General features: G+C 43.8%; 2 protein-coding genes across 4 annotated transcripts in view; both read right to left on the reverse strand.

Annotated features, from left to right (window-relative positions):
• LOC110492378 (RNA-binding protein 38) overlaps positions 1-3338 on the reverse strand; it is a 20257-nt gene extending 16919 nt beyond the window's left edge. Inside the window, exon 1 of the mRNA XM_021566639.2 lies at positions 2841-3338. Within this exon, the coding sequence (XP_021422314.2) occupies positions 2841-3011 (171 nt within the window). The 5' untranslated portion in view covers positions 3012-3338. The remainder of the gene's footprint in view (positions 1-2840) is intronic.
• Positions 3339-9564: 6226 nt separating this feature from the next.
• On the reverse strand, positions 9565-119340 carry LOC110492379 (nuclear receptor coactivator 3). Of its 3 annotated transcripts, XM_036947355.1 has the most exons (24): positions 119205-119340; positions 53954-54033; positions 52399-52467; positions 51085-51135; positions 41476-41583; positions 40405-40565; positions 22387-22487; positions 22105-22279; positions 17912-18094; positions 17622-17708; positions 17276-17416; positions 16874-17021; positions 15775-16316; positions 14534-15615; positions 14224-14341; positions 13913-14086; positions 13530-13760; positions 13251-13356; positions 12602-13100; positions 12419-12520; positions 11997-12231; positions 11497-11674; positions 11205-11397; positions 9565-10462 (listed from the first exon to the last, which is right to left on the reverse strand). In XM_036947355.1, exons 5-24 carry the CDS (start codon positions 41562-41564, stop codon positions 10451-10453), a joined length of 4557 nt encoding a protein of 1518 aa, XP_036803250.1. In that variant the 5' UTR covers positions 41565-41583; positions 51085-51135; positions 52399-52467; positions 53954-54033; positions 119205-119340; the 3' UTR covers positions 9565-10450. The 3 variants fall into 3 exon arrangements, with proteins under 3 accessions (XP_036803250.1, XP_036803249.1, XP_036803248.1); XM_036947354.1 differs by lacking the exon at positions 52399-52467; XM_036947353.1 differs by lacking the exons at positions 52399-52467; positions 53954-54033.
• Positions 119341-121896: the final 2556 nt, after the last annotated feature.

The following is a 121896-nucleotide window of genomic DNA, read 5'->3' on the forward strand; positions in this document are numbered from 1 at the left end:
AACTTAGCAATCTACAAAATGTTAGCTGACATGGGCTAATTGACTGACAATCAGTGACTGACATAAGAGAAAAACTGCTGATGCACAACCAAACTTTTTGTTTTGGGGGGAGGGTTGGGATTGATCCGAGGGCCTTCAAAAAGGGGGGGTGGGCGGCCAGTTGCCCATCCATGGTTTAGACAGTCCGGCAAGTTAAGGAAGTCAGCAGCCATAGAGCACACAGAACACTTGGGTGAGTCAACAGTCTCCCAAAATTACAATGTTGGAGAGAGTGGGGTATAAAGAGAATATTGGTTCAGAAAACTCAAAGCTAAAAAGAGGTTGTTATCTTGAGGGGGGTGATAGGATTTGGTTGTTTACATTTAAGAGCAAAGTACTCAAGGCTGAAACTCAGCAACAGCCAGTGGGTTTAAAATAAAGCAGTCTGTATAAAACAGCAAGGCCTCCACCGTGGCTGTGTGCCCTTTCAATGTATTTGCATTCGGGCAGAGCTGATTCATTAAGATGGTAAGTTTACCTCGCTGTGCCATGTTTCAGTGAGGCAGATCTTGTCAAAGTCATTATCAGAAAAACTTATACAGAAGAGGAGACTTTGTTAATAAGGGTTGCAGAGTGTAAAACATGTTTAGTCATTGGTGGAAACAGTGTCATTACATTTTGGTTGGTCTACTGCGCTCTGTATTGACTATATATGTCTTGGAGTGGGTGACGTCATTTACCTGAGGGTCAGCCTGCAGAACTGGCAAGTGAGTGTACACAATAGATTCATTTTCTGATCAGTTTCCTACTGCCTCGTCGTCCTCATGTTTTCCAGAAGATCCCGTATTGCATAAGGCTGTTCTTGAGCTCCTTGCACAAGGTTGTTTTAATCTGTTCAAAATGTCTGAGGAAATTGTGTGTAGTGGAGGAAAGTTTCTGACATTTCTTCATCTTTGGTCCAGCCTTCGGTCCAGGAGAGATGAGAGGAAGATCTAGGCTTGTGTTCGAATCCAAACACTTAGCTAATTGATTGGAGAAGTAGGCTACTATATTTTCTAGTTGAACGTTTTTTGGTTAAGATAACTAGGTTTTTGTATTCAGTACTTGATTAGTTAAAAAAAAAAAAATTAAGTTGATAATTATAATGCACATAAAAAAAACACTTAAAACAAATAACTATAGATACATTCACAGGAGTAAACTATCAAGGCTGCCACTGGGTGCCATGGCAACCATTACAGGAAGAGTATTCGCAAACTGCTAATAAATCAGGTGATGTAAACTGAAAAATGACATTAGTAACAAAATCAAGTTGCCAAATAGTAGAAGGCATTGATATTACTGCATTATTCTTTTGCTTTTATTTCACGGCACCAAACTATGGGGGTCTATGCTAACAGTGGCTGTAATGTGGATGGGTTGATTGAGGCTGTTGGCGGAATTAGACTGCTATGGGAAGTCAAGGGTGAAATGGGCAGACTGTACAGGTTGGGCCAGAGACAGATCACACGCTGGTTGGCTGGCTAAACTCATCAACATGTGTATGAACAGGGAGGCAGGGAAAATATGCATTGCTTTAACTCCCCTCATTGCTCTCGTCTGTCTCTCTCACTGACCCTCTCCCTCCCCCCTCTCATTACCACACACAGCTTGGCAGAGGGGGGTGGTGTGTGTGTATGTGTGTGGAAGTCAAAATAGAACTGCAGCCTTATCTCAGAGCACCAACTGACATGTCACACCTCTGTGACCAGGGGGGACTGCATTCTGCTGACACACAACCTCCCCCAGAGGGAGGGAGAGAAAGGGAGGAGGGAAAACAGAGGGAGATAGGAAAGAAAAGGGGGAGAGATCCTTCAGGCCCAGTAACTGATGCATTTGCGGCATTAGGTCTCTCCTCAGCCATTCTGTTTTGAACTGAGTAAATACACTACCGTGCCTATGAATGCAAAATATTTCAGGGCAAATAAAAGCATTCCACTTGACCATCTCACATTCTTTCAGCTCTTATTCATTATGCACATATATTTGCTGTTGTTACTCAGTGTGTGTGTGTATAGATAGAGAATGGGTGTTTGGAAGGGGGTTGTTGTTCAGGACTCGGGAGATAATTGATGTTATGCTTTTAAAGGAATAATCTACTCATGCTAAAACACGTGACTGCAAAACCACACACACTTGTTAGTTGAACAAAGTGTCAGTGTTACACCAAATGAAGACCCATGCTCTTTGCGGATTACATGAGCACAGAAATGTCAGCAGCACATGTACATGTCCATTCAGGACGCAAAGGTTAGAAAATACAATGTAAAGGAAAAGTAATGGTTACAGTAGAGTGTAGGATATGTGCAGTGGGCCCAGCCTACCTGGTAAAACAACTGCAACTGTTGCCTCACTTTCTTTATGGGCTCAATTCAAGGTGTTTGGGAAAGAATTACAGTGGCCTATTCAGGATGGCTAATAGGTTGTGAAAGTATTCTGTGGTAGATAATGAAATGTGTGTAGGTCTTTTAATGCACTTCCATCATTGTTTACAATGCAATACGTTTGTTAATAGGCTTTTTGTAATATAAAAAGTGGCAACAAAATAAAGTGTTACGAAAGTAATACTTCATCTACATTTGCCTACAGTATATCACGGAGTTGACACAAACGGTTACAAAATAACTGACACATCGCCAGACAGTCTGTCGAACGTCTCACGCATTTCAGTACCTTACCCATTCCTGTACAATACCAAAGAACATGGCATGAGCAGAAAACAACAGTCAGCCATTCAAGCGCTCTGTCCTGTCAAAAGAAAGGTTATGCCGAATTTGGAGGTATTGCACAGTGTCTTGTTAGCTGAAGTAGACTACACTTACAAATCCGTATCCTCGGGATTTCCCGGTTTGTCTGTCCGTTATCACAACGGCCTCGTCAATATCCCCGAACATCTCGAAGTATTTTCGAAGGGATGCGTCGTTTGTATGATAAGGTAAACCGCCGACAAATATCTTAGTGAAAGTAGTGTCTTTCTGAATAGTGGGATGCATTGTCTCCAGACCTCTGTTAACAAATGGATGATAAAGCGTTGGTCCACTAGTGAGTTCGAGTGGAAAACCTAAACGGTCAATGGGGGAAACACAATAGGTGGTATATCAAAGTTCTAAACAACTAAATGGCCGTTCGAGAGATGGAAGCTTTAAATGCGCATTGGTTTTTCTCAAGCGCCCAAAATCAGGCTTGATTCGTCCAGTCTGTATCGAAGCAAAATGACGTCCTTATTCCATGCGTTGAGTTATATCCCAGCAGCGCTATTGTTGTAACAGGCTGGATTTAAGTCTCTTCTTGACAGGTGCCTTGCCTACTCCTTCGGAATATCTCAGGTAGGGAGGGGGTGGTGGGGGAAGTATTTTCTAGGCGAGTTTCAAACACGCCCACTCCCATTTTGGCCAATACATAACCAGAGCGTCCTAGGTTTAGCGACACCCCCTGTCAACGTTTGTTTTGAAGTGTCTGACCTATATCTGAGGCTGGCTTATTCATAGTTAATGAGTTGCTGATCATAAAACATCACATTTACTTTCCATTTTTAAGGGCCACAACAAGCGAAAAAGTCTTGTTTCGAGACAGCGCACATGAAAGGGTCAATAGGGCATAGGGGTGAGAGGAAATTGATGTGGTTAAAGACAAAAGTGCGCACCAGGGGTGACCAATCACAGGAAAAATTGAAGATGAAAGGATGTAATGTTGAGGTGACCGTGTATTCGTCTCACTCTCTTTGTGCAAAGGTCATGTGGAGACAAACTCATTAATAAATCCTTCTTACCTTCAGTAGGTCTACTAAGCAATGGGGCAAAGCAATGCAGAGGGGCTCACATTTAGTTGGTTCATCATGTTTTTAATTTCAGAGCGATAGAATTTTGGTTTGCATTCTGACTCTCATATGCATGCTTCCAAACCGAAAACCGTATTCAGACCCCTTGACTTTATCCACATTTTGTTACATTACAGCCTAATTCTAAAATTGATTACAACCCCCCACCCCCCCCCCCCCACCCCCTCGTCAATCTACACACAATACCCCATAATGACAAAGCAAAAACAGGTTTTTCGAATTTTTTGCAAATATATATATTAAAAAAAATGAAATATCACATTTACATAAGTATTCAGATCCTTTACTTAGTACTTTGTTGAAGCACCTTTGGCAGCGATTACAGCCTTGAGTCTTCTTTGCTATGACGCTACAAGCTTGGCACACCTGTAATTGGGGAGTTTCTCCCATTCTTCTCTGCAGATCCTCTCAATCTCTGTCAGGTTGGATGGGGAGAGTCACTGGACAGGTATTTTCAGGTGTCTCTAGAGATCGGATTCAAGTCCGGGCTCTGGCTGGGCCACTCAAGGACATTCAGAGACTTGTCCTGAAGTCACTCCTGCGTTGTCTTGGCTGTGTGCTTAGGGTCCTTGTCCTGTTGGAAGGTGAACCTTCACCCCAGTCTGAGGTCCTGAGCGCTCTGGAGCAGGTTTTCATCAAGGATTTCTCTGTACTTTGCTCCGTTCATCTTTCCCTCGATTCTGACTAGTCTCCCAGTTCCTGCCGCTGAAAAACATCCCCACAGTATGATGCTGCCACCACCATGCTTCACCATAGAGATGGTGCCAGGTTTCCTCCAGACATGACGCTTGGCATGCAGGACAAAGTGTTCAATCTTGGCTTCATCAGACCAGAGAATCTTTCTCAGGGTGTGCGAGTCCTTTACGTGCCTTTTCGCAAACTCCAAACGGGCTGTCATGTGCCTTTTACTGAGGAGTGGCTTCCGTCTGGCCACTCTACCATAAAGGCCTGATTTGGTGGCGTGCTGCAGAGATGGTTGTCCTTCTGGAAGGTTCTCCCATCTCCACAGAAAAACTATGGTGCTCTGTCAAGAGTGACCATCGGGTTCTTGGTCACCTCCCTGACCAAGGCCCTTCTCCCTCGATTGCTCAGTTTCGCCGGGCGGCCAGCTCTGGGAACAGTCTTGGTGGTTCCAAATTTCTTCCATTTAAGGATATTGGAGGCCACTGTGTTCTTGGGGACCTTCAATGCTGCAGACATGTTTTGTACCCTTCCCCAGATCTGTGCCTCGACACAATCCTGTCTCTGAGATCTACGGACAATTCCTTCGACCTCATGGCTTGGTTTTTGTTCTGACATATCCTGTCAACTGTGGGACCTTATATAGACAGGTGTTGTCTTTCCAAATTTTGTCCAATCAACTGAATTTACCAAAGTTGGACTTAAATCAAGTTGTAAAAATATCTCAAGGATGATCAATGGAAACAGGTTGCATCGGAGCACAATTTCAAGTCTCATAGCAAAGAGTCTGAATAATTATGTAAATAAGGTTTGCTAAAATAAAAAATAAAACTGTTTTCGCTTTGTCATTATGGGGTATTGTGCGACTGATGAGGGGAAAAATGTATTTAATCAATTTGAGAAAAAGTCTAATGTAACAAAATGTGGAAAAAGGAAAGGGGTCTGAATACTTTCTGAATCCACTGTATTATGACAGCCTTTTGTGATGTTTCTTTTCTCCGTTTTGGACTTCAGTTAAGTTTTTTTGGGCTGTTCTGGTACACACATTTTTTTCTGGAGGCAAGACAAAGTTAGGAGACGAAGTCTACGCCCCTTCGTCGGTCAACAGTACAGATTCAAAAGCAAGCAGATCCCACACTCCAAATGACCTCAATGTTGCCACTTCTCCAGCCTCCTGTACCCTCCACCTTCCTCTCAAAACCTCATACAACCCCCGCCCTCGCAATCAGAGACCCCCTCACCTCCTCTCTCACCCTCTGGCTCCTAGTTCACGCAGACCCCCAGTCTCCAGACATCATTTGTACCCAGATGATAAGTGGGGTCCAGTGACTAAACCTCAGTTCTCATCCCCTTCTCTCTGGCCAAGCTAACTCGGAACTTAGAAACTTTCACTCGCTATGAAAAACACAACACACACAACGTAATGTTTAAATAGAAATTTGTATTTACATCAATATTAACATCAAGAAACAAGTAAGAAAAAATGCAACAGTAATTTACATCCTGAAATTATGACTGTATATTTTCCCAAGCATTTTATATTTTCTTCCCCTCTCTTTTCATTTCAATCAAAGGATAAATCGAAAGGGATACTTTTTTTAAAGAAAAAGCACAGAACATAGTTCTTTTGAATATTCGGTAGGCCAATCTTTTTCAATATACTTCATCAAGACTGAAAATTCACTCTAGGCTATTCCAAGATGTTTCCATAAAACAGCTTGAAGACATTCTCCATTGTGTTAAAAGATAGATAGCGATCCGTCATCTTCAGAGTCCATGGGATAGTTTTGTATCACCACACAGGTTAGTGCCACTAAAGAGCTTCTTCTCTGAGTGGTCAATCTCATGAAATAACTGTTTCCAGCACCACAACTTAGAACTGGCCATAGATTTTAAGAGATAAAACAAAGAAACAAAAAACAACAATCACAAACAAGATTAAAATCACTTCAGCAGAACCAGACCCATGTTAACTCTGTTTTGTAGGAATGGGAATACATAAATTCAAACATATTCTATGTAGGGTGTGCAGCCGAGAAATGCACACATGAATAGCTTACTTGCACCATCTAGGACCGGGTTCTAAGCACTGCAGAATGACAAAACACAAATCTTTGGATTGAGCACATCTTAAAAAGATTTCTCACAAAGCTTCACAGAAAATGTTACAAAATCAAGGAAAAATCAAGGTTCAACATAAAATCATGTAAAATGTCCCCAAATAACCTTCAAGGATCAGACAGAGAGAGGGAGGGAATCCAAATCACCATCTAGTGTAGCCCGACAGCCTCCCTAAATATGAGCTGACTTCAAAAAGTAAAGCCACAAATAGAACCAACCGCAGTGTTGAAGACCGTAACACAAAAACCTACATACAGTAAAACTGACCACCACAACCCAGCATCTGTGCCCAATCGAAGGGAACAAAAGCAGTATTGATATTGTAATGGCTTTGGGTGGTCTTTAATAGCCTATCTGTGAGCACATAGTTGCTGCTAAGTAGCCTAGCCAATAACAGAGTATGGAATTATAAGGAATGGAACTAGAGCCATTGAACTCATAGGGCCCTATCTAAAAATATCAATCCACACACTGGTAAGAAACATGGACCCCCCTAAGTCTAACACAATCACATGTCACCTCTTTTAGGCATCGTGTGTGTTTGTTTGCTCTTTTGAATTAAACATCTATTGATAGAAAATGACAGGATCACACAAGCACCTCTAAATCTATGCAAATGCCTTTGAAAAAGAGAAATATATGATTTATAGATCACACATTTTAAAAAGTGCTTCTGAAAGACAAAAGATGCAGTTGTAGCTTTCTGAGGCAAACTGAACCAAAGTTTTTCAGTTTTGACCTTCCTTTTGTATTGAAAATAAAAGTTATTTTGACCTACGACAGAATAATAAAATTAAACTTTAAATATCAAGCCTTACAATCTCTGCAAAAACAGTATGTGACCTACAAAAGCATATATTTTTATATATATAATACATTTGAAGCGTATTTACATTTGTATTCACAGACAAAAGCAAAAATTCCAAACGAGACGAGTCACATCCTAATACTGCAGTACCATCGCTTTGAGTAAATGGTGCTTCACTTTGCCCTCACAGGAGAACCAAGAGGAAGGATTATTGCTAGAAATCTGCATAAACATACACTAAAATTGGGGGAAACCCTTTCTTTCACAGTGTGTGGATTACTTTAGGAATCAACTCATTCATTAACTGGCAACAAATCTCTATTAAGTGTTCCATGAGGTAACCAAGATGTAAATCTTACAAATTCCTCCTTAAAAATACAATATACACATTCGTTTTTAAAATGCTTATTTACATTTATGAATAGATGTATAAATATGAGGGTAACTGTGAACTCTGAAATAGGTCAGTACATTTTAAGGATCTACTTTAATAATCTGAACCTTTTTCATCCACTAACATCCCCATAATCAACACACTGCAGAAGAAAGTGTTCTACAAAATCTGTGCTTACTGCCTTTCCATTGGTTAACCATTTAGAATAATGATCGTCACAGTAATCCATTTCTAATCATAATAGTCTCCATCCTCTGACACACACAAAAATAAAATAAAAACTTAACAAGATTTGCTGTTATGCATTAATTCTTGGGTAAAGGCCTCTATGACCAATAAATATTGCCACAATCATCTTGACGACAGCCTTTCCGTAAAGTGCAATCACAGCCAACTAGAATTAATTTCTGTCGTACCTTAACCCAGTCTCCTGCAGGTCCACTGTGTATGTATGCTGCCTCTTAATTACTTACAGCACCAGTCAAAAGTTTGGACACACCTACTCATTCCAGGGGTTTTCTTTATTTTTTACTATTTTCTATTTTGTAGAATAACAGTGAAATAACTCATATGGAATCATGTAGTAACCAAAAAAGTGTTAAACAAATCAAAGTATATTTTAGATTCTTCAAAGTAGACACCCTTTTCCTTGATGACAGCTTTGCACACTCTTGGCATTCTCTCAACCAGCTTTACCAACCTGGAATGCTTTTCCAACAATCTTGTAGGAGTTTCCACATATGCTGAGCACTTGTTGGCTGCGTTTCCTTCACTCTGTGGTCCAACTCATCCCAAGCCATCTCAATTGGGTTGAGGTCGGGTGACTGTGGAGGCCAGGTCATCTGATTGCAGCACTCAATCCCTCTCCTTCTTGGTCAAATAGCCCTTACACAGCCTGGAGGTGTGTTGGGTAGCCGTCCTGTTGAAAAATAGATGATAGTCCCACTAAGCGCAAACCAGATGGGATGACGTATTGCTGCAGAATGCTGTGGTAGCCATGCTGGTTAAGTGTACCTTGAATTCTAAATAAATCACTGACAGTATCACCAGCAAAGCACCCCACACCATCACACCTCCTCCTCCTCCTTTGGACTCATCAGATCAAAGGACAGATTTCCATTGCTCGTGTTTATTGGCCCAAGCAAGTCTCTTCTTTTTATTGGTATCCTTTAGTAGTGGTTTCTTTGCAGAAATTTGACCATGAACACCTGATTTATGCTGTCTCCTCTGAACAGTTGATGTTGAGATGTGTCTGTTACTTGAACTCTGTGAAGCATTTATTTGGGCTGCAATATCTGAGGCTAGTAACACTAATGAACTTGTCCTCTGCAGCAGAGGTAACTCTGGATCTTCCTTTCCTGTCTGACCTAAAGGTTAAATCATAAAAGTAATGATGGACAGTCGTTTCTCTTTGCTTATTTTAACATAATATGGACTTGGTCTTTTACCAAATAGGACTATATTCTGTATACCACCTCTACCTTGTCACAACACAACTGATTGGTTCAAACGCATTAAGAAGGAAAGAAAGTTCACAAATGGACTTTAACAAAGCACACCTATTAATTGAAATGCATTCCAGGTGACTACATCATGAAGCTGGTTGAGAGAATGCAAAGAGTATGCAAAGCTGTCATCAACTCTTAATTTGAAGAATCTCAAATAGAAAATATAATTTGATTTGTTTAACACTTTTTTTGGTTACTCCATGATTCAATATGTGTTATTTCATAGTTTTGATGTCTTCACTATTGTTCTACAATGCAGAAAATAGTGTTAAATAAAGAAAAACCCTGGAATGAGTAGGTGTGTCCAAACTTTTGACTGGTGTTGTACTTCTGAATTGACTATATGCTATTGACTACATGACTGCTCATCAGTATAGTAATATAGCTTATAGAGGTAGAAGTTGCCCCTAACCACAGATCTAGGATCAGGGTTCCCTAATCTTAATCATTAGGAGGATGTGAAAATAGCTGACCATGTATCAGTGATTACAATCAACTCCCACCTTCTCCAACAATGGACTATATATATAATTCATTAAGTGTGGATTCAGAGACTGGATGCCATTGTCTGCATACACGGTGGTCCTCCAGGACCAGAACTAGGAAACACTGTCTTCTCTCATAGCGTTCCAAAGCAGAGAGAGAATTCCCACGGCCAGGGGTGAACTTGGCATGATGGTAGTCACATCTCACGAGAGAGAGGATGTCTTCTAATTTCGATCCGTCAGTTTGTGTATGTGTGTGTGTGTTTGTGTGTCACAGTGTGTCTTTAGATACATGGATGTTTTGGGGTGTGTGTGTTGGTGTGTGTCATAGCATGTCTCATGTACAAGAAGTGAGAGTAGAATAGTGTGTCCTCTGTCTATTTTCCTCCAGCTGTGAGACTGCCAACACTTGCCTCGAGTCCAGAGAGCAGCACCCCCAACTGGTGGGAGTAGAGTACTACACACACACACACACACACACACACACACACACACACACACACACACACACACACACACACACACATCACTGCACTCATCTCTCTGAAAGGATCACAGTGAGTCTGTTCTGTTCCACCACACTCGTCTGTCTCAGGTTCAGCAATATTTCTGTAAGGAAGAGAGGTAATGGGGTTAGTTTGGAGACATTGTGTGTGTGAGTACATAAATATTGATAACACTCATGCTTACTGTGCGTGCCAGCCAGGTCACCCATGATACAAGTCAGTTTTCGACATCCATCCATGTCTGAGGGCGCCAGGAGATGACATGGAAACCGGCCACTAGGAGCAACAACCTTCAAGTAGGTTTGGGTTTTGCTAGGGCGTTGTGGACAGGGATGGTGGACTGGCATAAGCATCTGCTTCTGATTCCAAAGGTTGCAAGTTCGAGCTATAGAAAGTTGTTTTTGATATTTTGTTTTAAGCCTACCCCAAACCGTAAGCATCTGCTTCTTATCCCAAAGGTTGCAAGTTCAAATCCAGCTATAGAAAGTTGTTTCTGATATTTCTGTTTTAAGGCTATACCAAACCTTAACCCTTACCTTAACAATTTGGAGTTAAAACCTAAACTTAACCTTAAACACTTAGCAATTAGATTTTTGGAACATCTTCAAAATTTGAGAATCATGGATGAACGTCTAAATCTGACCTGAGAGGGAGCTGGTAGGTTCATGCATGCACACACACACACACACACACACAAACACACACACACACACACACACACACACACACACACACACACACACACACACACACACACACACACACACACACACACACACACACACACACACACACACACACACACACACACACACACACACACACCATTTAGAACAGCGGTGTACCTGATCAGGCCCCATCGGCATACGTCCCATCACCATGGGGTTCATCCCCATCTGCCCCATATGGCCCCCCCCTCCATTGGAAGGCATGCCCCCATTCATCATCATGCCCCCGTACTGTCCTGGGTTGCCCGTTTGGACAAACTGCTGCTGCCCCGGGTTGCCCTGTTGGGAAAACTGCTGCTGGGGGTACGAGCTGGAGAGACAGGGAGGGAAGGAGGTGGGTTAGTTGGTTACGAATGTTGTCACTGGTTGTTGTAGGTTATTTCTCTCTCCCTCCCTGCTACACACACACCTGTTACGGGCCATGCCTCCCTGCGACCAGCCCTTCATGTCATTGCTCTGGTACATGGGTCCGCCCTGGGGATGCTGTTGCATCATGGGATTCTGAGGACCCAGGCGGCCTGACATCATGGTGCTGGGGGGACTGCTGCCCGCAGGGCCAAACGACGGGTCACCCTGCTGGGCCATACCTGAAGGAACATGTTACATAAGCAATGGCATGTGAACGCAAGCACGCACCCACACCCACACCCAATTAAGTGATAATGCCTTCAAAGCCAGGGTTTGGAGGATATTGGCACAGGTGTTGTTAAGCACCGTGCCAATATATCCTCCAAACACCGGCTTTGAGGGCATTATCACTTTTATTCAACAGGTTACCAACATTGTCAAATAATGATAAATGTTCATTATAAACACACACACATTCCATGTCCCACTGTAAGTACAAAACTCACCACTAGGAAGCAGAAACACTCTGTGGCCCTTCAGGTCAAACAAACCCAAACTCACCGTAGTTTCCCCCGTAGCCAAACTGCTGGGGGCCCAGGTTGGGGCCTCCCATAGGGGTGTCCATGCCGGCGGGGGCGGTGACGTTGGGAGGGGGGCTGAACCCCCCTGCGGCGGCCACTGCTGCTGCCTGCTGCTGTTGCTGTTGCATTAGCATCATCATCCTCTGTCTCCTCATCTGCATGGTCACCATCTCCCTGCTACGCTGGGCCATCATCTGGGCATTCAGGAAGCCAGGCTGGGGACGGGGAAGGGGTATAGTGAGTGTGTGTGTATTTAGATTTATGTCTGTGTGTAATGTACAACAAGGAAAGGTTATGCCTAAGTGGCTCCCATATGCTAGTTTGTGTGTGTGTGTGTGTGTGTGTGTGTGTGTGTGTGTGTGTGTGTGTGTGTGTGTGTGTGGAGGAAAGGGGAGTGCCTACCTGTCCTCCCATGCTAGGCTGCATACCCGGCCTCAAGCCAGGGTTGCCTGCTCCAGGGTTCTCCATCTTCATGGCCATCCCCTGCCGAGTCTGACTCATAAACTGAGGGAGGGAGGAAAGAATAAGCTGTCAGCATAAAGTCCTGTGTGAGTTTATCAGTCTGTCTGTGTCTGTGTCTTCTACCTGTTGGCCCTGTAGTCTCTGCGCCAGCTGGAGCCTCATGGGTTTGGTGGCGCTCATCATCCTGGGTCTCATCATGTTAGCACGGGGGTGACCCATACCCCCCATGCCTCCCATCCCTGGGAAGCTGCCCCCTGGGCCCATCTGGGAGAGCATGGGGCCGAAGCCACCCTGTTGGGGCTGGCCCTGCATAGGGCTCCCCCCGTAGGCTGACTGCATGGCCATTGAGGGGGGTCCGGGGTAGCCCTGGCCGTACAGAGGCTTCTGCTCCAGCACTATGGAAGGATCCTGGCCGGGGAAGGGCTCACCATGCTGCTCTGGCCCCTGGCCCTGGCTGACCAAGTCGGGGATGCCCAGGGCCCGGTCGATCTCCTCCAGTGCGATGCCGTCCGTGTTGTTGAGCAGAGAGTCCAGCTGGTCCAGCAGCGCTCGCTCATCACTCTGGCCCTCGCTGGTGGTGGGCGGAGCCAGGAGCTCATCCAGGGCGTTTCCAAATTGACGCCTGAAACACGCACGGAGAACCGTTAATTGTTTGACATAATGGCATTGGCTGCCAATTGTCCTGGTATAAATCATGTATTATTAAAACTATTATTTAGATATAAGAGCAGGGGTCAGTGCATTTTAATGGAGGGCAAGAGGGTTAGTTTACCTGCTGTGGTTTCCCTCCATACCCATCACACTGTCAGACCAGGACGGAGACTGGTTGGGCTGGACCTGCTGACCGAACGGACTCATCCCCATCTCACCAGAACCTCCTGCGCACACACACAACACACATTAACCAGATATTTTATCTCTCAGAATCAATACAGATTACATACACATATAGACACGTGCATACAGACAGACACAAGCAAGACATCCCAGAGATTACATCTGCCATCTTCATTTTATGGACTAATGCACACCCACAAACACAGACACGTACCCATGTCCATTAGCTGTTGCTGCAGCATGGATCTGGTGCCAGGAACACTGTTGGACCTTCCCACCATGGGCCCTCCCATCATGCCTTTGGAGTTGTAGTCCATGCCAGGACGGCTCATGGAGGGGTGACCGGCTGAGCCCACGGGGCTGGCGCAGGAGCGGGGCATCCCCCAATCCCCTGACCCCCCCATGGGAGAGCGCTGGGAAACCCCCATGCCCCTGTTCATCGGCCCTGGGGGACACAAAACACAAACAGATGAGCTCTTTTTTCAAAGCAGCAATGACACAGACTGAAACCCAGACTTAGATAGTAGGGGAAAGAGCAAGACAGAGGAAAGACAAATGTCAGCGCATGAAAGAGAGTGAAATAACTAAATAAGTTACTTGTTCCAACGCCTCGTGGACAAACACCCATGTTCCCTGGGTATCCTTCTGGGCTGCCCATCATGTTCTCTTGTTTGATGAGCATGGGGCGCCTCCCCACCACTCCAGGCTTGGTGTCTGCTGACATGGCCCTCTGGAAGGGCCCTCGTGGGCCAGGGGCCATCCCCGAACTCCCTGAACACACACCCAGAGGGACACAGCAGATAGAACAGGTACATGTTAGTCTGGTGTCCAGATTCTCTGAGGAGGTTACTTTTTCAGCTAGGCCTAAAACTTTTTTTCATCAACACGCTCAATGTGAACAGTTCTACCTTGCAGGTTCTCGTCGAGGCAACCCTGGGCCTTGTTCCCTCCTCCTACTCCCTGCTCGGGGTAGAACTCAGAGCCAGAACCCCTCAAACCTCCCAGGATGGACTCCAGGTTGTCCAACTGGGAAGAGATAGATACACATGTATCAGCAACAACACAGTATCACACAACCTACAGAGGTTAAGCACTTCATAGTAATGAAAATGTTCAAAGTGAAGGCCAATGGGCAACGTGTTTATTAGTAGGTATACTCATGAAATTGTAATAATCTACCAGTAATGTAATGATCTGACCACCACACTGTGTGGTTACCTCATCAGGCGGCTCTGACTTGATCTTGCTCTCTGGGTGTTCAGCTGTTGGGCCGGGTCCAGCGCCAGGGCCTCTGGGTGGGGGGCCGGCAGTGGCTCCTGGGGGCCCCTTTCCTTCCAGCTCCTCAGGCTTGGGTTTCACATCCACTGGCTCTTTAGTATCATCCTTGTTGAGGAGGTAGTGGAGGAGCGCGTGGGTCTTCTCCTTCTTGGGGCTGTGCTGCTCTTGCTTAGGCTCTGTCACTCCTCCTGCTCCTACAGCCCCCACCTCCCCTGGGACTTCCTGGCCACCCAGGGTCACCTTGCCAGTGGCCTCGGCTGTGATCTTGGCCACCTCATCGGGTGTGTTGCTGTTCTGCAGCAGCTTGTGGAGGATCTTGTGCTTCTCCTGCAGCGACGCCGTGTAGTGGGCAGAGGCCAGAGCATTGGCCAGAGCTGTGCCCGACGCCTGGCCCTGATTGGTGGAGGCTGAGGAAGAGGAGGATACTCCAGTAGAGGAAGGGCTGGAAATGCTTCCTGTGGGGTCCTTAGTGTCGGACCCTGCTGGGGTGTTGCTGCTGCCTGGTGGGGGAGGTATAGAGGGCAAGGCGGAGCCAGTTCCCCCTAACCCCAGCTCCTCAGTGGGGGAGGTCAGCAGCTGCAGCAGCTTCTTATGGCCCTTACCGTCTGGGACTCTCCGGGTGGGTTCTGAGCTCACCCCAGCCTCGATGGCCCCCTCTCTGGGCTCCTTGCTGTCTGCCGGGGCCTGGCTGTCCAACCTGTCTCCAGAGCTCTCGGACTGGTGGTGTGGGTGGTGGTGATGGTGTTGGTGGAGGGGGTGCACGCTGGGCGCAGGACCCAGGCCTCCTGTTGGGCTTTTGGAGTCATCCGGGCCGGATTTGGCAGGGTGACTGGGCTGGGTGGACTGAGAGGAGGAGTGGACGCTGGGGGAGCTGTCTGGTTTGTTGGCCGGGGAGGGAGAGGTGAGGGTGGAGGGGAGGGAGCTCCCGACCCCCTCGCTGATGGCCTGCAGGGCGTTGAGGGAGCTGCTGGAGAAAGAGGTGCTACCTCCTCCTCCATGAGGGCCCATGGGGGAGTGCATGTCTGGGACAGAAACAAAACACACGGTTAGAAACTGTACTACAACTTCTACAAACCAAAAACATTTTTAAAAAATGCAAAAACCTAAGATTGATCATCTAGTGTTTTATGAAGCACAGCAAAACTATGCAAAGTTATAGTGTACCCCCCTGATTGACGTACCTCCAGGTGAGTACTGACTGGCACCCATCTTGGGGCTGCCTCGGTTTCGGGGGGACATCAGGAGCCCCTGCTGGGGGCCAATCATCCGGGGACTCCCCAAGGGGCTGTTCATACCCCCCAGTCCGTACCCCCCACTGCTCTGGAAGGGGGGCTGCTGATGTTGCTGCTGGGGGTGCTGATGTTGCTGCATGCCAGGGTGGTTCCCTGGACCTGTGTGGTTCATCTGATGACCCATCTGATTCATTTGGTTCATCTGGCCCATCTGGTTCAACTGATTCATCTGATTCATCTGCATCATTCTGTTGCCCATGCCTCCCCTGCTGCCACCACCACCTCCATTCCCTCCGTACATTGAACCACCTCCCATCTGTCCCATGTGGCTCTGTTCGTTCATGGGCCCGTAGCCCCGGTTCATACCCCCCATACCTCCACCAGGGGGCATGTTCATCTGGGCGTTGGGGTTGGGGCCCCCCATGCCCTGCTGCCTCATAGGCCCTGGCATCATGCCCCCGCCCTGGGCAGAGCGATAGCCATGCTGCTCCCTGGAAGAGAGGATGAGGAGGTGAGAAGGAGCAGGAGGAGAAAAGAGCATGTGAGAGAAGTGAGGTTATTATGACATCCTTGGCGCTCTACTCTTGTAAACGCTCAGATCCAGTCTACCAGAAGAGCCTCTTGAATAGTCAGAAGATGGAACTGAAGTACATACACACTGAAGAAAGTAATTTAAATAATACAAAAATATGTTAATGGGAAAAGACTATCTATTCACAATGAGAACGAGGTGCTCTTCAATTCACTACACAACCTTACTTCTTCCAAGTGTTTTTTGAGACTTGTCAAGCACAATAATTGTATATATTCCTTTTACTGAGAATGGAAGAAAACCACCAGGTGGCCTGTGGGCATTCTCCACTGAGTGAAGCATCTATACAAGCCTTCAGAGCTATCTGCCAAGCATAGGGAGGATGTTGTGGATATCAGTAGGCATCAGTTCCCTCAGCTGTGTGTGTGTCTGTGTGTGTGTACTCTGTGTCTTGCAAAGGTAGCAAGAATGTGTATAACTTGTTTTCTACCTCAGAAGGTGTGTGTGTGTGTGTACCTCTGTAGCAGGTGGGTGGATATGAAGCCCTGGGCCTCGTTGCTCATGGGGTGGCGATACAGCTTACTCTTGGTCTGGGCCGTGACAGGGGTGCCGTCCGAGAGAGAAAAACGGTACAGGGGGGTCTCAGCGTGACCCTGTAGGAAAGCTGTTGGGCCAAGGACAAGGGGGCAAATACAATGGGTTCATATCAAGATATGGAAGTGAAATATATATCAAAGGAGACGTATAGGGTTGGTGGTATCATGACAGAAATGTCTCTTAGTGATGCCATTCATGCGTGTTTTTGGACAGGTATGTGTGTTTTGGAACAGGTTTGTGTGTTTTGGGACAGGTACCATATGCATGTGCGACTGCGTATAACAGGTGTGTGTATTGGTACAGGTGTGTGTGTGGGCGTACCCTCGTGATAATGGCGTTTGTGGGACCAGGGTTGTCCGTCACTGTGCTGTAGGAACATTTGGATACAGCGCCTCAGCAGATCCTCCCAGCCAGGACGCATTGACGCACGCAGCGAGTTCTGGTCTATCTGGATCAGCTTACCTGGAGGGAAGAAGAGGAGCTGGAGATTGTGGAGCATAGATAGTATATACCTATTGAAAGATATTGTGCAAGTTTTTTGTAAATGTATATACCTATTTAAGGATATTGTACCATTTTTGTACACACAAGGCTTCATTAAATCAAACTCTGCAACCAGGTTTGCAACACAAGTCAAAAACATCAATTGTGTTCTGGTCAGTCTCACCTGAGAGCTCGTGCCGGGTGTTGAAGCTCTCTGTTCTCTCTACAGCAGTCACACGACGGGCCACACAGATCATACACGACTGCAGGTCTAAGGAAGAAGGGAAATAGTTTAGCTACACATGCACATACATTAAGTTTGGGTTTGTGTGTGTGTGTGTGTGTCAGGTGTGTGTATGATATTGTGTGTGTGTTGTGTGTTTGTGTGTAAGATTGTGTGTGTGTTGTGTGTTTGTGTGTGTAATATTGTATGTTTGTATGTCGCAGTCTGTCTGTGTGTGCGGGTGTCCGTACCTTCCCCCTCTTCGATCATGGCCTTGGGCTGGGTCAAGGCAAAGCATTGCATGGTCTCGTAGCGCGGCCCTCCTGGTCCCTCCTCCACAGGTCCGTGGGTGTGGCCAAACTTGACCAGCATGCGACAGGTGAAGGTGTGGCTCTTCTGACGTGGCGCCTCCCCACCCCAGGACACCCCATTAACTGTGGAGGACGAGACACACACATCAATATACATGTAGTACATACAAATATTTCAACAAGGAGTCTCATTGAGACCAATGTCTCTTTTACAAGGGAGCCCTGCAGGCACACAATTTACAAAATACTATAGAATACAAACACGGTGCCTTCAGGAAGTATTCACACCCTTTGACTTATTACACACACAGCCAGAATTCAAAATGGATTCAATTGATTTTTTTTCTCTCACCCATCTACACACAATACTCCATACAACTGACTAGGTATCCCCCTTCCCTTTTAATAATGATAAAGTGAAAACATGTTTTTAGAAATTTTAGCAAATGTTTAATTTGCATAAGGATTCATACCCCTGAGTCAATATTTTGTAGAAGCACCTTTGGCAGCGATTACAGTTGTGAGTCTTTCTGGGTAAGTCCAGTGTAGATTTGGCCTTGTGTTTTAGGTTATTGTCCTGCTGAAAGGTAAATTCATCTCCCAGTGTCTGGTGGAAAACAGACTGAACAAGCTTTTCCTCTAGGATTTTGCCTGTGCTTAACGCCATTCCATTTCTTTTTATCCTGAAGAACTCCCCAGTCCTTAACGATTACAAGCATAACCATAACATGATGCAGCCACCACTATGCTTGAAAATATGGAGAGTGGTACTCAGTAATATATTGCATTGGATTTGCCCCAAACATAACACTTTATATTCAGGACAAAACGTTAATTGCTTGCCACATTTTTTTCAGTATTACTTTAGTTCCTTGTTTGCAAACAGGACGCATGTTTTTGAATATTTGTATTCTGTACAGGCTTCCTTCTTTTCACTCTGCCAATTAGGTTAGTACTACAATGTTGTTGATCCATCCTCCGTTTTATCCTATCACAGCCATTAAACTCTGTTTAAAAGTCACCATTAGTCACCAAAGTCACCAGTGCTGACCTGTTGCAACCTCTGCAAACACTGCAATTATTTGACCCCACTGGTCATCTATGAACATTTGAACATCTTAGCCATGTTCTGTTATAATCTCAACCCGGCACAGCCAGAAGAGGCCTGGCCACTGCTCAGAGCCTGGTTCCTTTCTAGGTTTCTTCCTAGGTTCCTGCCTTTCTAGGGAGTTTTTCCTAGCCATCGTGCTTCTACATCTGCATTGCTTGCTGTTTGGGGTTTTAGGCTGGGTTTCTGTATAGCACTTTGTGACATCGGCTTATGTAAAAAGGGCTTTATAAATACAATTGATTGATTGATTGATTGGGCTTATGGTGAAATCCCTGAGCGGTTTCCTTCCTCTCCGAGCAACTGAGTCAGGAAGGACACCTGTATATTTGTAGTGCCTGGGTGTATTGATACACCACCCAAGGTGTCATTAATAAATTCACCATGCTCAAAGGGATATTCAATGTTAATTTAAAATCCAATGTTCCAATATTTGCGAGGCATTGGAAAACATCTCTGGTCTTTGTCGTTGAATCTGTGTTTGAAGTTCACTGCTCAACTGAGGGACCTTACAGATAATTGTATGTGTGGGGTACAGAGATGTTAAACACTATTATTGCACACAGAATGAGTCCATGCAACTTATTATGTGACTTGTTATGCGAATTTTACCCCTGAACTTATTTAGCCTTTCCGAAAGGGGATGAATACTTATTGACTCAACACATTTCAGCTTAAAATCTTTTACTAATTGTAAAAATGTTGAAAAACATAATTCCACATTGACATTATGGGGTATTGTGTGTAGGTCAGTGACCAAAAATGATTTAGCAATATAATGAATTTCATATTAATATGGCTGTAACACAACTAAATGTGGAAAAAGTCAAGGGGTGTGAATATTTTCTGAAGGCACTGTATACAAAATTACCAAAAAACTCAAGAAAAACAATAGCATTCCTCATTAAAGAGAGGCATCAGTACATCCAGTTATAGGATGGGACACGGATAGAGAGCCCCAGACCTAAAGTATGTACAGTATACTGACAAACTCTGTGTGTGTCAGTATACGCACAAACACATTTAGTCAGTGTCACACATAACATTATATCATTTAGCTAACACGCTTATCCGGAGCGACTTGCAGTCGGAGAATACAACAAGGACACACGGCACAACCAGAGACAAACATGAGATTCATTCAAGAAAGATGCATTGTGTAGTCTTCTAAATCGTTCAAATATTGGGACACCAACACACACACACAACACACGTGACAGATGAATCAGCACTGCTTGCTAGAGTATTACTACTTTCCTTCTTAAATCTAAAAGCAGAAGTATCCCCTCTCGTTCTGATTGCTGGCTAAATGGACCATGGGATTAATGTAGCTGAAGTGTCGATTTCCAATATCCCTGCAGCCCTGTGCAGCTGCCGGGGGCAGGAGGGGAGCAGAGCAGCCAGGTAGGCAGGTACACCCAGCCATCTATCCTGATTTGGGCCCTGACTCCTCATCAGAGCACAGCCACCCAGAGGGTCACCTTCACAAGAAAGGGGATGGGGTGGGGGAGGGGTGCTCAACTAAACTTCAAAGAGAGAGATCCTACTGTAGGCCCTGTGAAAATATTTTTAGCATCCATCCTACATGCTCTCTTGTCTGACACAAACACAATTAAAAAGGTGTTAAAATAGCACAGGTTCCATTACATGGCCTCTCTCCTATTCAGTCATGTGAGATCAAAGATTAAGACATGAGAGAGGAAGGTCTGGAACAGGGCCCCAGTCTCCCCCAAGGTTTGTCTGAAGCCTGATCAGGGACAAAGTCCTCCAGTCTGTGATGCCTTATCAGGGACCAAGTCCTCCAGTCTGTCTGAAGCCTTATCAGGGACAAAGTCCTCAAGTCTGTCTGAAGCCTTATTAGGGACAAAGTCCTCCAGTCTGTCTGATGTCTTATCAGGGACAAAGTCCTCCAGTCTGTCTGATGTCTTATCAGGGACCAAGTCCTCCAGTCTGTCTGAAGCCTTATCAGGGACAAAGTCCTCCAGTCTGTATGAAGCCTTATCAGGGACAAAGTCCTCCAGTCTGTCTAATGCCTTATCAGGGACCAAGGCCTCCAGTCTGTCTGATGCCTTATCAGTGACCAAGGCCTCCAGTCTGTCTGATGCCTTATCAGGGACCAAGGCCTCCACCTGTCTGTTTCTGACAGGGCAGGTGAAGGGACAGAGAAGGGGCCCTAGGGCATGGGGGTTTCTAACTGATACTGAGAGATGATTTAACAAGGTCTTAGACCGTTAGGATCCTTTCTCCAGCCTGATGGAGACAACAACACCGCCTGGCCGTGAGGCCCGGCATTTCCCCTCAGACACAATTAACCAGCACTTAGTCTGGACAGAGGGGTCGATTCAGGGAGAAAACAGACACGCACAAGAAACAAAAACATCCCACCCCCTATACACACACAGGGGATTGTGTAAGTGTGTGTGTGTGTGTGTGTGTGTGTGTGTGTGTGTGTGTGTGTGTGAAGCCCCAGTTGAGTGGTGAGTGGTCATCTCACAGCAATGTGCAGAGAGAGCGTATTTCATTCACGGGGTCAGAGATAATGATGGGGGAGAGGTGCAGGGAGGAGAGAGAATACAAAATAAATATAGAGAAAGGGAAAGCAAAAGAAAGAAACTAGAGTCCTACCAACCACATTATTGAACACTAAGTTAAGTATAAAAAAAGACAAGAGAATAGGTGAAAAAGACAGAAAGTACAAAACACAGAGTGAGAGATGATGACACTTTGGAGCCGCTGCCACTGCTGGGGAGTAAATCAGCTGAGCACCCGTATCCATAATTAATCAGCTTTATAAATAGACACACACACACAGAGAATGAAAGCTGGGGAAGTGCAGAGGTGCATTATTCAGTAGTGAGTAGTTTCCAGATGGCTGCCATGATATCTGAATATAACACAGGCCTGTTTTACACTGTCTGGCCCATTGAGTGTGACTGACAGCTCTGCCACGCTCTGTCTGCTTAGCACTAGCTCTCTGTGTGTGAGCAGGTGGGTCACAGTGTGTGTGTGTGTGTGTGTGTGGTACCATTGGTCTTGGGCAGGTTCTTGTGGAACTCCTCCCTGTCGTCCTCATGGAGGATGTTGTAGACGGAAGTGTTGATGAGCTCCTCCTGTTTGTACTGCAGGTACTGGGTCACGTTGTCAGACACAAACACTATGCTGCCCTCCCGGTTCACCACAAACAGAAAACCATCCAGGGCCTGAGGAAAGAGGGAAAACACATGAACAGTCAGTACAAAGGCCAATAAGAGGCCAGAGTCAGCACAGCCAGCCAATCAAAGAGGAGAGTAGTGACCTTTGGTCTCACCTGAAGCAGAAGCGGCCCGAGGTGGTCTTTGTCTATGACCCCCTGTCCCGTGGAGGACACGTCCGACTTCTGTACATCGTCATCATTGGAGGACGCTTTGCCTGAACGGAGGAGACAGTACAGTCAGATATGCCTGACTCTACAATCAAGTACACCGTAAAAAATCAAATCAAATTATTATTATTCACATTTATCACATGTGCAGGTGTAGACCTTACAGTGAAATGCTTACTTACAAGCCCTTAACCAACAATGCAGTTTTAAGAAAATACCCCCCAAAATGTAAGCGATAAGAATAACAAATAATTAAAGAGCAGCAGTAAATAACAATAGCGGGGCTATATACAGGGGGAACCGGTACAGAGTCAACGTGTCAATGTGTCAATGTGCGGGGGCTCCGGTGTCGAGGTAATTGAGGTAATTACGTACATGTAGGTAGAGTTATTAAAGTGACAATACATAGGTAATAACAGAGAGTAGCAGCAAGATGGGTGGGGGGGCATTTGATTAGCTGTTCAGGAGTCTTATGGCTTGGGGGTAGAAGCTGTTTAGAAGCCTCTTGGACCTAGACTTGGCGCTCCAATACCGCTTGACATGCGGAAGCTGAGAGAACATTCTATGACTAGGGTGGTTGGAGTCGTTGACAATTTTTAGGGCCTTCCTCTGACACCACCTGGTATAGAGGTCCTGGATGGCAGGAAGCTGGGCCCCGGTGATGTACTGGGCCATTTGCACTACCCTCTGTAGTGCCTCGCGGTCGCAGGCCGAGCAGTTGCCATATCAGGTAGTGATGCAACAGGTCAGACCTATGCCAAATCTTTTCAGTCTCCTGAGGGGGAATAGGTTTTGTCGTGCCTTCTTCATGACTGTCTAAGTTTGCTTAGACCATGTTAGTTTGTTGGTGATGTGGACGCCAAGGAACTTGAAGCTTTCAACCTGCTCCACTACAGCCCCGTCGATGAGAATGGGGCCGTGCTCCGTCCTCCTTTTCCTGTAGTCCACATTCATCTCCTTTGTCTTGATCACATTGAGGAAGAGGTTTCTGGCCTCCTCCCTATAGGCTGTCCCATCGTTGTCAGTGATCAGGCCTACCACTGTTGTGTCATCAGCAAACTTAATGATGGTGTTGGAGTCGTGCCTGTCATGAGTGAACAGGGAGTACAGGACGGTACTGAGCACGCACCCCTGAGGGGCCCTTGTGTTGAGGATCAGTGTGGTGGATGTGTTGTTACCTACCCTTACCACCTGGGGGTGGCCTGTCAGGAAGTCCAGGATCCAGTTGCAGAGGGAGTGCAGATCATCTGTGGATCTGTTGGGGTGGTATGCAAATTGGAGTGGGTCTAGTGTGTCTGGGATAATGGTGTTGATGTGAGCCATGACCAGCCTTTCAAAGCATTTCATGGCTACAAACGTGAGTGCTACGGTCGGTAGTCATTTAGGCAGGTTATCTTGGTGTTCTTAGGCACAGGGAACTATGGTGGTGTCATGACGTTGGCCTCTTTGGGAATAGCAAGCCCATCCCCCTCTCCCTGCCTCCCCCTTGCCTCCTTCAATTAGGTTGCTGTGGTCAGAGCGATGTCGTAAATTCCTGAGAAGACCCTGCCACATGGCCACACAGTAGAGAGAGTAGATTTTCATGGAGAACAAAGGAAATCCTTCCACCTCACAGAACTTGAGGTACGAACAAATTTCATGTTCCGGAGAAAGTATAAAAGATCGGTGAAGAATCCAGCTACGAACTGTTCCGTTTGTCACAACTTGGGAAGCTCATGGGAGACGGTGTGGCCACATTACCATAACGCTGTTTATATAATAGCCTCAGATATGAGATTTACATCTAATTGTTGTATAAGATGAATGAGTGAGTATGATACTGTTTGTATAATTGTGTAATATGATTTTGGACTGTTTAATGAAGAAAAATACAATTCCCTTTTGATTTGAACTAAATCAGAGGACCGCCCCTGAGCCCAGTTAGGGTCAGACATCCTGCACCGCCCCTGAGCCCAGTTAGGGTCAGACATCTTGGGACAGCCCTCTTCGGCCCTTCCGAATAAAACCCCCACTCGGGTTTTCGATCAGCAGACCGAGCTTACCTCAATTACGAGATGGCTAAAGGTTGCAGACCATGTTTTTCTCCATTAGGATGACAAAGGTTGTAGACTATTGCTGAATCTTTTAACCATACCACGTGGCTAAACTCTTAGACTATCGATACCGACAGAATAAGAACAAGTCTTTGATATGAATTACTAGTCTGAAGCTAGGAATTCGGTATCATTGAATGCGAAGGATGACAACCGCCGAAACAACCATTCTATAATGAATGTCACTCTGAACAATCCCCTCTAACCACAACCGAGAGAGAGAGGGAGAGAGACGGACAATTCTACAAAATAAATGAACTTTTCACCAGCGATCAAGACGACACACTGAGCGTAAATATATATATTGATTGCAATTGTTCCCGAATGAGTGAGCGTTCATGTGCAGACCACATTTACCTTGTTTGTTTATGCATTTCTGTGAATTACTTAGTTATAAATAAATGATTTAAGACAATTGATGTATGGATGACTCATAGTGAAGACTGGGTTCGTGCAGATAACCAACAATTTACGACATTTGGAATGAGACTAACGTGAGGTAAAGTAAATAATTCATTAATTTGAAGACTAATTGATCAGATAAAATATCTGAAAAGTTATTTTAGGAAATTATAACTTTGTAATCTAAATATTTTTCCTTGGGGCCCCGACTTCCTAGTTAATTAGTTACGTGATTAATCAGTTGATCACGTAATAACTAATTACAGAGAATCTTTGATAAAAACTATCAGTCTTCAGTTAATGATAGTAAAGACATTACATTTATGGCGCCCCCTTGTGAAGACTAAAACCAGGATGCACGTTTGGGTCATTTTGATAATATACATTTATGACGCCCCGGTGTAAGGAATCTAATATAGAATTAGACTTTGCTGTGGAATTCTATTCTGAAGAGGCTACAGTGCACCTCTGGTAGTATTCTTTAGCGTAAGAGCAATGAGTGATAAATTCCAGATTTAGTCCGTTAGGCCAAACGGTACTATTTCTGTCGGTCAATATTAACTTCTAGAGCCAGAAAGGTTAGAAATTAGAGGATAGATCTTCGGCGTTCGAGCAGAAGTATTTCTGTCCGCCTACCACACTAAACCAATGTGGACTGACTACAGGCATACCCATATTATGTACCGTCACTAGTAAACCCACCCTTTCCATGGTGAGAGGACATTATTTTGTGCTTAGAACGTGATATAGCTGGCACGAGATGCTAAGCTAAGAGAGAGGGAACATTTTTCACTTCCTGTGTTCCGTTTGAATTCCTCCGCCTTGCGCGACGGAAGTCCCGCCCTTTGTACTTCCGTTTGATTTCAGCATTCTGCATCACTGGTCGTGAAGAATCGCAAGACATCTCTTAAAATAAGTGTTGGAAATCCAAACGTGGATGACGTTAAAATAATCCAGCAATCTCAATTGCTTGGGTATTATCGTCTCATTCAATTAATTTATTTAAATTGTCGGACATACCTTTCAAGGTTCTTCCAGTTAAATGAGACACTTTAAGCTTTGCAATAGTAACCTAGATGAACCAACTTCCCAGGTTAATTGAAGGTTTAATACCCAGATAGCCTATCCAGGTATGATTAATCATTATCATTGATTAATTCAATTTGCTTTTGCAAATTCATTCTCGTCCAAGTTCTACAGTACTGTCCAGTATTGATGGTTCATTAACGTCTATAAATAGATTAAAATCGTCTTTGCAGCTCCCAATATATTCCAAAACCAAACTTTGGAAAATTAGGAAAAACATTTTTAACTTTCAAAATGTTCTAATAATGTGCAAGCTATGAGAGGGGGTAGTCCCCACTCGCCCGCTAATTAGTGAACCTCCAACCGCAAATGGATTGATCTCTGACCTCAGCAGCGATCCCAACCCTAATTATGCCATTAGTGGAAAAGCAGACAACAATGCTTTCCAAAATCAACCATCGGGCGCAGGCCTCATAAAGGTTCGCTCCAGTCTAGCCCTGATGTCTTGCCACCCAAGATTGGCATCTGTCCAATACCGCAGTGCACAGCTGAAGCACGAGCAGGTAATGGGAGACATAAAGGGACAGAGGGAGAGGACCGGGAAACCAATGACAAATGCAGAAATGGGAAAAATTCTGCTAGCTATGGAACTGCACTTGAAAACTGAACAATTAAATGTAATTGCAAAAACGTATGACGATGAACAAGCACAAGCTCTTCAACAAAATTGTCTTCTACAGGAACAAAATCATATGCTACAGGAACAAATCAATTAAGCCAAAACTAAATACGATGATGTCCACGCCAAACTAGAGAAATCTGAAGAGTTATCTACAAACTGGAGCACTCAACTTGATAACATGCATGCAGTTTTGTTGAACGTTACTCAAAGTAACACGGTTCTACTCAAAACGCTGCAGACCAAAGACGATCAATTAATGAACACAATGACAAAGTTGGATGACAAATCAGCAGAACTCATTGAAGTAGCTGACCAAATGAATGATGAGAACTCAGGTGATGAAGATGGAAATATTTATTTCTAAGCAAGCGGAGGAAATCTCATCACTGAATCTCTCGCTCCGTACTCAAGACCTCTATCTGCAAACCATGACAGATAAGTTTGAGACCGAAAGGAGCAAGTGTGACACTCACGTGTTCAAAATCAGTACTCTAAGCGCTCAAGTGGACTCTGCAATGCAGCAGAATACCACCCTTAGGTACCATCTGGAGGAAGTCCTACAGCGTGACTACCAATCCAAGCAACCGGAGCCCTGTACTCACAGGAGTAAAGACGATAGGTTTCAGACCTTGCCTCCCTCATGTGTCCCTCAGTCTTCTCCTCTTGGCCATTCGGCAATGAGTAATACTGCGCCTCTTGGCCAACAACAGCCAACCCTCTCCGCCCGCTTGGCGCGGAATACCTTGACAAACTCATCAAGAATTTCCCCACCTTTGACCCCGTTCCAGGTCAGCCAAACGATACTGAGACGTTCCTAGCTGACAGAGGATGCGTTGGACGGCTACCCGACGGCTACGGGTTCTGACAGAGTTTACCTGTTGAAGCGAACATCGAATAGACACGTGACAAGGTTCATTCGTCTACAACAGCAACACGTGCTAAATGACTACGCTAAACTTGCCACAGCTTTCAAAGTAGAATTCAGTGGTTCCCCGACTCACAAACACGATAGCTCACTGGCTAACACCGTCAAACAAGCTCGGAACGGACACCCACAAGCTTACTATGATAGGCTTCGTTCAGCTTACTTTGGCCTACTCACTGAAACAGGCATGGAAGACCTGTTACCTTTTAAACAAATGTCCCTGTTGAACATGTATCCTACCTTCATTGCCTACTTGGGCCCTGCCGCCCACGTTGGCTTGCCTATCTTACAACTCAGAGAGCTTGCAAGCACAGCTTTTGAGGCATCAAAAGTTCACAACGCTAAGAGCCCTGACCACTTGGTTTTGAAGTTTGACCAGGAGCATTCAATCCAGTTAGAGGGTGCATTATCAGGTATTGGAGCGTTGAGAGATGACGCACAACAACAGTTTCTACCATGAAACCATGATTCCAATAACCTCCGCGGTCGAAATAACTGTAAAGTACGTCGCCATCAACATGACTACCGCTACAATCGACCTGTTCACTATGTTCCTGCACCGAACCCACAAAAAGTGTCAGAGCACAAGGGTAACAAAGGGTTGAAGGACGATCAAAACGTAGACCAATGTTCTCCAGAAGTTCCACTATGGGAAGAACTAAAGCGAGAACAATTTGAGAAAAGGGTAAAAGATAAGTCACAAGGACTAGACAAGGAATTACTGGACACCAGGTCCGCAGGAATTAACACCCATAGCAAGGACGTTAAAGTTCAAATTTCTCCCGCTCTCATTCAAGACCCTATCCAGGGCCCGCTTGATCAAGAAACAAGCCCCCGGGCTTTGTCTATAGACTCTGATACAAAGGTTGCGAAGAAAAAGGTCAAACGCTTCGTTAAAGCCAAGCCCACTCAAAATCGGAAAAGTCAATCTGCTTCCACCTTGAATAGAAATGGCACATCACATCGTTGCGAACAACCACTCCACTTTGTGGAAAATATGTCCACGAACCACGAATCTAAACGGCCATACCTGGAAACCGTCCTGGAGGACTGCTTAACTTGTCATGCACTAATTGATTCGGGTGCGACAATATCACTCATCTCTCAAACATTGTTTGATGATCTCAAAAGGGCTTTGAAGCCAACTAAACGTTGGTTAAAAATGGAATGATGCGACACTACACTTCGAGGGGTCACTCAGACTACCACGTCTATCACATTGAGAGTCATGCTGAAACTACACTTCAAGCACGTATCGCTCGTTCACCCTGTGTATGTTACCAGCCTCGAAACTGTAACCCTGCTACTTGGAGCAGACTTGATGGGTCGGTTACTCCCATTGATGGATTGGAAAACCAACCAGGTATGGTCACAGGCCACCGTGCCTTCTCCACTGACCACACTGTCTTCCCCTAACGCTAGCTGCAACGCAGTCATTCACGAGGGGTATCTGTCGAAAGCACCCCTTGGGAAAAATATGTTTAAAAACTTCTTGGGGCAGAATCCGATCCAAGGAGATATTACGATATCTCGACACATTCCATCAGCCAACTTGATTGACCATTCTTTTCATGATTTCGAGCCAGCTGTCTCTGTGAATACGCAACTTCCCTCCTCCTTGCAGTCGTGCAATACGGTAGTTGAGATGAACTCCTCTTGCCCTTCGGACACTTCTGCAAGCACTGGGGCCATCTCAGCGAGAAAAACATTGATGCGCAGAGTATACACTGCTTCCGATGATACACCTGCTTTGTTGGGGACTATCACCCCTTACAATGACACTAATGGCGTCAGTCCAGCAACTGACCCGATGACTCTCACTGGTGAAACACTTTGCGATATCACAGACCGATATCCTCGTCTCAGTTCGCAGGTACTGAAAGGTTACAGCCATTCTCATAACAACGCGGCCGCTGACAACTCCTACATAGGGTCTGACCTTTTCGTTTGAGCCTTGGATACCAACACCACCCGCTGGTGGGGGGATCCCGAGACACAAAGGGGGGGAACAGTAGCCCAGACCCATGATGAGCCTCATCGAGGCCGGTGGGGGGGTTGAGACTATGGACAACACCGTACGAGGCCACCAGAGCATAAATCAAATCTAGTTGTAAACTCCCCTATGAGAACAGTGAGGAGCAGACAGGCCCCTAGACGGGGATTATCTTAGAACACATCTAAGATAGTACTGAGGTGTACCACACTGGTCGTAAAGGAAGTCCAGTGGACTTGTCCACCTCCAAAACAAATGGCAACAATAATCATTCCTTGCCATGTGTAGGTTCAACTACAATACAACTAGTAAAATGCTCCAATCATGTGTTCCGGTAGTATAATATTTCAGAATAAATCGGTAGGATAACTGGTCCCTTTGAGCACCAGTACCAATGCCAGCGACAGTCAGTCTAGCTACAATCAGTAAGAAGGTTAGAGACCTAACCAATCAAATTACCCTTGACAATAGTGACATAGGAGTCACTCAGAGTGCAACATGTGGAAGGGAATCTCCAGTGCACTCTTCCAATGGTTAACACACGTCACTAATAAATAGAATCCTCCATTCAGGAGGACAATTATTAGAATCATTAACCACGATCACACCACGTACGACTGGTCCAATACTTAAAGAGTACTTCCGTCGTGAGGTTAGCTCCTCCGTGGATAACATAGCTATGAAATAGACTTCATACCTATCACCACTACAATAGTGAAAGACACAGTGACTTGTAGTAAAAACTACTACAGACTCCCTTGACACCAATTCTGACTGACCTCCAGGCATTGACCTGAAAATTACCTTACGTCAGACTCATTCTGAACAAGTTGTAATCTGCCAGGATACTTGGTTTTCTTCCCTTGACATGCGCGCTTGTGTAAGCATAAACGCACATGCACAACGGAACATCCAATTAGGATTTATGCTAGGATCACTTAAGGGTCCAAGCAAAATACCAGCCTTAGTAAAGTTGAACATTTACTTCTAGGCCTTGGACTCTACAGCACTCACCAGTTTTCTTCCCAGAAGTCCATAGGTCATCCCTGTAGACTGCCCAAAACGAGTGCCTTACAGCTGTAAACTTATCATATAGTTATCAACTTAGAATAGTGCCTAAGCACTTTTTTATAAAAACTACCAGTCTTCAGTTAACCTCTAGCACTTAGCCATCCCGGATCCGGGATCGTGAATACAGCCTCAAGCTCATTACCATAACGCAACGTTAACTATTCATGAAAATCGCAAATGAAATGAAATAAATATGCTAGCTCTCAAGCTTAGCCTTTTGTTAACAACACTGTCATCTCAGATTTTCAAAATATGCTTCTCAACCATAGGAAAACAATCATTTGTGTAACAGTAGCTAGCTAGCGTAGCATTTAGCGTTAGCGTTAGCATTCAGCAGGCAACATTTTCACAAAAAACAGAAAAGCATTCAAATAAAATCATTTACCTTTGAAGAACTTCAGATGTTTTCAATGAGGAGACTCTGTTAGATAGCAAATGTTCAGTTTTTCCTGAAAGATTATTTGTTTAGGAGAAATCGCTCCGTTTGGTACATCACGTTTGGCTACCAAAAAAAAATGAAAATCCAGTCATCAAAACGCCAAACTTTTTTCCAAATTAACTCCATAATATCGACTGAAACATGGCAAACGTTGTTTAGAACCAATCCTCAAGGTGTTTTTCACATATCTCTTCGATGATATATCGTTCGTGGAAGTGTGCTTATTCTCCTGAATCCCAGGAGAAAATGCCCGCAACTGAAGATTACACACCAATTTAGACAAAGGACACCGGGCGGACCCCTGGAAAATGTAATCTCTTATGGCCAATCTTCCAATGATATGCCTACAAATACGTCACAATGCTGCAGACATCTTGAAGAAACGACAGAAAGGGCAGGCTCGTTCCTGGTGCATTCACAGCCATATAAGGAGACAATGGAAAACAGAGCTTCAGAAATTCTGCTCATTTCCTGTTTGAAGTTTCATCTTGGTTTCGCCTGTAGCATGAGTTCTGTGGCACTCACAGATAATATCTTTGCAGTTTTGGAAACGTCAGACTGTTTTCTTTCCAAAGCTGTCAATTACATGCATAGTCAAGCATCTTTTCGTGACAAAATATTGCGCTTAAAATGGGCATGTTTTTTTATCCAATAATGAAATAGCGCCCCCATAGTCTCAACTGGTTAATGATAGTAAAGACACGACAGTGGTCTGCTTGAAACATGTTGGTATCACAGACTCAGACAGGGAGCGGTTGAAAATGTCAGTGAAGACACTTACCAGTTGGTCAGCGCATGCTCGGAGTACACATCCTGGTAATCCGTCTGGCCCTGCGGCCTTGTGAATGTTGACCTGTTTAAAGGTCTTACTCACATTGGCTGCGGAGAGCGTGATCACACAGTTGTCCGGAACAGCTGATGGTCTCATGCATGTTTCAGTGCTACTTGCCTCGAAGCGAGCATAGAAGTTATTTAGCTTGTCTGGTAGGCTTGTGTCACTGGGCAGCTCTTGGCTGTGCTTCCCTTTGTAGTCTGTAATAGTTTGCAAAAAACACTACACTGCCACATGCCAAACGTACTACACTGCCACATGTAGTACGATTTGATCTTAGTCCTGTATTGACGCTTTGCCTGTTTGATGGTTCGTTGTAGGGCATAACGGGATTTATTATAAGCTTCCGGGTTAGAGTCCCACTCCTTGAAAGCGGCAGCTCTACCCTTTAGCTCAGTGCGAATGTTGGCTTGGCTTCTGGTTGGGGTATGTACGTACAGTCACTGTGGGGATGACGTCCTCGATGCACTTATTGATAAAGCCAGTGACTGATGTGTTGTACTCCTCAATGCCAACGGAAGAATCCCGGAACATATTCCAGTCTGTGCTTCCAAAACAGTCCTGTAGTTTAGCATCTGCTTCATCTGACTACTTTTTATAGACCGAGTCACTGGTGCTTCCTGCTTTAATTTTTGCTCGTAAGCAGGAATCAGGAAGATAGAGTTATGGTCAGATTTGCCAAATGGAGGGCGAGCTTTGAACACGTCTCTGTGTGTGGAGTAAAGGTGGTCTAGAATTGTTTTCCCTCTGGTTGCACACTTAACATGCTGATAGAAATTTGGTAAAACTGATTGAAGTTTTCGTGCATTAACTTCTTCGATATAGGGGGCGCTCTTTTAATTTTTGGATGAAAAACGTTCCCGTTTTAAACAAGATATTTTGTCACGAAAATATGCTTGACTATGCATATAATTGACAGCTTTGGAAAGAAAACACTCTGACGTTTCCAAAACTGCAAAGATATTGTCTGTGAGTGCCACAGAACTGATGTTACAGAAAAAAACCAGATAAAAATACAATCAGGAAGTGCCGCATTTTTTGAAACCGCCTCATGGCAATGACTCCTTATATGGCTGTGGAGGAGCTAGGAGTCAGCTTACCTTTTCCACGTTTTCCCCAAGGTGTCTGCAGCATTGTGACGTATTTGTAGGCATATCATTGGAAGATTGACCATAAGAGACTACATTTACCAGGTGGTCGCTTGGTGTCCTCCGTCGCAATTATTGCGTAATCTCCAGCTGCAGTATTTTTCCGTTTGGCTCTGATGAGAAACCAACTGCCAGGAATGATTTTTCATCGAATAGAATTGTGAAAAACACCTTGAGGATTGATTCTAAACAACGTTTGCCATGTTTCTGTCGATATTATGGAGCTAATTTGGAAAAAAGTTTGCCGTTGTAAGTGACTGCATTTTCGTTTTTTTTTCTTAGCCAACCGTGATGAACAAAACGGAGCTATTTCTCTTACACAAATAATATTTTTGGAAAAAATGAACATTTGCTATCTAACTGAGAGTCTCGCAATTGAAAACATCCAAAGTTCTTCAAAGGTAAATTATTCTATTTGAATGCTTTTCTTGTTTATGTGAAAAAGTTGCCTGCTGAATGCTAGGCTTAATGCTATGCTAGGCTATCAATACTCTTACACAAATGCTTGTGTAGCTTTGGTTAAAGCATATTTTGAAAATCTGAGATGACAGTGTTGTTAACAAAAGGCTAAGCTTGTGTTTCAATATATTTATTTCATTTAATTTGCGATTTTCATGAATAGGAAACGTTGCGTTATGGTAATGAGCTTGAGGCTATGATTACGCTCCCGGATACGGGATTGCTCGACGCTAGAGGTTAAAGTCCCTGGCCACTAGGAGTGCCGCCTCTGGATGAGCATTTTCCTGTTTGCTTATGGCGGTATACAGCTCATTGAGTGTGGTTTTAGTGCCAGCCTCGGTCTGTGGTGGTATGTAAGACAGCTACGAAAAATACAGATGAAAAATCTCTAGGTAGATAGTATGGTCTACAACGTATCACGAGATACTCTACCTCTACCTCAGGCGAGCAAAACCTTGAGACTTCCTTAGATATCATGCACCAGCTATTGTTTACAAATATGCGTAGGCCTCCGCCCCGTGTCTTACCATAGGCTGCTGTTCTGTCCTGCCGATAGAGTGTATAAACCGCTTGCTGTATGTTCTTAATGTTGTCGTTCAGCCACAACTCGGTGAAACATAAGATATTACAGTTTTTAATGTCCCGTTGGTAGGATATACGTCCTTTCAGTTCGTCCCATTTATTTTCCAGCGATTGAACGTTAGCTAACAGAACAGAAGGCAAGGGCAGATTAGCCACTCGTCACCTGATCCTCACAAGGCATCCTGATCTCTTTCCGCGGAACCTACTTTTCCTTTTCCAGCGAATCACGGGGATCTGGGCCTGATCGGGTGTCTGTAATATATCCCTCGCATCCGACTCATTGATGAAGAACTCCTCATCCAATTTGAGGTGAGTAATCTCAGTTTTGATGTCCAGAAGCTCTTTTCGGGTCATGTGTGCAACAAGAGACGGTAGCAGCAACATTATGTACAAAACAAATTTCGAACAACGTGAAAAAACAAACAAAATAGCATGGTTGGTTAAGAGCCGATAAGATGGCAGCCCTCCCCTTCGGCGCCATCTTAAATTCCTAACACACCTTGAATTCCTAACACACATCTCCTGTACAATCTCCTGTGCAAGTGTGTGTGCAAATAAGAAAACATTAAATGTATGAAGAGATGAGCTGTGAAAGGTGTAAAGTAAACTCTTTAGACACAGATCTGTGTAACTACATCACAATCCACTTATTAAAGCTCCAACAACCACCAGGGGTCAGCGTTTCCCAACCTTCCCTCCACACAAAGCACCAGGTAAGGGGAACAACATCCACATGCAGCCTTCTCTGTCTGAGGAGCGAAGGGGCTGAGACCAGACCAGGGCTGGACGTAGACCAGAGCAGTATAGTGTATGGTTTGGACTAGGTAGCAACTTGCCTTGCTGCCTTCATACTTTATATTTAGTGTGAGATTTAAGAGGCACTGGCTGGCTGGCAGAGATCCAGGCAGGCACTAGGCAACAGCAGTATTAATGCAGAAGCTATCTGGAGCTGGGCTACAGGAATCCTTCCATCTGATTAGGTCCCAGAGGGGACAGATACAGCAAACAGAAAGAAAAACAGCCAGCCCTGCTCTGAAGGTAGAGATCCTAGAGGGGGAAATCAATAATTTCCAGGCCCAGGGACATGTACTAGTCTGTGGCGGCCTAAATGTCAGAACTGGACAATAACCTGACACCCTCAGCACACAGGGGGACTAACACCTACCTGGAGGTGACAGCAATCCCTGCCCCATATGCCTCCCAAGGCACAACATGACCAAAAAAAAGCTCTGCAGCTCTGTCGTACGCTGGTAGGTACAAAGTCAAAGAGAGGCTTCGAGGGGTAGGTACATCTATAGCTCATCTATAGCTCATCTCTTGGCAGTAGTACTGTAGACTACTTTATCACTGACTTCAACCCAGAGTCTCTCAGAGCATTCAGTCAACCCACTGACACCCTTATCAGGTCACAGCAAAATCACAGTCTACTTGAACAGATTAATACTCAATCATAAGGCATCAAAGCCAAAGGAACTGAATAATATTAAGAAATACTTTAGATGAAAGGAAAGTAGTGTGGAAACCTACCAAAAAACATTTAGGCAACAACAAATTCAATCCCTTTTAGACAACTTCCTGGACAAAACATTTCATTGTAATAGTGAAAATGTAAACTTGGCAGTAGAAAACCTAAATAGTATATTTTGACCTCTCAGCTTCCCAATCAAATCTAAAAACGTCAAATAGAAAACTGAAGAAAATTAATAACGATGACAAATGGTTTTACGAAGAATGCAAAAACCAAAGAAAGAAATCTAGAAACCTATCCAAACAAAAACATAGAGACCCAGAAAACCTGAGCCTTTACTATGGTGAATCACTAAAACAATACAGAAATACACTACAGAAAAAGAAGGAACAGCACGTCAGAAATCAGCTCAACGTAATTGAAGAATCCATAGACTCGAACCACTTCTGGGAAAATTGGAAAACACTAAACAAACAACAACACGAAGAGTTATCTATCCAAAACGGAGATGTATGGGTAAACATATACAGTGCCTTGCGAAAGTATTCGGCCCCCTTGAACTTTGCGACCTTTTGCCACATTTCAGGCTTCAAACATAAAGATATAAAACTGTATTTTTTTGTGAAGAATCAACAACAAGTGGGACACAATCATGAAGTGGAATGACATTTATTGGATATTTCAAACTTTTTTAACAAATCAAAAACTGAAAAATTGGGCGTGCAAAATTATTCAGCCCCCTTAAGTTAATACTTTGTAGCGCCACCTTTTGCTGCGATTACAGCTGTAAGTCGCTTGGGGTATGTCTCTATCAGTTTTGCACATCGAGAGACTGACATTTTTTCCCATTCCTCCTTGCAAAACAGCTCGAGCTCAGTGAGGTTGGATGGAGAGCATTTGTGAACAGCAGTTTTCAGTTCTTTCCACAGATTCTCAATTGGATTCAGGTCTGGACTTTAACTTGGCCATTCTAACACCTGGATATGTTTATTTTTGAACCATTCCATTGTAGATTTTGCTTTATGTTTTGGATCATTGTCTTGTTGGAAGACAAATCTCCGTCCCAGTCTCAGGTCTTTTGCAGACTCCATCAGGTTTTCTTCCAGAATGGTCCTGTATTTGGCTCCATCCATCTTCCCATCAATTTTAACCATCTTCCCTGTCCCTGCTGAAGAAAAGCAGGCCCAAACCATGATGCTGCCACCACCATGTTTGACAGTGGGTATGGTGTGTTCAGGGTGATGAGCTGTGTTGCTTTTACGCCAAACATAACGTTTTGCATTGTTGCCAAAAAGTTCAATTTTGGTTTCATCTGACCAGAGCACCTTCTTCCACATGTTTGGTGTGTCTCCCAGGTGGCTTGTGGCAAACTTTAAACAACACTTTGTATGGATATCTTTAAGAAATGGCTTTCTTCTTGCCACTCTTCCATAAAGGCCAGATTTGTGCAATATACGACTGACTGTTGTCCTATGGAGAGAGTCTCCCACCTCAGCTGTATCTCTGCTGTTCATCCAGAGTGATCATGGCCCTCATGGCTGCATCTCTGATCAGTCTTCTCCTTGTATGAGCTGAAAGTTTAGAGGGACGGCCAGGTGTTGGTAGATTTGCAGTGGTCTGATACTCCTTCCATTTCAATAGTATCGCTTGCACAGTGCTCCTTGGGATGTTTAAAGCTTGGGAAATCTTTTTGTATCCAAATCCGGCTTTAAACTTCTTCACAACAGTATCTCGGACCTGCCTGGTGTGTTCCTTGTTCTTCATGATGCTCTCTGCGCTTTTAACGGACCTCTGAGACTATCACAGTGCAGGTGCATTTATACGGAGACTTGATTACACACAGGTGGATTGTATTTATCATCATTAGTCATTTAGGTCAACATTGGATCATTCAGAGATCCTCACTGAACTTCTGGAGAGAGTTTGCTGCACTGAAAGTAAAGGGGCTGAATAATTTTGCACGCCCAATTTTTCAGTTTTTGATTTGTTAAAAAAGTTTGAAATATCCAATAAATGTCATTCCACTTCATGATTGTGTCCCACTTGTTGTTGATTCTTCACAAAAAAATACAGTTTTATATCTTTATGTTTGAAGCCTGAAATGTGGCAAAAGGTCGCAAAGTTCAAGGGGGCCGAATACTTTCGCAAGGCACTGTACATGGTCAAATACAAATCTTAGGATACCTGACCACTGTGACTGACCCAAACTTAAGGAAAGTTTTGACTACCTACAGTCTCAGTGAGCATAGCCTTGCTATTGAGAAAGGCCACCGTAGGCAGACCTGGCTCTCAAGAGAAGACAGGCTATGTGCACACTGCCACAAAATGAAGTGGAAACTGAGCTGCACTTCCTATCCTCATGCCAAATGTATGATCATATTAGAGACACTAATTTCCCACAGACTACACAGACCACAAAGAATTTGAAAACAAACCCAATTTTGATAAACTCTCATATTTATGGTGTGAAATACCACAGTGTGCAATCACAGCAGCAATATTTGTGACCTGTTGCCACAAGAAAAGGGCAACCAGTGAAGAACAAACACCATTGTAAATACAACCCATATTTATGTTTATTTATTTTTTATTTTGTACTTTAACTATTTGCACATTTATTCTTAATGTTTACTGTTAATTTTTATTGTTCATTTCACTTTTGTTTATTATCTACTTCACTTGCTTTGTCAATGCTATCATATGTTTCCCATGCCAATAAAGCCCCTTAAATTGACATTTAATTGAGAGAGAGGGGATAGAGAAAATGGGATCAGGGGTGCAGAAGGAGAGGGAGGCAGTGGAGAGGTAGAAGGAAAGGTAGAGAGACAGAGGGAGAGAGAAGGGTTAGACAGAGGGAGAGCAAAAGAGAGAGAAATAAAGAAAGAGAAAGGTTGAGAACAAATTTGTAGAAAGAAAGAATGAGAGAACCAGACAGAGTTGTAAAGAGTGAAATCCAATGGCACTTTATTATTCACTTCCGGTAACTATGGCAACCTGTCTCCGGAGAGTCAGTGCCAGCTGTACTTCCCCCTGTCGAGGTGGCAGAGACTAACTGTCACCTCCCCCTGCCTCAGTCTCGGTCTCTGTTCAGACTGACTATCACCTCCCCCTGCCTCAGTTTTGGTCTCTGTTCAGACTGACTGTCACTTCCCCCTGCCTCAGTCTCTGTTCAGACTATAATCCTCCCACTCAATTAGGCTCAGCTAGATCTAGGACACTAAACTGATCTTAAATCAGTGTCTAGGGCCAACTTAAGCCTACTACTCCCTGCGGTTCCCCTACCAATGCCCATCACAGAAGGCTGCTGAGGGGAGGACGGCTCATAATAATGACTGGAATGGAGTAAATGGAATGGTATCAAACACATGGAAACCATGAGTTTCATGTGTTCGATTCCATTTCATTTACTCCGTCCCAGCCGCTACTATGAGCCTGTCCTCCCTAATTAAGATACCACCAACCTCCTGTGCCTCCAAGCCATTGTGAACACCTGTGGTGCCTATCCAAAGGGGGAATGAAACATGCATCAAAAGTCATGTAAAAGTACTGTAAAAGTCTGCAAATGATTCACTATCTACAACAACTTAAACAAGATTGTACCAGACAATAACGGAGGCAAAGCAGTCCACTTTGATTACCTGTAACGGCAGTTACACAACCATAGTTGCTCTCGCACGCACACACACACACGCACGCACACACGCACGCACGCACACACACACACAGACACACACAGACACACACAGACAGGCACACAGAAGAATTGACATGCACACAAAGCCCTGCCAAAGTTCCCCCCAAACAATCCCCAACAGCCCAGGCTGTGAAATAGTGTGGAGATGAATGAGTGATGGATGAGTCTGTGGCTCTGTGCACCTGGGCCCACAGTTCTCCCTCTCCTCCACCCCTCCCCTCCCCTTCCCTCCTCTCCCTGGCCCAGCTGCTCTGGGGGAAAGACACACAGCCAGGGCTCCAGCCCTCTCACAGACCTGCTCCATACTATCAGCTCTAATTGCCTCCCTCTTAGCCCATCTGGCTTTCCAGTGCCACTCCAGTGCCACTCCAGTGCTAAACCAGTGCTAATCCAGTGCCACTCCAGTGCTAAACCAGTGCCACTTCAGTGCTAATCCAGTGCCACTCCAGTGCTAATCCAGTGCCACTCCAGTGCTAAACCAGTGCCACTCCAGTGCCACTCAAGTGCTAAACCAGTGCCACTCCAATGCTAATCCAGTGCCACTCCAGTGCTAATCCAGTGCCACTCCAGTGCTAATCCAGTGCCACTCCAGTGCCACTCCAGTGCTAAACCAGTGCCACTCCAGTGCTAATCCAGTGCCACTCCAGTGCTAAACCAGTGCCACTCCAGGTCTAATCCAGTGCCACTCCAGTGCTAAACCAGTGCCACTCCAGTGCTAATCCAGTGCCACTCCAGTGCTAAACCAGTACCACTCCAGTGCTAAACCAGTGCCACTCCAGTGCTAAACCAGTGCCACTCCAGTGCTACTCCAGCGCCACTCCAGCGCCACTCCAGTGCTACGTTCACATCTGCTAGACTATGATCAAGGCCAATAACACTCCACATGTTTTAGGTGCACTAACAACATTAGGAGCCACAGATTTAAGGGATGATATGATGAAAGTAATGGTGATGGGTTTACTATTAGTCTTGTCCAAAGGCTGACAAAAAGTAGTGTCCAAAATAGGGAATAGGGTGCCATTTCTGTCATTGCCACAGTACTGGTTCTGAGACAGCCATGTCTAGTAGTGGTACTGTGTAGTCAGTGATAAAGTTGCAGATATTACTAATGGGTTACCCACGGCTACAATGGGTGTCTGTCTCTACTCACCCTGCTCTTTTATCTGTCTGATCTGGCGCACCGTCTCCTTGAGGATGGCACACTTGTCTGGCTTGACGTTGAAGCTGTCGATGTCACCGAGGTTGGCAGAGATCAATTCGGCCAGCTCCTCGATGTATTTAGTCTCCTGCTCCCGCCGTCTCCGCTCACACCTACAGGGTGTACCACTATGTGTTATTACCGGTATTCACCATTATTATTTACAGTTGTTTTACCAGGGTTCTATTCATTAGGCACCAAATGGAAGAAAATGGACTGAAACAGGGAGGGACTACCTGAAATTGTACAATAAGAAATGCTTGTATTTGTTATCCATTTCAAAACACTTTTTAAAAAAAATTAAAAATCATGCCCGACTGAATATGACACTGGTAGTTTGACTACGAAAACAGCCTATTTCCATGTTTAAGGTTACCGAATCTGCCCAGCGTCTTTAATGTGCCGAATGTCAAGTACAGTATAGCATTCTGGGGATGTGGTTCGATCACTACAATAACAATCTTTCATTCTCTGAGCATTGACTCATCCATGCTTGGACATACACATTCAACCTTCCATGACTTTGAGAATGGATTTTCAGACTATTCAAACAGAAACTTGTTTCCAACAGGTCAATGTTGAGCTTAACCCAATATCCCACCGAAATAATCTAATGGTCAAATATTGTGTAACCGGTTTCAAACTGGTACAAATTGGCTATGTTTACACAGGCAGCCCAATTCTGATCTTTTATTTTACTAATTGGCATTTTGACCAATCAGATCAGCTCTGAAAAAGATCTGATGTGAAAAGATCTGATGTGAATGGTCAAAAGACCAATTAGGGGTGAAAAAAATCTGAATTGGGCTGCCTGTGTAGACTTGAGTGTAGACTAGATACTCTTAAGGTGAATGACTACAGCTACTAGTGATCTCCAGAGTCAGTAGCCAGGGTTGACCCACAGTAGAATACAGTAAAAAGGCTACATACACCCTGTTGTAATTCCAAATGTATGAATAAAAATGTGTATTATCGGACTTGGCAAAATATATTTGTATGTTTTGTCACCAGCCCCCTACTCACCCCAGACCGGGCGTGTCGCAGGTGGAGAGCTTGCGTTTTCGGTTTTCCGAGCTCAGAGGCTCCATGGAGTTGTCCCCCAGTCCGCTCATCGTGTACACATATCAGCACCTGACAGGGACAGGAAACACAAACCCTTAGACAACAGGTGAGATGATTTGAGGGATGGCCAATAATATGTTAATGTGGCTGTTAGGGAAAAAGACAAACAGGTGTAGGAAACCTCCATATATAAACACATCTAACCTTATGGCTATTGTTCAAACCCAAAGACAGACACCCACACCGACATGAAGGAGAAGCTTTATGTTAAATATACATATACAACCAGGGTACTCTTAAGCTTATATTATGCAAATAAGACACTCTTGGCACAATATGAAAAATCGATACTGCATTTAGCAACGTCTGCTTCCTTCTCTTTCAGGGTAGAGTGTGTGTAGGACCGGCACAGACAGACACACACAGACACACAGACACAGACACAGACACAGACACAGACACACACACACACACACACACACACACACACACACACACACACACACACATGTAGCAGGATTAGCAGCGTCTCTGACAGTAAGCCAGGCTGCACGACTAACCCGGTTAAGACAGACATCTGTCTCCCACAATGCATCACACTCGGTATACAGGAAGTGGGCTGGCAAAGGAGGGGGGAGAGGAGAGCGAGAAGTCGGCAGCAGGAAGTCTATGCTGATTAGTCCATTTCTTTACCAGTGACGCTGGGGAAAAGTGAGAGGGGGCAGGGGGAGAGGGAGTGAATGCAAAAGGAGGGAGAGCGAATGAGGTAGGAGACAGAAAGGGAGAGGACATAGAGGGGGGAGATTCAGGAAGAGAGCAGGATAAGAGAGCGGTGGGAGACAGAGAGAGGGAGCAGAGAGGGAGAGGGAAAAGCGAGGTGAAGGGGAGGTAGCAAGAGGGAGAGCGGGAAGAGAGTGAGAGAAGGAGTGGAAGAGAGGGGGAGGAGAGAGAAAGAAGAAAAGGACGCATGTAGACAGGCCCATGAGCTTTGAGTCTCTGTGGTGCACGATCGGGAGGAGAACCACACTCCAGTGCCTTTCTTAACCTTCACAGCAAGTGCATAATTTTTATTCCATTGATTACATGGTTACCCTCTGACTGACATGCATGAAGCCTCTAATGAATAGAAAATAAATCCACCAGAGGGAAAGGAAGCAGTGTCGCCATTCTCTCATTCTATCCATTTATTTTACAGATAGTTTATGTTATAATTATTAGTGGTAGCCTAATGTTTATCCATCACTGTGATACATATTTTAATTTCAATCATTGCAAGGACATACGATCGGCTTCACAGAAAGACTAAGTTTGTTGCTACATTATCCCAGCGGTTGACTCAACACCAAATATTGCATTATAAAATTAGCCCACTAGAACGACTCAAGAACAAATGTTCTACCCAGCCTATGCATTCGATCAAGCCTGCTGGTCCGGCAACATCTGTCACACCCTGATCTGTTTCACCTGTCTTTGTGATGGTCTTCACTCCCCTCCAGGTGTCACCTATCTTTCCCATTATCCCCTTTGTATTTATACCTGTGTTCTTTGATTGTCTGTTGGACCTGGTGGTAGTGGGGGGGGGGGGGGGGGGGGTTACTGTCACACCCTGATTGTTTCACCGGTCTTTGTGATTGTTACCACCCCCTTCCAGGTGTCACCCATCTTCCCCATTATCCCCTGTGTATTTATACATTTGTTCTCTGTTTGTCTGTTGCCAGTTCAGCTTGTTTGTCAAGTCAACCAGCATTTTTATGTTTCAGCTCTTGCTTTTCCCAGTCTCTCTTTTTTCTCGCCCTCCTGGTTCTGAGCCCGCCTGCCTGACCACTCTACCTGTCCCTGACCCTGCCTGCCGTCCTGTACCTTTGCCCGACCTCTAAATTATTGACCTCTGCCTACCCTGAGCCTACCTGCCGTCCGGTACGGTTGGCCCACCTCTGGTTTACTGACCCGAGCCTGCCTTGACCTGTCTATTGCCTGCCCCTGTTGGATTATTAAACCATTGTTAATTTGACGTTGTTTGCATCTGGGTCTTACCTTCCTACCTGATAACGTCTAACGTATAACCAAATAAAATAAATAAAATGGAAAAGCCGCCAATGTAGCTCGACAATGTTGGACAGTAGTGTGATGCTCTGCCTCCCTTAGTGTTTCCGTTAGCCGGTTATTATTATATATATATTTTTAAAAGGCGATAAAAATCAGTGCTGGCCAATTGTCAGAGAAGAGAAAATCCCAATGCGAAATGCTTTTTAGACTATTCATTGAAATAACAATTGATGGAAATACATTTGACTGATCATGCTTATCGGTCTATAGGTTCATTTGCATAATTTAGTACTTACTTACTGATTTTATTGTTCCCATGGGGAAATTTTGTTGCAGGGTGATGTACACATTTAAAGTGCCGTTTAAATACAAAACCAAATTGACAATACAACTTCCATAACAGTTACATACCAATAAAAAAATAATAATAACTATAATAAAGAAAAATAAAACATAAAAAATAAAAAAGACTAGCCTGCTGCTGGCCTCACGGAGTCGATAGGAACATTAGCCCGAGCTATTTAGGAGGGATATCACACCTGGCACAAATTATTGTCTAGTTCTGTTTTTCCTGCTGAGGGGTGCCCTATACCTGTGCCCAGAGGGGAGTAGTTCAAAGTCCAGGTACAGGGGGTGGAATTGAATTGGCGCGTGTATATAGTATATTCATTATGTATTTTATTTATCATACACGTACAGCATACAGAGCCTTTACGCAACAAATCTGTCAGACAGTGCGAGAGCTGCTACTACAGCAGCATCTCAAACAGCAAATGCATAGGCAACGGAAGACAAGCTACATCAGCACGTCACACACCACTTTGTAATGAGCTGGAGGCAGTAAGAATAAACATATACTTAATTGTTTGAAAGTTGACCGTTTTATTATATTTGAGGCATGTCTTACCTTCAAAGTAGCGTAGCCAAAATCAGACCATATTGGTGGAGAAAATATGTATGAATATATGAACATTCTTTCATTTTCCAGTAGCCAAAGGCACAACCCTAGTCATATTAGCAACCCACGCTAGTTGTTGCATATAAGATCTCCCAACTTTCAAAATGTCAAACTGATATTTTCCTCTGTCTCGTGAAACTGCTTGCTTGTGCGATTTTGTCAATTGTTTTCCCACTAATTTCACTATGGACAGAACATGCACGCGTACTCTACTGCCTCGTAAGCTTAAAAAAATTATTGTTTATCAACATTTTAAGATAAACGTTCTCATCTGTTGCATCAGACTTATTGCTTTTTAACTTTTTTTAATGAAATACCCCAGGGATCTATCGTCCCACAACTGCCCCAGAGTCTCGAACAAGCTGATCTATGGAATAGGTCAACTTTTCTACTATAGGGGATAGTAGATTGACATAAACCAGAGATTTTGCTGTTCGTTACATGTCTTGTTGGCTGAGGAAAAGTAAAAGTGGACCGTTATTCTAACATCTTCAAAGTGTGCATCAGAATTCGGTAAGAAAGACAGCACATCATTGCAATATTTGACTTGCATGTTCTGTTATTATGAAATACCATTATCTAAATGTGATTTCTGTGATTCTAAGCACACTGGGTGAACGCCCTAATCAGGTTACGTACCCAATGCATATACAGTGGGGCAAAAAGTATTTAGTCAGCCACCAATTGTGCAAGTTCTCCCACTTAAAAAGATGAGAGAGGCCTGTAATTTTCATCATAGGTACACTTCAACTATGACAGACAAAATGAGAAAAAAAACCCAGAAAATCACACTGTAGGATTTCTAATGAATTTATTTGGAAAATAAGTATTTGGTCACCTACAAACAAGCAAGATTTCTGTCTCTCACAGACCTGTAACAACTTCTTTAAGAGGCTCCTCTGTCCTCCACTCGTTACCTGTATTAATGGCACCTGTTTGAACTTGTTATCAGTATAAAAGACACCTGTCCACAACCTCAAACAGTCACACTCCAAACTCCGCTATGGCCAAGACCAAAGAGCTGTCAAAGGACACCAGAACAAAATTGTAGACCTGCACCAGGCTGGGAAGACTGCATCTGCAATAGGTAAGCAGCTTGGAATCAACTGTGGGAGCAATTATTAGGAAATGGAAGACATAGAAGACCACTGATAATCTCCCTCGATCTGGGGCTCCACGCAAGATCTCACCCTGTGGGGTCAAAATTATCACAAGAACCAAATCCCAGAACCACACGGGGGGACCTAGTGAATGACCTGCAGAGAGCTGGGACCAAAGTAACAAAGCCTACCATCAGTAACACACTACGCCGCCAGGGACTCAAATCCTGCAGTGCCAGACGTGTCCCCCTGCTTAAGCCAGTACATGTCCAGGCCCGTCTGAAGTTTGCTAGAGAGCATTTGGATGATCCAGAAGAAAATTGGCAAAATGTCATATGGTCAGATGAAACCAAAATATAACTTTTTGGTAAAAACTCAACTCGTCGTGTTTGGAGGACAAAGAATGCTGAGTTGCATCCAAAGAACACCATACCTACTCTGGAGCATAAGGGTGGAAACATCATGCTTTGGGGCTGTTTTTCTGCAAAGGGACCAGGACGACTGATCCGTGTAAAGGAAAGAATGAATGGGGCCATGTATCGTGAGATTTTGAGTGAAAACCTCCTTCCATCAGCAAGGACATTGAATATGAAACGTGGCTGGGTCTTTCAGCATGACAATGATCCCAAACACACCGCCCGGGCAACGAAGGAGTGGCTTTGTAAGAAGCATTTCAAGGTCCTGGAGTGGCCTAGCCAGTCTCCAGATCTCAACCCCATAGAAAATCTTTGGAGGGAGTTGAAAGTCAGTGTTGCCCAGCAACAGCCCCAAAACATTACGGCTCTAGAGGAGATCTGCATGGAGGAATGGGCCAAAATACCAGCAACAGTGTGTGAAAACCTTGTGAAGACTTACAGAAAACGTTTGACCTCTGTCATTGCCAACAAAGGGTATATAACAAAGTATTGAGGTAAACTTTTGTTATTGACCAAATACTTATTTTCCACCATCATTTGCAAATAAATTCATAAAATATCCTACAATGTGATTTTCTGGATTTCTTTTTCTCATTTTGTCTGTCATAGTTGAAGTGTACCTATGATGAAAATTACAGGCCTCGCTCATCTTTTTAAGTGGGAGAACTTGCACAACTGGTGGCTGACTAAATACTTTTTTGCCCCACTGTAGGTACTGTACATTTATCAAATGTCCGGTAAATTAAAATGCTGCAGATCAAATGTCCTTCGCCACATTTCCTAACTGTTCATTAACACGGTACTTCATTTTGTTTATCTGTCGGCCCCAGACTCGAACTCCGGCCCTGTGTGTAGCTAATTGACCATCTCTGCCAATTCATCGCCATTTACCCGTTGTTGTCTTACCCGTTGTTGTCTTAGCTCTCCCAATCAGCACCTGTGAATGCTTACTGCCTCTCTCTAATGTTAATATGCCTTGTATGCTGTTGTTTAGGGTAGATCTCATTGTTTTATTTTACTGCGGAGCCCCTAGTTCCACTCAACATGCCTCAGATAGCTCCTTTGTCCCACTCCCCAAACTTGCGGAGACCGCACCTAGGTTAACTGGCGCCTCCAGAGATGCAACCTCTCTCATCGTCACTCAATGCCTAGGTTTAACTCCACTGTACTTGCACCATACCATACCATTGTCTGTACATTATGCCCTGAATCAATCCTACCACGCCCAGAAATCTGCTCCTTTTTATTTGTTTTATTTCACCTTTATTTAACCAGGTAGGCTAGTTGAGAACAAGTTCTCATTTGCAACTGCGACCTGGCCAAGATAAAGCAAAGCAGTTCGAAACATATAACAAACAGACTTACACATGGAATAAACAAACATACAGTCAATAATACAGTATAAATAAATAAATAGGCCATTGTGGCGAAGTAATTACAATATACCAATTAAACACTGGAGTGATAGATGTGCAGAAGATGAATGTGGAAGTAGAGATACTGAGGTGCAAAGGAGCAAGATTAATAAAATAAATAACAGTATGGGGATAAGGTAGTTGGATGGGCTATTTACAGATGGGCTATGTACAGGTGCAGTGATCTGTGAGATGCTCTGACAGCTGGTGCTTAAAGCTAGTCAGGGAGATATGAGTCTCCAGCCTCAGTGTTTTTTGCAGTTCTTTCCAGTCATTGTCGGCAGAGAACTGGAAGGAAAGGCGGACAAAGGAAGAATTGGCTTTGGGGGTGACCAGTGAGATATACCTGTTGGAGCGCGTTCGGTTGGGTGCTGCTATGGTGACCAGTGAGCTAAGGCGGGGCTTTACCTAACAGAGACTTGTAGATGACCTGGAGCCAGTGGGTTTGGCAACGAGTATGAAGCGAGGGCCAGCCAACGAGAGCATACAGATCGCAGTGGTGGGTAGTATATGAGGCTTTAGTGACAAAACGGATGGCACTGTGATAGACTGCATCCAACTTGTAGAGTTGGAGGCTAATTTTGCAAATGACATCGCCGAAGTCGAGGATCGGTAGGATGGTCAGTTTTACGAGGGTATGTTTGGCATCATGAGTGAAGGATGCTTTGTTGCGAAATAGGAAGCCGGTTCTAGATTTAATTTTGGATTGGAGATGCTTAATATGAGTCTGGAAGGAGAGTTTACAGTCTAACCAGACATCTAGGTATTTGTAGTTGTCAACATAGTCTAAGTCAGAACCGTGCAGAGTAGTGATGCTGGACAGGCGGACAGGTGAGGGCAGCGATCAGTTGAAGAGCATGCATTTAGTTTTACTTGCATTTAAGAGCAGTTGGAGGCCACGGAAGGAGTGTTGTATGGTATTGAAGCTCGTTTGGAGTGTCCAAAGAAGGGCCAGATGTATACAGAATAGTGTCTGCGTAGAGAATCACCCGCAGCAAGAGCGACATCATTGATGTATACAGAGAAAAGAGTCGGCCCGAGAATTGAACCCTGTGGCACCCCCATAGAGACTGCCAGAGGTCCGGGCAACAGGCCCTCCGATTTGACACAATTAACTCTATCTAAGAAGTAGTTAGTGAACCAGGTGAGGCAGTCATTAGAGAAACCAAGGCTGTTGAGTCTGCCGATAAGAATGTGGTGATTGACAGAGTCGAAAGCCTTGGCCAGGTCGATGAAGATGGCTGTACGGTACTGTCTTTAATCGATGGCAGTTATGATATCGTTTAGGATCTTGAGCGTGGCTGAGGTGCACCCGTGACCAGCCCGGAAACCGGATTGCATAGCGGAGAAGGTACAGTGGGAACCTGCACATCCTCATTTGCACATCTATCACTCCAGTGTAAATTGCTAAATTGTAATTACTTCGCCACTATGGCCTATTTATTGCCTTACCTCCTTACTTCATTTGCACACACTGCAAACAGATTTTTCTATTGTGTAATTGACTGTACGTTTGTTTATCCCATGTGTAACCCTGTGTTGTTTTTTGTTGCACTGCTTTGCTTTATCTAGGCCTACCTGGCCTACCTGGTTAAATAAAGGTGAAATAAAACAAATGAGAAGCATCAAACTGTAGTTCTGTATGTAGTGAAACATAAGCAGTGTTTTTCAAAGACGCTCCCTCACTCCCTCTCTTTCCCTTCCTCCCAAAAGTGTTTCTTTCAAATCTATCCATCTCTGTCAATCTTTCCTAAGAGTACAATCTCGTGACTGCTTGTCTGTCTGTACTGTAGCTCATCTTCGCATGAAACTACTAAACTACCCTTCCACTGTCTGACGACAGAGAGAGAGAAAGACAGAGAGAAAGAGAGAGAGATGGCTCAAGAGCTCTAATTGCAGAGTGAATGAGGCAGCCCCAGAGAATGGCTGATTAGGAGGGCTACTGAATACCCCAGGGAAATGGGTCACCTCCAGTGTGGTGCGAGTTGCCTGCCTGCCCGCTTCTCCAGCACAGCGCAGGGTGAAAAGTAAATTACACGCCACAGGCAGTGGGGCCTGGTAGGACCCTGGGAGGCAGGGGTGCTGTGGTGGGTACTGGGTATGGTACCGGAGGGGTAGAGGGTGGGACGGGGAGGGGAGGAGGAAGTGGACGATGCCACGACTCCAGAGAGATCTACAATGAGTGTAAGTAAACGTTGATGGAGATGTGGTCCACCTCTTTCTCAATTAACATTCTGCCCACTTCCATTTGCCAAGAGTTGTGACCAATATTCCCTCTAATATTGTCTGGCACTGAGCAAATTTCAGGTTTGCTGAGCACAAACATGAACCTTGTGAAATTTCTGTGCAACTTCCGGCGCTCATTTACTGTGAACACTGAGGCTGTACCCGCTTTGATTTACTGTTTTGGTAGCCAAGTAGGCTACTGTGGCTATTTGGTCATAATGTAGGCCTACCACAAAAAACTCTGGAGAAAATGCATTACATAACATATTAACATGTAAATAGCGGTTCTGCCATTCAGCCTACAGTAGCAGCCCCAATATGTGGTGTTCAATGTAGGCCTACATGCAGGGATTGACATTATCTGTTTATCCACTTGTCCTTCAGACTGAACATTTTGTTGTGTTGTTTGATGCAAGAAACCATACCATTACCATTATTACCAAACCATACCATTATTACAGAGAATCAGACAAATTATGCTACCCTTATGCTATCCTCTACCTATTGGTTACATAGCATATTCAAGCCTGTCTCAAAATACAACACTGCCCCTTTAAGACATAAAAAAAGCTCTTTACCTGACTCGCTTTCAAAGATGGCTAGAAATGTTCTTGTAGGAAGCAATAACTCCCACATTGCTGACTACAAATCAGCTATAACTGGGCTAATAACTAACTAATTAGCAAAGAAAATTAACAAATGTGCACACATGGCTACATGCAGCTCTTGCTTTGATCTCAAAACATAATAATCGCGACCACTCATGCTGTAAAACAGTCTGGTTCAAAGTGAATGGCACAAATCCATATATGGAAATGGTCTATTTGCATATTCTGTAGGTCTGCTGCAGCTCTGAGTGGTTATGGCACACCGGTCTGTGTAGAGTACAGCCCTGAGTGGTTTTGGCGCACAGGTCTGTGTAGAGTACAACCCTCGTGCCTGTCAATGCAATAGAATCCTACTCAGATGCACTCTGCCTCATAGTTAGTTTTAGATACTAAGTCTTGCATATTTTGTTTTGGTATGTTGCATTGAAAGTGGCTAATATTGTGTTGATTGAATCACAATTCCCACAGTAAAGGGAAACGTTGATAGTGTTAACTAATGGGGAAAACTCTAGAAAGTTGAGTGAAGTTCAATCTCGTGCTTCTCTGCACGGGTTGCTATTTCTTCTGCGTGGCAGTCCCTGGGAAGCTCCGTGCAGCTTAGAGGGAACATTGGTTGTGACTCACCAAGGCTAAGAGAGCTCCAGAAATCCCTGAGGTTGAACCACCTCCTTGAACTGCTCTCCAGCATACCAACCAACCAAATAACCAGCCTGCCAGCAGCCTAATGGTCCCATAGCACCTACATGGCACTGGCCGAAATTGAAACTATAGACAAAAAAAAAAACTTGCCCATGAACTCACCTCTTCAGCAGAGTATAAATTATGAAATCCAACCTCATTGAACTTCACATCCTGCAAGACAAAAAAGGAGAAAAGAGTCAAATATGTCATGGAATTCATTGATGTACAGCAGCCGCAAACTGTTAGGGTATTGATGCAGTTTAGAGACAAAATGTTTATGCAGATCGAAAGACAGAGAAACAGAACGAGAAATACAAGAGACAGACAGACAGAGAAAGGGTGCCCAGGAACAGTGCTGGAGATGTAGCCAACATTGTAATAGCACGGGTGTGTGTGTGTGTGTGTGTGTGTGTGTGCGTTGATAAAATTAGCATGAATGATTTAGGGTGGAGGATGGGGCCCAAACGAGCAGCTCTCTCATGACTGATGATGTTTGTGTGTTTGAGAGCCATTAGGCAGCTGTTTACAGGCATGACGCTATGCAGGCAGAGGATGAAGGGATGGGGGAGGGAGAGAGAGAGTAGCTTGTGTCGTGTGCATAGGTAGGTCTGAGTGTCTCTTGATCATGTGTCTGTGTATGGGAGCCAAAATGTATTACTGTTTACCCAACCCATGGTACGACACTTTGCAATGAGGACTTTGTACTGAGGGACATTCTCTGACTTCCCACTCAATCAGATCAGTAACATTAGCTGTATGTGTGTGTGTGTGTGTGTGTGTGTGTGTGTGTGTGTGTGTGTGTGTGTGTGTGTGTGTGTGTAAGGTAGCACAACAAGTTCAGTCAGAAACAACAAGAGAGAAATAGAGAGAAATAGTCTCTGTTTCTCTCTATCTCTGTTCTGACTCAAAACAAAACAGCCTCAAACCAGCCTCCCACGTTAACATGAGTCATATAAAGAATGACCCAGTGCAACAAACAAACAAGTGTCTAAAATGGCTTACTGGGCAGAGACAGACAGACAGACAGACAGACAGACAGACAGACAGACAGACAGACAGACAGACAGACAGACAGACAGACAGACAGACAGACAGACAGACAAACAAACAGACAGACAAAACACACTGAGGTAGAAAAGGAATAATAGAAACTCAACTATATATGGAGATTTCTCTTGGTCCGTCTACATTTATGTCTCAACAGTGTCCGACTGATGATCTCTGTGACTTGATTTTGTAATGAGGTATATCTGTACTATACTATATCTGTACTAAAAAGCACTATCAGTTTTTTTAAAGGAGTCAAGCAATCTCCACTGATACCACCCATTTCAAATGCATTTTCACCATGAGAAGCACACCATCAATGACCTACCTACCTACACAACTGGTTTATAGGATTTCACTGCAAAAAGTGGGGCTACAGTACATTACCTTTTTAGAGTTCAATTGGGTCCCTCTTATTTTCTGAGTGAAAATGAGAGCCCGTCAACGCAGAGCGACCTGAGCATGGCAACAAGGAGAGGGTTAATAATGGCCACTGGTTCCCTGTCCATTTAACAACTAGCCTAATGCTGGGAGAGACAAACAGACGAGACAGACTGAGGCTTCCTTGTTTCAGATAAGTGTCTCTCTTCTCATTGTTTTTCAGGTGCGAGAGGGGGCAAGCAGGCAGGTGGGCGGGCAGGGGGCGGTGCGGTGGTTTGTGGTTAGCGGGGGCAGGGAGTTGTGAGGCTAGGTGATACAGACAGAGACAGCCAGCCCCATTTTCATAATCTCTGTTGACAAAACAGAAGAGCAGCGCGGCCTGGCCAGATCATGTAAAACTCCAGTAGGAACACAACAGACAGACCTGCAGTCTACAGCCATGCTGACGTAGTCAATGACTGGCTGTAGTCAGGTTGGTGACCTCCACTGTAATTAGCCAACGTTGGGACAAAGTTAGGAAAAATTCATAATACATAACGCATTGGGTCGATACTAGAGAATGGTTGATATACAGGACTGACTGAGGCATCATGGGTAGAGGAGTCTTCCTGCTGATCTAAGTCAGTGTGACATGATGCAGCAGAATCCCAGACTCACCTGCAGATCCCCCACTCCTCTTCTCTACCCTCTCCTTTCCATAAGCATTCTTGTCTCCTCCCTATCCACCTCCTCTCCTCTAAATAATATCCTTCTCTCCTCCCTCTCCTGCCCTGATTTACTCATCTCCTCCCCTCCTCTCTCAATACCACCTCTGTACTATAGACATAATCTCACTCAACCCCACCTCTTCCTACACCACCACTATCCCTCTCTTCTCCATAATCATCCATCCCCTGCCTCCCCTCCTCCTGTGTGTGTGTGTGTGTGTGTGTGTGTGTGTGTGTGTGTGTGTGTGTGTGTGTGTGTGTGTGTGTGTGTGTGTTGCTGTCACCTGCAGACTAGGGTACAGATAAATGCTTTTTTCTGTCTCTATGGGAGGCAGAGCAGGGGGAATAATTTGATTTCTCCTGCTGTCTCCCCAACAGCCTCTTTCTCGCTCACTCTCCACCTTTCCATCTCAGCCTCTCTCTCCTTTCTCTATCTCCACCTTTCTCTCTCTCCACCTTTCTCTCTCTCCACCTTTCTCTTTCTCTCTCGCTCTCTCTCTACCTCTAAATCTGCTCTCCCTCGCTCTTCCCTCTTTTTACCTCTCTACATCTCCCACCCCCTGCTTTCTCTTGCTTAAACCTGTACCATTGAAATTCAATATGACAAATCCAAAATGGCTCCCAAAGCAATGGACCTTCGCTCTATATTACCATGTCCGTTCGAGTTGCTCAATTTCTATGGTCTGGCCAGGGGGATCAGAAAGAATGTTGTGTTCCAGAACAGATGAGCAAAAAGAAAGAAACATGTTCCACAACAGATAAGCAAAAAGTAAACATTTGAACTCCTTCTACAACAAACGATAGTCCACCAAAACAGGTAACCATACCAACAGCCGTGTGATGACGTGACCCACCTTGTGACGGAGCCTAGAGTGGACGAGACAATTTCTCTCCTGCAGATAATGGTCCTGGACTGGTCTACTGGTATTATACCCTGGAGTATATAGAACGCACACACGCACACGCGCACACACACGCGCACACACACACACACACAGGGCTTGGTATTAATGAAGTTGTTAATGACAGCCCAAGAGACAGCATTAACATGAGGAGCCGAAGACATGAGGGAGGCAGCCTGGGTCTGGGTCTGGGTCTGAGAACAGGGACATTTCACTGTGTGCTTTCAGTTAGAGAACGTGCACACACAACATCCTTATTCCGAAAAAGGATGTTGTGATATGAGTTGGAAGGAAGTCCAGAAGTATTAGAGCGAGACTAGGACATGGTGACTAGACCAGCCACGCGTGTTTCCGCGTGTGTGTGTTCATTTTTCCATCCACACCAGAGAAGATCATGAAACGCAGGTAAAATGATCAAATCCAACTGTGAACTAACTTTATTAATTTGGGGACAGGTCGAAACACACGTGAAACTAGGGCTGACCCCATGTTGTCGACTGGTCGATTGCTTGGTCGATAGGCTGATGGTCGACAGGTCGAGCAGTGGCAAATACATGTAAAACAATTATGGCACAGGACAGGTGACACCAGTCTGATTCACGATTGTCTCCATTGCTGAGGCCACAGGGATGGCACACCAGTATCATCAGTAGTACATTTACAGTTCATTCCCATCCTTTCTAATCTACATTTGTTTGGTTATGGTCATTTCTGTTATTGTGTTCAATGTATTATTATTCAAGTCTTACTGTTGTCATTTTAGGAGTGGACACGTTGTTTGAAGAGCGCACACCCTAGGCTACATTTGGTTTATTTCATTTTGTTTGGAGCGCTCCTGTCAATCTTGGACACGCATCTGATAATACATAGAAGTAGGCCTAGGCTACCTGGCCTGCATGCAAATGTAGGCCTATTAATGTGCCCATTTGGGGATCTGATAGTATTTCTGATTGTCTTAACTCACCATCCTCACCATCCCTGTGGAGATTCTCAAAGTAATTTTTTCTTTGCCTCTAACAGTAAGTAAACAACCGTAAAATTGCCCAACCCTAGAGTGTACATGTGTGCGTTTGTGAGCGCATGCCTGTGTGTGTATGTTTGTGAGCGCGTGTCTGTGTGTGTGTGTGTTTGAGAGCGCGTGCCTGTGTGCCATGCATCATCCAGCCTGACCGTTGGCTGCACCCCGTGATGAGGACCAGATGGGGGCTGTCAGGGGGTCGCTAGTTTGGGTGATGTATGGGCCCTCACAAACCAACAAAGGCCCTCCTTCAGCCGATGTGTTTCCTACTAATTGAGAGGGGAGAAAGATAGAAAAGGAGTGAGAGAAAGAGTGATTGCTTAAACAGAGTGGATTTATGGCATGTCCATGACAAAGGGGAACTTTCAGTGAGAGTTTAAGGGGCGGGGACAGATAGGCCTTCAGTGGGATCATTAATGTGTCATTGTGCTCGTATTAGTAAAGCCGTTCAGAACAGAGCTAATAATACTAGTTAACTGCCTGTGGTGCTTGTATAAACGTTAGGCCTTGACTATAAGAGCATTGAGAATGAGGTTAAGATGCATTGAGTGTGTGTGTGTTCAGCTCATAAGCACTGAGGCACGCTCTCGCCGAGGCCTTTTCCAGACCCTCTCTCCTGCCCTCATCTCCTATTCTTACACTCTCTTAGCTCGTTCTACTTCTCAATTGCACCTTGCAGAAAAGAGTGCCTTTGATTTAACTATAAAACAGACTGTGTGTGTGTGTGTGCGCGCGTGTGTATGTGCATGAAGCCGCTGCAGCAGCATATACAGTGGGGCAAAAAAGTATTTAGTCAGCCACCAATTGTGCAAGTTCTCCCACTTAAAAAGATGAGAGAGGCCTGTGAGAGCGCCACCCGAACGGGAAGGGGAGCCACCTTCGGTCGGAGTCGTGACATTAATGCAAATTATGGTGGAAAATAAGTATTTGGTCACCTACAAACAAGCAACATTTCTGGCTCTCACAGACCTGTAACTTCTTCTTTAAGAGGCTCCTCTGTCCTCCACTCGTTACCTGTATTTTGCAAATAAATTCATAAAAAATCCTACAATGTGATTTTCTGGATTTTTTTTCTAATTTTGTCTGTCATAGTTGAAGTGTACCTATGATGAAAATTACAGGCCTCTCTCATCTTTTTAAGTGGGAGAACTTGCACAATTGGTGGCTGACTAAATACTTTTTTGCCCCACTGTAACCAAACAAATCACAAAAGTATTCACATCATCTCACCTTGGTCTCGTTAAACAAACACCATTGAAGTCCAAAGTGATTTTAAGACAGATAAATTATTGTTCTCCTCAATATTTACAGTCTTTCCAGTGGGTCTGCCTGTCAGCCACGTCTGGCCTCAACAACATAGCCCAAGTCTCAGCTATGGAGAGAATGTGGAAGAGGAGGGGAGGAGAGAGAGATGACTTGGATCGTTTAAGTTTGTCTATCCCACGTGTAACTCTGTGTTGTTTGTATCACACTGCTTTGCTTTATCTTGGCCAGGTCGTGGTTGTAAATTAGAACTTGCTCTCAAATGGTCTACCTGGTTAAATAAAGGTGAAATATTAAAAAATGTAAAAAAATCTCAGACTGGAACTGAGGGGAAATCTGGAGAGTAAATTGGAGAGTCCGACAGTAAGTGGCAGGCAGGCTACAGATGCAACAGGAAAGCATAGTCTGTCTGTCCCTGGAAAGGAGCCAGTGTTAGAATGGGAAGATCAGTCTGTCAATGGAAGTCTATGTGCTGTTTACACCTGGGAGTCTTTCTGCAGTGCGTATGCAGAGCGAAAGGTGAAGCCTGTGGCATGATGTCGCATAACGGCAGGCAGCAGACACACCCTCATTCAAAACACATTCATAACATAACAGCCCATTTGTGTAGCGAGCAAACTACATAGGAAGAGGGGCCAATGATACTCTAGCACATACAGTAACAAACTCACCCATTCTGTCTCTCAGCTAACTCACTGTTTGTTTATTTTTCTAATTTGCCTTCTACCTCTTTCACTGAGTATTTTTTTCTGTTCCCCTGTCCATCCCTCCCTTCCTGCATTCATCTCTTTCTTCTCTCCTTCTCGCCATATCATTTCTGTCCTTTATAGTGGAACTATGTATGTTTCTCTTTTTGTCGGTTTCTGTGTTCTCTGTGTTCTAGCCCAGAATAAGGGAGACAGTGTCTGCATCAGCCAGCACACACAAACAGCCCAGTAAGGCCCACATACAGCTACACTGTGTGTGTGTGTGTGTGTGTGTGTGTGTGTGTGTGTGCGTGTGTGCGTGCGCGTGCGTGTGTGTGTGTACGTGTGAGAACTCTGGGTGACTCTGCTTTAGCTGAGCACCAGTCCCCTCCAACTGAACCGGCACTTACACACTAGCAGAATAGGAACCAAGCCACATCTTGGCACCTCGCCTCCCCTTAACAAATCACACCACAGAGGCTAATAAAAAAAAATGTCCACAGCCCAGCTCAGCTCCACAAAAGCATTCTTAAAATCAATGCTCTCTCCCGTTCATAAAAATGGACCACTGACTCTCAATTCACCACACGAGGCGTGGGTGACCATCTCCATGGTACTGTGTACCTAATACCTAATCAGAAAGGGAGTAGCATCATTTGGCGAGACAGTTAGTGCCTTCATTGGATGCTTTTCTTGAGTAGTCTATTCAGTGTGAACAAATGAACACTGCAGAGAGCAAAGATTTTATTCGGACTAACTCCATGTTTAGAACAAACGCTATAACCAGAAGAGCCACTCCTATGAGAAAGAGCAGGGGGAGATAAAAAGGGACTCAAAACTGGTCCCAGATCTGTATGTGCCTTAGTGAACTTCTCTGAACGTCATTGCTATGCCATAAGATCTGATCTAGGACATGGTTAAAATAACTCCTCTCCCAGGCGGTCCTGAGAACAGAAATAACGCTGCTAGCAGGCAGCAACCCAGGGTGTCTATTGTGGCTGCCATCAACCATCCATTTACACTGCATTCGGAAAGTATTCATACCCCTTAACTCTTTCCAAATGTTGATACTTTACAGCCTTATTCTAAAACAGATTAAATTGTTCATTCCCTCATCAATCTACACACAATATCCCATAATGACAAAGCAGAAACAGGTCTTTACATTTTTTTGCTAATTTATTGCAAATAAAAAACATTTACATAAGTATTCAGACCCTTTACTAAGTACTTTGTTGATGAACATTTTGCAGTGATTACCAACTCGAGTCTTCTTGGGTATGACGCTACAAGCTTGGCACACCTGTATTTGGGGAGTTTCTCCCATTCGTCTCTGAAGATCCTCTCAAGCTTTGTCAGGTTGGATGGGGAGCGTCGCTGCACAGCTATTTTCAGGTCTCTCCAGAGATGTTGGATTGGTTTCAAGTCTGGGATCTGGCTGGGCCACTCAAGGACATTCAGACACTTGTCCCGAAGCCACTCCTACGTTGTCTTGGCTGTGTGCTTAGGGTCGTTGTCCTGTTGGAAGGAGAACCTTCGCCCCAGTCTGAGGTCCTGAGCACTCTGGAGCAGGTTTTCATCAAGGATCTCTCTGTACTTTGCTCCATTCAGCTTTCCCTCAATCCTGACTTGTCTCCCAGGCCCTGGTGCTGAAAAACATCCCTATTGCATGATGCTGCCATCACCATGCTTCACCATAGGGATGGTGCCAGGTGTCCTCCAGGTGTGAAGCTTGGCATTCAGGCCAAAGTGTTCAATCTTGGTTTCAGAGTCCTTTAGGTGCCATTTGGCAAACTCCAAGCAGGCTGTCCTGTACCTTTTACTGAGGAGTGGCTTCCGTCTGGCCACTCTACCATAAAGGCCTGATTTGTGGCATGTTACAGAGATGGTTGTCCTTCTAGAAGGTTCTCCCATCTCCACAGACGAACTCTGGAGCTATGTCAGAGTGACCATCGAGTTCTTGGTTACCTCCCTGACCACGGCTCTTCTCCACCGATTGCTCAGTTTGGCCTGGCGGCCAGCTCTAGGACGAATATTGCTGGTATTGTATGTAGATTGATGAGGGAAAAAAGAGATTTAATCCATTTTAGAATAAGGCTGTAACGTAACAAAAATTCTGAATGCATTGTACAGTCGTGGCCAAATGTTTTGAGAATGACACAAATATTAATGGCACGTGTTTACTTGCAGGTAACCATGGTTGACAGAGGAAGAACAATGATTCCAAGCACCACCCTCCTTTTGAAGCTTCCAGCCTGTTATTCGAACTCAATCAGCATGACAGAGTGATCTCCAGGCTTGTCATCATCAACACTCACACCTGTGTTAACGAGAGAATCACTGACATGATGTCAGCTGGTCCTTTTGTGGCAGGGTTGAAATGCAGTGGAAATGTTTTTTGGGGATTCATTGCATTTGCATGGCAAAGAGGGACTTTGCAATTAATTGCAATTAATCTGATCACTCTTCATAACATTCTGGAGTATATGCAAATTGCCATCATACAACCTGAGGCAGCAGGTTCATATTTGTGTCATTCTCAAAACTTTTGGCCACGACCGTACATTTACTAAAAATAAAAATAGGTCTTTGCATGAGTCATCCCTTCCAAGAACCTACAGTACCTACCGCAACTCCAGCAGCCCTAACCTATCTCAACAGTCAAGTTATTTATATACAGTGGGGTCCAAATTATTAAACCCACATCATTTTGGACCCCACTGTATATACAGAGAAGACTCCATGTGCATCTATCAGTCCTAAGTAGCGAAACAGTTTGGTGGTAGAAACTCTTCTGCAGAACAAGAATAGTTTTGTAGTCAGATATTACTGTTGTCATCCTACACGCAAAAGCAAAAGGTCTATCCACAACAGGATAAGTAAGTCATTGAGCTTATCTACAATCCGATTGGCTAGTTTACTAGCCACCTTGGCTTCCCAATACTGGGGCAACTGGAGTTCAACTGTCACAAGAGTTGCTGAAGCCACTGACTGCGGTCCAAACTAATCCATTGTGTAGAGTAGTGCAACAATAGAACTGCACTGAGCCAAACCTGAGGCTAGCCATGTGCTGAGCATTTGAATGTGCACAGTGCTGCTAGTGCCAACACCTGCACTTTTACAGACTGAGGAAAGGGGGTGGAGGGGGGAGAGAGAGAGCGAGAGAATAACTGTTGTAGAAAGGGACACATTCCAGTGTGTAATTTGGGACTGTCTGTCTGTAAAGTTGCTCTGGAGCCACAAGCAGAGCCGAGATAAGATAAGGAGGGCAAAAACACACATGTCCTCAGCTGTCACCTTCAGCTGAACCCTGAAGAACAACACCCGAGAATGTGACGAGACACGTGCTTGTGTGTTTGTGTGATGCAACACACATCACCTCTATCACCTAGGTGAGGCTTGAGGTAAGAGCCAGACAACTTCTATATCATATCATAACCGAAAAGAAAGGGTTATCAAAAAACCAAGTTGAACTTCATGAGTCATGTACACATAATCCTTCCGTACACAATGTCTAAGTGTATTGTGTAGCATGCGTACAGTAAAGCCTTGTAAAGACATGACCAGGCCACAGGGTTACACATAGCTTTCCTTTTGCTTGCACACTGAGGGAAGGATGGGAGAGGGTGGTAAGAAAGGGAGAGTGGGAGACAGAAAGAAAGTGATTGAACGCTGTAATTTAGGGAGTAAGTTAACGATTCGCAAAAGGAGAAAAGGATAATGATATTCCTCCCCGGGAAAATTACCCAGTGTCCAAACATTCTGGTGGGCCTATTTATAATATAATTAAGCATATGCAGGCGGGCGGTTGTTTTATAGCTCCATGGGTGGTGTGTGTGTGTGTGTGTGTGCGTGTGTACACAGAAGGCTACTCAGACCTCATTACTGTAATAGGTCAATCAATAAACCACACCCACCCCCATAACCCTGCCTTGATGGTCACTCTGCTGCCATGGCAACAGAAGAGAGACACGTCAGAAAGCATCAGAGCGATAGGAACTCTCTCTCTCTCCCGCCCCCCTCACTCTCTCCCCCTCCCTCCCCCTCTCTCTGTGTATTGTCTTCCTCGCCTATCTTCCACCTAACAGCTAAACCAAACCAAAGAGACAAACTTTAAGATATCAGAAATCTGTTTTCCAAAATGACGCCATTACCCTACATTCCTTTTACACCTGAGTGAGATGTTAGCGAGAGCATCAGACAGCGTTGTGTAACATTGTTATTTCACTAGGTAAGCATAGTTGTGTCACTGATGAAATCACTTAGGATTTGCCACGATCCAAAGTTTCTCAGAATTTGGGTTATTTAAAGAGCAGTGAGCTACACTACATCTTTCTAAAGGGATTAACAGAGTATCCTAACCTGCCTCCTACAGCCTAGCATTATCAAGTGATTAACTTTGACAACAGGACAAACACTGAAAGGTTGATATGCTACTACGGAATGTGATCTGACATGAGGATCCATAGTGAGTGTGAAACTGTTCTCCCTTTGTCCTAACCTGCAGCCTAACACACATTCATCATACATAGGTGGTTAACTATCCTTACATTAGAGAATTGAAATGTGAGATGACGAAAACGGATACGGTTACTATCCAAATACAATAATATGGCTCCTGATCTGTCAGTGAGATATCATGGTATGTCCTGATTATAACCACAGTCAGTTAAAATGTTGACTAAGGTCCCCAAAAAGTTTGAACTCTCAGTAAAGTTCAGATAATGAAAATGAAAGAGAAAGCAAGACAGAAGGGTGGAACAGTAAGAGAGAGAAAGAGAATGAGAGAGAGAGCAAGACAGAAGGGAGGAACAGTAAGAGAGAGAAAGAGAATGAGAGAGAGAGCAAGACAGAAGGGAGGAACAGTAAGAGAGAGAAAGAGAATGAGAGAGAGAGCAAGACAGAAGGGAGGAACAGTAAGAGAGAGAAAGAGAATGAGAGAGCAAGACAGAAGGGAGGAACAGTAAGAGAGAGAAAGAGAATGAGAGAGAGAGCAAGACAGAAAAAAGGCCTTCAGGTTGGGTGAACCATTCTATTTTCAGCCATATCTGACAAACGTTGAGCGTATCAGATCAGCATACAGAACTCTGAGCTATCCGTTCAGACAAACAGAGACACTGGGTCCACCATATATAAACTCAGTAAAAAAAAGAAACGTCCCTTTTTCAGGACCCTGTCTTTCAAAGATAATTCGTAAAAATCCAAATAACTTCACAGAATAACTTCACTGTAAACGGTTTAAAGATTGTTTCCCATGCTTGTTCAATGGACCATAAACAATTAATGAACATGCACCTGTGGAACGGTCGTTAAGACACTAACAGCTTACAGACGATAGGCAATTAAGGTCACAGTTATGAAAACTTAAGACACTAAAAAGAGGCCTTTCTACTGACTCTGAAAAACACCAAAAGAAAGATGCCCAGGGTCCCAGCTCATCTGAGTGAACGTGCCTTAGGTATGCTGCAAGGAGGCATGAGGACTGCAGATGTGGCCAGGGCAATAAATTGCAATGTCCATACTGTGAGACGCCTAAGACAACGCTACAGGGAGATAGGACGGACAGCTGATCGTCCTCGCAGTGGCAGACAACGTGTAACAACACCTGCACAGGATTGGTACAACCGAACATCACACCTGCAGGACAGGTACAGGATGGCAACAGCAGCTGCCCGAGTTACACCAGGAACGCACAATCCCTCCATCAGTGCTCAGACTGTCCACAATAGGCTGAGAGAGGCTGGACTGAGGGCTTGTAGGCCTGTTGTAAGGCAGGTCCTCACCAGACATCACCGGCAACAAGGTCGCCTATGGGCACAAACCCCTACCGTCACTGGACCAGACAGAATTGGCAAAAAGTGCTCTCATTGATGAGTCATGGTTTTGTCACACCAGGGGGGATGGTCGGATTCGTGTTTATCATCAACGGAATGAGCGTTACACCGAGGCCTGTACTCTGGAGCGGGATCGATTTGGAGGTGGAGGGTCCGTCATGGTCTGAGGTGGTGTGTCATCATCGGACTGAGCTAGTTGTCATTGCAGGCAATCTCAACTCGCGTTACAGGGAAGACATCCTCCTCCCTCATGTGGTACCCTTCCTCCAGGCTCATTCTGACATGACCCTCCAGCATGACAATGCCACCAGCCATACGTCTCGTTATGTGAGTGATTTCCTGCAAGACAGGAATGTCAGTGTTCTGCCATGGCCAGCGAAGAGGGCTAGGGCCAGGAACATTCGCCCCAGAAGAACTGGTAAATCTGAAAATGCACTGCAGTACTTAATGCAGCTAGTGGCCACACCAGATACTGACTGTTAGTTTTGATTTTGACCACCCCTTTGTTCAGGGACACATTATTCAATTTCTGTTAGTCACATGTCTGTGGAACCTGTTCAGTTTATGTCTCAGTTGTTGAATGTTGTGATGTTCATACAAATATTTACATATGTTAAGTTTGCTGAAATTAAACACAGTTGACAGTGAGAGGACATTTCTTTTTTTTTTTGCTGAATTTAGCTTACATAACTACACTGCATTTTAGTCATTTAGCAGATGCTCTTAAAGTAGTGAGTGCATACATTTTTGTACTTGTCCCCGGTGGGAATTCAACCTACAACTCCGGCATTGTAAGGGCCATAAACAAGATAGAGTCAAGAGAGAGAGAGGAAAAAGAGAGGGAGGTAGAGGAGGGTGTACATTGCAGATTCAGCTATCTAGAGGTAGGGCAGAAAGCCTTCAACAGCCTGACACACACACACACACACACACACACACACACACACACACACGCACGCACGCACGCACGCACAGATACGTACGGACACACAGTACAGACACACAGTCAGCTGCACGCACACAACAAACACTTTTTTCCTGGAGGAGCATCCAAATCACATTAGCTTCCTGTCTGCCATCCATCATTACCACAGACAAAAGCACACACTGCTGGAGAGCCACACAAACTGCATAGCAACCCGCAAAACCACACTTAAGCGTGTATACATAGGCACACACACACTGTTGGAAAATCAATAGCCTATACATCAATACACACACACACAACACACATCAAGAGAAAAGAACACACACTAACCTGTATTTAAAACATACAAATATCCAACATCTACCCTACCTGCATGCATTTGACTTTTCCCCAGCCCTACCTTCTCAGCAGACACACATTAGCATCAGACAAAATTGTGCAGTCAATTCCATGACTGCACAATGGAAAGAAAAATATAATTTTGGCTTTAAATATTTAAACCGGGCCGAGCTAAGCAAGGGGAGAGAGACATCTTGAGAAATCTTTTTTTCTGTCTGTATTAATCTCCTTTCCCATTAGAGGGGGGATGGGGCCCTTATCTAACAGGCTGTGTGTGTGTGTGTGTTTGTGTGCATGTGCAATATATGTTTGTGGGGGTGAGCCTTATCTCATGGGGGACACGTGAGTGTGCACGCATGTCGGTGGTGGGGATGCTGCTTACCTAATGGGATATGTGTGTGTGCGTGTGTGCGTGTGTGCATTTGCTCCTTATCTAATGGGCTGTGAGGTAATTTGCTGGGAGAGGGGGAGCTGTAGAGGTGGAGGAGAGGAAAACAATCTGGCAAGAGAGAGAGAAGAGTAAGAGTGTGAGAGCTTTATACGTTCTGACCATATGGTGCTATTGTGCTGAGGGAATGGGAAGAGAAAATATCTCTCTGTCTTTGTGAATCCCAAACCACCCCCTCGCACCTACCAACTTCATTGGTGGTCACGTGTTGCTGACGAAACTCGTGGAGGGTGACTTCCAGAGAATGGCGAGGGGATCAATAAACCCATCAACTTCAGGACAGACTTGTGACTTGAATGATGCAATTCATGTACCACTTTTAAAAAATAAAATAAGCATGAAATTCTAATGAACAAATCCCCCCCTGTCGTTTTACCAGATATAAACCTCAGTAACAGTTAAACATTTCATTTGGGAGCTATTTCATCTTTTACATGTGTCAAGTCTCGAAATATGACAAACAAAAGCACATGACATATAATTAGTCACACCTCTCCATTCTTTTGTGTGAAATTGCACAAACTCAAAAATAATGCAGTGCCTTATGGGATTCCACTTTGCTCTGAAGCCGGCAGTGTTGCTGGCTCGGGTCGAAGTGGTTATTGGGGGAGGTCTAATGAGCCGCTACACCCTCCATAATTTTTACTCACTCAGCTTTGGGACACTTGTGCATATGGCTGAGGCGCGTGTGAACGTGCAAATGGATTTGCCTCTCTCATTCTCTCCGTCTCTCGGTTCTACATCCCTTTTTGTTTCACTCTCCCTCTGTTTAACTCGACATTCCCCTCTTCCCACCAGTATTATTTTTTCCATTCGTCTCGCTCTTTCTCTTCAAATTTTCCCCTCTCCTCCCATTCCTCTTGTTTCCTTTGTAGATACTACCTCCTCACCTGTAACTGTTTCCTCCTTTGGGATAAACCAAAATCCTTCCAAATCCATCTTGTGCCCCCTCCATCCTCTCTTCATCCCCCCTCCGCCTCTTCAGCTACCTGGTCTCCCTCCAGTTTCGATCATCCCCTTGTCCCACCTGTACCATGCTGAATAGTGAACATCACCACAATCCTCAGCTCATACCACTGCTTCATCCAAACCAAAACGGATTACTTCAATCACCTGATAAACATGTCAACGTGCCATCCTCCCTGTGCGAAGAGCAGCAGACAGTTAAAGTCCTCTGCCTTACACATGGAATCAAAGCAGCCAGTGAGAGAGAAGGAGGGAGAGGGCTGCTCTTCTAGTTAGCTCATGAAACCTTGTTAAATCAGCCAACTCGAGACCCCCTCAAACCGTTTGAGGTGTAATGAGAGAAAACATTAGCGCCCTGGCGCTCTACTCGCCGGAGCCCAGACCCTCAGTTCCACTTCTATTTATACATTCATTGCCTTCTCCTCTTCCCTTTAGATTATTTATCTTTTAATAGGGACCAGTTTGTGTCATTATGGCAGTAAAAAAGGCTGCATTCCTCTTCTCTGCCTTGCTCTTCTCCTGTTCTCCCTCTCTCTACCTCGCTCTCCCTCCCCATCCCCCCTCTCCTGCTGTCTCCTCCCTCTCTACCCCTCCCCCAGCTCTTTCCTTCTCTCTGTGCCTCTCGCTCCCTCTCTCTTGTTTGTAGGGCTGCATGCAGCGCGCCACCAATTCATGGAGGAGAGAGGGACAGAGAGAAAGAGAGAAGCCAGAGAGAGAGAGAGAGAGAGAGCGAGAGAGAGAGAGAGAGAGAGAGAGAGGGAGACAGAAGGATGGGGGAGACTGGAAAAGAGCAAAGCCAGAGAGAGTGAGACAGACATAGACGGTGAATGAGAGAACAGAGAAAACAAGAGAGAAAAAGGGACAGAGAGAGAGAGAAGCGCGCTCCCGCTTCAGTGTTGGGCGTTCTTCTCCAGTTCCTGCGCGGTCAAAAGTTTACAGTGGTTTTAATTTCACCTTTCTGCAGCCAATCAGAACACGGCGAAGACTGCTGGTGAACTTTGATCCATTCCAAGAATATGACTGTAAAGATCTGAGGCTTGCTTCTCAGTTTCTAGGGTTTTCCCTCTCTTTTTTCCACCTCTTCTTAACATATTTTTTTCTTTCTTTGCTTGTTTATTTGAATGTCCCTGATCACAGAGGACAGAACAACAGTGCTGTTGATCTAAGACAGAGTGTAGAGCCTTTATTCTTATTTCATTATCCCACTGTCTCTAGATCAGTGTTGTGTTCAGAAAGTGAGAAAGAAGAGCAGAGAGAGCCATAGAGGAGGGTAGAGAAAAGAGGTCAGAAGCACAAGATAGATCAACAACCCTTCCTCCCTCCTCTCCTCTTCTGCCAGAACAGAATACATGTCTTGGTATTGACACAGCCCCCAGTCTTCATGTTCCACTTGCGATTGTTGATCAAAAATACTATGCAGAGCAGTGAAAAGGTGTGTGTGTGTGTGTGTGTGTGTGTGTGTGTGTGTGTGTGTGTGTGTGTGCGTGCGTGCGTGTGTGTGTGTGTGAGTGAGTGAGTGAGTGAGTGGGAGAGTTAGAGAGAGGGGTGGAGGGACAGTGGAGGGGGAGGCTGGCTGCAGTTAGATCATAGCCTCAGTTAGGGAAGGGGAGGGGCATCTTGGCATATAGAGGGAGCAGAGCATGCAAACAGACTGGTAAAAGTGGGTAAAGGCTGGCGCAGAACTATGGAGTGAGATAGCTGCCAAAAGGTTGAATGTATGTATCGTTAGGATTGTAAGAAAATCCATACGTAAATTGTTAGGATCGTAAGAAAAGCCATGCTTGAAACATGAAATGCTCACTAAGAAGTATGTAAAAATAAATGTGCACTAAATTTGAGCGAAATAAGGTATTTGTGCGTATAGAACATTTCTGCGCTCTTTTGTTTCAGCTCATGAAACATGGGAGCAACACTTTACATGTTGCATTTATATTTTTGTTCAGTATACATTTGTTAATCAAATCCAAAATCTAGCTTGCTAGCTTTCATAATGCGCTGGCTAGACATTCCAAAGCACATCAATGTAATTAGCCAACTGCTATCTGGCGATATGATTTGGTTAAACATCCTTCATGTCTTTCCAGGAGACTTTCAGTAAAAACAAATCTTCTGCAAGAGGTAGAAGCAGTAGGTGGTGAAGAAAGTGTGCGAGAGCCTTTTCCTCCTGGCTGTGGAGTGCAGAAAGGACCAGACGTTTGTCTACAAGGAGCCAGAGTCACAGTAGGCTATGTGTGCCTTTTTTTTATTCATGTAGTCCTTGAAGAAGAAGTAGCTGCTGCTTTCGTAACAGCTAATGGGGATCCTAATAAAATACCAAACCCAACATCCCTGTCAACATAGCCACAGCGCCAAAGCCTGCTAAACCAGCTGCCATTACTCAAAGCAAGAAGAGGTTAACCAGCTGAAGAACAATCTGGAACCTGCCTGGAACCTTCAACCAACCAACACAACATCTATATTCAGTTAAACTGATGTTGTAGTATACTATACAACGGGTGGGTCTAATCCTGAATGCTGATTGGTTAAAACCGCATTCCAGCCGCTGTCTATTCCTCAAGTAACCACGTTAAAATGCCTATTTACTCTGGTCCATCTGACTGCGTTATCCACTCTCATCAGCACACTCGGGCAATTTACAGAGCATTCAAAAGTATTCAGACCCCTTCCCCTTTTCCACATTTGGTTACATTACAGCCTTATTCTAAAATGTATTAAATATTTTTTTTCCTCATCAAATCTACACACAATACCCCATAATGACAAAGAGAAAACCGATTTTTAGAAATTTTTGGTAATTTATTACAAATAAAAATAGAAATACCTAATTTACATAAGTATTCAGACCCTTTGCTATGAGACTCGAAATTGAGCTCAGGTGCATCCTGTTTCCATTGATCATCCTTGATGTCACACAACTTTTATTGGAGTTCACCTGTGGTCAATTTAATTGATTGGACATGACTTGGAAAGGCACACACCTGTCTATGTAAGGTCCCACAGCTGACAGTGCATGTCAGAGCAAAAACCAAGCCACGAGGTCGAAGAAATTGTCCGTAGAGCTCTGAAACAGGATTGTGTCGAGGCACAAATCTGGGGAAGGGTACCAAAAAATGTCCGCAACATTGAAGGTACCCAAGAACACAGTGGCCTCATTCTTAAGTGGAAGACGTTTGGAACCACCAAGACTCTTCCTAGAGCTGGCCGCACGGCCAAACTGAGCAATTGTCGGAGAAGGGCTTGATCAAGAAGGTGTCCAAGAACTCAATGGTCACTCTGACAGAGCTCTAGAGTTCCTCCTTGGAGATAGGGAGAGCCTTTCAGAAGGACAACCATCTCTTCAGCACTCCACCAATCAGGTCATTATGGTACAGTGGCCAGACAGAAGTCACTCCTCAGTAAAAGGTTCATTACAGCCCACTTTGAGTTTGCCAAATGGCACCTGACGGACTCTCAGACCATGACAAACAAGATTCTCTGGTCTGATTAAACCAAGATTAAACTCCGCAGGAAACCTGGCACCATCCCTACGGTGAAGCATGATGGTGGCAGTATCATGCTGTGGGGGTGTTTTTCAGTGGCAAGGACTGGGAGACTAGTCAGAATCGAGGGAAAGATGAACGGAGCAAAGTACAGAGAGATCCTTGATCTCTTGATCTGCTCCAGAGCGCACAGGACCTCAGACTGGGGTGAAGGTTCACCTTCCAACAGAACAACGACCCTAAGCACACAGCCAAGACAACACAGGAGTGGCTTCGGGACAAGTCTCAATGTCATTGAGTGGCCCAGCAAGAGCTCGGACTTGAACCTGATCTAACATCTCCGGAGAGACCTGAAAATAGCGGTGCAGCGACGCTCCCCATCCAACCTGACAGAGCTTTAGAGGATCTGCAGAGAAAAATGGGAGAAACTCCCCAAATACAAGTGTTCCAAGCTTGTAGCGTCATACCCAAAAAGAATCAAGGCTGTAATCGCTGCCAAAAGTGCTTCAACAAAGTACTGAATAACGGGTCTGAATACTTATGTAAATATTACATTTTTTTTTTATACATTCCTAAAAACCTGTCATTACGGGGTATTGTGTGTAGATTGATGAGGTGAAAAAAACAATTGAATCAGTTTCAGAATAAGGCTGTAACATAACAAAATGTGAAAAAAGGGGGGTCAAGGGGTCTGAATATTTTCTGAATGCACTGTATAAACTTGATCTCCACTATAAAAAGCATTATCTCACATTTCCTTTTGACTAACATTCAGTTTTCAACAGCGGAGATTTGTATAAACCTTGCTGTCTGTCTTACAGACATCTGCAACATTGTTTCCTGTATGCTCTCGTTGGCTGGCCCTCGCTTCATATTCGTCACCAAACCCACTGTCATCTATAAGTCTTTGCTAGGTAAACCCCTGCCTTATCTCAGCTCAATGGTCACCATAGCAGCACCCACCCATAGCACACGCTCCAGCAGGTATATTTCACTGGTTACCCCCAAAGCCAATTCCTCCTTTGTCCGCCTTTCCTTCCAGTTCTCTGCTGCCAATGACTGGAACGAACTGCAAAAATCACTGAAGCTGGAGACTCATATCTCCCTCACTAGCTTTAAGCACCAGCTGTCAGAGCAGCTCACAGATCACTGCACCTGTACATAGCCAATCTGTAAATAGCCCATCCAACAACTGCATCCCCATACTGTTATTTATTTGATTTATTTTGCTCCTTTGCACCCAGTATCTCTACTTGCACATTCATCTTCTGCACATCTATCACTCCAGTGTTCAATTGCTATATTGTAATTATTTCACCACTATGGCCTATTTATTGCCTTACCTCCCTTATTCTACCTCATTTGCACACACTGTATATAGACTTTTTCTATTGTATTATTGACTGTATGTTTGTTTATTCCATGTGTAACTCTGTGTTGTTGTTTGTGTCGCACTGCTTTGCTTTATCTTGGCCAGGTCGCAGTTGTAAATGAGAACTTGTTCTCAACTAGCCTACCTGGTTAAATAAATGTGAAAAAAACAACAACAAAAAAACATTGTTTCAATATTCTAATTTGATCTCTGTCCCATAGTAATGAACGTGTCGGGAGTTGGAACGAGACAGACAGGCAGGCAGCGGGCTGAAATCATGAATCAGCTGGCATAATTTTTATGGATATATACAAAGAAATTTCAATTGAAAAAAGGTAAAACAAAACAAGCTGCATAAGAACTCACTACTGTAATGGTCCAGGTTACAAAGTGGCTCAGTGACTCGTGTTTGCATCTCAATGTGAAAAAAACAGTTTGCATGTTCTTCACAAAGAGGGCAACAGATGCTACTGAGCCAGATGTCTATGTGTCAGGGGAGAAGCTCCAGGTGGTATCTGATTTTAAGTACCTTGGCATCATACTTGATTCCAACCTCTCTTTTAAAAAGCATGTGAAAAAGGCCATTCAAATAACCAAATTCAACCTAGCTAATTTCCGATTTTACAAAATTGTTTGACTACAGAGGTAGCAAAACTGTACTTCAAATCTATGATACTCCCCCACTTAACATACTGCTTGACTAGTTGGGCCCAAACTTGCTGTACAACATTAAAAACTATTCAGTCTGTCTACAAACAGGCTCTTAAAGTGCTTGATAGGAAGCCCAATAGCCATCATCACTGTTACATCCTCAGAAAGCATGAGCTCCTGAGTTGGGAAAATCTTGTGCAATACACCGACGCATGTCTTGTATTCAAGATCCTAAATGGCCTGGCTCCCCCTCCACTCAGTATTTTTTTTAAACAGAAAACCCAAACATATGGCAGCAGATCCACAAGGTCTGCCATGAGAGGTGACTGTATAGTTCCCTTAAGGAAAAGCACATTTAGTAAATCCGCTTTCTCTGTGAGAGCTTCCCATGTCTGGAATACACTGCCATCAGACACACATAACTGCACCACATATCACACTTTCACAAAATGCATGAATACATGGCTAAAGGTCAATCAGATTTGGGAAAATAATCCCTAGCTGTATATTGCCGCTTTCCATGTTGTCTGTTGTCTGTAGCTTGTGAGGTGTGGAAACACTTTGTTGCTTTTATGAATTTTGTCTTGTTGCTTTTTGTTATATGTTGCTCTGTCTGTATGCTACGTCTTACTTGTCCTATGTTGCTTTGCGTGTGCTCACTGCTCAATGATTGTCTATATTGTAATTGTTTTTAATAACCTGCCCAGTAAAAATAAAATAAACTCAACTCAACAAAGTGCAGATAGTTTGCCGTCTTTCCAGCTTCAGTTTGAAGTGATTGTGTTAGCTGTGTTGCTGGCAAGCGTCTCTGAACAACAGTGTCCTGATGAGTGAACATATTTTCTATGCCAGGCGAAAATGCGCCTCATTAGCTCATTGTTATGGATGTATCCAAATAAATGCCACTAGAAACAGCTTAACTTTTTATGGCTGCAGGGGCAGTATTGAGTAGCTTTGATGAAAAGGTGCCCATTGTAAACGGCCAGCGCCTCAGTCTCAGTTGCTAATGTATGCATATTATTATTAGTATTGGATAGAAAACACTCTAAAGTTTCCAAAACTGTCAAAATATTGTCTGTGAGTATAACAGAACTGATATTGCAGGTGAAACCCTGAGGAAAATCAAAACAGGAAGTGACTTCTAATTTTGAAAACTCTATGTTCCATAGCCTCCCTTTGCCCCATTTAAAGGGATATCAACCAGAGTCCTTTTCCTATCACTTTCAAGGTGTTGACAGTCTTCAGACATAGTTTCAGGCTTTTATTTTGAAAAATGAGCCAGAAAGATAACATCGCGTCAAGTGGTCACATGAGTTTTGCTCGCGCAACAGAGTTTGAACAGCTATTGCTTTTCCCTCTCCTACTGTGAAAGACATTTGAGGTTGATATATTATCAATTATATATTTTAAAAACAACCTGAGGATTGATTATAAAAAACGTTTGACATGTTTCTGTGGACATTATGGAAACGATTTGGAATTTGTCTGCGTTGTCGTGACCGCTCTTTCCTGTATATTTCTGAACATAACGCGCCAAACAAACGGAGGTATTTTGGATAAAAAAATAATCTTTATGGAACAAAAGGAACATTTGTTGTGTAACTGGGAGTCTCGTGAGTGAAAACATCTAAGATCATCAAAGGTAAACGATTAATTTGATTGCTTTTCTGATTTTCGTGACCGAGCTACTTGATGCTAAGTGTACTTACACAAACGCTTGGATTGCTTTCGCTGTAAAGCATCATTTCAAAATCTGACACGACAGGTGGATTAAGCTGTGTTTTCTTATATTGCACTTGTGATTTCCATTTATACAATTTTTGACATGCGTTTTTCTGGATTTTTTTGTTATTATTCTGTCTCTCACTGTTCAAATAAACCTACCATTAAAATTATAGACTGATAATTTCTTTGTCAGTGGGCAAACGTACAAAATCAGCAGGGGATACAAATACTTTTTTCCCTCACTGTAGATTTTGCTAGCTGTTGTACATACTATATGTATATAATGGTGGTTTATATAAGCTTGTGTACTGACAATTGACTAAATGATTTCAGCTGCATCAGAAACAAATAGTGTTGACCTACATATACATATTGAAATGTTATTAAATGTATAAGCTAGCTTCAGTCTTACTGCTAAAACAGATGCAGGGTGTTGGTTTATCATTTAAACTTGAATTTGTTGGCAAGTAAACATGTTTTAATAAAACAGTAGATTAATCTGTCAATATAGAAAATAAGTGGACATGGCTTGTATTCAAAATAGTTTACTTGCTCTGGAGACTGAGGTGAGTTTACACAGCAATCGGCAGGAACAGTTATGGCAATGTATGACATATATACAGTGGAATAAAAATATACTACCACCGCTTATAATAAATACTGCAGTTCTACAAAAGGGAATACTTGCAAATGGTGTGTTTGGGTGGTGCAGTGGGGTGTTCAGAGTCACAAGGGAAGATTGTTGTTATGGGACTTTTCACATCTCCTCTTTAGAGTCATTCACTTCTTTGTATCCATGCGGTATTGTCTGTGAGAGAAAGAGGCAATCGTTGTGTACTGTCTGTATTCCTACTGTAGCATCATTGTGTAGAATATGATACATCTTACAGACAAACGTTAGCTAACTAGCTACAACACACAGGTGTAGTTACTCCAAGAATAATCTAAGTTAATAAGTGCATCGATGATGTCGTCCCCACAGTGTCATACGTACATACCCAGCCAGAAGCCATGGATTACAGGCAACATCCGCACTGAGCTAAAGGGTAGAGCTGCCGCTTTCAAGGAGCAGGACTCTAACCAGGAAGCTTTTAAGTAATCCTGCTATGGCCTCCGACGAACCATCAAATAGGCAAAGTGTCAATAGAAGACTAAGATTGCATCGTACTACACCGGCTCCGACACTCGTCGGATGTGGCAGGGCTTGCAAACTATCACAGACTACAAAGGGAAGAACAGCTGCGAGCTGCCCAGTGACACGAGCCTACCAAAAAAGATAAATTACTTCTATGCTCGCTTCGAGGCAAGTAACACTGAAACATGCATGAGAGCATCAGCTGTTCCGGACGACTGAGTGATCACACTCTCCATAGCCGATGTGAGTAAGGCCTTTAAACAGGTCAACATTCACAAATCTGCAGGGCCAGACAGATTACCAGGACTTGTACTCCGAGCATGCGCTGACCAACTGGCAACTGAGATTTTCAACCTGTCCCTGACTGAGACTGTAATACTAACATGTTTCAAGCAGAACACCATAGTCCCTGTGCCAAAGAAGACGAAGCTAACCTGCCTAAATGATTACCGACCCGTAGCACTCACGTCTGTAGCCATGAAGTGCTTTGAAAGACTGGTCATGGCTCACATCAACACCATTAACCCAGAAACCCTAGACCCACTCCAATTTTCATACCACCCCAACAGATCCACAGATGATGAAATCTCTAATGCACTCAACACTACCCTTTCTCACCTGGACAAAAGGTATTTGGTATTTTATTAGGATACCCATTAGCTGTTGTAAAAGCAGCAGCTACTCTTCCTGGGGTCCACACAAAACACAAAACATAATACAGAATGACATAATACAGAACATCAACAGACAAGAACAGCTCAAGGACAGAACTATATAAAAATGTTCAAAGGCACACGTAGCCTACATATCAATGCATACACACAAACTATCTAGGTAAAATAGGGGAGAGGTGTTGTGCGGTAAGGTGATCACTGTTTTTTGAAACCAAGTTTGCTGTTTATTTTAGCAATATGAGATGGAAGGAAGTTCCATACAATAAGGGCTCTATATAATACTGTATGCTTTATTGAATTTGTTCTGGATTTGGAGACTGAAAACACCCCTGGTGGCATGTCTGGTGGGCGATAAGTGTGTGTGTCAGAGCTGTGTGTAAATTGACCATGCAAACAATTTGGGATTATCAACACATTAATGTTTCTTATAAAAAGAGGAAGTGATGCAGTCAGTCTCCCCTCAACTCTTAGCAAAGAGAGACTGGCATGCATAATATCAGCCCTCTGATTACAATTAAGAGCAAAACGTGCTGCTCTGTTCTGGGCCAGCTGCAGCTTAAATAGGTCTTTCTTTGCAGCACTGGCCCATACGACTGTACAATAATCAAGATTAGACAAAACTAAACTTGCTTTTGGAGTGTGGTGTCAAAAAAGCAGAGCATCTCTTTATTACGGCTAGACCTCTCCCCATCTTTACCATTGAATCTATATGTTTTGACCATGACAGTTTACAATCTAAGGTATTGCCAAGTAATTTAGTCTCTTCAACTTGTTCAACAGCCACATGATTCATTACCAGATTCAGCTGAGGTCTAGAACTTAAGGAATGATTTGTACCAAATGCAATGGTCTTAGTTTTAGAGACGTTCCGGACCAGTTTATTACTGGCCACCCATTCCAAAATAGAATGCAACTCTTTGTTAAGGGTTTCAGTGACCGCATTAGCTATGGTGGCTGATGCGTATGTGGTTGAATCATCAGCATATGTGGACACACATGTTTTGTTTAACTTCTTAAGGTATAGGGGGCAGCATTTTCACTTTTGGATAAATAGCATGCCCAATTTCAACTTCCTGCTACTAATGCCAAGAACATAAGATATGCATATTATTAGTAGATTTGGATAGAAAACACTCTGAAGTTTCTAAAACCGTTTGAATAATGTCTGTGAGTATAACAGAACTTATGTAGCAGGCAAAACCCAGAGGACTAACCGTTCAGATTCTTTTTTTTTTAGGTCTCTGTCTGTTCAGTGAGTTCTCATTGGGAAACAATATTTCTTAGGCACTTGTTTTCAGTTCCTACTATTCCTTTGTGCAATGAAGAAGTACGGACATCTAGGAAATGGGTAACACTGTTGAGAGTTGCGCTTTAAACGTTTAAAACGTTTAAAAATACCTAAAGTTGTATTACAAAAGTAGTTTGAAATGTTTTGGCAAAGTTTACAGGCAACTTTTGAGATATTATGTAGTGACGTTGCGCAATTTGGAAGCTGTTTTTTTCTGGTTCAAACGCGCCAAATAAATTGACATTTTGGATATATATGGACGGAATTAATCGAACAAAGGACCAATTGTGATGTTTATGGGACATATTGGAGTGCCAACAAAAGAAGCTCGTCAAAGGTAAGGCATGTTTTATATTTATTTCTGCGTTTTGTGTAGCGCCTTAGGGGTTGAAATATGCTACTCTCTTTGTTTACTGTTGTGCTATCATCAGATAATAGCTTCTTATGCTTTCGCCGAAAAGCCTTTTAAAAATCTGACATGTTGGCTGGATTCACAATGAGTGTAGCTTTAATTTAGTATCTTACATGTGTGATTTAATGGAAGTTTGATTTTTATATCATTTTATTTGAATTTGCTGCGCTGCATTTTCCCTGGCTTTTGGCCAAGTGGGACGCAAGCGTCCCCTATACCATAACAAGTTAATGCCAGTGGCAGGTCATTGGTAAAAAATAAAAATAAAAAGAGTGGAGGGCCTAGAGAGCTGCCCTGCGGTACACCACACTTTACATGTTTGACAATAGAGAAGCTTCTATTAAAGTTCTTTAAGATAAATAGCTCTGAATCCACATTATGTGGCAGTACAGCTCCCACAATCTTATTTTTTTAATCAATTTCTTTCAACCAATCATCAGTCATTTGTGTCAGTGCAGTACATGTTGAGTGCCCTTCTCTATAAGCATGCTGAACGCCTGTTGTTAATTTGTTTACAGAGAAATAGCAATGTATTTGGTCAAACATATTTTTTTCCAACAGTTTGCTAAAAGCTGGAAGCAAGCTTACAGGTATGCTGTTAGAACCACCCATTACCACTCTTGGGTAGCAGAATTACTTTGGCTTCCCTCCAGGCCTGAGAACAAAGACTTTCCTCAAGGCTCAGATAAAAAGAATACAACAGATAGGAGTGGCTATAGAGTCAACTACCATCCCCAGTAGCATTTCATCTAAGTTGTCAATGCCAGGAGGTTTGTCATTATTGATTGATAACAATAATTTTTTCAAAGATTTGAGAATGACACAAATATTAATTTTCACAAAGTCTGCTGCCTCAGTGTCTTTATATATTTTTGTCAGATATTACTATGGACTACTGAAGTAGAATTACAAGCATTTCATAAGTGTCAAAGGCTTTTATCGACAATTACATGAAGTTGATGCAAAGAGTCAATATTTGCAGTGTTGACCCTTCTTTTTCAAGACCTCTGCAATCCACCCTGGCATGCTGTCTATTAACTTCTGGGCCACATCTTGACTGATGGAAGCCCATTCTTATATAATCAATGCTTGGAATTTGTCCGAATTTGTGGGATTTTGTTTGTCCACCCGCCTCTTGAGGATTGACCACAAGTTCTCAATGGGATTAAGGTCTGTGGAGTTTCCTGGCCATGTACCCAAAATATTGATGTTTTGTTCCCAGAGCCACTTAGTTATTACTCTTTCCTGATGGCAAGGTGCTCCATCATGCTGGAAAAGGCATTGTTCGTCACCAAACTGCTCCTGTATGCTTGGGAGAAGTTGCTCTCGGAGGATGTGTTGGTACCATTCTTTATTCATGGCTGTGTTCTTAGGCAAAATTGTGAGTGAGCCCACTCCCTTGGCTGAGAAGCAACCCCACACATGAATGGTCTCAGGATGCTTTACTGTTGGCATGACACAGGACTGATGGTAGCGCTCACCTTGTCTTCTCCGGATAAGCTTTTTTCCGGATGCCCCAAAAAATCGGAAAGGGGATTCATCAGAGAAAATGACTTTACCCCAGTCCTCAGCGGTCCAAGACCTGTACCTTTCGCAGAATATCTGTCTGTCCCTGATGTTTTTCCTGGAGAGAAGTGGCTTCTTTGCCACCCTTCTTGACACCAAGCCATCCTCCAAAAGTCTTTGCCTCACTGGTCGTGCAGATGCACTCACACCTGCCTGCTGCCATTCCTGGTGGTGCCCAGATCCCGCAGCTGAATCAACTTTAGGAGATGGTCCTGGCGGTTGCTGGATTTTCTTGGATGCCCTGAAGCATTCTTCACAACAATTGAACCGCTCTCCTTGAAGTTCTTGATGATCCGATAAATGGTTGATTTAGGTGCAATCTTACTGGCAGCAATATCCTTGCCTGTGGAGCCCTTTTTGTGCAAAGCAATGATGACGGCATGTGTTTCCTTGCAGGTAACCATGGTTGACAGAGGAAAAACAATGATTCCAAGCACCACCCTCCTTTTGAAGCTTCCAGTCTGTTATTCAAACTCAATCAGACAGAGCATGCCACTGTTCGTTGTTGGCATTTCCTGCCTAAGTTTGCCCACTTTGCCAATTAAATAATAATTAAAATAATTGGTTTTGTGATGAATAAGCCATCTGATTCGATGAAAGATGGAGTTGAATTTGTCTTTCTGCCCATCGTTTAATTTATATCATTGATCTTGGCTTCATAATAAAGTGTCTTCTTCTTTTTGTTGAGTTATTCACATAATTTCTCAATTTGCAGTAAGTAAGCCATTCAGATGTGCAGCCAGACTTATTAGCCACTCCTTTTGCCCCATCTCTTTCAATTCCTCATCAATCCATAGAGCCTTAACATTTCTAACAGTCAGTTTCTTAACAGGTGCATGCTTATCAATAATTGGAAGAAGCAATTTCATAAATTCATCAAATGCAGCATCTGTATGCTCCTCATTAATCACATCAGACCAACAAATATTTTTAACATCATAGAGTCACAGCAAAGTCACCGGAAAATATTTTGTATATACACTATTTTAGGCCCAGCTGTTGGAACTTTGGCTTTCCTGGATATAGCCACTATATTGTGATCACTGCACCCATTGGGTACGGAAACAGCTTCAGAACAAAGTTCTAAAGCATTAGTAAAAATGTGTATATAGTGTTTGTAAACACCCTGGTAGGTTGATTAATAACCTGAACCAGATTACAGGCACTGGTTATGTTGTGAGTTTAATTGTGCTAAGAAGCTTCCTCTTGAGCAGACAGCTTGATGAAAACCAGTCAATATTCAGGTCCACAAGAAAGTAGACCTATCTGTTTACATCACATACACTATCAACCATTTCATACATATTATTTAGATACTGACTGTTAGCACTTGGTGGCCTATAGCAACACCCCAAAAGTAAAGGCTTTAGATGTGCCAGGTGAACCTGCAACCACAAGACTTCAATAACACTTGACATAAGAGCTTCTCTAAGCATGACAGGGATATGGCTTTGAATATATACAGCAACACCTCCCCCATAAGCATTTCTGTCTCTTCTATAGATGTTATATCCTTGTATTTCTACTGATGTATCACCAAATGAATTATCTAAGTGAGTCTCAGAAATGGCTAATATATGAAAGTTATCTGATTTTAGCAAGTTATTGATTTCATTAACCTTATTTCTAAGGCTACATATATTAGTATGGGCTATTATCATCCCTTTCCTTGGTAGCTTATCAGAGATAGACATAATACTGAAAAGAGCAGACAAAGCAAGGGAAAAAATATACAAAAATATACATTCATTAACTTGTTATGGCTGCAATCATAATACCGGGATCGATATGACAACTACCAGTGAAAATAGAGGGCGCCAAATTCAAACCACAGAAATCTCAGAATTACAATTCTTAAAACATACATGTGTTATATATCATTTTAAAGGTAATCTTGTTGTTAATCCCACCAAAGTGTCTGATTTCAAATAGGCTTTTCAGCGAAAGCACTCCAAACGATTATGTTAGGTCTCCACCAGACCACAATAAGCACAGCCATTTTCCAGCGAAATATAGCATTCACAAAAAGCAGAAATACAAATAAAATGAATCACTAACCTTGAATTATCTTCATCAGATGACACTCATAGGACTTCATGTTACACAATACATGCATGTTTTGTTTGATAAAGTTCATATTTATATCAAAATTATGAGTTTACATTGGCTATTTAGATTCACTAGTTACAAAAACATCAAGTGATTTTGCATAGCCACATCGTTTCAACAGAAATACTCATCATAAATGCTACTTAATATAATGTTTACATACCTTACATGATTCATCTCATATGTATATGTATATACTGTACTCTATCATCTACTGCAGCTTTATGTAATACATGTATCACTAGCCACTTTAAACTATGCCACTTTGTTTACATACCCTACATTACTCATCTCATATGTATATACTGTATATACTCGATAACATCTACTGCATCTTGCCTATGCCGTTCTGTACCATCACTCATTCATATATCTTTATGTACATATTCTTATCCCTTTACACTTGTGTGTATAAGGTACTAGTTTTGGAATTGTTAGGTTAGATTACTCGTTGGTTATTACTGCATTGTCGGAACTAGATGCACAAGCATTTCGCTACACTCACATTAACATCTGCTAACCATGTGTATGTGACAAATCAATTTGATTTGATTTGATTTTTAAATGTAGACGATAATACAAGTTGTACACATAGAATTATAGATATACCTCTCCTTAATGCAACCGTTGTGTCAGATTTAAAAAAAAGTTTACGGAAAAAGCAACACATGCAATAATCTGAGACGGCGCTCAAAACAGAAGCCAAATTAGCCGCCATGTTGGAGTCAACAGAAACCAGAAAATACATGATAAATGTTTCCTTACCTTTGATGAACTTCATCAGAATGCAGTCCTAGGAATCCCAGGTCCACAATAAATGCTTGATTTGTTCGAAAATGTCATTGTTATTTATTTTATTTATTTCTGGCGCACAGCTTCAAGATAGTCCTCATTGAGGAAGATATACCTTCATCTCAAGTTCTTGGCACTTTCCAGAACCGCTACCTTGTCCTTGAAGCTCAGGAACTTGACCACTATCGGCCTGGGCCTATTTCCTGGTCCAGAGGTGGGTTTTCCAGTCCTGTGGACAACCTCCACCTCAACCTTCCTGTGGTCCATCTTCAATTTCTCAGAGATCTCTGGTCAGGTCGTCCATTCTTTTATTAGTAGAATCCACAAGTATTTGGACAAAACACTTGAAGCTATTTTCTTGTTGTTGTAACGTCTGCTTGTGGGTCTCTTTTTGTTTGTTTAATAGATCCTTCACTTGTGATAGAGAGACACCACTGTCCTCAACGGGACTCCCACTGGCTTTGGTCTTCGTCATGGTAGCTAGCAACGTAGGTTACGCTGTTACTCCTCGCAGTTCCAGACATGGCAGGTCACTGAGAAAATTGAAAACAACAAACAGCAGGGATCTGGATAGCCACAAACCCGGGACACTATGTGAGAATGCTATTCATTGACTAGGGCTCAGCGTTCAATACTATAGTGCCCTAAAAGCTCATTACTAAGCTGGGACTAAACACCTCCCTCTGCAACTGGATCCTGGACTTCCTGAAGGCCCGCCCCCAGGTGGTAAGGGTAGGTAATAACACATCTGCCACGCTGATCCTCAACACGGGGGCCCCTCAGGGGTGCGTGCTCAGTCCCCTCCTGTACTCCCTGTTCACTCACACCTGCATGGCCAGGCACGACTCCAACACTACCATCTGATCACCGACAACGATGAGACAGCCTATAGGGAGGAGGAAAGAGACCTAGCCGTGTGGTGCCAGGACAACAACCTCTCCCCCAACGTGATCAAGACAAAGGGGATGATTGTGGACTACAGGAAAAGGAGGACCAAGCACGCCCCCATTCTCATTGACGGGGCTGTAGTGGAGCAGGTTGATAGCTTCAAGTTCCTTGGTGTCGACATCACCAACAAACTATCATGGTCCAAACACACTAAGACAGTCGTGAAGAGGGCATGACAAAGCCTATTCCCCCTCAGGAGACTGAAAAGATTTGGCATGGGTCCTCAGATCCTCGAAAGGACAGAGAGCATCCTGACAGGTTGCATCACTGCCTGGTAGGCAACTGCTCGGCCTCCGACCGCAAGGCACTACAGAAAGTAGTGCACACGGCCCAGTACATCACTGGGGCCCAGCTTCCTGCCATCCAGGACCTCTGTACCAGGCGGTGTCAGAGGATGGCCCTAAAAATGGTCAAAGACTCCAGCCACCCTAGTGATAGACTGTTCTCTCTACTACAGCACGGCAAGCGGTACCAGAGTGCCAAGTCTAGGTCCAAAAGCCTTCTTATCAGCTTCTACCCCCAAGCCATAAGACTCCTTAACAGCTAATCAAAGGGCTAGCCAGACCCCTCTTTTACGCTGCTGCTACTCTCTGTTTATTATTTATGTATAGTTACTTTGATAACTCTACCTACATGTACATATTACCTCAATTACCTGGACTAACCAGTGCCCCCGCACATTGACTCTGTTCCGGTACCCCCTGTACATAGCCTCGCTATTGTTATTTTACTGCTGCTGTTTAATTATCTGTTACTTTTATTTTCTATTTTTTACTTAACACTTCTTTTTCTTAAAACTGCATTGTTGGTTAAGGGCTTGTAAGTAAGCATTTCACTGTAAGTTCTATCTACACCTGTTGTATTTGGCACATGTGACAAATACAATTTGATTTGAAGTCATCAAGCCAAAGTCATTCCTTTTTTCTTCGCCCTCATCAAAAAAAGTAATTTTCTCCTAATGAGAGGCACTGAGGCTAGCTAGGCTAGTTATCTATGTAGAGATAATGTTACAATTTAGGTATAGCAAACACAGATAGCTAGCTAAACTTGGCTAGCTTGGTTTGTAGTGGTACTAGCAAGCCCCGTTATAGCCGAATCGATCACCAATTTGTACTGTACTGAACAAAACTGCCTCGTGAACTCTACAATGCTGGCCCATGTTGACTCCAATGCTTCCCACAGTTGTCTAAAGATGTTATTTGGGTGGTGGACCATTCTTGATACACACAGGAAACTGCTAAACATGACTCCATAAAATAAAAAAAAACAGAAAAAAAATATTATAATACAGCTATAGTGCTAAATGATGTCTGAAACACCCTCTCATCACTCATAATTATGTAGGGAGACGACGTGCCAGTGGTAGGCCTGATCACCAACTTCGATGAGACAGCCTACAGGGAGGAGGTCAAAGACCTGGCAGTGTGGTGCCAAGACAACAATCTCTCCCTTAACATCAGCAAGAAAAAGAAGCTGAACATGGACTACAGGAAACAGAGGGCCAAGCACGCCCCCATCCATATCGACAGGGCTGTAGTGGACTGGCTGCATCACTGCTTGGTATGGTAACTGCTTGGCATCTGACCAAAAGGACCTACAGAGGGGCCGAGCTCCCTGCCATCCAGGACCTCTATACCAGGCAGTGTCAGACGAAGGCCCTAAAAATCAAAGACTCCAATGAAGTCATAGACTGTTCTTGCTACTACCGCGCGGCAAGTGGTAAGTGTTAAGGTTTCACCAAGTCTGGAACAAACAGGACCCTGAACAGCTTCTACCCCCAAGCCATAAGACACTAAATAGCTACCCGGACTATTTGAATTGACGTTTTTTCAACACTTTTGAATCCTCACATATGCTGCTGTTACTGTTTATTATCTACCCTGTTGCCTAGTCACTTTATCCCTACGTATATGTACATACAGTGCATTTGGAATGTAATCAGACCCCTTGACTTTTTCCAAATTTTGTTACGTTACAGCTTTATTCTAAAATGTATACAAAAAAATATCCCACAATACCCCATAATGACAAAGCAAATAAAATGCTGCAGAACTTTTTTGGTACCCTTCCCCAGATCTGTGCCTCGACACAATTCTGTCTCAGACAATTCCTTTGACCTCATGGCTTGATTTTTTGTTCTGACATGCACTGTCAACTGTGAGACCTTATATAGACAGGTGTGTGCCTTTCCAAATAATCTCCATTCAATTGAATTGAAATCAAGACGTAGAAACATCTGAAGGATGATCAATGGAAACAGGATGCACCTGAGCTCAATTTCATGTCTCATAGCAAAGGGTCTGAATACTTATGTAAATAAGGTATTTCTGTTTTTTGTTTTGAATACATTTCCTAAAATTTCTAAAAACCTGTTTTCGCTTTGTCATTATGGGGTATTTTGTGAGGTTTTTGTTCGTTTTGGACGTCTCTGAGTTTTTTAGGGGCTGTTCGAGCACACAAAAACATTTCTAGGGGCAAGCAGAAGTTAACGCCCCTTCATCAGTGATTGGTCAACAGTAGGGATTCTTCAATAGTTGTTGTTGTCACTCAACAAGAGACAACTTGTTTTCCTGCACATTTTTTCATTGAGAAATACTGCACCAACATCTTAGTCCGATGTAAAACTGCACCGCTAAGATCTCCTTGAGTTATGTTAGATTAATTCTGACGAAGCGTATACTGGCATCTCAAAATGGATGAACAGTACTATTGCCGTTTTTTTCTCGTTTTTCAAGCGAAGGTCTTTTAAGACGTTTTTTTCTCTTATTTCAAGTGAATGTCTTTTAAGGGAGTGTGCACACTCATTCGGTTCGGCTAGCCAAATTCAGCTAGCCACTAGCCGAACTGAAGCATGTGGAAGACTTTAGTCTAGACCAGTTGTTTATGAATAACATTTGATTTCATAAGTGCGCCACGTAATTGCTCTCGCTCTACTGTGTGTGCATGATGTGTATCAGTGTTGAGTTCAGGAGAGAAGGAAGGAGGGAGGTAGGGTGAAGGTGGTCTCAGTCCTAGCAGATACAAATTAAAGTGTGTAGAGGTGTGTGTGTTGTCACTACTCGCCTAAAAACCAACACTAACCCAAAGTCCCTTGACCAGTGTGTGTTGTGCTTTTGAACAGGTTTTTGATCTTGAATATGAACACGTAATATCGCCAAACATTCAAGAGCGCGCACACACACAGCACTTCAAAATCGGAAAGCTTCATTGAAAGACATGCCTGAGCAGCCCCAACTCTAGCTGCCAAAATAAAGGGGTGTTTGGCACCTTGCTACCCTGAGGGAGAGAGAGGGGCTAGAATTACCTCTCAGTTAGGGTTACATGCTAAATGGCCTGTTTGAAAAACACTTTAATTTTAACAATGTCAACTGCATCACTGATTCTTCCTGTCCCTTCTAACTTCAGACTCCAAGCCCCTTCCCTACTCATATAGCCCTAAAACCAATGGCTTCTTCTCTGCTTTCTTTGCTTTCCTTCCTTTCCCTCCTCCCTCCCTCCCATTCCATTCCCTCCTTGCTCTCTCTTCCAAGCAAAGCAGATTAAAGCACAGAGAGTCACTTGTGGAAAATTAGCACCATGGTGTCCCTCACCCTGTGGCCAGCGCCTTGGCTTTGTTCTGTCAGCGACAAGAAACCCTGAACACACACACGCGCGCGCACGCACGTACGCACGTACGCACGCACACACACACACGTACGCACGCACACACACACACACACAAACTTTTACTCCAACAAGTAGTGTTTGATGTGAGGACTGAGGGACTGTGTGCTGTGATATTCCTGTCCAGCGTAACCCTGACAGGACAAAGGACAAAATCAGACCAGCCATGAATTAAGGTCAAATCCATTCACAAAGATGGAAGGGGTCAATGACTACACATACAGACCAGTGTATCAACAGGTACGGGGACATAAAGTACCGAACACACATGGACAATACCTCAATAACAGAATGATGCTGAGACTCAGATGTATGACTTTAAAATGTTTGCCAGACAAAAAACAATGAATGCAAAGTTAATCAAACCATACAACTCTATGCACAAGAACGACTTTTAACAATTTCCACTGAAAGTTTTACAAAAACACATTTGGGACAAGAACAGTGCAGATGCAAAGTTTGGTAACAGAATGACAGTACAAACAGCACAAACAGTCATTCTGCACTGTTCTTCAAGCAAACGTGTTTCTGTTAAATTTTCTGTGGAAATTATTAAAGGTAAGACTTCAGCACGAAAAATGGTCCACCTCCGCCTCTTTTTAAATTTTCTAACAGAAAGGGGGTGTGCCTTTGGTTGTTCATCAATGTGTCGTTCTGGTCATGACATAGCTAGTTCGTTAGCTAAGCTAGCCAGTAACTCTTCCAGTTTGTGTTGATGTCATTTCACTGAATTTGCTTTAGGATGGAAGCAGAAGAGATTAGTAAGAAATGGCACATCTGTAGCCAAATATCTTAGTTTTTAAGCATGAAATGACCTGGTATGATGGTGCATTGATCAGTTATACAGCTTAAAGCTGTTATTTTTGCATTTTACCCAAAGTCAACCTTTAATAGTGGTCCTTGTGCATAGAGTTGTATGTAAGGTTTAACTTTGCAATTATTGTGTTTTGTTTGACATTCATTTTAAAGTCTCAGCATCATTCTGATACCATCGAATTTCCCACATTTCTATTCAATAAACCTCTGTGCCAGGGTTTCCCTTAGCCGGTAATAGGCGGCTTTTGCCCCCCCTCCCCAAAAAAATGAAAGTTGATAAATAAAATTGCCGTTGGCAACACATGTCCAGGAGAATTTTAAAAATCCCATTGCGAAATAATGAATTTTAGCCTATTCGTTGATTGAAATACCAACTGATGAAGCGTAAGAGCTGCTGATAAAGCTCAAACAGCTGTTTGTTGCTGCTGGAGTGAAGCGTGCTTTAATTTGCCCAATCATTGCACCACAATTCTTAAGGCAATCGCGTGTATAAAACAATGGCCACGATTAAAAAGAGCTACTATTTTTATTTCTCAACTGGTAATTGAAGAGTGCTTCCCATTCGCTATTCAAGTGCATAGGCAACTAGGCAAGCTTCAGTGCGTCATACACACTTTGCAATGAGCTGGAGGCAGTATGCATTTTGAAAACAAATACTTCATTGTTTGATACCTGAACGTTTTACTACATATTATGAGGCATGTCTTAACTTGCTTCAAAGTAGCGTAGACAAAATCCAACCAAACATGCAGGCAATTATTTTATAAAGACTTCCTTCCACATGCCATTTGAAACCTTTATCTCTCATGTTCTATTCATTTTTAAATCAACTTTCTTTCATTTTCCAGTAGCCAAAGGCACTATCCTCGTCATATTAGCAACTCATGCTAGTAGTAGCTTATTTAGATCTTCCCTCTTTCTAAATTTCTAACGGATATTTTCATCTTTGTCACAGGCAGGTTGGTTTACTTGTTTAGCATAAGGCAGGAGAGCACTGAGGATGATATTACTTCCTGGACATCAGGTCCACAGTCAGGCAGGCTACACAGGAACACACACCAACACGGAAACACACAGACTCCCTTGATGATTGTTTTTTGCAGCCTATTTCTACAGTCAAAGCATTAGCAGTCCAAAGAGAACAATACACTGAGCAGCAGATCTATGTGGCCAAGCAGAGCTATCCATTGGCTGGAAGGCCCAGGTTTCAGGCTAAACACCAGTGACCAGAACTAAAGGTCAGGTGAATTATAGATGAGTTCTGTTATTTTCTGTGGACCTCTGGTCCCCTTCCCCCCCTCCTCTGTACTCTTTCTGTTCCTTTTCCCTCTCTGATCTATCCTCTCACTCTCTTTTTTTGCCTTCTACTCTCTCTGACCTCAGCTCTCATTCGCTCTTGATCCCTCTGCTCACTCCTTTTCTCTCTGTCTTCTCTCACTCCTCTGTTCTCCCTCTCTCTCTTTCCATCCTCTCCCGCTCCTCTTCATACTTCTCTTCTCCCTTTGTTTCACCATCCTTGTCTCTTTATCCCCAGTCTCACTCCCCCTTTCTCTCGCTCTCTCTCTCAGACCAGTGAAGAGATGGAGTTATTTTTAGCCCAGTGTGAGAAAGAGGGAGTGAGATCGTGCTGGGCTAGCACATACTCTCCATAAGGGCTTTCTGGAGACCTGTCACAGAAGTGTGAGTGACAAATTATTTATTTTCCTGCTAACATAAGTGTGTGTGTTATTGTGTGTATTTATGAGTGATTGTGTGTGTTTATGTGTGATTGTGTGTGTTTATGTGTGATTGTGAGTGTGTGTGTCAGTAGTAGCAGTAGAAGTGACGTGGTTCTTCCCTATGTCCATTTCCCCCTCTCACATAGCTGCATGGTCTTGTGGAAGGCAAATCAGCACTCTCCACAGCCCATTTCACCTGGGCCACCCAGCCTTCACCAAGCCCGCAAGCCAGTGCTGTGACAGTTGAGAGGCAGGGTGGTTTACTTGGTTAGCATAGTGTTAGCTGTCTGACAGGCAGGTTGGTTTACTTGCTTAGCATAAGGCAGGAGAGCACTGAGGATGATATGAATTCCTGGACATCAGGTCCACAGTCAGGTAGGCTACACAGGAACACTCACCAACATGGAGACACACAGACTGTCACGCCCTGACATTAGAGATCCTTATTATTGTCTATGTTTGGTTAGGTCAGGGTGTGACTCGGGTGGGAAAGTCTATGTTTTCTATTTCTTTGTTTTTGGCGGAGTGTGGTTTCCAATCAGAGGCAGCTGTCTATCGTTGTCTCTGATTGGGGATCAGAGTTAAGTTGTCATTTTCCTTTTGGGTTTTGTGGGATCTTGTTTTCTGTTAAGTTTCTTAGCCTTACAGAACTGTGCGCTTTCATTGTCTTTGTTATTTTGTTTTGGTATCATCGATAAAAAGACAATGTACGCCTACCACCCTGCGCCTTGGTCTCCTTCTACCAACGAGAGCCGTTACACAGACTCCCAAGACTTGCCCCTATCTTGGATAGGGCAATTCCACTGTAACAGAATGGCACCGAGACTGATTTTTCACTTTTAAGTCTATGTGTGTTTTTCTATATTGGGGTTTTGAGTTCAGCCTTGTATGGTTCTCAATCAGAGGCAGGTGTCGTTAGTTTTCTCTGATTGAGAATCATACTTAGGTAGCCTGGGTTTCACTTTTGAGTTGTGGGTGTTTGTATCCGTGTGAGTGTTTGTTGCCACACGGTACTGTTTTGGTTGCGTTCATGTTCACGTTTATTGTTTTGTATTTCATAGTGTTCAGTTTATGTCTTAAAATAACGATATGGACACTTACCACGCTGCGCATTGGTCCTCCGATCTTTCTCGCTACTCCTCCTCAGAAGAGTAGGAAGAATGCCATTACAACTACTTTCTATTTCTGATGCAGATCGCGCTGCAAATCTTGCCTCTCCCATCTCCTCATTGGTTATACCCACGTGGGTGATTGAAAGACTAAATGTTTTGCCGGTTGTCGTGATAATACTATGAAAGTGTAGATGCAAATAACCATGTAAGTTCAAATATGAAAAAGCCTGGAAGGAGGAGAGATGACTAGAAACGATTCGGGTTGTCCGTTTTATGTGTGGATTAATTGTCGGAGGACCTTGTGCATTTAAGGTAAAATAACAACTCAATGTTTATATTAGCTGGCAAGTGCAAGCTAACGAGCTAATTTGCCATACATGTTTAATGCTTTTCGACCTGTCCCCAAATTAATGCCATTGGTTCAGAGTTTGTTTTGATATTTTAACCTGCGTGTTGTGATCGAGTTTGGTGTAGGGGGACAAAATACATTTATGCACGATAGCGCATGATGGAGCACGCGCGCAGCCGGGTTTGGGTTCCGTGTAACGGTATAATCTCACTCAGTTTTTTATGAGAGAAAATATCTACTCCGAATTAAGACTCAAATATGTCTGCAGAATGAATGCGGTGTCAGCTGTGATATAACATTTTGGTTATTGAACTACAGTAAGTGAAGTGGATTAACACCAGGTAACAGAATGACAACATGGGACCCTGGACTGTACTATACAGAAATGCATAAATATGAATGTCGCTCTCTTCATTGCGATGTATCCTGGTTAGGTACACAAAGGTAGAGCAATTATATATCCTCCTTTGTATGCTTGGGTATTATTCTACACAATGGCAATTATTAAAATCAAATCCAACTTTATTTGTCACATGCGCCGAATACAACAGCTGTTGACCTTACTATGAAATACTTACTTTCAAGCCCTTAACCAACAACGCAGTTCAAGAAAGAGTTAAGAAAATATTTACCAAATAACGTAGAAAATATTCAAAAGTAATACAATAAAATAACAATAACGAGGCTATATACAGGGGGTACCGGTACCGAGTCAATGTGTGGGGTTACAGGTTAATCGAGGTAATTTGTACATGTAGGTAGGGGTAACTTTTTTCATTTTTTAAATTTAACTAGGAAAGTCAGTTAAGAACCATTTCAGTTAAGAACAAATTCTTACAATGACGCCCTACCGGGAACAGTGGGGCAGAACGACAGATTTGTTCGGGGGCAGAACGACAGATTTTTAACTTGTCAGCTCAGGGATTCCATCCTTTCGGTTACTGGCCCAAACCTTCTTATCTACTGGTTCTCAATCCTGGTCCTGGGGACCCAAAGCACTGCACATTTTTGTTTTTGAAGTAGCACTACACAGCTGACTCAAATGATCAACTCATCAAAAGACTTTGATGATTTGAATCAGGTGTGTAGTGCTAGGGAAAAAACTAAAATGTACACGCCTTTGGGTCCCCAGGACCTGGATTGAGAATCACTGCTAACCACTAGGCAACCTGCCGCCCCGGCTATGAATAGATAATAAACAGCGAGTAGCAGCAGTGTAAAAACAAATGTCAAAGTAAAGAGTCCGGGTGGCCATTTGATTAATTGTTCAGCAGTATTATGCCTTGGGGGTAGAAGCTATTAATGAGCCTTTTGGTCCTACATGGCGCTCCGGTACCGCTTGCCGTGCGGTAGCAGAGAGAACAGTCTATGACTTGGGTGACTGGAGTCTTTGAACATTTTTGGTGCTTTCCTCTGACACCGCCTAGTATATAAGTCCTGGATGGCAGGAATCTTGGCCCCAGTTATGTACTAGGCTGTATGAACTACCCTCTGTAGCACCTTACAGTCAGATGCCGAGCAGTTGCCATACCAGGCGGTGCTCTTGATGGTGCAGCTGTAGAACTTTTTGAGGATCTGGGGACCCATGCCAAATCTTTTCAGTCTCCTGCGAGGGAAAGTGCTGTCGTGCCCTCTTCACAACTGTCTTGGTGTGTTTTGAACATGATAGTTTGCTGGTGATGTTGACACCAAGGAACTTGAAACTCTAACCGCTCCACTACAGCCCCGTCGATGTTAATGGGGGCCTGTTCAGCCCGCCTTTTCCTGTAGTCCACGACCAGCTCCTTTGTCTTGCTCATATTGAGGGAGAGGTTGTTGTCATGGCACCACACTGCCAAGTCTATGACCTCCTCCCTACAGGCTGTCTCGTCGTTGTCGGTAATCAGGCCAACCACTGTTGTGTCGTCAGCAAACTTAATGATGGTGTTGGAATTAGAGGTCGACCGATTAATCGGAATGGCCGATTAATTAGAGCCGATTTCAAGTTTTCATAACAATCGGAAATCGGTATTTTTGGGCGCCGATTTCCGATTATTATTATTTATTTTTTAAATTCCATTTATTTAACTAAGCAAGTCAGTTAAGAACACATTCTTATTTTCAATGACTGCCTAGGAACTGTGGGTTAACTGCCTTGTTCAGGGGCAGAATGACAGATTTTCACCTTGTCAGCTCAGGGGTTCCAATCTTGCAACCGCACAGTTAACTAGTTCAACGCTCTAACCATTCCACGAGTAGCCTGCCTGTTACGCGAATGTAGTAAAAGCCAAGGTAAATTGCTAGCTAGCATTAAACTTATCTGATAAAAAACAATTCATCATAATCACTAGTTATAACTACTGATCCAGTTTAGCAGGCAATATTAACCAGGTGAAATTGTGTCATTTCTCTTGCGTTCATTGTACGCAGAGTCGGGGTATATGCAACAGTTTGGGCTGCTTGGCTCATTGCGAACTAATTTGCCAGAATACGGAATTATGACATACATTGAAGGTTGTGCAATGTAACAAGAATATTTAGACTTAGGGATGCCACCCATTAGATAAAATACCGAACGGTTCCGTATTTCACTGAAATAATAAACGTTTTGTTTTCGAAATGATATTTTCCGGATTCAATCATATTAATGACCAAAGGCTCGTATTTCTGTGTGTTATTATGTTATAATTAAGTCTGATTTGATAGAGCAGTCTGACTGAGCAGCAGCAGGCCCGTAATCATTCATTCAAACAGCACTTTCGTGCGTTTTGCCAGCAGCTCTTCGCAAGCACAGCGCTGTTTATGACTTCAAGCCTATCAGCCTAATGGCTGGTGTAACCAATGTGAAATGGCTCACTAGTTAGCTGGGTGTGCGCTAATACTGTTTCAAACGTCACTCGCTTTCAGATTTGGAATAGTTATTCTCCTTGCGCTGCAAGGGCCGCGGCTTTTGTGGAGCGATGGGTAACGATGCTTCGAGTGTGGCTGTTGTCTATGTGTTCCTGGTTCGAGCCCAGGTAGGGGCAAGGAGGGGGACGGAAGCTATACTGTTACACTGGCAATACTATAGTGCCTATAAGAACATCCAATAGTCAAAGATGACATTCTCCCAATCTTCTTCTGGATCATCCAAATGCTCTCTAGCAAACTTCAGACGGGCCTGGACATGTACTGGCTTAAGCAGTGGGACACGTCTGGCACTGCAGGATTTGATTCCCTGGCGGCGTAGTGTGTTACTGATGGTAGGCTTTGTTACTTTGGTCCCAGCTCTCTGCAGGTCATTCACTAGGTCCCCCCATGTGGTTCTGGGATTTTTGCTCACCGTTCCTGTGATCATTTTGACCCTACGGGTGAGATCTTGCGTGGAGCCCCAGATCGAGGGAGATTATCAGTGGTCTTGTATGTCTTCCATTTCCTAATAATTGCTCCCACAGTTGATTTCTTCAAACCAAGCTGCTTACCTATTGCAGATTCAGTCTTCCCAGCCTGGTGCAGGTCTACAATTTTGTTTCTGGTGTCCTTTGACATCTCTTTGGTCTTGGCCATAGTGGAGTTTGGAGTGTGACTGTTTGAGGTTGTGGACAGGTGTCTTTTATACTGATAACAAGTTCAAACAGGTGCCATTAATACAGGTAACGAGTGGAGGACAGAGGAGCCTCTTAAAGAAGAAGTTACAGGTCTGTGAGAGCCAGAAATCTTGCTTGTTTGTAGGTGACCAAATAATTATTTTCCACCATAATTTGCAAATAAATTCATAAAAAATCCTACAATGTGATTTTCTGGATTTTTTTCCTAATTTTGTCTGTCATAGTTGAAGTGTACCTATAATGAAAATTACAGGCCTCTCTCATCTTTTTAAGTGGGAGAACTTGCACAATTGGTGGCTGACTAAATACCTGAAGGTGTTCCTTTTGTCCAGGTGGGAAAGGGCTGTGTGGAGTGTTATTGAGATTGCGTCATCTATGGATCTTTTGGGGCGGTATGCGAATTGGAGTGGGTCTAGTGTATCTGGGCTGATAATGTTGATGTGGGCCATGACCAGCCTTTCAAAGCACTTTATGGCTACCGACGTGAGTGCTACGGGGCGGTAATCATTTAGGCAGGTTACCTTCGCTTCCTTGGACACAGGGATTATGGTGGTCTCCTTAAAACATGTAGGTATTACAGACTCGGTCAGTTGGTCCACGCATGCTTTGAGTACATGTCCTGGTAATCCGCCTGGCCCCGCGGCTTTGTTAATATTGACCCGTTTAAAGGTCTTGCACACATCGGCTACCGAGAGCATTATCACACAGTCGTCTGAACAGCTGGTGCTCTCATGCATGCTTCAGTGTTACTTGACTCAAAGCATGCATAAAATGCATTTAGGTCGTCTGGTAGGCTCGTATCACTGGGCAGCTCGTGGGTGGGTTTCTTTTTGTAGTCCGTAATAGTTTTCATACCCTGCCACATCCGATAAGCGTCAGAGCCGGTGTAGTAGGACTCAATCTTAATCCTGTATTGACGCTTTGCTTGTTTGATAGTACGTCTGAGGGCGTAACGGATCTCTTATAAGCGTCCACATTAGTGTCCCACTCCTTGAAAGCGGCAGCTCTATCCATTAGCTCGATGCAGATGTTGCCTGTAATCCATGGCTTCTGGTTGGGATATGTACGTAAATTCACTGTGGGGACGACGCCGTCGATGCACTTATTGATGAAGCCGATGAATTGAGGTGGCATACTCCTCAATGCCATTGGATGAATCCCGGAACATATTCCAGTCTGTGCTAACAAAACAGTTCTGTAGCGTAGCATCCGCGTCATTTGACCACTTCCGTATTGAGCGAGTCTCTGGTACTTCCTGCTTTAGTTTTTGCTTGTAAGCAGGATTCAGGAGGATAGAATTATGGTAAGATTTGCTAAATGGAGGGTGAGGGAGAGCTTTGTATGCTTCTCTGTGTGTGGAGTAAAGGTGGTCTAGAGTTTTTTTTCCTCTGGTTGCACATGTGCCTGCATTTAAGTCCTGGCCACTAGGAGTGCCGCTTCTGGATGAGCATTTTCTTGTTTGCTTATGGCCTTATACAGCTGGTTTAGTGCGGTCTTAGTGCCAGCATCGGTTTGTGGTGGTAAATAGATGGCTACGAATAATATAGATAAGAACTCTCTTGGTAGGGCCTCCCGGGTGGCGCAGTGATCTGTGGCACTGCATTGCAGTTGCTAGCTGTCCCACTAGCCTGGTTCAAGTCCAGGCTCTGTTGCAGCCGGCCGCAACCGGGAGACTCTTAGGGCGGGGCACAATTGGCCTAGCATCGTCCAGGTTAGGGGAGGGTTTGGCCGGCAGGGATGCCCCATCGCGCACTAGCGACTCCTGTGGCGGGGCCGGGTTGCATGCACACTAAGTAAAAACTGCATGCTGAGTATTTTTTTTATATATATATCTTTTTTTAAAGAACTCTCTTGGTAGATAGTGTGGTCTACAGCTTATCATAAGGTACTCTATCTCAAGCGAGCAATACCTCAAGACTTTCTGTTACGGTGAGTGAATGAGGACCCAAAAGCGAACTAACTTAAACAGAGCTTCTTTAATAACCAAACATAGGTAGGCTCAGATAGACCGGCAGATTCCGACAGGACAGGACAAGGTTACAGCAAACATGACGACAGTCTGGTTCAGGCATGAATGACACAAACAAACAAGAATCCGACAAGGACAGGAGCAGAAACAGAGAGAGATATAGGGACCTAATCAGAGGGAAAAAGGGAACAGGTGGGAAACGGGGTGAATGGGTAGTTAGAGGAGACAAGGAACAGCTGGGAGAAAGCGGGGGAGAAAAGGTAACCTAACAACGACCAGCAGAGGGAGACAGGGTGAAGGGAAAGGACAGAGACAAGACAACATGACAGTACATGACAGTACCCCCCCACTCACCGAGCGCCTCCTGGCGCACTCGAGGAGGAAACCTGGCGGCAACGGAGGAAATCATCAATCAGCGCACGGTCCAGCACGTCCCGAGAGGGAACCCAACTCCTCTCCTCAGGACCGTACCCCTCCCAGTCAACTAGGTACTGATGACCACGGCCCCGAGGACGCATGTCCAAGATTTTACGGACCCTGTAGATAGGTGCGCCCTCGACAAGGATGGGGGGGGGGGGGGGGGAGACGAGCGGGGGCGCGAAGAACGGGCTTAACACAGGAGACATGGAAGACCGGGTGGACGCGACGAAGATATCGCGGAAGAAGAAGTCGCACTGCGACAGGATTAATGACCTGAGAGATACGGAATGGACCAATGAACCGCGGGGTCAACTTGCGAGAAGCCGTCTTAAGGGGAAGGTTCTGAGTGGAGAGCCAAACTCTCTGACCGCGACAATATCTAGGGCTCTTAGTTCTACGCTTATTAGCAGCTCTCACAGTCTGCGCCCTATAACGGCAAAGTGCAGACCTGACCCTCTTCCAGGTGCGCTCGCAACGTTGGACAAAAGCCTGAGCGGAGGGGACGCTGGACTCGGCGAACTGAGATGAGAACAACGGAGGCTGGTACCCGAGGCTACTCTGAAAAGGAGATAGCCCGGTCGCAGACGAAGGAAGCGAGTTGTGGGCGTATTCTGCCCAGGGGAGCTGTTCTGACCAAGACGCAGGGTTGCGAAAAGAAAGACTGCGTAAGATGCGACCAATAGTCTGATTGGCCCGTTCTGCTTGACCGTTAGACTGGGGGTGAAAGCCGGAAGAGAGACTGACGGAAGCCCCAATCAAACGGCAAAACTCCCTCCAAAATTGAGACGTGAATTGCGGACCTCTGTCCGAAACGACGTCTGACGGAAGGCCATGAATTCTGAAAACATTCTCGATGATGATTTGTGCCGTCTCTTTAGCAGAAGGAAGCTTAGCAAGGGGAATGAAATGAGCCGCCTTAGAGAACCTATCGACAACCGTAAGAATAACAGTCTTCCCCGCTGACGAAGGCAGTCCGGTGACAAAATCTAAGGCGATGTGAGACCACGGTCGAGAGGGAATAGGAAGCGGCCTGAGACGGCCGGCAGGAGGAGAGTTACCGGACTTAGTCTGCGCGCAGACCGAACAAGCAGCCACGAAACGACGCGTGTCATGCTCCCGGGTGGGCCACCAGAAACGCTGGCGAATGGAAGCAAGCGTACCCCGAACGCCAGGGTGGCCGGCTAACTTGGCAGAGTGAGCCCACTGAAGAACGGCCAGACGAGTAGGAACGGGAACGAAAAGAAGGTTCCTAGGACAAGCGCGCGGCGACGGAGTTTGAGTGAGTGCTTGCTTTACCTGCCTCTCAATTCCCCAGACAGTCAACCCGACAACACGCCCCTCAGGGAGAATCCCCTCGGGGTCAGTGGAGGCTACTGAAGAACTGAAGAGACGAGACAAAGCATCAGGCTTGGTGTTCTTAGAGCCCGGACGATAAGAAATCACGAACTCGAAACGAGCGAAAAACAGCGCCCAACGCGCCTGACGCGCATTAAGTCGTTTGGCAGAACGGATGTACTCAAGGTTCCTATGGTCAGTCCAAACGACAAAAGGAACGGTCGCCCCCTCCAACCACTGTCGCCATTCGCCTAGGGCTAACCGGATGGCGAGCAGTTCGCGGTTACCCACATCATAGTTACGTTCCGACGGCGACAGGCGATGAGAAAAATATGCGCATGGGTGGACCTTGTCGTCAGAGAGGGAGCGCTGAGAAAGGATGGCTCCCACTCCCACCTCTGACGCGTCAACCTCGACAACGAACTGTCTAGAGACGTCAGGTGTAACAAGGATAGGAGCGGATGTAAAACGATTCTTGAGGAGATCAAAAGCTCCCTGGGCGGAAACGGACCACTTAAAGCACGTCTTGACAGAAGTAAGGGCTGTGAGAGGAGCTGCCACCTGACCGAAATTACGGATGAAACGACGATAGAAGTTCGCGAAGCCGAGAAAGCGCTGCAGCTCGACGCGTGACTTAGGGACGGGCCAATCAATGACAGCTTGGACCTTAGCGGGATCCATCTTAATGCCTTCAGCGGAAATAACAGAACCGAGAAATGTGACGGAGGAGGCATGAAAAGTGCACTTCTCAGCCTTCACAAAAAGACAATTCTCTAAAAGGCGCTGGAGGACACGTCGAACGTGCTGAACATGAATCTGGAGTGACGGTGAAAAAATCAGGATATCGTCAAGGTAAACGAAAACAAAGATGTTCAGCATGTCTCTCAGGACATCATTGACTAATGCCTGAAAGACAGCTGGAGCGTTAGCGAGGCCGAAAGGAAGAACCCGGTATTCAAAGTGCCCTAACGGAGTGTTAAACGCCGTCTTCCACTCGTCCCCCTCCCTGATGCGCACGAGATGGTAAGCGTTACGAAGGTCCAACTTAGTGAAAAACCTGGCTCCCTGCAGGATCTCGAAGGCTGAAGACATAAGAGGAAGCGGATAACGATTCTTCACTGTTATGTCATTCAGCCCTCGATAATCTATGCAGGGGCGCAGAGACCCGTCCTTCTTCTTGACAAAAAAAAACCCCGCTCCGGCGGGAGAGGAGGAGGGGACTATGGTACCGGCGTCAAGAGCTACAGACAAATAATCTTCGAGAGCCTTACGTTCGGGAGCCGACAGAGAGTATAGTCTACCCCGGGGGGGGGGTGGTTCCCGGAAGGAGATCAATACTACAATCATACGACCGGTGTGGAGGAAGAGAGGTGGCCCTGGACCGACTGAACACCGTGCGCAGATCGTGATATTCCTCCGGCACCCCTGTCAAATCACCAGGCTCCTCCTGTGAAGAAGAGACAGAGGAAACAGGAGGGATAGCAGACATTAAACATTTCACATGACAAGAGACGTTCCAGGAGAGGATAGAATTACTAGACCAATTAATGGAAGGATTATGACAAACTAGCCAGGGATGGCCCAAAACAACAGGTGTAAAAGGTGAACGAAAAATTAAAAAAGAAATGGTTTCACTATGATTACCAGAAACAGTGAGGGTTAAAGGTAGCGTCTCACGCTGAATCCTGGGGAGAGGACTACCATCCAGGGCGAACAAGGCCGTGGGCTCCTTTAACTGTCTGAGAGGAATGTCATGTTCCCGAGCCCAGGTCTCGTCCATAAAACAGCCCTCCGCCCCAGAGTCTATTAAGGCACTGCAGGAAGCTGACGAACCGGTCCAGCGTAGATGGACCGACAAGGTAGTGCAGGATCTTGAAGGAGAGACAGGAGTAGTAGCGCTCACCAGTAGCCCTCCGCTTACTGACGAGCTCTGGCCTTTTACTGGACATGAAGTGACAAAATGACCAGCGGAACCGCAATAGAGACAGAGGCGGTTGGTGATTCTCCGTTCCCTCTCCTCAGTCGAGATGCGGATACCTCCCAGCTGCATGGGCTCAGCACCCGAGCCGGCAGAGGAAGATGGTAGTGATGCGGAGAGGGAGGCGACGGAGAGCGCGAGCTCCTTTCCACGAGCTCGGTGACGAAGATCAACCCGTCGCTCAATGCGAATAGCGAGTTCAATCAAGGAATCCACGCTGGAAGGAACCTCCCGGGAGAGAATCTCATCCTTTACCTCTGCGCGGAAACCCTCCAGAAGACGAGCGAGCAAGGCCGGCTCGTTCCAGCCACTGGAGACAGCAAGAGTGCGAAACTCAATAGAGTAGTCTGTTATGGGTCGATTGCCTTGACATAGGGAAGACAGGGCCCTGGAAGCCTCCTCCCCAAAAACAGATCGATCAAAAACCCGTATCATCTCCTCCTTAAAGTCTTGATACTGGTTAGTACACTCAGCCCTTGCCTCCCAGATTGCCGTGCCCCACTCACGAGCCCGTCCAATAAGGAGAGATATGACGTAGGCGACACGAGCAGTGCTCCTGGAGTAAGTGTTGGGCTGGAGAGAAAACACAATATCACACTGGGTGAGGAACGAGCGGCATTCAGTGGGCTCCCCAGAGTAACACGGCGGGTTATTGATTCTGGGCTCCGGAGATTCGAAAGCCCTGGAAGTGGCCGGTGGATCGAGGCGGAGATGGTGAACCTGTTCTGTGAGGTTGGAGACTTGGGTGGCCAGGGTCTCAACGGCATGTTGAGCAGCAGACAATTCCTGCTTGTGTCTGCCTAGCATCGCTCCCTGGATCTCGACGGCTGAGTGGAGAGGATCCGAAGTCGCTGGGTCCATTCTTGGTCGGATTCTTCTGTTACGGTGAGTGAATGAGGACCCAAAAGCGAACTAACTTAAACAGAGCTTCTTTAATAACCAAACATAGGTAGGCTCAGATAGACCGGCAGATTCCGACAGGACAGGACAAGGTTACAGCAAACATGACGACAGTCTGGTTCAGGCATGAATGACACAAACAAACAAGAATCCGACAAGGACAGGAGCAGAAACAGAGAGAGATATAGGGACCTAATCAGAGGGAAAAAGGGAACAGGTGGGAAACGGGGTGAATGGGTAGTTAGAGGAGACAAGGAACAGCTGGGAGAAAGCGGGGGAGAAAAGGTAACCTAACAACGACCAGCAGAGGGAGACAGGGTGAAGGGAAAGGACAGAGACAAGACAACATGACAGTACATGACACTTTCTTAATATTAGACATTGCGCACCAGCTGTTATTGACAAATAGACACACATCCCCGCCCCTCGTCTAACCAGACGTAGCTTCTCTGTCCTGCCGATGCATGGAAAATCCCGCAAGCTCTATATTATCCGTGTCGTCGTTCAGCCATGACTCATGAAACATAAGATATTACAGTTTTTGATGTCCCATTGGTAGGATAGTATTGATCGTATATCATCCACAGAACGGATGAAAAATAAATACAAAAATAAGTTACAAACAACATAAAAAAACTAACAAAATAGCACAGTTGGTTAGGAGCTCGTAAAACGTCAGTCATCCCCTCCGGCGCCATTCTTTTAATGACCTCAGCCCCCAAACAAGACCAAATTTGTTGGTCCGGACTAGACTAAATCTGTACCAATCATAGACGTCTGTCTCACAAGTTTGAACATCACAGTACACCACAGCAATGCACAGTAGGGTTTAGTACAGTACAGTTCAGTATTTTTCAGGAAAATACAGTAAATGTACAATACCGTACATTATACTGTATTATACTAAACTCTACAGTACAGTACTGACCTATACTCTACCTTTCTTTACTATACTGTACTACTGTGCTTCCAATCTTGTGAAGCAGACGGCTATGACTGGTTCATATTTTGACTGACCAAATTTCAACGTCCATGGACGTCCGGTGTTGGTCGGTGTCAGTAGGTGAGAGGGCTGGTTACAGTAAATGGAAAAAGAGGGGGCTCATGGGTAAGTGTCAGTAAGAGCCAGGAGAAGTGACATTAACTTGAGAGAGAGAGACAGGGAGAAAGAAAGAGAGAGGTTGTCCAGACTATTTTCAAACTCTTGCTTTAAACACCACGCGACAGAAAGAGAAAGAAAACAGTTATGAGCTGAACATAACAGTATGTCAGTGTATGGGAAGTCAGTAACAGGTGACCCAAATGTGGTTTGTGACTACTATGAATGTTTTTATTTTATTTACTTTTTAATGAATAATAAAACATACAATCTACTTGCAGTGTAGCCGCTCAACATTAACATTAGGCATCTAAAAGACAGTCATGTAAAAAACTCCCATCCAGAGCGACCCACAGAAGCAACCAGGGTCAACGCCCTGCTTAAGGGCACCTCGACAGATCTCCCACAAGGTCAAAAACAGGGACCTGAACCAGAATTCATTGTAGTCAATTCAGTTGCAATTTAGATTTTTTGGTCATTCTGTTAACGATTTGGTAACAGAATGACGTGTTTTGAATCACTTAATAAATCATAAACCAAATTGTTATCAGTAAGTGTTGGTCCCAGAAATATTCCATACGCACAAAAAGCTTAATTCTCTCAAATTTTGTACACAAATGTGTTTACATTAGTGAGCATTTCTCCTTTGCCAAGATAATCCATCTACCTGACAGGAGTGGCATATTAAGAAGCTGTTTAAACGGCATGATCATTACACAGGTGCACCTTGTGCTGGGGGTGGAGGAGCATTTCTGTCTGTAATAAAGTCCTTTTGTGGGGAAAAACTGGCACCCCAGTGGGTCGGTCTGGCTCCCAAGTGGGTGGGCCTATGCCCTCCCAGGCCCACCGGTGGCTGCACCCCTGCCCAGTCATGTGGAATCCATAGATTAGGGAGTAATTCATTAATTTCAATTGATTATATGAACTATAACTCAGTAAAAGATATTCGTTGTCACGCTGTTGCCACGCTGTTGCCACGATGTTGCCAGGGTTGGGGCCAGGTAAACAGTGTTTCTGTGACATCACTACAATGTCCAATGAGTCTTCCAAATGGACAATGACCCCAAGCATACTTCCAAAGTTGTGGCAAAATAGCTTAAGGACAACAAAGTGAAGGTATTGGAGTGGTCATCACAAAGCCCTGACCTCAATCCCATAGAAAAAGTGTGGGCAGAACTGAAAAAGCCTGTGCGAGCCCGGAGGCCTACAAACCTGACTCAGTTACACCAGCTCTGTCAGGAGGAATGTGCCAAAATTCACCTTGCTTATTGTGGGAAACTTGTGGAAGGCTACCCGAAACGTTTGACCCAAGTTAAAAAATGTAAAGGCAATGCTACCAAATACTAATTGAGTGTATGAAAACTTCTGACCCACTGGAAATGTGATGAAAGAAATGAAAGCTGAAATAAATCATTCTCTCTACTATTATTCTGACATTTCACATTCTTAAAATAAAGTGGTGATCCTAACTGACCTAAGGCAGGGAATTTTTACAAGGATTAAATGTCACGAATTGTGAAAAACTGAGTTTAAATGTATTTGGCTAAGGTGTATGTAAACTTCCGACTTCAACTGTATATTAATAGCTTTAGGTTGGTTGTTTAAAGCTCAACTTCAAGATTTCCACCAAGGACGATGCCTCTTCGATCACCACTCTCCCTCGCTTGGGCAAGGGACATTTAAGTTGCATTCGGATGTGACGATGTAAAACGTTATTCAAGGGCTGAGGGTTTAGGGCTGAGGGCTGTCTACTTTGAGTTTGAAACACAGCCTGTCTCAAATATCCCCCTATCCCCCAATTAATAAAATAATCTGATGTGGACAGGTCCAGGAGAAGGGCCCAGGTAACAACATCAGACAGATAGTATCCTCAGAGACATGCTCTACAGCAGGTATTCCCAAACTGGGGTATTGCCGTCGGGGGTACGGCGAATAAAAATGTGGTTCACATTTAAAAATAATTTTTTTTAAATACTTTTTTTCCTTCACATTTTCAAACAGTCCATTTATATTTTCCAACGGGGCTATACATTTGGGTGAGGTTTTTTTCTCGCCTGAGTGGCCTCGTTTCACTGCCAAAAAATAAAATTAAACCATCTAGTAATAACAACACAATGTTAAATACAGGTAGTGTCACGACTCCTACCGAATGTAGCTCCCCTTCCTGTTCGGGTGGCTCTCGGCCGTCGTCACCGGCCTACTAGCCACTGATCCCTTTTCCCCTTTTCTGTTTATTGGTTTCACCTGTGTTTGTTTTAGGCTGATTGGTTGGGCTTTATTTACCAGCAGGACGGTTAACTTTGTTATTGCAAGGCCCCTGAACTCTCGTCTATTTTCTGCACTATGCAATGATATGGGCAGCGACCATGTAACGCTTTTACAACATACAGAAGTTGGTTATCAAGGGGCAAAGTATTGACACGTTTTTTTGAATTGAGAGACGAGCTTAAAGTTTTCTTTACTGACCATAAATTTCACTTGTCTGACCGCTTGCATGATGACGAGTTTCTCATCTGGGTGATGTTTTTTCTTACCTGAATGATCTGAATCTAGGATAACAGGGACTCTCCCCAACTATATTCATTGAGGCTATGATTAAGAAGTTGGAGCTTTCCATCATTGTATGATTTTTTGTGTGCAAATGAACTCAAGCTTAAGGACAACGTCAAATGTGAAATAACGAAGCACCTGAGTGAGTTGGGTGTGCAATTACGCAGGTACTTTCCCAAAACGGATGACACAAACAACTGGATTCGTTATCCCTTTCATGCCCTGCCTCCAGTCCACTTACCAGTATCTGAACAAGAGAGCCTCATCAAAATTGCAACAAGCAGCTCTGTGAAAATTGAACTTAATCAGAAGCTACTGCCAGATTTCTGGATTGGGCTGCGCTCAGAGTATCCTGTCTTGGCAAATTGCACTGTTAAGACACTGATGCCCTTTGCAACCACATACCTATGTGAGAGTGGATTCTCGGCCCTCACTAGCATGAAACTAAATACAGGCACAGACTGTGTGTGGATAATTATTTAAGACTGAGACTCTCTCCAATACAACCCAACATTGCAGAGTGATGTGCATAATTTTAAGCACACCCTTCTCATTAACCTGTGGTGAGTTATTCACAATTTTCAATGAACAAATAAGGTTTTATATGCAAGATGGTGACAAAAACTCACACTCATTCTTATGTTTAATAAATGTATCGTATAGTGTGTGTGGCAGGCTTACAACTTTTGAGAGTGAGTTGACCCTGGTGCTGCGTTGACCCTGGTACGCAGCTGGAGGTTTGAAGGGGTACGGGACTATAAAAAGGGGTACGGGACTAAGGGGTACGGGACTATAAAAAGTTTTGGAACCACTGCTCTAGAGAACACAACACAAACCCTCCACTCTGGCCACTCACTGTATCTCCCCCTTGCTCTCCTCTGTTCTCTCTCCCCCTTTCTCTCTTCCAATTATGACTCTCTCACCATCCCTCACTCTCTCCTTCTGACCAGCTAAATATTTTATCAGCTGGCAGAAGAACCTACAACCCCCAAGGCCAGGGGTTCTCTTTTGGTTGTTTTTTTATTATTAAGGAAAGAGGGGGGCAGTGAAGGGAAGGAAGGAGGGATGGAGGGAGGGAGGAAGGGTTGTTCACCCACCCTAACCCCAGTGAAGTGCTTGGTCACTTTGAAGTTGTTCTCTTCTCTCTTGCTGTCTGCCTGTCTCGCTCTCTCCTCCCCTCCTCTCTTGCTCTATCCGTGTGCATCTTGTGTATGAGTGTGTGTAGCACGCTGATCGGTTGGTTCAGAACAGGATGAACGACCTTGAGCCGGCGCACAGGGCTGTGTTGCCGTGGCAACGAAGCCTTGTGCAACCAGTAACAGCTGGATGCAACAGCACTCCCTGAATTTTAGCGGGAGTCACCACGTTAATAAAAACGACACACTCCTCCCCCTCTTCTTTCTCCTTCTATTTCTCCCTCCCTCTCTCACAAATGTGGACCTGTACTCTCAGACAAAAGAAAAGAGCAACACTGTCCAAATCATTGACTGTTTGCACACCAGTCAGTTAGATTAGAAGGTAATGCATTGGTCCCTGCGTCTATGGATTGGTTGTATACAACTTTTCCCAAAATTATCAATTACATAGTCATTAAATGTTAATACATGACACTTCTTTACCTCAATTAAAATATTCAAGGGGTAGGAAACAAAATGAGGGAAACGTAGGGGGAATGTAATTAGGTGAGTAATTGAATCATGTATTGTCAATCAAAGCGGTCCTACAGCCCTCGGCCATTAAAATATGGATCATTATTTAGTGTAGCCTTGTTGGTCTGTGGACAGACAACACAGAGCTAACAGAGGAGTTGAGCTGGAGGGATCAGGAGCAGTGTGCAGGTGGTGGAGGAGGATGTCACAGAGTTGATTCTCACCAGCTCCATCTAGAAACATTTCCAGCAGAGCTCGCTAGCTAGCATCACACACACACACACACACAACCAGGCAGGCACAACATCCACATGAGACAATGTCACCCTCTCCACACACAAACATAAGCTCACAAAACACACACACACACACACACTCCCAAAACACACATCCCTGCACGTGAAAACACACATGCACCACTCCCAAAAACACACGGATGCATAATACACACTCGCAAAAACAAACACTATGCAGTCAAATCCTCTCATCACCTCCCAGTCATTTAAGAGCAGACTTAACTTATTTAGCCTGAGTGCTGCGATTCAGGGGATTAGGACTTAGAATCAAATTAATTATGAGTAACTAATGAAAGAGAGAGAGGGAGGAAGGAGTCTGGCATAGAGAGGGAGAGGAAGAGCATAAGAGGGAAAGCAAGAGATGAAATAGGTATGAGAGAGGGCAGAAAAAGAGAGAGAACCTCTCAGCTATCTCCCTCTTTCTATCCAGTCTCTCTCCATCCATCCCTTCACTACAGAGACTTCTTAAAGGGATGCTTTGGGATTTTGGAACTCGTGGTTACCATTGTTATGTCTATGTGTTCAGTATGAAGGCAGACCTGAGCCCTAGGACCATGCCTCAGGACTACCTGGCATGATGACTCCTTGTTGTCCCCAGTCCACCTGGCAGTGCTGCTGCTCCAGTTTCAACTGTTCTGCCTACGGCTATGGAACCCTGACCTGTTCACTATGATTACTATTATTTGACCATGCTGGTCATTTATGAACATTTGAATATCTTGGCCATGTTCTGTTATAATCTCCACCCGGCACAGCCAGAAGAGGACTGGCTACCCTTCATAGCCTGGTTTCTCTCTAGGTTTCTTCCTAGGTTTTGGCCTTTCTATGGAGTTTTTCCTAGCCACCGTGCTTCTACACCTGCATTGATTGCTGTTTGGGGTTTATGCTGGGTTTCTGTACAGCACTTTGACATATCAGCTGATGTAAGAAGGGTTATATAAATACATTTGATGTGATTTGAGTTAGAGGTAGTTTCGGGAGCCAATACTAACTAGCATTAGCGCAATGACTGGGAGTCTATGGGTATCTGCTAGCATGCTAGACATTTATCTATTTTTATAAAAGAAGCTACTTCTATACAAATGTTGTTGATCAGTACAATAAAATAAGTCCTAAATGGAACGGATTGTCATCTGTATCCCCTCAACAACTCAATGCATGCACACTGTCCTATTGAATATGCATTCATCTGTATTGTGGATAAGTGTAACAGATGTGAAACGGCTAGCTTAGTTAGCGTGGGCGCTAAATAGCGTTTCAATCAGTGACGTCACTTGCTCTGAGACCTTGAAGTAGTAGTTCCCCTTGCTCTGCAAGGGCCGCGGCTTTTGTGGAGCGATGGGTAACGATGCTTCGAGGGTGACTGTTGATGTGTGCAGAAGGTCCCTGGTTCGCGCCCGGGTATGGGCGAGGGGACGGTCTAAAATTATACTGTTACATTGATGCTGTTGACCCGGATTACTGGTTGCTGCGGAAAAAGGAGGAAGGTCAAAAGGGGGGTGAGTGTAACAGATGTGAAACGGCTAGCTTAGTTAGCGTGGGCGCTAAATAGCGTTTCAATCAGTGACGTCACTTGCTCTGAGACCTTGAAGTAGTAGTTCCCCTTGCTCTGCAAGGGCCGCGGCTTTTGTGGCGCGATGGGTAACGATGCTTCGAGGGTGACTGTTGATGTGTGCAGAAGGTCCCTGGTTCGCGCCCGGGTATGGGCGAGGGGATGGTTAAAACTTGTACTGTTACATAGGCATAGGCTACATCTTGATTTACCCAGTTTATCAATAGAGATTTACCATTCAAATAAATTATTAGCATTATGTAGTTGGATTGTTTAGACCAAAGTCAAACTGATTGTATGATTGTATAATTGATTCATTAATGCATACAGTTGAAGTGGGAAGTTTACATACACTTAGGTTGGAGTTATTAAAACTTTTTCAACCACTCCACAAAAGTCATTTACAGACAGATTATTTAACCTATAATTCACTGTATCACAATTCCAGTGGGTCAGACGTTTACATACACTAAGTTGACTGTGCCTTAAAATGATGTCATGGCTTTAAAAGCTTCTGATGGGCTAATTGACATCATTTGAGTCAATTGGAGGTGTACCTGTGGATGTATTGTGCCTCTGTGCCTCTTTGCTTGACATCATGGGTAAATCAAAAGAAATCAGCCAAGACCTCAGAAAAAAAATTGGAGACCACCATAAGTCTGGTTCATCCTTGGGAGCAATTTCCAAACGCCTGAAGGTACTGCATTTATCTGTTCAAACAATAGTACACAAGTATAAACACCATGGGACCACACAGCCGTCATACCGCTCAGGAAGGAGACACGTTCTGTCTCCTAGAGATACTTTGGTACAAAAAGTGAAAAACAATCCCAGAACAACAGCAATGGACCTTGTGAAAATGCTGGAGGAAACAGGTACAAAAGTATCTATATCCAAAGTAAAACAAGTACTATATCAACATAACCTGAAAGGCCAGCAAGGAAGAAGCCACTGCCCCAAAACCGCCATAAAAAAGCCTGACTACGGTTTGCAACTGCACATGGGGACAAATACTGCACATGGGACCAAATCCTCTGGTCTGATGAAACAAAAATAGAACTGTTTGGCCATAATGACCATCATAATAGTTAAAAGGGGGAGGCTTGCAAGCCGAAGAACACCATCCCAACTGTGAAGCACGGGGGTGGCAGCATGTTGTCCTGTGGGGGTGCTTCGTTGCAGGAGGGACTGGTGCAAATAGATGGCATCATGAGGAGGTAAAATTTTGAGAGACATTAAAGATATCAGTCAGGAAGTTAAAGCTTGGTCGCAAATGGGTCTTCCAAATGGACAATGACCTCAAGCATACTTCCAAAGTTGTGGCAACATGGCTTAAGGACAACAAAGTCAATGTATTGGAGTGGCCATCACAAAGCCATGACCTCAATCCTATCGGAAATTTGTGGGAAGAACTGAAAAAGCGTGTGCGAGCCCGGAGGCCTACAAACCTGACTCAGTTACACCAGCTCTTTCAGGAGGAATGGGCCAAAATTCACCCAACTTATTGAGGGAAGCTTGTGGAAGGCTACCTGAAACGTTTGACCCAAGTTAAACAATTTAAAGGCAATGCTACCAAATACTAATTATGTAAACTTCTGACCCAATGGGAATGTGATGAAAGAAATAGAAGATGACCAAAAATTCCAGCAGGTTGCTCAACCTGCCCTGAGCCTCTTCCCTTAGGCACTCCAGACACACACGCACTCCCCATAATCCCAGGCTAGTTTGTCAAGTCATGACTCCCCTCTTACCCCTGCCTAGAAAGGAGTACTACTCCCCATCACCTCTCCACCCACACAGCCCGACCCAGTCACCAACACCCCCACTGACCTCGACCCCCCTTACTCTGTTCAGAAAACACCTTGCATCACCCCTCATCCATCCATCAATCCATTCGGGCTGGCACAATTAGATTATAATCATGTAACTGACGATTACAGGAAACAACCGTGAACTAAAAAAGATAATTGTCATAATTATCCTCATACTTTTAATACATTTATTTTGGGGGGATTGATCTTTATTTACAAGTAGATATAGTTTACCCAATAGAAGTCCCCACCACCCCAATTGACAATTAAGACAATAACTGTAACCACTTGCCAATTAATTATCATTACCCAACATTCCATAATCATCACAGTTAGTGATGCAGCGAAATGACATTTTTGGCCGATACCAATATCCAATATCATCCATGCCAAAAAAAACGATACCAATACCCGATATTTAAAATGTTTGCGGCCTTTTAAGCATTCTAGTACAGTTAAATAGTTAACACACACACACATGGACGCAGCAGTCTAAGGCACTGCATCTCAGTGCAAGAGGCGTCACTACAGTCCCTGGTTCGAATCCAGGCTGTATCACATCCGGGCATGATTGGGAGTCCCATAGGGCGTTGCAATTGGCCCAGCGTCGTCCGGGCCGTCATTGTAAATACGAATTTGTTCTTAACTGACTTGCCACTGTCAATGACATACTTTTAGGCAAACCGCAAATTCTACTATTGTGCCTACTCCTTATTGTGGCTAGCTTCACAACACATAACCCGGTCCGGTCGAGCCTCACTAGCCAGATGAAGCTAGCTGGCTGCTTATAACGTTAGCTTTGGGCAACAGGGTTAAGTAGCTGGCTAGCTATTTATTTTCATGAACTGAAGTTCAATTTCAATAGGCGAACAACAAGTGACAACCTAGCTAATACTTACTCACAAGGATTTCAATATCATTGCTAAGAATAATGAAAATGACTGCAGTTTCTACTGGTCATTGTTTTCAGGCTGGTTGTATTCGTGCTAGCTAGGTACCAAGCTAAAGCTAGCTACCCCAGAAGTTGAGGTCGAAGAACTGATGCTTTATTACCAACAAAGTATTGTAAACCCATCGTTCGTGGCTGGTGTTTGCTTGTTTGCTGACTTTTTTTGTACAGCTTTGACAGTGCTACTGTACCTTTTTTGAATCTGAAAAATAGCACACTTGGTAGTGTGTACCAGTGCTCGACCAGTAGGCGAAATCCAACATCACCCACAACAGAGAACGGTTGATTATCAAGGGCAATAAATTTGATTATCTTGGCTTTAATGGATTTCCCCTTTGAGTTGTCTCGCTGAAATTGTGTTACTCTTTCAAATGACTGCTCGACTTGTTGACTGTTCGATCCACACAGCAGACATTGTGGGCTAGGTTAGGCATGCTGTGTTGCACATGTAGCGCAACATTTTATGTAGCGTCATTACGTCATGTACCTTCATTATATAGGTTTGCACGGTAGCTTTGACAACGGTTTTAAACATCGGCGTTAAACTAGATATCGCTGATACCGATGTTGCCAATTTTAACTAATATTGTTCGATTCCGATATGTTCACCGATATATCGTGCATCCCTTGTCACAGCCCTACCATCCATTCATTCATCCCCCTCCCTGACCCCAACGTGGTGGCCTATAGGCCCAGCAGCCTGCCCATGTCCAGCATCCCTGTTCCCCCTTGATTTAGGAGCCCTCTGGAAGCCCCCGTGGAGGGTAGAGGTGGGGTAAGTGTGAGTGTGTGTCTGCGAGGGTGTGAGCGTGTGTGTTTGTGTTAATTGACAGTTTGGTCACAGAAAGACAGGACTGTAAATCTGCCAGGAGGGCACTGGGGAACAAAACGCTATCTGCCAGGCCACCACACCCCTCTACTCTACCCTCTATTAGGGCAACACACAGACACACAGCCAGGTCATCCTGGAACAAAGCCAGAGACATTGAGCTACATTTAAACTATGGCTTTTATAATTAACTAAACCTCATGGCCCAGGCCCTGCAACACACCTCTCACACTTCCTCTCCTAGCATATGGAGACACTACATTAACAAGCAGCAGCACATAATAAGATTATATATATCATGTAACAGAACTATGTAACAGGACGGTTATATATGAAGAGGGAGGGGTGGAGGGGTGCATAAATGACAGGTCCTTTAGTGTAGATCATTAACCCAGTTTCACACACACACACACACATAGTGTTATATAACTAACTTTGTGGGGACACACAATTCAGTCTCATTCAAAATCCTATTTTTCATAACCCTGAACCTTAACCATAACCCTAGTTAACTGATCCTAGCTCTTAACCCTAACCCTTAATGTAATTCTAACCCTAACACTAATTTGAACCTTTACCCTAAACCCCCTCGGAATAGCATTTGACCTTGTGGGGACTGGCAAAACGTCCCCAGTTGGTCAAATTTTAGTTTGTTTGCTATTCTTGTGGGGTCTTCTAACTATAATAACATTTCAGCACAGTGCACGCTGCCTAAACATATCCATGTACAGGGTCATGGCCTATGGTCATTTCCATGTAAAAGGTCCCATGAGCACCAACATGTGAAGTTTATAGGAACATATCAAAAGAAAAGCTAAGAGTCGATATTTTTGGGAAATTGAGGCATAAATATGTTTTTCAACCATTTTCCATCCTAAAAATTAGGACATAAAAAATATTACTAGAAAATACTTTAAAAGTTATTAGAAACAGGAGTTGCAAGGAACCAAAAATATGAACAGAACCCCTAGATTTTTTTGTTTCGTTCCACTGTTCCCACCAACAAAATAAAGTTCAGAATCGTCCCTTTCTATTCCTTTTTTAACCTGTGAAATACATTTTGTAAAACCATTTAGCTAAGAAAATGACTTCACCAATCAGTGTGGATAGAGCAGGCAAGGTAGTTGTTTACATACGTGATGGACAGACAAGTGTAGGCTAAGGCACAAGATGCAACTGAAATGTTGCAGGTGGGGAGAGAGCAAGACAGGGTTGAAGAGGAGGCTTGAAGCGCAGGGCATCTTGTTATGACATGCATTATATGAATTAGGTCCACAGAATTATACCAAGGAGGAGCGGCTTCTATGGAGGAACTTTGAATGTCCTTTGAGCTTGCAAGCTAACAGGAAAGGGAAACGGGGGATACCTAGTCAATTGTATAACTGAATGCATTCAACTGAAATGTGTCTTCCACATTTAACCCAACCCCTCTGAATCAGAGGTGTGGGGGCTGCCATAATAGACATCCATACCCGGGGAACAGTGGGTTAACTGCCTTGGTCAAGCTTGTGTGTGCTGAGTGGCACCAGAATTACAAACACATCTTACCTTCTTGCAGTTAATAAATGCAAAGTGAAAAGCGATAACTTGGCCTATAGTATCCTTAACTAGCATTGAAAAAGTTCATCCATTTTTCTCTAGCTAATTAAAAATCTCTCTCCCTTTCTTCTGAATCAAGCTTGTAACATCAGTACAGTAGCCTATTATTTGGAGGGGGAGGGGCAGGTAGCCTAAACACGCACAGGCAAAGATTTTCAGCTTGCAGGCAGACACTGGAATACATTTCTGAGTGACAGAATGAGGGCTTTGCATATGCACTTTGTTGTGGGATTACAACATTTCCCATGGAATGCAAAATAACATTATTAAACGGTTCCAATACTTTTAAAATAATGTTTCTGTTCCAGAACACTATGGATCACTTTCGTTCCAGGTTCTGTTTCTGTTCCTTGAAATATGTATTTATTTTCCAGTTTTCGGTTCTGCACACAGAACTGGTTCCAACCCCTGATTAGAAAACCAATAGAAACACAATAATGTTAAAGGCCCCTGCCAACTATTATATTTAGTTTCGCAAAAATGATTTGCCTTCTGTAAGTCAACATTTTTGCCTATTTTCGTTATTCTGTTAGCAAAAACCCACATACAGTTGAAGTCGGAAGTTTACATACACTTGGTTGGACTTGGAGTCATTAAAGCTCGTTTTTCAACCACACCACAAATGTCTTGTTTACAAACTATAGTTTTGGCAAGTCGGTTAGGACATCTACTTTGTGCATGACACAAGTAATTTTTCAAAAAAATGTTTACAGACAGATTATTTAACTTGTAATTCACTGTATCACAATTCCAGTGGGTCAGAAGTTTACATACACTAAGTTGACTGTGCCTTCAAATAGCTTGGAAAATTCCAGAAAATGATGTCATGGCTTCAGACGCTGATAGACAAATTTACATAATTTGAGTGAATTAGTCAATGTATTTCAAGGCCTACCTTCAAACTCTGTGCCTCTTTGCTTGACATCATGGGAAAATCAAAAGAAATCAGCCAAGACCTCAGAAAAAAATTGTAGACCTCCACAAGTCTGGTTCATCCTTGGGAGCAAACAAGTATAAACAAGTATAAACACCATGGGACCACGCAGCCTTCATATCGCTCAGGAAGGAGACGCGTTCTGTCAACTGGAGATTAACGTACTTTGGTGCGAAAAATGCAAATCAATCCCAGAACAACAGCAAAGGAACTTGTGAAGATGCTGGAGGAAACAGGTACAAAAGTATCTATATCCACAGTAAAACGAGTCCTATATCGAGATAACCTAAAAGGCCGCTCAGCAAGGAAGAAGCCACTGCTCCAAAACCGCCATAAAAAAGCCTGACTACGGTTTGCAAATGCACATAGGCACAAGGATCGTACTTTTTTGGAGAAATGTCCTCTGGTCTGATGAAACAAAAATAGAACTGTTTGGCCATAATGACCATCGTTGTGTTTGGAGGAAAAAGGGGAGGCTTGCATGCCGAAGAACACCATCCCAACCGTGAAGCACGGGGGTGGCAGCATCATGTTGTGGGGGTGCTTTGCTGCAGGAAGGACTGGTGCACTTCACAAAATAAATGGCATCATGAGGAAGTAAAATTATGTGGATATATTGAAGCAACATCTCAAGACATCAGTCAGGAAGTTAAAGCTTGGTTGCAAATGGGTCTTCCAAATGGACAATGACCCCAAGCATACTTCCAAAGTTGTGGCAACATGGCTTAAGGACAACAAAGTCACGGTATTGGAGTGGCCATCACAAAGCCCTGACCTCAATCCTATTGAAAATGTTTGGGCAGAACTGAAAAAGCATGTGCGAGCAAGGAGGCCTACAAACCTGACTCAGTTACTCCAGCTCTGTCAGGAGGAATGGGCCAAAATTCACCAAACTTATTGTGGGAAGCTTGTGGAAGGCTACCTGAAACGTTTTACCAAAGTTAAACAATTTAAAGGCAATGCTACCAAATACTAATTGAGTGTATGTAAACTTCTGACCCACTGGGAATGTGATGAAAGAAATAAAAGCTGAAATAAATAATTCTCTCTAATTCTCTATTCTGACATTTCACATTCTTAAAATAAAGTGGTGATCCTAACTGACCTAAGACAGGGAATTTTTACTCTGATTAAATGTCAGGAATTGTGAAAAACTGAGTTTAAATGTATTTGGCTAAGGTGTATGTAAACTTCCGATTTCAACTTTAAGGGAGAATTATGAAAGTTCACAGAAGTATCACGTACAGGTAGACCTATCAATTAGTGAGTGTTTTTACTGCTAACAATTTTGTTTATTAATTATTAAGTGATTAAAATGTGTCACTCTGTTAACAATGACACAATGGGAAATCATTGTAGTCACATAACAGAGTTGCAGTAGAGCACAGCACAGTAACTCAGTACAGTAGAGCACACTATAATATGCAGTGACTTAGGAAAGTATTCAGACCTCTTGACTTTTTCCATGTTTGGTTACGATACAGCCTTATTCTAAAATGTATTAAATAGTTTCCCCCCCTCATCAATCTACACACAGTACCCCACAAAAGCAAAAACAGGTTTATATAATTCATTTAAAAAAATAAAAAACTGAAATATTAAATGTACATAAGTATTAACACCTTTTACACAGTACTTTGTTGAAGCACCTTTGGCAGCGATTACAGCGTCAAGTCTTCTTGGGTATGACGATACAAGCTTGGCACACCTGTATTTGGAGAGTATCTCCGATTCTTCTTTACAGATCCTCTAAAGTTCTGTCAGGTTGGAGGGGGAGCATTGTTGCACAGCTATTTTCAGGAAGTTTAAGTCTGAGCTCTGGCTGGGCCACTCAAGGACATTCAGAGACTTGTCCCGAAGACACTCCAGTGTTGTCTTGGCTGTGTCCTTAGGGTCGTTGTCCTGTTGGAAGGTGAACCTTTGCCCCAGTCTGAGGTCCTGAGAGCGCTGGTTTTCATCAAGGATCTCTCAGTTCTTTGATCCATTCAGCTTTCCCTCGAACCTAACAAGTCTCCCAGACTTTGGTGCTGAAAAACATCCCCACACCATGATGCTGCCACCACCATGCTTCCCCGTAAGGATGGTGGCATGTTTCCTCCAGACGTTCCCCCAGGCCAAAGAGTTCAATCTTGGTTTCATCAGACCAGTGAATGTTTTGGCAAACTCCAAGTGGGCTGTCATCTGCCTTTTACTGAGGAGTGGCTTCCGTCTGGCCACTCTACCATAAAGGCCTGATTGGTGGAGTGCTGCAGAGATGGTTGTCCTGGAAGGTTCTCCCATCTCCACAGAGGAACTCTAGAGCTCTGTTAGAGTGACCATCTGGTTCATGGTCCCCTCCCTGACCAAGGCCCTTCTTTCCCGATTGCTCAGTTTGGCCAGGTGGCCAGCTCTATGAAGAGTCTTGGTGGTTCCAAACTTCTTCCATTTAAGAATGATGGAGGCCACTGTGTTCTTGGGGACCTTCAGTGCTGCATAAATGTTTTGGTACCCTTCCCCAAATCTGTGCTGACACAATCCTGTCTCTGAGCTCTACAGACATTTCCTTCTACCTCATGCCTTGGTTTTTGATCTGACATGCACTGTCAACTGTGGTACCTTATATAGACAGGTGTTTGCCTTTCCAAATCATGTCCAATCAATTGAATGTACCACAGGTGGACTCAAATCAAGTTGTACAAACATCTCAAGGATGATCAATGGAAACACGAAGAGTCTGAATACTTATTTAAGTAAGGTATATCTGTTTATAATTGTTTAGGATTATTTATTTTTTAATCTATTTTAGAATAAGGCTGTAGCGTAAAAAAATGTGGAAAAAGTCAAGCGGTCTGAATACTTTCTGAAAGCACTGTACTCTACTGAAGTGTACTGTACTCTGCTGTACTGTACCCTTCTATACATTAGTTTACTGTAAATGTCTTTACTGTACTGTCCTCTATTGTACTGTACTGAACTCTACTAAACTGTACTGTCCTGTGCAATGTTCTACTTTGCTGTACTGTCCAAACTTGTGAAACATAGACGTCTATGATTGGTTCAGATTTGGTCGGGTCTGGACAAATCAAATTTGGTCTTGTTTGGGGGCAGAGCTCATTAGAATAATTGCTAGTGTATAATAACACCCAAACATGCACCTAGCTACCTTTGTGTACATATTCAGGATACATCACCATGAAGGGAATGACACTCATAATTATCAATTTCTGTATAGTACAGATGAAGGACCCAAGATGTAATTTTGTTACCGGGTGTTGATCAACTTCAAACTCAAGGTGTCATATCATAGCTGACACCCCATTCTTTCTGCAAACATCTTTGAACCTTAATGTTTTTGGAAAACATGGTCACAAAAAAGATTTTACTGTCATTCCAAACTTTGCATCTGCACTGTTCCTCAAGTAAATATGTTTTAGTAAAATGTTCTGTGGCAATTGTTAAAGGTAGACTTCTACACATTGTTTGTTGAACTTTGCAATCAATGGTTTTTGCTTAGCATACATTTTAATGTGAAAAAGTGAGTCTCAGCATTACTATTTTTAGGTGGTGGCCGTAGCAAACTATCTGCTTCAGTTTTCGAAATGATCGATCTCTGTCAAAGGAGGAGCTGGTTTTTACATAGTGTACATTTATTTATTCTGAACACATTTCCGTTTCTTGGGAATGTTCATTTTTGCAAATATTTTCTAAATACTTACTTTTATGTTTGCTAACTGAACAGGCAACACCACCGAGTTCTAAACTGTAAACCAATCAAAAGTGTCACGCCCTGACTGTGGATATCTCTGTTTTCTATATATTTTGGTTAGGTCAGGGTGTGTCTAGGGTGGGTACTCTAGGTTTTTGTATGTTAGGGTTTTTTGTATATCTAGGGTTTTTGTATGTCTATGTTGGCCTGATATGGTTCCCAATCAGAGACAGCTGTTTATCGTTGTCTCTGATTGGGGATCATATTTAGGCAGCCCTTTTTCCCATTTTCTGGTGTGGGATCTTGTCTACAGTTATGTGCCTGTGTGCACACTAGTAGCTTCACGTTTCGTTTGGTTGTTGGTTTTGGTGATTTTCAGTTCATTAAAAATATGTGGAACTCTATTCACGCTGCGCCTTGGTCTCACTCATACGACGATGGTGACAAAAAGTTGGGTACTATCCATGGTACTATCTCTGATGATCACGTCCGCCAATCCCGTTATCTGTATCTAAGGTAGTAGACAGCTGGCGACAAACTGTTATCGGGTGATGCATTGTTTGTATATTTGTAATGAACTATTTAGTTATAAAAACATCATACCATCAATGCAAGCTGTAAAATGACTCCCAACTTAAAACACAGCAACCTTAATCATGTAGCTAGCTTGCTAGTTAGCTAGTTGCAACAAGAAAATCTGTTACTACTGTAGCTAGCAGGAGCAGATAACTTTATCACTAGCTAGCATGTCATTCCGGGACAAGAAGCATTTTAACTATCAGTTTTTTCCAAGTAATAATTGAAGACTGCAAAAATCAATAGGACAAGTAGTGTAAATCTAATACAGTCATCAACGGCAAGACCCACTAATTTAATTCTGACAAATAACAAATGCCACATTATCCCTGTCAATAGTAGGATGAGTGCAGAGCAGCCAGCCTCAGACTGTCAGGATGTTCCTTTTCTAGCTCACAAACTACATTCCTTTGTTGTGATGATTTGATTAATCCTTGTCTCTTTTGTCTTACATCTATTCAATTATCCTGTGTCCTGCTCCCAGAGATCAACCAAGTGCTATTCACCGAGCATGGGCTGATTCACTCACCTGTGAGGAGAACCTGCCTACCACAGTTTGAACAAACCCTGCTGTCACTATTTAAACATTGGACCCACATATACATGTGCCTTTGTCTTTTCTTTGTGGGTTTTGTCAGTGTTGTGCATTTTAGAATTGAAGAACAACTACAGATACATATGCTTGTTCGAGCATCTCAAAAATTACATTAGTAGAATTAGTATAACGGGGCAAACAGATTGTTTTATTATTGTAACCTGCAGTTGGGGAAATTCTACAGGCCCCATCAGGAACCCAGGCTTTTACCATAGATGGTGGAGTCCTCGTCTCTGGACCACACAAGCTTTAGATTACATTCTACTAAGGTCCTTGTCTCTTTCTCTACATCGGTCAGCTACTTTGGTGACTAGGGTGGGATCCTATGGGACCTGGGCCCACAAATGTCGCTTGAAGGAAAGGGGAAATACTGAAGCATGTGTTGATGACAGTTCTACAGTCACTTGGCATAGATGGTTAGCTCTCATTTCTGGACTGCAACATTGTAAGATTGTGCCCTCCACGGCACTTGATATACGTTGATTGGTAGGCTACACTATATTTAAATACTTAAAATACTGTGAGACACCATTGCTATTTGTCTCTGTACTCAATAAATGGTGAAACATTATTTGTGAGTGTTCTTTGATCAAATGTATATGCATGAAACCTACATTATGGAAAACATGTATCACACTCAGTCATAGTTAGTAAATATACTTACATTCACTGAACATTTAGTAGTTCAAACTCACCAACATTCATTTCCCAACTGATTTTTCTATAATCCTACAGGCTCTTTATCATTCGCCATAACTTATATTCCAATGCATCAGACATAATGCATGCCCACTATGGTATTATTGGGTAGCTGGTATTTGAGAAGTCATCTGGTTTAAAAATCAAGCAGAGAAATTTGCAAGAATGGAAGATGCCAACATATTTTATAGTCATCATACGTTTTACTGTCATATTCATCAAAAATCTGCTCCTCCCTCGGCGGGGATCAGTCAACTTCACTCTTTTGAGCTTCGGCCCACCACCTATTTATTGTGGAATTGTCCCTATATCATTCAGCGATAGGACAATATTAAAATTTGAGCTGGTCATTTATATTTACATTTGAGCTGGTTAGACTTTACCCCTTCACTGCCGGGCGACATGAACTTACTGGATGAAAGCAACATGTCCTAAAGCAGGCTAGCCTAAGAGTCCGAAATATATAGAATGTATTATGTGCTGTCTGCGCAATGGTTACCAACACACGTTTTAAAACATTGTCTTTGTAAGTTTAAAAAAAACCTTCCCTCAAAGTTCTAGGTCCAAACGAATAGGCACTTTATTTTAAATTCCTCAGCTATGACAAATACATTGAATCCCACTATCATGTCAGAAACCATTTATATAGCGCGCTATATCTACACCAAAATCCATGACCTTGGCTTGGAGCGTCCCTATAAAACAACAAACACTTTTGCTGTCAAAGTAAACGGGCATGCACGGTGCCCGTACACCGTAGCGTATATTATTGTGTTACGACGAGTATATAGAGTCCTACTACACATCAGTGGAAAACGATGTCGGGGCACTTCCGTCCAACCAAACGAGGAACAATGCCGTCGTGCGTAAAACCGAGCTTTATTAAAAGGAACAAGTAAAGGGAAAATGTAGTAAACTCACCAAATAGATATATCTCTGTGAGCGCACCAATAGCTTCTTCCTTTCCCTATTAACTCTCCGCCATCTTCAGCACTGTGTTTGTTTAAATGGGAAACACTCTCGAAGAGCAAGAAGCCAGCTTGTGCTGAGCGTTGGGGTTGCTGGGGAAAGTAGTTATTCACGTCGAACGTTGTTATTTTAGGTAGAGCAGACCTCCCGGATATGGACTACAACTACATGTATGCCCCAAGAGGAGATATTAGGTTCTAGTGTAGACGGCTGAACAGCGACGATATTAGAACAGAATAATGCCATGGTGTTTATTTTTAGTTATAAACTCGGTGATTAGCAGACAGCCGTGGTATATCAGACCGTATACCACTGGTATGACACATTCATTATTTGTACTGCTCTAATTACGTTGGTAACTAGTTTATAATAGCAATAAAGCACCTCAGGGGTTTGTGGTATATGGCCAAAACACCACGGCTTAGGGCTGTGTCCAGGCACTCCGCGATGCGTCGTGCTTATGAACAGTCCTTAGCGATGGTATATTAGACATACCTGCCTTATTGCTTAATTAACCTGAGGAACATTGAATTGTGTGCAAATGCCTGTAATACTTAATAGGCTGATCAGCTATCATCTGATTTAACATGGTAATGATGGTTTACAGAAGGTGTGTGGCTTGGACAACTTAACATTTACAGTATTCTAGTGTAGGCAGGCTATTCAGTATTCAAATATTATCTCAGTATGTGTATATTAGCCAGATATAGATGGTGATAAGAAATACATTTATACAATATGTATTTTTTTGCATTTTGATGAAATTCTAGATTTAATCAACTGAATTAACAAGGTCCCATATTCAATCAAACCCCTTTATCCGGGACTGCGAGTTTGATTGAACTGCGTATAAATTAGATAATGTTTTGCTTTGTTATAAATCATGTATAGTCCTAAGCCTTATTGTGACATAATTCTAAAATGCTATCCCTAATGATATGTTCTGTACCTGGAGAGGGCTGTGTGGTTTGGTTCTGTATCTGTAGAACAGTGGGACCTCCAGAACTGTATATCTTATAGATGAGGCCCATATGTGGGCTCCATTTGGTGGAGCTGGCAGGTTCAGTGTGGACCGTTGGCGTCACAGCCTATTGGCCTGGGGACTAGGGCAGATTCGTCCCAGAACCAGTACCCTTGCCAAGAAGAGACGAGGTAAGATAGCACCAACCCGTCACCATGGTGATACCAGGCAGGCAGGGAAGTAGGCACACACACACACTCTGGCAGAGCAGACAGTAGGTTTTCAGCTGTGTCAGGGAGGGGTAGAGGTGGAGGGAGAGAGAGAGAGAGAGAGGAAGAAAGTGAGAATCAGATAGAGTGTAAAGACAGAGATTGAGTGACAGAAAGGCTGGAAGACACAGGTAAAGAGGGACAACAGATATATAATGATTGTGAGAGCAGCGGTAGAAACATAGCTGAAATACAGTTGACAGGGAAAGGAGAAGATGAGAAAAAAAGAGAGCGAGGGCAAGTGAAAGAGAGGAAGCGATGGTGAGTAATGTGAATCTGCAGAGTAAGTGAAGATGAGGAGGGAGAGAGTGATAGAAAACATTAGGTAGAGCCAGTCAGAGAATTACCCAGAGAGAGAAAGAGAGAGCGAGTGCTGAAGGAAAGAGAGAGGCGACAGAGGGGGAAGGGGAAGGAATGAGGAGGAGGAGAACAGGACATTGCAATTAGCCTGGCCTGAGCAAAATCCACCCAAGTCAAGGAACACAACCAGAGGAAAAGAAAGAAGAATATGACTTTGAGTTACAACTGTGCTTGGATTATGTGTCCTTTCAAAACGTTTTTTTTTGGGGGGGGGGGCGGGGGCATGTGACACTGCAGAAGTTATATAAAGTTAGGGTGAGAAAATGTGTGAAATTGTGGCTTTAGTAGGAGCAACAGGCTGGCAGGCAGCACATTTCTGAACATGTCTCAAACAGCCTTGACAAACAAGACACACACTATTTATACCGCTGGAGAAAAGCCTTCTGTTATGACATTAGTTTTTGAAAGCAGTGTCAGCACAAACAGACTGGAACTTGACAGCATTGATGATTATGATTTGCTGCAAAAGTGCTGCAAGAATATCCTGAATCTTAAGTTTGTTTTTCTTTTGATTTAACTTTTTAGTTTGATTTAAACTGTATATGTGATTGTATCAATACTGGTGCGAAGTTATTTGATGACCCATCAAGCCTAATAGTATCTTTGATAGGATTTGCATTGATAGTTGTCTGTTTATGTATGTAACTGTGTATGTGTCCTTAAGTTCTTCTCTTCCCCCTCCCCCATCACCACACAATGCATAGAGCCAAACCACTATCACTGCTTTTGTTCATACTCCCCCATTAAAGAAGGAGGGGGAAAGGAGAGAGAGGAGGAGGGTGAAAAGAAACGAGAGGTGTCATGAAGAACATTATGTGTGAGAGAGGTTGAAAAATATCTCCTTTCTCCAAACACACACACACACACACACACACACAAAAAAACAGTGGTGGAAAATGGTCTTATAGACACATAAAAACTGAGCAGGCAGGGAGCCATGCAAACTTTCAGATGGTTCTGTATCACACAGATGTAGAGCAGAATACGCCAAAGAGCAGTAATTGGCAAGAGATTGATGATGTGATGTCTAACGAATGTGACTGAGACAGAATCT

Source organism: Oncorhynchus mykiss, chromosome 16, assembly GCF_013265735.2.
Source record: "Oncorhynchus mykiss isolate Arlee chromosome 16, USDA_OmykA_1.1, whole genome shotgun sequence".
In the NCBI taxonomy this organism is placed as follows: Eukaryota; Metazoa; Chordata; class Actinopteri; order Salmoniformes; family Salmonidae; genus Oncorhynchus; species Oncorhynchus mykiss.

What these genes read in the sequence shown, in the direction of transcription:
- LOC110492379 (XM_036947353.1), bottom strand. Translation starts at nt 41,564, where the DNA reads ATGAGCGGACTGGGGGACAACTCCATGGAGCCTCTGAGCTCGGAAAAC. An exon ending in GAACCTGCCCAAGACCAATG is followed by an intron (nt 18,095 to 22,104) that starts GTACCACACACA and finishes CGTCCTCCACAG; the next exon opens with TTAATGGGGTGTCCTGGGGT. An exon ending in AGCCTAGCATGGGAGGACAG is followed by an intron (nt 12,232 to 12,418) that starts GTAGGCACTCCC and finishes CCCCGTCCCCAG; the next exon opens with CCTGGCTTCCTGAATGCCCA.